This window comes from Numenius arquata, chromosome 2, assembly GCF_964106895.1.
Source record: "Numenius arquata chromosome 2, bNumArq3.hap1.1, whole genome shotgun sequence".
NCBI classification, from domain to species: Eukaryota; Metazoa; Chordata; class Aves; order Charadriiformes; family Scolopacidae; genus Numenius; species Numenius arquata.
In genome coordinates this window covers 52879354-53023188 of record NC_133577.1, presented here as the reverse complement: position 1 = coordinate 53023188, position 143835 = coordinate 52879354, and the positions used below count along the sequence as shown (strand labels likewise).

Here is a 143835-nt window from a genome sequence, read left to right as displayed (position 1 = left end):
CTGATCCAACCCCCTTGCTTAAGTAGGGTCACCTAGAGCTGGTTGCATGGAAACATGTCCGGGTGGCTTTTGAATATCCCCAAGGATGGAGACTCCACAACCTCTCAGGGCAACCTGTGCAAGGGCTTGGTCACCCTCACAGTAAAAAAGTGTTTCCTGATGTTCAGTCATAACCTCCTGTGTTTCAGTTTGTGCCTGTTGCCTCTTGTCCTGTCATTGGGCACCACTGAGAAGAGCCTGGGTCCATCTTCTTTACACCCTCTCTGTCCTTGGAAATCTCCAACACCTGTCTGGACAAGGCCGTGGTCCTGGCTGGACCCACTTTGAGCTGGAGATTGGACCAGAGACCTCCAGAGGCCCTTCCAAACCTTTATTTTAGTATGATTTTTATGGCAGTGCCTAAGGACGGTACCTTAAGGATACTTCCTTAGAGACTAATGAGGGGACCAAGCTCCCGCTCACCCAACAGCTGCAGCGCTGAGTGAAAGAATACAGTTATGGGCAATTTTGCCCAGGTTCCTCTTTAGTCAGAGCATACTTCTTTTTGTAAGAAGTCTTTAACTTTGATTACTGCAAACACTCCAGTCAAAGGCACTCAGCAGGTAGCTATGGCAACCCCTGAGATAAGTGGTCTAAAATATACCAGGTAAAATAATGAGGGGATAATAATACGGTTTTAGTTCAAATAAACTATTAAGTGTGACTAATGGTTTTACATTTAAAAAATATTCATACACCATATTTCTGGGCTATAAATTAGTAATGGTTCGAGGCCCATTGTTCATCCCAGCGCTGTAGGTGGTCTCCAAAGAATACTGTTAATATATGCCTCCTGCATTTGTTAACCCAGCACTCAGCAGGAGAAAAAAAAAAACAAAAACCCACCTCTTGTAGCTCCACAAAATAAAACTGTTAAAGGGAGAAGAGAGAGGGGGGAGGGCTCAGGGAGGCAAGATTACCCACATGGAGGGAGCTACAGCTGAGTCTGACCTAACTAATTTAAGATCAATGTCTTCTCAATACGTTTTTTGCCCCTCATGCCCCAAACCGTCTCTATTGGACCTAAATCAAAACTAGCAATTAGCAGCTGAGTGATAAGCGCATGCTCAGGATGGGACAGTCATTACCCAAGGAGAGCTTACGATTTAAAGAAATAGTCTAAGGTATTTTCTTAACTTCTGGTGAGGAAAAGTGCAACCGGCCTTCTCTGTTCCTGAGCAGCTGGTCTCCTGCGATTACTCCTCCAGCAGGACTGCTAGCCCGCTAGCGATGGGAAATGGCAGGAAAGCAGAACTGAAATTTGTTAGAGCTGCTCATGCTGTTTCTGATAGGCAGTAAACCTTTAGACATCTTGATTTTCAGAATACACCCACACCAAAAAATGGGTGACTGTCCTCCCTCTTACTCTCCTTTTCTCCATATCAGCTTCCTGTCTTCATCCTGTCCTGTGCAGACCCTGTCCCTTATTAGCTTTCCTTTGCCCTTTGACTGTGGGTCACACAGAAGCAAATAGACCTGTCCTAACATCATCAGGGAAGAATTAATCCTTCAGATCTGGCAACTACCCCAAGGATTTTGGATCATAAATCCTATAGCAATCTTTGCAGCTTATTCAGTTCATTCACCTTGAAGCATCTAATGCGTAAAAGATTATTATGTTGTTTTTTTTTTTTCAAAGTACTGGGTTTATGAAGTGGACATAGTTTAAAAAAAAAAAAAGTGGTATATCCCTTTTTTGGTATCCTCCCTCATTTCTAGGTAGTTACAAAAAACCCAGAAGATCATAAGCAAAGGGGCTTTGTTGAGTTAGTTTCTCTTATCGACAACAGAAAATATATTTGAGTGTATTTTAGCTCAATGGAGAGGATCATGTGAGGAAAAACATAGTCCTCCATGGGGTTACTTTTCAAAATGGACTTTGTAATTGATTTTTATTTTTCAGAGGCTCTTGCCGACCAATTTAAATTCCTTCTCCAGGAGCTCTAAGTGTCCCTGTATGCTTGTTTTTGTCATGTGTTGCCTCTCAGAGAAGTTAGGTTTGTGTCACAGCAAGTGTCTTAAACAATGCAGTATGCAATGTTTAATCAGCCGTTACCTGGGGCAAGATTTTGCAGGTAGGGAAGGGAAGAGGAGTGGAAGATGGAAGCCCTTCATCCTCTCCAAGTAGTGTGTCCCATCAGATATGGGGCAAGGTACACTTCCATCCCTCTGCCCAAGCCAGCAGAGTTTCCCTTTTGCCTGGTGGCCTCTCCTGCCCTTTCCCAACTGCTGCGTTTCACCAATAATCCTGCAGTGCTTTGGATCTCTTGATAGCCAAGGAGGATTTGAACCATCCTTCTCCCTGTTAGTATTGTTCCCTGCTGTCTCTATGGCATTTTGATCCTCCTCCCTATGAGTAGACATTTTGAGATGAGGGCTCACGTCCTCATAGAGGCGCTCCAGGCAGCCGTGGTCTCAGCAAAGCAGGGTGGTTTCTTAGACCTTGGGTGAACTTGGGATCAATGTTCTGCATCTGTTTTGTTAAACTGGGCTTCAGCCTCCCTTTGCTCATTGAGCCTCACCTCTCTGGGCTTGATACAGCATGGCCTGGATGTCAGGCAAGATTATACCCAGGACCATAGAATTGTAGAATCTTTTTGGTTGGAAGAGACCTTTAAGATCATTGATTCCAGTTGTTAACCCAGCACTGCCAAGTTACTGCTAAACCACGTCCCTCAGCACTCATTTGAAAGTCTCATTTGAAAGTCTCCACGTCTTTCAAATACCTCCAGGGATAGGGACACAACCACCTCCCTGGGCAGCCCGTTCCAATGCTTGATAACCCTTTCAGTGACAAAATTTTTCCTAATATCCAATCTGAATCTCCCCTGGCGCAACTTGAGGCCGTTTCCTCTCATTCTATCACCTGTGACTTGGGAGAAGAGACCAATCCCTACCTCTCTGCAACCTCCTTTCAGGGAGTTGTAGAGAGTAATAAGGTCTCCCCTCGGATTCCTTTTCTCCAAGCTAAACAACCCCAGTTCCCTCAGCGAACCACCAGTTCCTTTCCAGCCCCTGTGCTCCTTGGTCATTACTGGCTTTTTTTTTTGTTTCCTCTGATTTCCTCTTCTGCCTCTCAGACCGCAGTGAGGCTTTCTCAGTCTCTCCTTTCACGTGCTGTTGAAGGGCTGTTCATGTGGTGAAAAAGGGAAAGCCAAAGCTCAGATCCGCTGTTGAATTTTAATTCTCTTGTTGGCTGGTGGCCGGGAATTAGCCTGTGAAAGTCAATGGGCGCTGACATTTACCTGCTGGCCCGAGTGCTAAACTGAGTGTTGTCAGCTTCTAGCAAAGTCAGCCAAGCTATGCACTGAGCCCCCCCCCAAGTCTCATCCCGGTGCTGACTCCCCGTTAGGTGTAGTGTGTGTGGCAGGAGACGGGGGCAAGCATGGGTGACCCTGCAGGAAATGCTGGCAGCATAAATATATTTTATATAAATATTTTTTCCACTCTCTGAGTGGAATATAAATATTTTATATTTTTGCAGCCCAGAAAGCCAACCGTATTCTGGGTTTCATCAAAATAAGCGTGGCCAGCGGGTCCAGGGAGGTGATTCTGCCCCTCTACTCAGCTCTGGTGAGACCCCACCTGGAGTACTGAGTCCAGCAGAAGGGCATGGACCTGTTGGAGCGAGTCCAGAGGAGGGCCATTAAGATGACAGGAGGGCTGGAGCACCTCTCCTATGAAGACAGGCTGAGAGAGTTGGGGTTGTTCAGCCTGGAGAAGAGAAGACTCCGGGGAGACCTTATAGCAGCCTTCCAGTACCTGAAGGGGGTTGCAGGAGAGATGGGGAGGGACTCTTTATCAGGGAGTGGAGTGATAGGATGGGGGGCAATGCTTTTAAACTGAAAGAGTGGAGATTTAGATTAGATATTAGGAAGAAATTCTTTCCTGTGGGGGTGGTGAGACACTGGAACAGGTTGCCCAGAGAAGCTGTGGATGCCCCATCCCTGGAGGTGTTCAAGGCCAGGCTGGATGGGGCTTTGAGCAACCTGCTCTAGTGGGAGGTGTCCCTGCCCATGGCCAGGGGCTTGGAATTGGATGATCTTCAAGGTCCCTTCCAACTCTAACTGTTCTATGATTCTGTGATTTAAATGAGTATTATCCACCAAGACCTGTTTTTGTGTTAATGTAAACTAAAAGCCACAAAACAAGGGGTAAATAAAAAGGGGGCAGAGGGCTAATTCTCACACCGGTGGCAATTGCTTCCAAGGAGGAACCTGCCGTAACACTGGAACATGCAAAGCCATGGGAACAACAGCACAGAAAAATCAGGTGGAAAATACTGCCCCAGAGGCTCTGGAGAACTCTGCTGTGGGAGCTTTGGTGAGAGGTTGCAGATGTGGGAGAGGAAGGCAGGCTGCAGGATTGCAAATGGAAGACTTCTGTAGCTGACAGGTTCTGAGGAACAACCTGACTTAATGGGAACTCTGGGAAATGGCCACGACCCAGGCCTTTTGCCTTTCTGGGCTCCAAAACCATCAAGTTGCTGCATGCTTAGAGCAGCAGTGCTGGGCATTACTCTTGTCAGCAACGTCTCCCTGTTTCTTGGCTTCTGACTTGAATTGGGCTTTATCTGGTTTCTGTAAATAGGGTCGTATTGTATCCTTCCCTGTTTTTGTTTCAGGGAAGGATGTAATCTCATCAAAACCCAGCTTTCTATTAACCTCTGTTGGTAAACTCAGTGCTTCCAAGTTTCTCATGAAGCCAGGGAAGCCTTATGCTTTCCCAGGATTTAATTGTGCCTATCAAAAACAGCAGCCACAGTCAAACACGGGCTCCCAAGAGCATTCCTGTGCAAGGGACAGTTCTTTTCCAGCTCTGCTGTGCCTTGTCACGATGCTTATCTGCGCTCAGTTGAGCAGTGTGCCAAACACACTGAAACAAACAAATACCAGAACACAGAAGAAATAATTTTAAAATAAAATAAAATAAAGGAGCAAAAATCTTCTCCCTCAACCCCGAAACAGAAATAGGGCAGAGCTGTGCTAATGGTTGCTGAAGCAGGTGAGGGAGGAGAGGGGGACGGACAGCTTGGTGGCAGGTTGTATAGGCGAGGAGGTGTGAAGGTGCGCGTGCTCGTGGGCCAGAAGGGAGTGGGAATGCAGGGGTGTTGAGAGACAGGTTAAATTTCCTGGGCTGTGGAGCAGATACCTGACAGAGACTGTGTCATTGCGCCATCAATTGACACTGCAGGAGAGACCGACGGACCGACACCAGAGCTGCTTTGTTTGAGGATAGTAAGCCCCCATGGGTGCCATGGCTCTACTCTGAGCTTTTTTTTGCAGCAGGGAAGGTAAAAAGATAGTTGAAAGAAAATGCATTTTGCACGCTTCGACGTCCTTACCTGTTAAAGCACAGCCTACGTGTGTCTGCTGGAGCACGCCATGCGAATGTTTATAAAATCCAACAGTTTGTTATACGCACTGTTAGGTGTGTGCATGAGCACTTCAGAGGGTGAAGTGATCTTCGCTCCCCCTCTGGGCTATCTGGGGACTCCCTGTCACCTTGAAATAGGGCGAGGGATTGCTTAGTCCAGCTGAAGAAAGGTGATAACGTTTCATATTTGTTCTGTGCTATTGATTTTAAGTAATCTAATCTCTGTTTAGAAGTAGGAAATAAAATAAGGTGAGAAAAGGTTTTCTGAAAATATCTGAAGTATCCGTCTACTGATGAAAATGTGAAATGTGGAGGCTTTTTGCAGCTGTTGTTTGAATCACCCCAAATCAATTAGCTGTGGAATTGGACATTGATCTTTTTTTCCCCCTTTAATTAAAACAGAGACTTAATCCATTTTGATTTCAAAACAATCCCAAATCAGAAAGCAAAGGATGGAAGGGGAGGAGTGGGAATGGCACACGGCAGTTGTTATCAGAACTGCCTCTTTCCCTAAGAATACTTATGATTTGTTATAAACTTTCATTTTTTGGTGGAGGGAAGAGTATGAAAATAATTTCCTGCCTGGATCTTATTGTTGCTTTAGTGGAGAGAGACTGCAGAGAGAGAGAGCTGGTCAATGTGCCCTATGGATGTCCACTTAAAAAGTGTATTGCATTGCTGTGCCCCAGGAGAAACTTCTTTGTTGTACTCCTCATTGTCACTGTTTTGTGCTTCCTTTCCACGCTGGTATTTCTGTCTAGTTATCCTTTCATGTGGTTGCCTCCTGCCCGCTCCCCACATTTCTTTCCATCACCAGTCCCAGCAGTGGTGACGAAGAGCAGAAGCCAAACTGGGTGCAATTGGTTGTGTCTCAGGGTGGCCTTCCACAGCAGCTCGGTTATGGGTGTCCTCCACCCGGTGCATTACAGCTGGGGCTCTACAGCTCAGAGAGTGGAAAAGATGCCCTACCTCATCTGTTGCACTTAAAACCTATCCTAATTCGAGCGACAGCTCCCCACATCCCAGCTTGCTTTAAGCGAAAGCGAGGGAATGCTTTGTTCAAGTGAAAGACCCGAAAGAGGCCACTTCTCAATCTTTCCGTAAGATGCCAATGAATAGACTGCCTCAGAAAATGTATTCTGGGCTCCACCAGTAAGTGCTTTAATTCTGGGGCGGAGGCACACATAAGAATGAGACTGATTCTCTGCTTCCAGTGCAAATTCCTTCATAATTGAGCTGCTATTAGCAACTCCGGGGCGGTGCACTGTGTGTTTTTATGGACCAATAATAGACGTCTAGGGTGATTGGAGGCAATCAGCCTTCAGCCTAGAATTTTACAAAGCCCCAGATGTGTTAAAATGATAGGCCACTGAAGTCTTCCCTTCTCTGACTGTATAAATACCCCATGCTCCAGGAAAGCGGGCCAGCTGCTAACTGGTGGGGAACAGGCAAAAGACCTGCGGCTGTGGTGTTGCGTATGGCCTGGACCACCGCCAGCTGAAGCAGAAGGGTTGTCCTGATTGCTGTGGCCCATAGTGTCCAGCCTGGGGTTAATGGTACCAAGTTGAGTGGTAGGGAACGGTATGGACCAAGTGGGCCATGGTAGAGGTGGCGATGTTCTGGCAGTCCCTTGCAGTGGTGGCAAGGAGGGTTTGTGTGTTTGAAATGTGTCAGTTTTGCTAGAGCAGGGCATGACCTGTCGCTCGTGGCCAATCTGAGACCCTGTGTAAATGCATTTTCCAAACTCCTTTGCAGGGCTGGCTATTACCACCGAGCCTGCAGTGGAGGTGAGCCTTGTTGTGCAAGAGTAGACTTGATTTCATTGCAGCGCTCATGGCTCCTGGAGCACAGCCATGCCAAATTGGATTTGAATTGAATTTGGACTTGCTTTCTATGCTAAAAAGCAGCCTTTGTGACCTGGCATTGCCCAGCATAAATCAGGACATCTCTTGCTGGTGCCCAGGAATCACAGAATCACGGAATTGTCAGAGTTGGAAGGGACCTCTAGAGATCATCTAGCCCAACTCCCCTGCTAAAGCAGGAGTGCCCAGAGCACATCACTCAGGGCTGCATCCAGGCGGGGCTTGAAGATCTCCAGAGAAGGGGACTCCACCACCTCCCTGGGCAGCCTGTTCCAGGGCTCTGGCACCCTCACCGGAAAGAAGTTTCTTCTCATATTTGAATGGAACTTCCTATGTTCCATCTTGTGCCCGTTGCCCCTCGTCCTCTCACTGGAAACCACTGAAAAGAGTCCGGCTCCATCCTCCTTCAACCCACCCTTTAGGTACTTGTAAACATAGATAAGGTCTCCCCTCAGCCTTCTCTTCTCCAGGCTAAAGAGCCCCAGCTCTTTGAGCCTTTCCTCATAAGGGAGATGCTCCAATCCCTTAATCATCTTTGTTGCCCTACGCTGGACTCTCTCCAGTAGTTCCCTGTCTCTCTTGAACTGGGGAGCCCAGAACTGGATGCAGTATTCCAGTTGTGGCCTCACCACTGTGGAATGGGCCAAACACGTTGCTGTCTCCTCTCCGTGTTCAGCAGCCACGGGTTCACACAAGTCTGGATGTCTGTGGGTAGCTCAGTGGTGGCGTTCAGAGTCACTGGTGTCCCACAGCGCGAGTGGGCAGTGTGTGCGGCACCGAGGGCAAGCAGGGTCCTGGGCTGAATCAGGGCCCCAGTGCTGCTGCTTCTCAAAAAACCCGAATGCATTCCGTGTCTAGCAGGCAGTGAGCCTTTTGACTTTGAACCCATCTCACAAATGGGAGAAATGATGGATGCTAATATAAAAAAGATTCAGCTGATGGAGGGAGCAGCATGGGGAGGCGTTTAATGTTTCTCAAGTGAGAAATTCACTAGCGAAAGAGGAGCAAACTGCGCTTGAAAATAGATGCTGAAGTGTTTAAGGCCAGAGGAGAAACTCAGATCAAGGCATTCTCCATTTTGGAAGTGCTATGAAGACAAATTTCCAATACTTTAATAAAGAGGAGTCTATTAACCATAACCTAAGCTTACCAAGGGCAGTCAGTTGTGCTATAGAGGCGTGAAATGGATAACTTTGCAGTCTCTCCCAGAATTGATATTGCAGAGTCTTGTTAGATGCAGCACTAAGACATTCGTTTCCTGGCAGCTCTCTGCTTCATCCGGGAAGGGGCTCGTGTCTCTGGTGCTTTACGCTTTCTTTTGTATTCCCAGCTGAAATCAGGTTTTGGGTGAGACCGTGGGGATATCAGAACAAGCAGAGGTTCCCGGTGCAATTCATGCTGAGGAGCTACATGAGACGAGGAATGAAGGTGTGTTATGAAAACCCTACCTGGCTCAACGCTGGGTTTCTCTTGTCGTGTTTGGAGGTGTAGGAATTCCTGTGTGAAAAAAAAAAAAGCTGCTGAATTAGAGGTATTAATACTATTAAGAGTCTGGTTAATTAAGAAGGCTCCCAAGTCTGATCTTAGGCACATTAGCCTGTAGGGTGGTGGTGACTGGGATTTTCCCTCTTTTGGCTCTTTTTCTTTTCCTTTTTTACTTTTTTTTTTTGTCTCTTGGCAAAAATATTCGCTCAGTGTAGAAAAGCACCATTTTCTGTGGCGTATACTGTAGTTATTAAAGTCAAAATTTTGGTTGAGATTGTAAGTTGCTGTGTTTCTTCTGCTGCTACCTGTAGCAAGGGAAATTTTGATTGGAAGAGAACTCTGGTTGAAAGGCAGCAAAGAAGTGCCTCTCGGTTGAAGAGCAGGAATGGAGCAAAATGAAACCCATGCTTGGTCCCTTTAAGCCATAAAAATAGATGGAAGCATAAATCCGAGCCTGTTATGGATCTACAATAAATGTGCTGATAAATCAGAGGCAGCTGATAATGTAAGAGTAATGCATGTTTGCAATACAATCACCACACGATATTAAAAGGTAAGTGTCCATTTACAAAGCAATGATGAAGCAGTCCTGGATGCCTTGAAGATCACCTTGTAAAACTGCTAGGTGAAAGGAAAAGGGTCCAAAGGAAGTGTCAGAGACGCTGGAATATGTGAAAGAGGGTGAACTGCCTTTGCTTGCCCAGCAAGGCTGGCCCGAGGAATGGGGGATCTGAGCTGGTCTCCCCAACTTGCAGTTCCAAACCCGCTTTGAGATGAAGGGTCCTACCAAGTGAGAAGGACGATGGTTTGCCTGCAGTGCTGCCAGATCGAAACTGTGCCTAAAAAGTACTGCGAAGCCCTCGTAAAGCACGCAGTAAATATAAACGTCAGTTGTGACTGTGATGAGATGAAATGAAAGCAGTAACTAACAGCCAGGATTAACAACCAGAAGTTTCGTGTTGCTCTATAAACCTTGGGCTAGGCAGTGGAGCAGTGAGCAGGGCTGCGTAATTACAGCCATAAAAGTGCAAGTGTTCTCAGCACACTCAGAGCAGGGGAGTCGGATGAATACTGCTGAGCTTGGGAAGCCGTTAATTTGTTTCATTTCTGTAAATTTCCACCCTGTGAGCCGTATCCTCAGCTGGTATCCTCACTTACTTAGCTTAGATCCAGTCTATGCAGTGGAGTTCTGGGGACTTGCTTCCGAGACGACGACTGCTGCCAAAATGAAAGGTGAAGCAACTGCATTATTCACAGAATCATAGAATTGCCTAGGCTGGAAAGGACCTTTCAGGTCATCGAGTCCAACCATCAACCTAACACTGACAAAAACCATCACTAAACCATATCCCTAAGCACTACATCTACCCATCTTTTAAATACCACCAGGGATGGTGACTCCACCGCTTCCCTGGGCAACCTCTTCCAATGCTTGATAACCCTTTCACTGTAAGATTTTTTCCTAATATCCAGTCTAAACCTCTCCTGATGCATAGATCTGAAGGCTGGATGGGGTCGTTATGAATCTGTATCCTGCCCTTCTTCAAGTCTTGAAACTTTACCCAGCAATTTCTGCATCTAGCCCATAGCTCCTCGTTTAGTAATGAGGTGTCCTTTACCAGCTGGCTGCAGACCTCAGGAGACAGTGATTCTACCAGGTCCCGAGGGAAGTTGCCGAGTGAGTGACTGTTAGATGTGTTCAGCTTTCAGTGTTGACCCATATTTTGGTTTTTTTTTGGAGATGGAAGAATTCATACTTCTCAGTATTTTTTATAACCCACATTGGAAATAATTTAATAGAGGCAAGAGCTTTGGTCTACCTTTTCCTTTATAAGGTATCTTTTCCAGAACTCTGATGGACTTTTGCTCTTTTGTGCTCTTTTCTTTCTTCTGTAACCTCCGTCTGGAAACACAAATACAGGGTATGTTACAGTTTTAAAAGCACTGCTTTGTTCCTATCTGGTATTCCCTATGGCTGAAGAAGAACTGTTTTGCCTGAAGTTTTTGTAGCAGGAAATTGGGGTTTTGGGTTTTCTTTTTTTTGTTTGTTTGTTTGTTTATATTTGAATTTGTTTCTTCTGTAGTCGAAAATTCATCTGAAGGCTTTACTGAAGGTTTTATTGAAAACTGTAACTCTGTGAAGACAGAAATATTTTTGATGAGCCCTTTGCTCTCTTCTATCTCCTTTCTGTTTCTCTCATGGTTTGCAAGACACTGTCTATTAGAAAAGTGAAATAACTGGGTCATTGTTTTCCCTCTCTTGATCCATTCATTCATCCATCCATCCATCATAAAGACAGATCCGTCTGTCTTTAAGGTGGGCGGGCATATTACCAAACAAAGTAAATAGCTCATTAACAACCTTGACAATACTAGCTAATGACCTTGGGTTCTTCTGGAGCAGATGGAGATTGAATTGCTGCATGTGATCACAGCACTAGTGGTTCTTGTCTCAGTCCTTTATGCTCTGGGACCCCACTTAGTGCTTAACAGCACCTAAAAGAAACGCCCTGATCAAAGAAAAGGCTCACGTCTGGATTTTCTTCTCCCTCATCTTCTCTGATCACAAGGTGTGCTTGGCCTTGTACTGGGTGTCAAGTCATGGCCCTGATGATAGGCACGTAGAAGGTATAGGCCCGGAGAGCATCTCCAGCGTCATTGCATCCACCTCCATCTTATGTTCACCAGTCATCTTGGAAGGCTGATCCAGAACAACCACATATTGAGACAATACGTAAAGTCACGAGGAGAGCCTGTGTTTACTTTACAGCTGTGGGAAGACAAACTGTTTCTTTCAAATGTCCTCAGTTTCCTCCTGTAAATAATAGGGATAGTAGCTTTCTTCTCCTTGGTAATGACCTTAGAAGTTAGAGGGTGGAATAAGCTTTAGAAAACATAGACCCTAATGCATATGCATGAGGAGTTGACAAGCATCCCTTGATCTGATTAGACATGTTTTGAGCAGATGGATGGGCTAGCTGACCTCTGGAGGTCCCTTCCAACCTAAATTGTTCTAAAATTCTATGAATATGAGTCATTTGAGGCTGTGTTGTTATTTTAACATGTTTGCATAGTTTTATTCTGAGGCTGGCAGTTGTATTTGCTGGATTCACTTAGGCAGCCGGCTTGACATTTTTAAGGGTTTCAACTTATATTTTTCCAAGTGCCTCAGCAAACCAATAAAGACCAATTTAAACCCCAAACAGATAACTGACATAGTGGAGCCCTGGCCCATGCCAGCTGATAAAACCACCAAGGTGCTTGACCTGAACCAGTGCTGTCTGAAACACTGAAACAGAGGGAACCTTTGAGATATAGGTTTCTATATCTTTTCTTCGACTTGCATCACTCAAACCCAGAGCTACTCTGCTGTACGTGTGTGCACTGGTTCAGGCTCCAGCCCTGGGTCCTTCTTATTCAATCTCCTGAGAAGACCGTCTTGTTTATTTGCCCCTGACTTTTTGTTCCTCAGAGGCAGCCTGCAAGTGATTTAGATTGTGTTTGTATCATAAAGCTCTTCTTTCTGAGGTGAAGAAGGGGATGGTAGTTTTGCTCTTTCAGATCTACCAGGCTAACTCCCACCCAGTGCTCACCCACCACCACCCCCAGCAGGGTGAGGGAGAATATAGACCAAACCCCCCAGGAACTAGAAAGCTCATAAAGACAGGGAGATGGCTTACCAGTTACCATTGCAGGTAAAATAGACTCAAATTTATGAAAATTAATTTATTGCGACTCCTGACTCATCTACCTCTGCTTCCCAGAGCAGTCTAGGAAAATGGGGGATCATAACAACTCCTCTCTGTTCCTCATTTCTCCTCACACTTTCTGTTGCTCCTGCATGGGTCTTCTTCACGGGCTGCATCATTCATGAAAAATCTGCTGCAGTGTGGGCTCCTCCATGGGCCACAGTTCCTGTCAGGAGAATCCGTTCCAGCGCGAGGTCTCCACAGGCTGCAGTTCCTTCAGGGGATGTCGACCTGCTCCAGTGTTGGGTCCTCCACAGGCTGCAGCGTGGATATCTGCTCCAGCGTGGTCCTCACGGGGTGCAGGGAAAATACCTGCTCCACTGAAGTCTTCTCCACAGGCTACAGGGGAACCGGTGCCCAGAACACCCCTGAGATGAGGCTGACCAGCCTGTCATTCCCTGGATCCTTCTTCTTGCCTTGCTTGAAGATAAGAGTGCCACCTGCTTTCTTCAGTTCCTATACACTAATGCGGCGTGTTTGTTGTGGATGGAGTACAGCGTGAGGGGCACGTATCCTCCATGCCTGGATTTCCTGGTTTGAACTTTTGTGCCTTGTTCTTGAGAGCTTATTCAGAAGAAAGTGGTTCAATAATTTAAACATGGATGAAGCTATCTCTTTCTGGCAGGTCTGATCTCCTCTGCCTTCCTTTTTTTTTTTTTAGTGTTCAAGATCTACTACAAATTAGTTTCTCCAGGGAATATTTGCCTTAGCTTCACTCAGAAAACTTACTTGTTGAAAGAAAGAAACTGTGTAAATAACCCTCCAGCTCAGGCACCCCGGCCAAGTGCCTTATAGCATTTTTCTCTTAGAATTTAATTTGTTCTAGTGATTTAAAGCGCGGCATTCACACTGAGCTCAGAAGCCTCTGCGCTTCCTTTCATCACTGTCTTTATCGTGATCAAACGAGCCCTTTATGGCGTACAATGAGATTTCTCCGCATTATTAATAACAATCCAGACCTATAGAGATCCTGTTTGTTTCTGGCAGGGGAAATCTATCCGTGGTGGCTCCGGAGCAATTGCGGCCCTTTGTGCTTGGAGGTGAGCATCAGTCGGTTTTACACACGCCGCAGTTTCCCACAGCCCCCGCCACCTCAGCCAGCCAAGAACAACACCAGAGACAGAAATGTGGGGTTTTTTTTTTCAGCTTGGCTGAATCTGGAGCCTTTGGGAGGTGTCAGTGGGCCGTTGCAGGGGAAAAAAAAAAAAATAAAAATAAGGTCTGCGGTGCAGTCGCTTTGGGTTGTACCTGTCGTTCAGGCAGCTAAAGACACTTAATTAGCGCTCTGCTTTCTTTATGAGCATTCTACAAATCGCTTTCAAACTGGAAATTTGGGCTGACTCTCAGGCCAATCGACCGACAAACATCTGAGGAAGATTTGCAGGGTCTTTTCGCAAGTAATCGCGCTCGGTCTCGGTAACGGGAGTGTGCGGGTTATTTTGATGTGTGCATTTATTCATGTTTCATACATGCCATCTACTACTTGCAGGAGAATCGTGCATTAAAAAAGCTCTTGCCATTCAGAGGTATTTATCATATTTTCAGGTTCTTTTTCTTTGAGATGTCGAAAAAACCATCCCAGACTGCAGGAGAGTCTACTGTTGCTGCCTATTAAGTATACAAAACCACACAGTGGTTTAAGACTTTCATGCGTGATAGATTTCACGGGCTGAATTAAGTAAAGAAAAAATAATTTTCCTCTTGTTTTTCCCCTATGAAAATGAAATATTTTTACTTCTAATATGGCTCTAAATGGTTTTTCTAATGTGAATGTTGTTGGCTAGATTTAAAACTGAGCAAGAAATGAGTAAAAAAAAAATAGGAGACCCGTGTTACAGTGATAGTTATGTTCAAAACATCCGCCGTAAACATTTTGATGAATTTTTAATTAGAATTCTGAAAGTATGGAGCAACATCTAGTTTCAGTGTTGTGAGCAGTACATTTTAGGTTTCTGAGGGAAGATCTGTGCCACGTGTTCTGGAAGTCGAAGGGGCTGGCTGTAGGGCAGCTGTTTGTTCTCATGAGAAGTATGATTAAAAAAAAAAAAAGATTTCATCCAAGTGATGCTGAATTTCACTGAAATTTTTTTTTAGAGTTGGAAGGGACCATAGAGATCATCTAGTCCAACTCCCCTGCCGAAGCAGGATTGCCCAGAGCATGTCAGAGCATGTTACTCAGGACTGCATCCAGGCGGGTCTTGAAAATCTCCAAAGAAGGGGACTCCACACCCTCCCTGGGCAGCCTGTGGCAGGCGTAGCTTGCTTCTTCGTACCACACAGCTGCCATTTCAACCCTGCTGACCCATATGCAGGAAGAACGTCCTGGCCATCTCCATGGACAGCTTTTCCACACCGTGTGATTTAGAATTTAATTTCTGGCAGCTCCCAGCCAGACTCCTCCTGATGGACAGCCCTGTTACCTGCCCGGTCCTGATGAAATTCCCTCCTGAATCACGTGGACAGGGATATGGTAAGTCAGATTTCTAATGTTTTTGTTTTAAATAAAGCCTCTAACTTGATCTCCTACCTAATAGAGATATTTTCTACACATGCCCCAGTGTGATGACTTCGTTGTTCACCGACAATGAAGGCCTGATTATAATGAAGATGTGATGCCTGATAATTACTGCAGGGCAGCAGGCATGTTTGTTTCTGCAGATCCTACTGCAATTTAGCCTTCCCTGAGACAGTAACTGTTGTCGGTGTCTGCTGGAAAACATGGCCTGCATAAGTAATGCTGACTGCAGCCCGAGTGCTGGAGGGGGAAACGAGAGAAAGATACGGGTGGCAGACAGCTTGATACCCAGCAGACGGCTGATGAGGAAGGTCCAAGCAAGAAAGCTTCCTGCAGAGCCTTGGCCCTGGTTGTGCTGTTAAGAAGAGCTGGCAAACTTTGGGCATGGTCTTCTTGGTAGCAAGGTTCCTCTGCTGTTTTCACCTTTTCTGTTGTCCGGCTCAACGACAGGGAGGTTAGTTCTCAAATATTTGAAGCAGCATCCCCTTGATTATATAGTGCCCACTTTCCCTTTCACTTGCAGTCGTTTTATTTCAGCCTCCTTTGGGCTGCTCCAAGTCATTTTTGTTGTTGGGGCCAGTTGCAGCAGTGATTGCTAGCGCTGCTGGAGATCTCATTCAGCTTTGCTTGCTGTGTGTGTTGCATATTTTGAGGCCAAAAGGAGAAGAACTGTAGTGTTACTGCCACGCTGACCTGCAGATTCTTGGGGGAGCAGCGGGCCCAGCAGGATGACACACAGCCCAGGACTTCGGTGAGATGATTCTGTGATGCTGTGAAAAGTCATCTTGTGCTTTTAAATGTGTTGATAACCAGCTTCCCTATCCATAAAGTGTCCCACTTCTGTAAAGAGGAGCACGGAGGCCCCAATTTCCCTTATGTCATCTTCTCTGGCAGGGCAAGGGTCCAGGAGCAGTCTGTTGCATCCATGAGGTCTACCCAGTGGAGTGGAAGACCCACCTCGCGTATGGAAGACCCACCTAAGGGCTTGTTCTCTGCAGCAGCTGGAGAAGGAGAGAAACCTGCTTCCCCAGGTAGGGCCATCCATGTCGGAAGGTGGATATCTCCTCACAGCTGAATTTTCGCCTAGCAGAAAGGGGCAACAACATCGCAAATGACCAGAGGGGGCAGGCTCTCTTTTGGAAGGTGACCAAGCACACGCCATCCTACCTGCCCTGTAGCCTGTTCTGTTACCTGCAGTAAGAGGGTCGCTTTTTCCGCTCTCCTCGTGGCCTTGAGGCAAGGAAAACACTTCCTGAAAGGCATATAGGTAGGAAAAGTGTGTTGGAGAACTGAAGCCAAAAAGCTGGACAGCAGCATGGAATGACATAAGGGACACTTAACAATTTGCAGGGTCTAAATTTGTGATGCTGTTGTGCGTCCTTCAGAAAGCTTCCTGCCCATTTTCAGCAAGGAGCTGCAGCTCTCTTAGTGAAGGGCTATAGGCTGCTATTTTCCTTCTCTTTCCTTACTGTATTTCTTCTTTTATCTCAGTCTTCTTTTTTTTTTTTCCTTTTTTCTTTTCTTTTCCTTAAAGAAGCAACAAAAGCAAAGAAACAGCAAAGTCTTCAAAGTAATTCATTCTGGCAGTCTCAAGATAGCACTGCTAAACTCACCTTGGCAAGCTCCACGCGGTTAAAAGACACATTTGGCAGCTTCTTGCTGCTTTTCTTAAGGAAAGTCTGCCCTTTTTGGTTTGTTAAGCACCTAAAATGCCTGGGTGAGATTATAACGCTGTCTTTTAATGATCCCAGTAGAGGCTGAGGCTACTTTTTTCAAGGCATACACTGTCCGTCTCATAATTGGTAGCAGACAATTGACATGCAAGTGTCTCATTCGGGGGAAATTGCAAATTAGAACGGTTACCATGCTGCAAATTAGAGAGAGAGGTAGCACAGCCCATTATTCCCAGTCCTGCTTGTGTGACACAGGGCGCTGCTGAGGCTTGAATATCACCCGAGACACTCCGAGTGACGTCTCCTGGCCTCCCCTACCCGCGGCAAGGAGCTGTGCGTGAGAGGCTGGGTCTGGTCTGCAGACCCCATATGGTCACAGGGCTGTGCCAACCGCAGCGGAGCCGGGCTGTGGGTGGACGCGGCCTTTGCTCACCGTCTTGGCTCTCCCATTAGGAAGGAGTCCTTGAATCTGAAGGGCAACGCTCAGGAGAAACGAGGATGCGCGTGGTGAGGGCAAGGGCCTGCCACAAACCTCTCAGCAGCTCGAGCTGTCTGAGCCTCTGTGCTAACGCACTCCTCTCCCCACCCCACAGCCCCTAGATAGATTTGGTAGCTCTTTTCCACCCTGTCTTTGACTTCTCTGTGCTTTCTTGATCTCCAGATGCCAGAAGGCGGTGTAGTATCCCAAGATACCAGGTCTCCTCATCACAGCACAAAAAGTCACATGCGGTCTATTGGTAGGCAAGGATTGTGTCTCTGTGCCAAATCCTTGTGCTGGGAGGTCACATTCAGTCCTGTGGCCATTGCAACCCCTGTTTTGGGGTACAGCCCCTGCCCTGTGTGTGTCTCCTTGCTAGACACGTGCCTGTATTCAAGCCAACTCTGTGTGAGTGGTCCCTGCTCCCCCAGTGACCCAGGTGGCTTAGCATGGCATCTTATCATCACCTCTCTCTGCTGAGCTGATGGCGTTTGCATCACCTGCCAATTTTTATCTGCATCGACTCCCAGAGCGCAGATGAAAGCAGCAAACCATTCCCGGGCACGGTCTTGCTTCTCGTGCCACCTCACCAGAGCTGTTCCTGTTTAATGCTGGTTCCCCCTGGCTGGTTGCTGCTTGGTCTCTGTCAGGTGGGCAGCTCTAAATCTGTTTAGTTCATGCTATATTGATGCTATATATTTTAAAACCAAATGTCATTTGATACTAAGTCAAAAGCCCTCCAAATATGTAAGCCTATTACATCTGGACAGTTCCCTTTATCAACCAAATTTGTAATCTCATCACAGACTGAAATCAGGTTTGTTTGACAAGCCCTATTTTCCATAAAAAGAGATTGATTTGCCTTCCCTTGTATTCCCTTCTTTAATTCTTCAGAGAATGGCTCCTGCACGGAGATTTCTACAACGTTGTCCTGGATTGATGGTACATACCCCTTTCACCCTGCTTGTGTTTTTGCAATGTTGGCAAGACATTACTTCCCTGCGAGGCTGCTGGGAAGGCTGGGCTGCTCTGTTATGACAGAAGAAGTAATTTCTCAGAAACCAGACTCCCTGCTGTGCCTCAGGGCAGGGCAGCAAGGGATCCCACGGGAGGCAGTTTGAAGAGCAGAGGAGCTTAGAAAAAGTGACAGGTCTTGAAGTTACAGCATCCTCCAGGTGGAAGAATGGGCCATCCTGATATTAGGGACCCACAGGACACCTCCCACCAAGGCACTAGGAGCCAGGTGGCTCCTCGCAGAGCAGGTAAGGCTCTTTCTCTGCATCCCCTAATGAGTCCCATTCCCCTAGGCAGTAAGCTCCCTTATGACTCCCAGAGATGGTTGCCCCCCGGCCCATGGGGCCAATGGCTCTCCTGTGACAGCCCTGGGAGGAACTGGAGCTGGGTATCATTTGGTGTTTCCTATCTGCCGCTCTTCCTCTGTGAGCTGGAGGTAAGATTTTGTCACGTAACCTATGAACTGACACTTAGGCAAACAGACACATCAGGAGACTGGCTTAGCTAAGTGGTGGAATCATGATCTGATCTATTTCATGCTCTCCAAAAATGGAAAGGAACCAAACTGAAGCCAGCTGTTGTGGAAATTCAGAGATGTGTTTTTCTAGCATGGAGCACCCAGGGGCTTTGGGGTGGGATGGGGATGATGGGTGGTTACTGCACTATAGACAACTGATGCGACTGCTCTTCAGTCTCTTTAGACTGCTCTTTAGTCTCCTGGAGTGGGTGAACCAGAAAAACCCAGATGAAGGTGCTCGCTTTGATGGGAACCAAAGCGTTAAATACAGCTTCTTGTCATCTTTACCTTTGTCACCAGCCCAGAATAAAGCCAATCCCAACACATTAGCAGTGACAGTAGGAAGCCGGCCTTAAGGAGACCTTCTTCTAAAAGCTGTCAATAAAGATTACCTGTTGTAATGCCTCACAGATAATCTGCTCCCTGCCTGCCTGCCGGAAGATAAGTTAGCACAGGGAAGATCACAGTGTGTTCAAAAGTAATACCCCGATCAATGCAGACTGCCCACCTGTCTGATAGAAGACAGCTTTGATAAGCAGTAAGACTTGGGCAGTTTGCACTCTATTACTGTGTAGACTTCTTTAAGCTCACCTGTGACCATGTCTTTTTTTCCCAGCTTTCTCTGGAAATCCCTTGTTAACCTGGCCTATTCCAATCTGCTGTTTTCTCTACTTGTGATATTCTCCTTTTGGATTATTCCCCAAGCTACGTAAAAAAGCCAGTGTTGGGATAACGCCTCCCAGGGCTGAGCAGGGAGGTTGCCTTCCTTGCTGTACTGTCGGTGTTTAAAAGGATGAAGAAGGCTGATGTGCTTTAATGTGGCAGCTCGGGAACTGACGCACGGCACAGCTGCTTCAGTGGAGCAGCTTCTCACCCTCCTTATGGTTGCTGCCTGCAGTCTCCTGTGACCAGATGTGATGGCTGCAGGGCAGGTAGGTATGTTCATCTTTCAAGCAGGGGAGAGGAAAAGATGCTATAAGGGAGGTGGAAATTCACTCAGGAGACTGACCAGGGATGGCTGTCTCCCATAGAAGAACTTTGTGGGGGGTTTTTGTCGCCAAAAGAAGGTCAGGTTTTGCCCATCTTATTTACTGGAATGGTCTTGTATGCTATAACCCTTTCTCATTGCCAGTAGGCTGCCAAAATTTCCGGATACGCAGCTCAGGGAAGGAGAAAGGCTCACAGTGGAGGAGACATTAGAGGGCAACGTCTCGCAGCAGTGCTGTGCTGGTTCTGGAGCTGGTGTTCATGCTGGAGTCAAACGCTTTTGCTATTCAACATCACCTGTAGCTTGATCAGGTGGGCTGGGTCCCAGGCCTGAATGCTCATGGGATCCCCTTTTAAAGAGGTTTGGCCAACTTACAAAGGTGGAACCATGTTAGATTGAGAGGGTCTGTCTCGTACAGGTGGCCTCAGCCACGCCACTTGGAGGGATGAGAGGAATTTGTGCCCCACAGCTGCCTCTTCTCACAGGCGAGGAGTGATGGGTGGCTTACCCTGTGTCAGTCAGAGGCAGCTGAATGTGATGTGATGGAAGTCAGCACAGAGTCCTCTCCAGCTGACCTATTCAGCAAACAGGAGATGTCACAAGGAGCTGGGAAGCAGCAGAGCTTCCCACAGGGCATAGGGAGAGGTTGGAAGAGAGGAAGCACTTGATAGGGAAGCTCTACAGAGAGACTTAGATAGATTGGATCATTGGGCCAACATCAATGGTATGAGCTTCAACAAGGGCAAGTGCCAGGTTCTGCACTTGGGCCACAATAACCCCAAGCAGCGCTACAGGCTTGGGGAAATGTGGCTGGAAAGCTGCCTGGAAGAAAGAGACCTGGGGGTTCTAATTGACAAGCGGCTGAATATGAGCCGGCAGTGTGCCCAGGTGGCCGAGAAAGCCAATGGCATCCTGGCTTGTATTAGAAATAGCGTGACCAGCAGAAGCAGGGAGGTGATTGTCCCCCTGTACTCAGCACTGGTGAGGCCACACCTGGAGTATTGTGTCCAGTTTTGGGCACCTCAATCCAAGAGAGATATCAAGGTGCTGGAGCGAGCGGTTGAAGGAGCTGGGACTGTTTAGTATGAGGAAGAGGAGGCTGAGGGGAGACCTCATCACTCTCTACAACTACTTGAAAGGACATTGTGGAGAGGTTGGTGCTGGTCTCTTCTCACAGGTAATTAATGACAGAACGAGAGGGAATGGCTTCAAGCTCCAACAGGGTAGGTTTAGACTGAACATTAGGAAAGAATTTTTCACAGAAAGAGTGGTCGGGCATTGGAATAGGCTGCCCAGGGAGGTGGTTGAGTCACCATCCCTGGATGTGTTTAAGAGCCGTTTAGCTGTGGTGTTGGGGGATGTGGTGTTGGGGGATGTGGTGTTGGGGGATATGGTGTAGGGGAGAACTTTGTAGAGTAGGATAGATGGTTGGACTCGATGATCCCAAGGGTCTCTTCCAACCTGGACGATTCTATGATTCTATGACTGCAGAAGACACCCTGTCTGCAGGGTGAGACATAACCTGACTGTGACTGATTGTTCTCCACCACTGATGAACACGGCCTAAATTACTGTCAGACAGTTTATATTGATGATGCTGAGCTCAGTTTTAATGACCTGTACATCCTAACTTGGGCAGCAGCTGCGAACACCACAGCTAGAGGACGTTTGAGAGGAAAACATGCCACCAAGAGCAGCTGGAATTGGGGCAGCTGCCCCTGAGGCACGGGGGGAGTGACCAGCTATGCTCCCCTCTTCTTGCAGGAGCTACAGTGCCATGGTTTGAGCCAGCTAGCTCAGCCCAGGGCTTTAAAAACCCATTTTCGTTCTTGTTTGTGGATGTTGCTGAAAATCACGGGGCAGCAGTGCCTTCAGCCATTTAACCCTGCTGTCATGTACCCATCTACGTCCAGGTTTCTCCCCTGGCCTCGTGGAGGGCTTGTGATCTCCCGCTCAGGAGAAATATGCCCCATGGGAAGAGGGAGGCTGGAGGGAGGGGAACAGGCTGGTGCTTGTGGGTTACACCTCCGAAACCACTCGCCTTCAACCTCAGAAGCCCTGATCCTTCATCTTTTGGACACAGTAGCTGTAACTTTAGCCACCTTCCCCCAGACTAGTTTAGGAAACGGAGCTGCAGGTGAATTACATTCCTTGACTGACCTTTCTTTTTACAACTCCCTCCAAATCACTAGTCACCTCTGTTGTGCCTGTCTTCAGCCAGCCTTGGTGGACAAGTACGTCAGAGCTGGGTGTCACCACCACAGGGGACACAGCTTTTCTCCTTAGCCCTCAGGCAGAGGCATCAGAAAGGTGTGTTTTAACCAAAACAACCGCAGTTCATAGAATCATAGAATGGTTAGAGTTGGAAGGGACCTTAAAGATCATCGAGTTCCAACCCCCCTGCCATGGGCAGGGACACCTCCCACCAGACCAGGTTGCTCAAAGCCCCATCCAGCCTGGCCTTGAACACCTCCAGGGATGGGGCATCCACAGCTTCCCTGGGCAACCTGTTCCAGTGCCTCACCACCCTCACAGGAAAGAATTTCCTCCTAATATCTCATCTAAATCTCCCCTCTTCCCATTTAAAACCGTTACCCCTTGTCCTGTCACTACACTTCCTGACAAAGAGTCCCTCTCCGGCTCTCCTGTAGGCTCCCTTCAGATATTGGAAGGCTGCTGTGAGGTCTCCCCGGAGCCTTCTCTTCTCCAGGCTGAACAACCCCATCTCTCTCAGCCTGTCTTCATAGGGGAGGTGCTCCATCCCTCTGATCATCTTCATGGCCCTCCTCTGGACCCATTCCAACAGGTCCGTGTCCTTCCTGTGTTGAGGGCTCCAAAGCTGGACACAGTACTCCAGGTGGGGTCTCACGAGGGCAGAGTAGAGGGGTAGAATCACCTCCTGCGACCTGCTGGCCACACTTCTCTTGATGCAGCCCAGGATGCGGTTGGCTTTCTGGGCTGCCAGTGCACATTGCCGGCTCATGTTGAGCTTCTCATTCACCAACACCCCCAAGTCCTTCTCCTCAGGGCTGCTCTGCAGCCATTCTCCGCCCAACCTGTATTTGTGCCTGGGATTGTGCCACGTCCCAGGTGCAGGACCCTTCACTTGGCCTGGTTGAACTTCATGCGGTTTGCACAAGCCCACCTCTCAAGCCTGTCCAGGTCCCTCTGGATGGCATCCCTTCCCTCCAGTGTGTCGACCGTGCCACCAAGCTTGGTGTCGTCAGCAAACTTGCTGAGGCTGTACTCTATCCCACTGTCCATGTCTCTGACAAAGACATTGAACAGCACTGGTCCCAGTATCGACCCCTGAGGAACTCCACTCGTCACTGACCGCCAATTGGACATTGAACCGTTGACCACAATGTTGTGCTTGTTTTCTTGGCGGCAATCCTGAGAAACTGGGTAGTAGAGCGAGTCCTCAACTGAATTTGCCCAACCGGACCTTTATGACCTTTTGTCAAAGAGTGGTGAGGGAATATGAGTGTGTTCACAACGCATTTTATTGTTTTTTAAAGCAGAATTGGTTCGACTGGAAGTCTTCAGAGCGTGTTTGCATGTGTTATGTGAGTAGTAAAGCAGGGGTAGGAACACTTTGGGGTGATGTTTTACAGCAGAGTCTGAGTGACTTTGGAGTCTCTATTTTCCAGGCTCCTGAGAAGACTGAGGCTTTGGTTTCCAACTTTCTGTTTCTGAAAAGTATATCTGTGACTGGTGCCTCCAAGCCCTGTCTACGATGCTGGGGTATTATCCGCTCTCTACAACTACCTGAAAGGAGGGTGTAGAGAAGCGGGGATTGGTCTCTTCTCCCGACTCACAGGCGAGGGGACAAGAGGAAATGGCCTCAAGTTGCACCAGGGGAGGTTCAGATTGGATATTAGGAAAAATTTTTACACGGAAAGGGTTATTAAGCATTGGAAGGGGCTGCCCAGGGAACTGGTTGAAGCACCATCCATGGAGGTTTTCAAAAGACGGGTTGACATAGTGCTTAGAGACATGGTTTAGCAAGGGGTGAGGGGGGTTGTATGGTTTTCTTTGGTTTTTTATCAGAGTTAGGTTGATGGTTGGACTAGATGATCTTGAAGGTCCCTTCTAACCTACACAATTCTATGATTACATCCTTGGATCCATCGCTATTTTGCTTTTCCTGTCTATTTAGAGGAAGCTACAGTCTCTCCTAAACACAGCACCAAGCACTCAGACCTTGGTGGGCGCTTCTGTCCACGCTCCCCTCTACTGGTCTGAGTTACCAGAGGGTTTTGCAGATTTTCATGCAGTTTAAAGTTTTCCAAGAAAATCATGGCAAACTGTATAATTTCAAGTATCTAGACTTTGAAAATTTATCTGATACTGAGAACAGAATTACTCGGCAGCCTCAAGGTTGGAAAAAGCTTGGTGGAAGTTAGGGAAATAAGTTATTTTGGCAGGTGTTTGAGAAGTATAACTTTGGGGCATAAAGGAACACCATGTGGATGACGGAGAAGAAATAAATAAGGTTGGAAGAACTTCTGGGTTTTTTTTTATTTTATTTTAAGGATCTGTAGAAGGCAACTTTCACAGTTCCTTTGCCATACTCTGTTTATTTTGTTTGGCTTTTGCTGCATGTTCATCTTCACTTCAAGCTGTATCCTCAATAATTTCATTTCCCCCTGTCTTTTTTTTATTCCTTTAAGAAGTAAAGGAATCAGGATAAAACCAATCCTCCTTGTCTCAGGAACTTTTGCAGCCACAAATTTTGGAAAATATGACTCCTTAAGACTCCTTTATTATTTAAAAATAAAATTAAATAACAGAGAGTCCAATCTTACCTTGAAGTTAAGTTAGAAAATTAAATGCCACTTTTTGGGCTAGTTTTTCAGCCAGTTTAAACTGCTCCATCAGAATTAGAGATATGCTAATTAGCAGGAGCTGAAAAGCTCTGTCTCTGCATAAAACCACATAATGCTGTTAGCTGAATTTTTAAACTAACTTTGTACTTTTTTGTTTCATTAGCTAAAAATACAAACATATATATATCTCCGTACGTATATACACAGAAAGAGAGAGTATTTCAAGAGAATAAATCGATTTCTCTGTAGCTTTATCGTATTCAAACAAAACCCTATGTATCCTTGGAGATAAGATTGCCTCCTATGACTGGATTTTTACAAAATAGTGTTGGGATGAACAGCCATTATCTTAAAGAGTAAAAACACTTTGCACAAGTGCATGGAAATAAACCCGAGCGTTTCAAAGTCCCCTGCAAGTGTGGGCTGTTTTAGCTTTGGTGCAGGATATAAGGATGCTCAGAAGCTGTGGTGCTGTGCTCTCCCTGTTTGGCTTCCACGCCCACCCCCCCACCGTTCCCCCCAGCCCCTGCTCGGGCCTTGGCCACCATGGCCATCACAACATCAGTTGTGATAACTTGCACGTGGAATTTGGGGGACAGCTGGCAACATAGTCAAAACACTGTCTGGAGTGGGGACCTAGAAATTTTGTTCCCATGAGAATATGACTATAGGTCAATTATCTTACTGTATAAATAGTGGACAGCCCCAGAGCCCTTTGAGCTCTCCTGCACGGCAGCGGGCTGCACGCCAGGATCTCCCCTTTTGTGAGGACGCTCGCATAAGGTTCTACTCATTGAGGCTGAGAGATTCCTCGCTGCAACAGATTCTCGGTAAGTGACTAGTAGCACGCTAAATTTTGAGATCTTAGTTAAGTAATGTAAAGGATTGATTGCGCCTATATAATCCTTTAGACATTGACCGAGTTGACCGAGTCTGGGACTAGGATTGGATCCAGCCGCACCCAGACTCCTCTCTGAGAAGGGGTTTAGAAAGCAAGGGGGTCCTTTCTGAACCTCGTGTCTCAACGGGAGGGTCTCCCTGACAGCTTGTCTGACCCTGTCCCCTATGCAGTAAATAATAGAGTGTACCTTGCCATCGAATCTCGTAAAACACTATCGCATTTACTACTGGTTTTATCACACTTACTACTGATTTTGTTAAATCACTGTTTCACCTTAATAAATATTTCACTACTTCACTCTTAACTAGTGAAGTTAATCACCCCGTCTGCGACAGAAGCTCCCTGAAGTTTTTGCCACGGAGCTGATGGCTGGAGAGCAGGACAGCTCTCCCTGTGCCTGGTACTCGGTGGTTTCCTCGAAATTCCCAGAGCCCAAAGGCTTGGCTGTCTTTATGCTTTCTTGTTTGTTTGTTTTTCCTAAATAATAGTAACTTGGGTTCTTGAGTGACCAGATCCAAACCCAAAGGCAAAGAGATATTTCTTATTTCTATTAGACTGGGGTGTCAGGTCTTGCTCACAGGTGGGTGAGCAGCAGAGCACCCATCCTGTGGGTCTGGGGTAGGCAGCGTGAAGGCGAGAGATAAAAGGCAGGGAAGAGAGCAGGAGCCAGAGAGTGGTGGTTGCTACGCAGGGCTTTTAGTGTGTGTGTGTGTTAGTGCCTCATTCAAAATGAGACAACTGTGAAAGACCCTCTAGTACTTCAGGTTTGAAGTATTTCACTTCGAGTATTGTGTCCAGTTTTGGGCACCTCAATACAAGAGAGATATCGAGGTGCTGGAGCGAGTGCAGAGGAGGGCAACGAAGCTGGTGAAGGGCCTGGAGAATAAATCTTATGAAGAGCGGTTGAAGGAGCTGGGACTGTTTAGTATGAGGAAGAGGAGGCTGAGGGGAGACCTCATCACTCTCTACAACTACTTGAAAGGACATTGTGGAGAGGTTGGTGTTGGTCTCTTCACACAGGTAATTAATGACAGAACGAGAGGGAATGGGTTCAAGCTGCAACAGGGTAGGTTTAGACTGAACATTAGGAAAGAATTTTTCACAGAAAGAGTGGTCGGGCATTGGAACAGGCTGCCCAGGGAGGTGGTTGAGTCACCATCCCTGGATGTGTTTAAGAGCCGTTTAGATGTGGTGTTGGGGGATATGATATAGGGAAGAACTTTGTAGTGTAGGGTAGATGGTTGGACTCGATGATCCCAAGGGTCTCTTCCAACCTGGATGATTCTATGATTCTAGGTTGGTGGCGGGGAGCGTGAAACTGATACAAGCCCCGCTGAGGCTCTCTGGAGCCTTTACAGGCACCAAGGTGCTCCTCCCAAGGATGGAGTGCCCTTGGTCCCTCTCATCCCCTTTCCTCTCTTTCTCTTCATCATCCTGTGAGCGTGACCCTCAAAACCTCCTCTTCATCCCTTCCTCAGGCTGGGGGTGGGAAGTACTGCTTTGGCTTCCTCCCCAAACATGCTTCTCCCCACCTCTGGCTCGCGGGAGGGAAGGCACAGCAAGTGGAGCCTGTTCGTCCTCCTTCCTGGGGGCCAATGAGAGATGGCAGCAAATGGATCCCTTTCTGAACTGCTGTGCTTGGGTGGCTCATATAACCCAAGAACAGCAGGAAAAACCCAGGCCGTGAGCTCTCTGGTTAAGCAGGACAGATGACCATCTAAATACTGCTCAGTGGCAAATGGCTTTCCAGCCAAGTGGAAACTGCTGAGGAAATACTCTGTTTTCATAAAAGAAGAATATTTTTTTTTTTTTGTCCAAAGGGCAAAAAACTTATTATTAAAAAAAAACAACACCACAAAAAAACCCAGCAAAGAAAACAAGGTATCATGGTTGATACACGCTTGTGTGGAGCAAACTATTTCTTGCCAGGTACTTGTATCCTACAGGTATCATGGTTTGAGTGTTTGGCTCTTCGAGCTCCATGCTGGTGCTTCCAAAGCTTTCTTGCTGATGCAACCCCCATCAGCAACAGTGGAGGAAACCAACAGCCGCAGAGGAAGAAAGAAAATACTGAATTCTGAAGAAAGAAACAAGGTATAGGAAGAGGCAGAAGTTGCTGATATTTCAGGTCCTGCCTTGTCTTTGAGCTTTTGCAATTCAGAAGAACTCAGCCGACACTCTACAAACAAAAGTACATTTCCCTTCACTCAATTTTTATATTCTCCAGAGGTAACAAATGTTGCAAACAGACAGTTCTTGGTATTAGTTCTATTGTACGTGGTGAATGCATACCGCACTCCCACGCTTGTGCAGAAAAATTGAACAGTCAAAGCAGAATCTAGTTATACATTCCAGATATATCTACTGCTCGGTTCAATATATTCATTACCTGGTATTGTTCCACAACCGCTTCCATCAATAGACACAAAGAGTGCAATATACAATAAAGGTAAATCGGTATTCATATGGTTATGTAGATTCATATGGTTATGTAGCACTGGAACAGCCTGCCCAGGGAGGTGGTGGAGTTGCCATCCCTGGAGGTATTTAAGAAACGTGTAGATGTGGCACTTCAGGGCATGCTCTAGTGCCCGAGATTGTTGGTTTGTGTCTGTTTGTGGATGGGGTGGTGTGTGGTTGTGGGCGTTTGGTTTGGTTTGGTTTTGGTGTTTGGTGTTCTGGGATTTTTTTTTTTTTGTTGGTTGGACTTGATGATCTCAAAGGTCCCATCCAACCAAAAATATTCTGTGATTCTGTGATTTGATAACTCCCTAAGCAAACTGTCAGTGGAAGTTCTCTGGAAGGATGAGTTTCCACATTTCTGAAAAGAATGGGTACGGACGGGGTGTGCGTATTGCAAAGGCTGCCCCATTCCCAGGAGAAGCTTTGAACCTGCTTTAGCTGTTGCACTGACTCCTGGGTTTGGGTCCAAAAAGGGTGGCTAGAAAGGGAGCCACTGAATTGTCCCATTCACTGACCTGTGGCTGTTCGCCCAGCTTGCCCCACGCGTGGGTTGCAATGCAGACCCGAGAAGAGCAGCCTGGCCTTGGGGGGAGGTGGGGGTGTCACAGACCACCTGCAAACCAGTGTGCAAGAGACTCCCACCCACACCCCTTATACCAGCATCACCCCACTCCCCAGGCTTCGGGATTACAACCCGGAGTCCTGTCTTGATATCTTTTCAGCCTGGAGGAGGTATTTGTACAGCAGCAGGATCTGGGTTCTCTGAAGTCTGTCTGTACTTCCGGAAAGGTTGTAGTGACTTTGGCTGTGTTTTCTGTTTTTTCCCTAAAATTAAAGGGTCAAGGCTTCTGGGTGTGTTCAGGCAGGCACGGACAGATTTTTACAAGCCTTTCAAATAGTCTGATAGCCAGCAAAACAAGCTGCCTTTTTTGAAAACTGACAATGAAGAGTAGGAGCCTGTACCATTAGGTGGGTGACACTATTTCTACGATATACTGTGCAATAATATGTCTTGGGTGCCATCTAAAACTGGATATGTTTCACAGGAGGCATAGAGATGGGGGACAGGGATGGATGTCTACCAGCTTTCATTCTTCTCATTCTGGATTCACACCTCATCTTCGCACATCCCGTATTTATTTTCTCCTGCATCTAGTCTTCTCACTGCACCCTGGAGTGCCATTCCTAGTCCCAGCTTCTGAGACTGCTCTGGTAAGGGATTTATTTACAGTCCGTCCTGCCATGAATTGGGTCTGCCACAGCTTGGAGGAGGTCACAAGCAAGTGGTGTGGTGTGCCTGCAGCTCCTGCGGTGGAGGAGGATGGGCAGGGGCAGAGGAGCTGGTGGAGCACTCGGTTGCAGTTGTAACTTGTGGTACGTAATGAGCTATGGTGGTGGGAAGAGAACTGCAGAAAGCAAGAGAGATGCCAGCTCCACAATCCAAACCAGGGAACAACAGGGAAAGATGATGTCACTCACTGAGTCATATAATTTTATGACCACAAAGCAGTCAAAAAAGCGGGTCTCTGGCAGACAGTGCTTCTTAGGTAAGCTCAAAGCTAAGTGCTGCGTAGCTTCTCTTTGGAGTTTATATTTCACATCAGTGGCTTTCAGCTGTTCTGCAGGAGCATTTCCACAGTTCTGTGGAAATAAATCTTTAGATACTTGCATTTCCTTCATGGCAAAACAAACCAGAAATCTGTTTTGCTCCAAAGAAGATGCAACTTCTATTTTCTTTCTCTTCATTAATACTGACGAGAACAAGGAGGACAGATCTGCAGCATTAACACAGCAACCATGAAAGTTCCTGTCTTTTTCAATGCAACCCTTATAAGAACAGATACATGCAATGCCATTTTCTGTTCCCACAGAATCACACGGGATTGGAAATGACCTCTGGAGATCATCTAGTTCAACCCCCCTGCCAAAGCAGGTCCACCTAGAGCAGGTTGCACAGGAACGTGTCCAGGCGAGGTTTGAATGTCTCCAGAGAAGGAGACTCTACCACCTCCCTGGGCAGCCTCTTTCAGTGCTCTGCCACCCTCAAAGTGAAGAAGTTCCTCCTCATGTTTAGGTGGAACTTCTTACATTCAAGTTTGTGCCCATTTCCTCTTGTCCTGTCCCTGGGCACCACTGAAAAAAGACCAGCCCCATCCTCTTGACACCCTCCCTTTAAGTATTTATAAGCATTGATCAGATCCCCCCTCAGCCTTCTCTTCTCCAGACTAAAAAGACCCAAGTCCCTCAACCTCTCCTCATAAGAGAGATGCTCCAGGCCTCTAATCCTCTTTGTAGCCCTCTGCTGCACCCTCTCCTTCTCATTACAATCTTTCTCAGAAGAATGAGTTTTTAATCCATCATGTGTCCTGCTAAGAGATAGTGGAGTGACTGGGGACTACTGTTTTCTGTGGTCTGTACTTTGCCCAACCACTGACCACCTTCAGCTTCCTCGCTGCAAAGAGACAGGGGCCAGACAGAGCTGATGAGAGGAGATCGTGTTAAACAGGTGACACTGGGGTGATGGTGGATTTGAGCCTAACTCAGGCCTGTCCCCAGCCCTGGAAGACAGGATCTTTCTCTCTTCCTCAAGTGGGACTTATTCTTAAAGAATTCGGTTGTACTGGAGCAACTGTGGGGGCACAGTGCTGCCCTGAATCACTGCAGTGCTGAGATGGGGTGGTCTTTTGGAGACGGCTTCTTAGCTGTCCCGGCAGCAGCCAGGGATGGGAAACATGGTGGAGCCTGATAAAACCATGGCTTCTGGGAGAACATGAGCAGGAAAAAACCTGCTCACCATTTGTTCCATAAATTTGTGGACTGCTATCTGAGATGCTTGTACCACATGGTATTGAGCTGTGGTGTCCGTTATAGAGAGACATAAAGGCTCATCAAAGTAAGTTTGCAGATGACACCAAACTAGGTGGGAGTGTTGATCTGCTGGAGGGTAGGAAGGCTCTACAGAGGGACCTGGACAGGTTGGATCAATGGGCCAAGGCCAATGGGATGAGGTTTAATAAGGCCAAGTGCCGGGTCCTGCATTTTGGTCACAACAACCCCAGGCAACGCTACAGGCTTGGGGAAGAGTGGCTGGAAAGCTGCCCGGCAGAAAAGGACCTGGGGGTGTTGGTGGACAGCCGGCTTAACATGAGCCAGCAGTGTGCCCAGGTGGCCAAGAAGGCCAACGGCACCCTGGCCTGTATCAGGAACAGCGTGGCCAGCAGGAATAGGGCAGTGATGGTGCCTCTGTACTGGGCACTGGTGAGGCCTCCCCTCGAGTGCTGTGTTCAGTTCTGGGCCCCTCACTACAGGAAGGACATTGAGCTGCTGGAGCGTGTCCAGAGGAGAGCCACCAAGCTGGTGAGGGGTCTGGAGAACAAGTCATAGGAGGAGAGGCTGAGGGAACGTGGCATGTTTAGTTTGGAGAAGAGGAGGCTGAGGGGAGACCTCATTGCCCTCTACAACTACCTGAAAGGAGGTTGTAGAGAGGTGGGTGTTGGCCTCTTCTCCCAAGGGAATCATGACAGGAGCAGAGGAAATGGTGTGAAATTGGGGTAGGGGAGGTTTAGATTAGGTATTAGGCAGAATGACTTTCCTGAGAGGGTGGTCAGGCACTGGAACAGCCTGTCCAGGGAGGTGGTGGAGTCGCCATCCCTGGAGGTATTTAAGGAACGTGTAGACATGGCACTTCAGGGCATGCTCTAGTGCCCGAGACTGTTGGGTTGGGTTTTTTTTTTTTTGTGTGTGTGTGTGTGCGTAGGTTGGACTCAATGATCTCAAAGGTCCCTTCCAACCATGAAGATTCTGTGATTCTGTGATTGTGAATTCAGCTGCAGCTTCCTCCTCTCATCCCGGTCAGGTCCCTTAGCAGTCCCTTAGCTTTCCTGTCTGCTCTTCTGGTTCCCTACAGGCACAAACCAGAAGGGAAACAGTGCAGAGCTTAGCTCTTCGAGGGCTGTCATAACCAGCAAAGCCAGGCAAAACTTTGCTTTCTTGCTGTGCGTCTTGAGGAGGATACATTTTTAGTGACACCAAAAGCTTTTGTGACTCTGTCACTTTTTTCTTCTTTTGTTGTATTTTTTTTTAGAGGAAAATTAATCAAGGCATCCAAAACCTTTCGAGGTTTGATGCCATCGAAATAAACCAAAAATAATTTCTAGGGGAGTTGGAAGCCAGTTTTAATTTAAAAATCTTCTTTCACTGTAAGACATTCCAGAACAGCCACAAAATTACAAGCCCAGAGTTAACACCAAACCTTGTGGCTGACCTGAAATTTTTCCCTGTTTTTCTCATCCACTGGTAGCAATAAAAGGTTGAAAAGGGATTTCTTTCAAAATAGAACTTTTGTTTTCCTCCGTCCTCCTTCTTCTTCACCAGTGAACTGACTTTTGCTGTGATTTCTAGTGCTGCATCACTGTAGTAATAGTTGCGATGGAGACACTTTAATGTAGGATGGGTAGAAGGTGACGGTGGGAATCATCAGGCTGGAGAAGCCAAAGGAAAAAGCAGGGGACTGGAGTTGCCTGGAGAGAGAAAGGCCAGTTTCCAAACTAGGTCAGCTCGTGTCCTCAGCTCCCATGCAGGAGAGGAATTGCACACATGGACTGCAAAGCAATGTGACCCACAGCAAAAAGGTTTGCTTAGCTCCAGATCGCCCAGGGACATTTAATTAAAATTCAGTCCTTGCCAGCGGGAAGGAAACATGCCCTGCGAGCACAGTCTGGAGTATGAGGCCTTGAGTGGGGCTATGGAATGTGTCAGGGGACCTATGTGAGACCACCCCCCCAGTCCCTGGAGTGGCGGCTGGAGGATGGGTAGGTCACGGGATCCTGATGGTAGCCCTGCAAATCTTCATTTATTGGACCAGCAGGCACCTTCCCTTGTGACACAGAGCATTTCATGGGCTGGACAAGGGATGCTCTGGAGAGTTTCTGGCAAATCTCTGGAGAAAAGCCTGTCTCCCCACCTCTCCCAGAAGCTTTCTCAGCTCTGGTGTCCTTCCCGAGGATGGTCCTACCAGGTGTCTGCAGTCAGCGTTGCAGAAAGAACAGGCAGCAGCCACAGCAGCCAGCACTGCGGGAAAGCTGTGACCCTGGAGACTCTCCCAGGCTCTCCAGTCCCGGCACAGCCCAGTCTCTGTGACTCGCTGCCCAGAAGAGTGGGTTTATATCCCTTTTCCCAAAGCATTGAATTTCCCTTAGAGCATTAACCACCGGACCCCACACTGCATCTCGCTGGAGTGTAAAATAGCCAAAAAATACTTTTGTAAGTGTCTCTGATTTCCTGCATTTTTCCTGAAAAGGGCAGGTTTTTAACACTCTTAATCACTTATATTTTAATCAAAGCATTGCTCAGTGTCAACAGTTAAACCCTCGTGGCATCAAAAGCTGACTTTGGATCCTTTTTTTTTGCCACGGGAGGGCTGTGCACACACGTCTCTCGCTGTGTTGGGTGCTCGGTGGGTGAGGGTCACAGGTAACAGGGAAGGACTCCTTTCTGGTGCTTCTCCAGCCAGGTATGCCAAGGATAAAGCCTTAGCACCCCAGTGTGATAAAGCTTGAACACCCAAGTGTAATAAAGCCTTAACACCCAACTGTGCTGCTCCATGGATGTGGGTATTCCTGCCTAAGCTCACCACACATTCCATTTCCTTGTGGCTCTCGGCAGGATATGAGTGGCTCTTCAGTGCTGGAGGTTCTCTCCTCCTTCAGGAAAAACAGCAAATTTTCTTCCTGTTGGACCTGCCTTAATTCCACCGTCTTGGGGGTTGAAAACTGTGACAGCACGTGTGCCAGAGACATTCCCCCAGCTTGGCTGGTGTCCACCAAGAGGAGTCGGTCTTTAGCCACGGTGCTCATTTCCAGGGAAAACAGCTTGTCAACTGTGTTTTCCCAAAGAAAGGGGAAGCAAGTTGTGCCTCTTCCTGCCTTTGTGGGTTTGTCAGTGCCTTACAAGTACCTAAAGGGTGGGTTGAAGGATGATGGAGCCGGACTCTTTTCAGTGGTTTCCAGTGACAGGACGAGGGGCAACGGGCACAAGATGGAACATAGGAAGCTCCATTTAAATATGAGGAGAAACTTCTTTATGGTGAGGGTGCCAGAGCCCTGGAACAGGCTGCCCAGGGAGGTGGTGGAGTCCCCTTCTCTGGAGATCTTCAAGCCCCGCCTGGATGCAGTCCTGAGTGATGTGCTCTGGGCAACCCTGCTTTAGCAGGGGAGTTGGGCTAGATGATCTCTAGAGGTCCCTTCCAACTCTGACAATTCTGTGATTCTGACTCTGGCGTTGTAGGTGCCGATTTCCTGTTAGCGGCTGAACCCCTGCGACTCCTGGGCTCCTGGACTTGATGTTCACAATAAAAGGATGTTTTCTCCCTTCTGACTATGTCTGCCATAGGCTATTCTGGAGTGGAGAGCTGCTGTTTTGTGGTAAGTCCTCGGCGGGGAAGGAGTTTGGGATCATCCCTTGTCCCAGAATCCTTTCCAGTGGGCATCAGGGCTGAGTTCAGAAGCTTTAAGAGTCAAACCAAAGCATAGAATCACACAGAATGGCTGAGGTTGGGAGGGACCTGTGTGGGTGATCTGGTCCAACCTGCCTGCTCAAGCAGGGTCACCTACAGCAGGTTGCCCAGGACCATCTCCCCTTGGGTTCTGAATATCTCCAAAGCAACCTCCCTGGACAACCTGTGCCAGGGTTTTACCATCCCGACAGGAAGAAGCTGGTTTCTCATATGCAGCTGAAAAATCATGTGTTTTAACTAGTGCCCATTTCCTCTGGTCTTCTCAGTTCTCACTCTTGAGAAGAACCTGGCTCCCTCATCTTCATTCCCTCCCTCCCAGCAGGTTTATATATATAGATACAGATTAAGACACATCCCAGGTTTTCTCTTCTCCCTGCTCAAGTGTGATAGTTTAAAAGCACCAGGGAAGACTTGGCTTCCTTGAGGCTTGTTGGCTTTTGCGTAATGTATGTGTTGATGGTGTGTCCACCTTCTTACATAGTGCCTGCCACGCTGCTCCCTTCTCTGGAAATGGCTCAGGAAGAGAAACAGAACTACAGACCAGCTTGTGCACAAAGAATAAGCTAACTTGCCTAGATCTCTTCAGCTGGGGAAAAAACATTGGCTGAGGGGAGATATGCCAGGGATATGAAGAATGATGAATGGCAAGGAGAAGCCATAACGAGACTGGCTTGCATTTCTACTTCCAGCAAAAGACCCAGCTGTTGACTAGGTAAGAGCAAACACAAAGACATAAACCATGTAGTTAAACTATTTGCTGCTAGATGCTGTAGAACTTAAATGGTGTACAATTACAGCTTTTCTTGTTAAAAACCCTTCCAGAAAGAACTCTTCTTAAAGGTGACCACACCTGGGAACTGTGAGCCCCATTCCTCCACATGATTTGGGAAGTCTGCCCATCTCTCACTGCGCAACAGCCTGGAGCAACAGGTTTTTCCTCCTCCAAGCTTGGCAGCTCATACAGCTGAAACTAGAAAATGGGCTTATATTAAAATGTGAACATTTTAATTTATGCATCTGATTGATATTATGCTGTAATTAAATTATATTCCCATGGTGCGTATAACATCAGGGTTGTAGTAATACAAATAATTGGTAATTAACTCTAATCAGATCAGTTAGCAAACGGCAGATTCCAGATGAATAAGCTGGCCAACAGTGTGTGTGGTGAGGAAAGCCAAGGAAGAAAGAAGAAAAGCTAATTTGTGCTGATGGATAAGGGAAGAAGTGAAAATAACAGGAAATTGATTTTCAAGAGAACTCCCCTGCCAAAGAAAACAAGAACGCCATTTTAACAGATCCTCTAGGCAATAGTCATCGCCCTGCAGCTCAGTTCTTGGAAGATACTTCACTTTGACCTGTCACTCCCTGCCCCGAATCCCTCCCAAGTGCTCATGCCTCTTACTATGCCCTGGTGCCGCAGGGAATGAAGGGCCAGTAGAGCAGCATCCACCGAGGACCTTCAGCCAAAGGGACCTCCCCGGGCTGCCTCCCAGCTGACAATCCCGTGAATGATGACAAGTGATGATGGCACTTCAGTGCCTTCCTCCACGTGCCAGCAGCACCTCGGCGTGGTGAATTTGGGGAACGGGTTCCTAACCAGTTGCTCCCACTAATCTCCAGGTAACTGCAGTGCTGCAGAGGCAACTTTGAGCTGCAGAAATGGCTGGAATAGGAAGGCCCAGGCATATGTGGTGGGAAGAGCAGTCTGAAAATGCACCTGGGCATGGGACTCGGGAAGGACTACAGCACAGGTCACAGGAAAAGAGAGTAAGTATCTCTCTGGTGCTGCAGATGCATGGAGCCCAACTTGAGCACTCTAGAGTGTGCCTCCCAAGGCTTCCTCTCCAGCCAGCAGAGAATCACAGCCCTCCAACACGTAACGCAGAGCATTAATCTCTTGCTCTGAGTTGCCCTCAGGAGGCACTGATTTCTATCTGTTACCTACCGCAGAAGTCAGCAGAGACTACCCCTCCTGGGCTGAAGCTGGTTGTCAGGAATCCCTTTCCCTGAATGAGTCCAACAGGAGCTCAATGTTCTGCTGCAGTAGGGGTACGGGCGTGATCTTCATCTCAGCAATAGGGATGCTGAGCTAGCTCCTGAGTAACATGAGTGCTGAGCAAATAGCTGCAAGTGTTTGGAGTTCAGGGTCCAGTGAGATCCCGAAGGCAGGAAAAAGGGCTACTGCCTGTTGACCTTGCAGAGCCAGATCAGCTGAGGACAACCTTCAAAAGAAGATTGATGTCAGGGCTGGATGGGAGCCAGGGTCTTGGGCAGCGTGGGCTGCACAGAGGGAGTGTGCGTCTTGGTGCCTGTTCTGAGAGCACCAGAGTGGAGCTGCTCTGCTGTGTCCTCGGTGCCATGAGGCCTCAGCTCTGACCAGCACGAGCCCGGTCAACCAGCACTGAGGTTTTATTTCACTGAGCTTCTGTTTTTCCTCCAGAGATGCAGGAGGAGCCTCTGTGAGGGGAGACCAGGGAATGAGAAGAGTAGATGAGGAGAAGGACATAACCAAAGGATTCAGCTTCGAGCCTTTTCCCCCTACAGATGTCTCTCAGGCCCCTGCTGGCAGGGCTAGGTCCTCCCCTTCAAACCTGGGGAGTCTTTAGGGCAGGGAAAGTTGTGGAAGGTATATGATAGCAACCAAAGAGGCTCTGCCATCGCACGCACTGGGGAGTCTTTCCCAGGCAGAAGTAAATTCTCCTGGAAACGTAGGTAGCAGACGCCAGATCCTGGCACGAGGAGGCTTCTCAGTCTTTCCTTCACACTGTTGCTGGATGGGGTCAGCTGGTGCTCCTTCAAGATGTGTTTTGGGTTGGAAGTAGCCTGGTTTCCCCTTTACATCTTTCACTGATCGAGAAGCTCACACCATTGCTCTTTCTTTCCCTCCCAGGTCCCTGCTTGTCTCTCCCCCAGGTGCAGGCTAAGCCTGAGCAACGTGGCTTGGCCCCACTGCCAGATGTGCTGTCTTTGCTTCCCTTCCACAGTTTAATGCCCAATGCAAGGTGTTAGAAGACCCATCCCGTGGTCTGCACCTCGGTGGCACAAGGAGGGTAAAAGCAGCCAGGTCTACCTTTGCAGCTGGCCATAACAGAAACCCAGCTCCATGTCCCTGCTGAGCAGGGGACACAGCACACCCAGGAGCTGACACAGATGACTCCAGATATGCTCTGCTTTCTTCTTGGCGTCTGTGTTGGTTCAACATGGTTTACCTGTCCTCTTTCTGCCTGACTATATCAGGAGGGCATCTGTGCGTCGGTCTGATGGACTGTCTAACCCTTCAGCTCCAGGATCATGATCTTCACTGCAGGAAGAGAGGAGTATTTTCTTCCAAGGATAGATTACTCAATGCAGAGAGCTTAGGGCAGCTATTCATCATGGGGTCAAGGAGAATTTCTCTACAGAACCATGAAGTATAAAAATCTAGGAATGGGACTTCCTATGTGGTAGGTAATATTGCAATTTGAAGATCTGTTTCTGGCTTGAAACAGAGCAAAATATTGGATTTTGGCAGTTGCCTCAAAAAAAATAAACAAACAAAATATTTTCAACAATTTCAGTTTGGATCTGTCAAACAGTTTCAATTGGAAGAAAATTCAAGATGTGCTCTTGCCAGCTGCACTGCAGTCTGATCAGTATCAAATATTCTAGAGACAAAAAAAATTCAAAAGAAAACAGTCCGTGTTACATCTCAAAAAGGTCAGTGTGAAATATTCTGCCATTGTGAGAGGGTTTCACTTTTTATTTTCTCAATTATAAAATGTCCTTGAAATCAGCATCTTCCTGCAGCCAAGCTTTCCTTTTGATTAAATGACATTTGCTGATGAAAAATGTTCTAAGCAAACATAAAATGATTAGAAAATGTGACCAGCTCTAATTGCTGCTGTGTGCCAAGAGTATGCTAACAGGTCCCTTTCTTGGAGGACAGCAGGAAAAGGGAGATTGCCTAGGCTTTTTTTTATTTGATGATTCAACAACAAGTCACCGGCTGCTCGAAAGTTACTGGTAAGAGTTCACAGGCAAGGCTCCAGAAATGGTCAAATGAACTAAATAATCAAATGAAATAATAAAGGAAGGTGAGGACAGGTTGCAATTTGCTCAACCAAGGACCACCTTCATTTTCATGTGTCTCCTTTCTTGGTTAGAGAGGGCGTCCACAGCTTTGATGTGATGAGGGAAGTTGGCATAACAAGAATTTGCAGTAACCCGGTCTGCTACCAGATCCAATGCCAATCATTGTTCTCAAGGCTCAGGTCAGTCAGAAATTACTTTCAGAAATTACTTTTTTCTGCAGCTTCTACTTAACCGACTGTTTCCAGAAGTGCCACTGCTCGGTATCATTTTAAAGTCCTTTTCCTCTTGCATAAAAGCAAGTGTTCAGCCTTCGTGAGATGTTTGGTGTTACTTATTTCATGGTGCAGTTTTGTGAGTTGCTGTTGGCTACCAACAACATTTTCTCCTTGCATACCTGTGGCACAGGAGTTTCTTGGGGCTACTGGAGCCCATAGTCCCTGGGACCAGTCCTCAGGGGCACAGGGAACTGGGACTTGGGATTCCCAGCCTTCTGGCTGAAATTCAACAAGTCAACCCCTTCTGGCTTTCCAGTGTTTCACAGAGGAGTACAAATCAACAATAGTGACAGAAAATTCCTGGGATCGTCCTTCCCACAGGGATGCTAGTAGCCTTTTGCGTTAACCACGCATGCCAGAAGGTCCTGAGGAAAGAGAACGGTGCAGTGGTTCATACTCACCTTTTCCTCACACCTTTTCCTCAGGAATGGACCACCAAGCACTGGAATAATTTTTTTTCTCCCATCCCTAATCTAAACAGTGGTTGTATCTGTCACCCAGGGGATAGAGTGAGGCACACAGCAGCTGGTGGCGTCCCAGAAACATGCCATGGAGTTTGGCTACGGGTGACCCAGGTGATGGGACACTGGCTCTATGATGCTTCTCATCACACCCAGATTAGCAGGTTAGCATCTGTACCTGATGATATTCACTGTTCCTCAAAAGGCCTTGGAAGCAGGAGAGAAATGCCCTTTTTACAGTGCCATGGACTGAGGAATTTGCTCCTTCCATGAGAGCAACAGAGCATTGCACAACTGGGGAACAGCCTGCCATCTGCAGCCAACCCAAACGAGGACACAGCTAAAGAAGGAGGGAGTGATGTGCAGAGCCAGACCTTTACTGTTGGAGATGAGGAGAATTTTCTACCAACCCCAGACCTGCAACACAGAAAGCTGTTGGATGGAGGCCAAGAGGAAGGGGAAGGTCCTGCCCTATCTAGACATTGGGAAGGGGGGTGATTTTTCTACAGACCATTTTATTTTAAGTTCTCCTGTGAGATTTTTCTTGTTTGACTAGTCCACCCCTGCTAGTTGCAGCTGGGGACACTCCCAAAACCGCTTGTTGTTGTTGTTGTGCAAGGAGGTGGTTGAACGCAATGCTGTGTGACCATATCCATGCTTTAGAGACCTCTGAGAGAGCCTCTCTGGGCCCTGGTTGATTGCCGACTGTCCCACAGTATTTTTGCATCCATGGTACTTCCTTTATGACAGTGTAGCAGTTGTATCTATGTTCTCTCTGGTCTCTAAGATGGCTCACTTCCTTAATGAGGCTGTTATTCATGGCTGTTTAATTGCTCATAACCAAAGTACTTTAGTAATAGTACAAGCTGTTGCTTCATGAACGTGTTTTTGAAAGAAAATCTATATTACTTAGCCTGCATATTGGGTCATTTGAGCATTTATTTATTTATTGTGATCAGTCTTGCCTCTTGGGTATGTCTCAAATGAGTAGAAAATCATGAATATGCCAGGACTATAGCAGGTGTTCTTAAAATATAATGTATAAACCAATTCTAGGACAGAATGAAGAAATATGGCTCCACTTCTAAATGTGAGTCAGTCACAATCCCCTGGGTGCCCAAATTGTCCTTCACTTTGGGGAAAATTCAAAGCGAAGACTTGCAACTTATTCTGGAAGAGCACCTGCAAAAATGGTGGTCAGCCCATGCGCTTTTTGTCTTTTTGCTTTCATCTGCACAGGGAAAAGGTAGTTCCTCTGGGCCATGCCACGGGTTTGTGGAAGACAAGAGGTTGGGGCAGCAGGCAGGATGCTGGAGGGACCTGGACTGGCTGGAGGAACGGATTGATATGAACGTCAGAAGGTCTGAGAAAGCAAACGTGAAGTCCCACCTGCAGGACATAATGACCCAGTCTTGTGAAATGTGTGAGGGAAGGTTTGAGTGCGTTTGGGACTGTTTAGTTTGAGGAAGAGGAGGCTGAGGGGAGACCTCATCACTCTCTACAACTACTTGAAAGGACATTGTGGAGAGGTTGGTGTTGGTCTCTTCACACAGGTAATTAATGACAGAACGAGAGGGAATGGGTTCAAGCTGCAACAGGGTAGGTTTAGACTGAACATTAGGAAAGAATTCTTCAGAGAAAGAGTGATCAGACACTGGAACAGGCTGCCCAGGGAGGTGGTTGAGTCACCATCCCTGGATGTGTTGAAGAGTCGCTTAGATGTGGTGTTGGGGGATATGGTGTAGGGGAGAACTTTGTAGAGTAGGGTTGATTGTTGGACTCGATGATCCCAAGGGTCTTTTCCAACCTGAATGATTCTATGATTCTAGGATTCTACAAGGTGCCCCTCGCAACACAGGCGTCCAAATGGCTGTATCAGCAAAGAGTGCAGCCAGCAGGGCGAGGGGAGTGACTGGAGTGATGATAGTGATGATAGTGATTATAGTCCCCTCTACCTGGGACTGGTGAGATCCTGCCCAGTCTGGGGGTCCCCAGTAAAAAGACAGAGGAGCAAACTGGAGCGAGTCCAGTGGAGGCCACCAAGCTGGCTGGGAGCTGAAGCACAGGCCATTGAGCAGGAGGCCAGAGTGGAGACCTTCAGAAATCCCCGCTAACCTGAGTTATTCTATGGTCCTACATGCAGACCACCATCTTCAATTCCTAGAGATTTGAGGTGACAGGATGTCTCCAGAGAGTTGGTAGACAGCTCAGATGAGCTGCCAGTCCCTGGAGGGCAGTACTATTAAGGCTTATCAGAGGAAAACCATGGCCAAGCTGGATCAAGACCTGTCTTCCTAGGGGCCGGGTCCTTTCTGCTGCAAAATAGTGGGCAGCATGCTGCTAAGGATGTGTCAGTACCACTTCCATGCATGACCCTCATCTTGCCCCCAACCAATGCTAGCAAAATATGCACTGGACAAAGGTGGCAGGGAGAAAAAAGCAGCAAACAGCTGGCTCAAAAGCACGTAGCAGGGAAGCAGCAAAGCTCTGGTGATCTGTTGCCCATTTTGTAGATGACTATTGATCAGTATTCTCGGTTGTTTTTTTTTTTGTTTTTTTTTTTTTTCTGTTGAATTCCACTTCACAGGTGGTGGAGTCTCCTTTTCTGGAGATATTCAAAACCTGGCCGGATGTGTTCCTGTCCAACCTGCTCTTGGTGAACCTGCTTTGGCAGGAGGGGTTGGACTAGGTGATCTCCAGAGGTCTCTTCCAACCCCTACAATGCTGTGATTCTGTTCTCCTTGGTGAAGAACAAGTCAGTTGACTTCTCTGTGTCTTTCTGTTCGGTACCTCACATGTACATATATGTGAGATATGTATATGTATATGTATACATGTGTACGTATATACCTGTACGTGTATGTATGCACATATATTTCACTGACTAAGAAATGCCATCGAGTCTGAAAGAGGGGGAACAACTCTGAGTTTACTGGAAGGACAAACTGAATCCCAGAGGTATGAAAACACCTGACCTTGTGTGGGGAAGGGAAGGCTACAGTAATCCACCTGGTGTGTCACTTCAGATGCTGTACCTTTGCACAAGCACAGGCTGTAACTTGTCAGGAAAGTCTGTAAGGAGGGTGTTTGACCACAGCGAAATAGCCCACCGTAGAGCTGTTGGCCGAGAGAAGGTGGCTTTCTCCCCAGGCGCGTGGCACTGTGGTTGTATGCAATCATAGACTGGATGTGGTAAATTATAGATTCTCTCCTACCTCCCACCTCATAAAGTCTGTCTCCCAGAGCCCTTTCCCACCCCTCTGCTTCCTTCCACAGACAGCTATGCTCCGAAATGGCTAGAGCAGCCTGTCATAAGTACACCTGGACATGTTCAAAGAAGGAAATGTGATGGCACGAAGGAGTAGCACCTACCTTCTGACCATTGCATACAGCAGGGTCACCAGAGCTGCCTCATGATCAATAAATATGAGACATATGTTGTCTTCACCGTATCACCACGAACCGTAGCAGTGTTGGCAGCTCAGGCTTTCATTCCTTGGACACAGCTGTGATCCTGGTGTCTGCAACACCGAGTCCTGCCCGTGATGCCTGAAGCAAAACCCAGTGTTCTGTGTTGCACGAGAGAAGTGGTACCATGGGCTGTGGTGACCAGGCTGACTGAGGAACCACACCATGTTGGTAACGCAGCAGCTGTGAGCACAGCCACGCAGCCGGGAAAGAGCATCCTCTGTGGTGGCCTGATACAGAAAGCAGAGTTGGTGCAGGATGCTGGAAAGGGCTGGGTTGGTTTAGTCGAGAAAACCGACACTGTTCTTGTTGTCCATTGCCATCTCTGCCTCTTGTCTTGGATTTGAAGTTGCCTGAGCCCAGGACTAGCTACTTGGATGGCATCTTGGCCTGAAGAAACCAGGCACATAACAAGGTCTCCTAGGCCCAGCCCTTCTGCAAATATTCACCCTGTGGTCTTGTGTTGCTTACAGGCAATTGTAATGAAATCTGAGACTAATGAAATCTGTTCTCCTGCAGATGGTGTGTATCACGGCCTGCTTTGCATTCTGGCAGAAGCTGCACCACTGGTTGGGGCTCTTAGTGGCCTGAGTGTGTGTTCTCTGATGTCTAATACACAGTGCACTCTCTCTTTGTGTCCTTTCTCTGGGGACAGTGATTAGGTACATCGCTTAAAATTGTAGGATCATAGAATGGTTTGGGTTGGAAGGAACCTTAAAGATCATCAAGTTCCAGCCCCCGCTGCCATGGGCAGGGACACCTCCCACTAGGCCAGGTTGCTCAAAGCCCCATCCAGCCTGGCCTTGAACACCTCCAGGGATGGGGCATCCACAACTTCTCTGGATAATCTGTTCCAGTGTCTCACCACTCTCACAGTAAAGAATTTCTTCTTAATATCTAATCTGAATCTCCCCTCTTTCAGTTTAAAACCATTACCCCTCATCGCTCCACTCCCTGATAAAGAGTCCCTCCCCATCTCTTCTTTAGCCCCTTCAGGTACTGGAAGGCTGCTATGAGGTCTCCCTGGAGCCTTCTCTTCTCCAGGCTGAACAACCCCAACTCTCTCAGCCTGTCTTCACAGGAGAGGTGCTCCATCCCTCTGATCATCTCTGTGGCCCTCCTCTGGACCCATCCCAACAGGTCCATGCCACCGGGGACCTCTTCTGTTGTACTGCACTTTTACTTCTTTAATTGTATTAAAGATGTCCACACCTTCTGCCAAGTTCCGTTGAAAATGCTTAACTAAATTAAGAATCCCGCAGGTGAGAAGCACCCTCTGGCCAGCCGTCATTGTATGCACTGATGCAGGGAGAAATTAAGGAGAGATTACAGAGGAGCCGCTGGTCGTTGGCTGCCTGTGACTTTCCTTTGCAGCTCTCCAGGTGGCATTTCCCTAGCTGTGAAGGATGCGTGGCAGCCAGCCCAGAGAAGGTGGTTGCCAAGGCCAAGGGCAGGCGGGCTCGTGCCTGCCCCTCGTTTGTTCCAGCCTCGGTGTAGTGATGCTCCCGAGCAGCCTCGCTCTGCCCCCTTTTTGCCTCAACAGGTTGCTCCTGCAAGCTAGCTGTATGGTGGGCGTTGCGTGGAAGACGGGAGAAATTCATTTCACTGACAGAGCAATAAAAAATGCTCAAGGCTAGGAAGTTTCCCAAATGAAGGCACCGAGAATCAATGGAGGTATCAGGGGGTTATGAAATCCCGTCAGATGGCAGATGTAATGTGTAATTAGTCTCTGACCCAGCACATATTTGCTGAGAGTCTCTCTGTTCCCTTGAGCTCTGAGACTTTCACGAAGAGGGTTTTTCTTCCCTCTCAGTGAGTCTCAAGCACTCCCCATGCATCTTTTGAGGTTAATCCATAATGACATCCTACATTATATGATTAAGTTGGAGCCTTCCGACCCTGGACTTTACAGCTTGATATTTTTTTCTTGTAGTAAATCTCAGCTATCGCTACAGCTTGTCATCTGGTAAAGATATCAGTGCCACTTCTTTGACACCTCCTGATTGAGCCAATGTGGGCTGAAGGTTTCACTTCAGAAAGGGAGGGAAGCAATGAGGCTGCTGTAGTCTTTGGGAGACTGGCTCCTCTCATCTCTCCCTGGGATGACAGAGCTCTTTTGTAAACTGAAGGGGATCTCCCTGTGTCCAAACACAGGGGGGCAGAGCACACTGCTACCCTATAAGTGATGTTTATTCAACATAAAGTTGCCTTTAAGCCTGGAGAGAGCATAAAAGGAGCAATAGCTTCTGAGTAACAGTTAAGTTTAAGGGGCAAGTTCAAGCAGAACTGAATGATAGGTATGTTAATTCAGTTTCAAAAAGCTGCTTTGAAAGAGGAAAGCACCCAGAGCGATTTTCTTGGTGTGCCTCTATAGATAAGTAAGCTTTCAAGGTTCTGTCTTTAACCGTCAGTACTTCCTCCTGACTTCTTCCAATTCATTATTCACAGCAGATGTAAGATCCCTGGTCACACAACCCTTCCTTTCCCAAAGGAGGGGTTACAAACAGAGAATAACTGTCATCGACAGGCAGCCAACAACGAGTAACCATCGTCTGCAGAGCGCTTTCTTACTCCGACGATTGCTGACAACGTTTCACAGCCAGTCTTGAATGGCATGGCCCTAAACAGCAGGAGTAAATGCTATAGCAATTTATGAAGGTGTTCTGACTGTGATTTCCTGGTTCATACGGGTTTGTCCGCTGTGGCATCACTCAGAAACACCAACGTCATCTGGGTAAGGCAGATGCACACACTGGTCTGTCTGCCAAATTTGCCTGAGCCCACAATAAGAAACTCATGCCAGATATCATTCTGGCTGGGGGAGGACGGGTGGGACCTGCCCTGACACGGAGCTTATATGTGGAAAGATGATAACACCACAGCTTTATTTTTTTGATACACCTGAACCAGTGCAGCGCTTGTCAGCCCGTGGCCTGTGGCAGTTTGGAGCTGGTGCTTGGAAAGCAAAAGCTGGTGGTGTGTTTTCAGATGCCATGTGGGTCACACAGGCTGTTCTCTGGGAATAAAAGCACATGAATTTCACGTGGCTGCCCAGTTCCAGAGCTGTGTTTCCAGCTTAAGCAAGAGACACTTGTGATTTCATTTGCACACAGACCCTCCTCCCTTCTGCTGCTGAAAAAGGCTAGAAGTGCTTGAAAAGCTGTTTCCTGACTTTGCCAGCCCAAGGTTTTCATCAACATCAAACAAGGTCATAGGCAGCCCAAGGCATCACTTTTACCTTTGGTTCTTGCTGTTCCTCTCGCTCTCAGATACCTTATCAGAGTTCAAACAACATTCTTCTCCGCTTTTTAGCTGGGCCCACCGGGATGGCAGGACTTCACCCATCTCCCAGGCCGATGCAGAAAGAGGTAGCGATATGCAGTAGAAAAATTTATTTCCCATAGCGGGCATCTTCCAGGAGTATCACTGCAGATGCTGAGATACATAGCACACCCAAAATCGGGGTGAGCCTCTCTTTCTTCGGAGAGGCCATGTACACGTGGAAACCTGAAAGCATTTGTTGTTCCTCGTGTGGGAGGAAATGTGCACTGACTTCTTGGGAAACCATACGTCTTTGCAAGGTCCCCCCAGACCCTCTCTGCTCCTCCAGCTCTGTGAGGGTCAAGCCCCTCTCTGCCAGGACGGCCCCAGCGATGTGCTGGTCTGAGGCTGCTGGCCCAGGACATGCTACAAACCTACAATGAAGTTTATTTCAGGTGCATGGGTAAAGCAGAGACAGATCCTACGGTCTGTCTCTGCAACAGGCTGCTTCTGTGTCTCAGACAGGTGGTAGTTTATAGCTGCCTCCTCAGTCTGGTGCACCGAGATGACATGGACAGTGTTTTGAGAGCCAATGTTCAGAAAAACAGCATCTGAAATGCTGTCTCAGCTCCTCATACCCACTGTAGACTGAGCAGAAGAAGGTACTCTCGCAGGAAGAAGAATCATTCGAGGCAAATGCATCCTCCTGCAAGCTGTTAACAGCCCCAGCGCACCCCATGTGGTCCTTCTCGCGTGGTCCTTCTTGCTCTTCACCAGCTGCCTCTGCTCAGAGGCAGTTCCTCTGCTTCAGCCACATCACAGCATGTGGCAAACCCAAACCCTGAATCAAACGCTACCTCTGCAGTATTTCCTTCAAATTTCTCCCTCCTTCATCAGAACCTTCCTGACACTGAGGAGCAAAGCCCTCTCATCCAGCTCCAGAGGTCCTTGCTCAGCAGAAGCTCAGACTGTAGCACTGGGTGTCGGTGGCGCTTTCTAGCCATCTTCATGACATACATAGATTTTTTCTTTAGAGGATTGTATCTGTTCTGCCACCAGAGATGATGTTGCGGTGAGCCATGCCAACATCACTTACCTTAGGACGAGGCAGGTCACCATCCAGCTCCTGTCTGACCCACGGCGCTGGGCAAATAACCCATGCTGCAGATATGCAGCAAGCTGGATCCATACTAAGGCGTGAAAGCTATCAACGGGAGTTTTATCCCCGCTTTGGGCTGCAGTGAAGCCTGGGTCTACCTCCCCAGGACGCAAGCCCCTTTTAGGTTCCCTGCTCACCCTCCCCTGGACTCTGCCACGCCACATACCAGCCCCGTGTCGCGGGGTGGGTTGCTCCAGCACGTGCGGCACGGAGGCGGCACCCTCAGCTTTCAGCCAGGTGATGCTCTCAGGAGTGCTCTCGCTGGGCAGGTCTTGCCCACAGCGCTGCCCCTGTTTACTGTCCCTGTTGGGGGGGGGGGTGTGGGGTGTGTCCCCTGAAGACATGCAAGCCTGCACTCCCCTCCTTGGGATGCTATTTTTAAGGCTAGGTGCAAGGGCCTCTATGGCATTTTTAAGGCTACCCATCTGGGAAAGTTTCTTTTAGCTTTGGAACTAGCTTTTGCCTCTCAGGTCAATATTCAGCCTGCAGAACCATCATCAAAAATCATAAGGCAGACCCCTCAACCACAAGGTTAGTTTAAAAATGACATTATTATTATTATTATTATTAATGTCGGGCATGTATAATGACCTTAGTCTCTCTATTTGTTTCCTAATTTTTTGAACTGCAGGTTAAATTCGGATGGGGGCTGGAAAATATTAGTTCCTTTCTTTTTAAAAGGAAAAAAATCCGAGTTTATTCTTCAATAGCAAAGTTCAGGCTTTGAGAGAAAGAGCTAATTGCCCACAAATCATGCTGACATAAGGGAAGAGCACGCTACACGTGGCAGTCCGCTTCCTCGGCTGCGTGGTTCTTTGGGCTGATCTGTGTGTCAGGGACAAAGCTCAGGAGCCCGTGGTGAAAGCCAAGTCCTAACCGAAATACCTTACCTTGCCCAAATTCAAGCTTACTGAGCCACCTGCACGTTGCAAAAGCTAACGCATGTGCTCACAGGTCTCACCGCACATCTCGCACACTGCAAGGGTCTTCACACAGGGGCAAGGTGGTGTCCTAGCTTGAATCCCGATCATCATTCTCCTTTTTTTTCTGGAAAGAGTCCAGTGAAGGGCAACGAGGATGATTCAAGGATTGGAGCATCTCCCTTATGAAGAAAGGCTGAGAGAGCTGGGACTCTTCAGCCTGGAGAAGAGAAGGCTGAGGGGAGACCTTATCAATGCTTGTAAGTACCTAAAGGGTGGGTTGAAGGAGGAGGGAGCCAGACTCTTTTCAGCGGTTTCCAGTGACAGGACGAGGGGCAAGGGGCACAAGCTGGAACATGGGAAGTTCCATTCAAATATGAGAAGAAACTTCTTCATGGTGAGGGTGCCAGAGCCCTGGAACAGGCTGCCCAGGGAGGTGGTGGAGTCCCCTTCTCTGGAGATTTTTCAAGACCCGCCTGGATGCAGTCCTGAGTAACATGCTCTGACATGCTCTGGGCAATCCTGCTTCGGCAGGGGAGTTGGGCTAGATGATCTTTATGATCCCTTCCAACTCTAAAAAATTCAGTGAAATTCAGTGAAATTCTTGTGATGGAACACACCCGAACACACTTAAATCTGAGTTAGTTACCAAATGTATTGTTTGTTGACATGTGGTGCTCGGCTTTGGAGTCTTGGACGGGGCTTATACGGCCCTCAAAGACTCCCAAGGTGGTGGTGGTGGATAACAGGAACCCATGCTCCCCAGCCTGGTTGTCACCTGTGGGCTGAGTGAGACAAGACCTCTGCTGGCAAAGCATGGGGCTTTTGCTGTGACTTGATCCCTCCCATTGACATGTAGCTCCCAAGGACCTCCAGCCATGCCCCATACTGCTGCACCGCCTTTACCCCCCCAATCTCAGTGCTTATTTTAGATTGAAAACAAATGGGGAAAGGCCCAGATGGAAGTCTCTTCATTTAAGTTACTTAAATAATTAGTATTTCCAGTCTTTGTCTTTGCTTGTTAGATAGGGGTTCTCCTAGCCTTAGATAAGGGTTTACCTGGCCTCGGACAAGGTTTTCTCTTGAACAAAGTGTTACTGCATTATGAACTGAGGCAAAGCAAGAACTGGACTGAGATATACGTTTGACATAAGGGCAGGCTTAGCATACGTGACATTTTTGTCATCCAAGTCTAGCAATACTTCACTCTGCCCTCAAAAACAACCAAGAAAGAAACTTCTGGTTCTTCCTGAGTGGGAAGAATAGTTTGAAACAGGACAAAGGTAAACCAAAGCAGTCACAGCCACCTGATTTCCAGGGGGAAGCGAGGCAAGGACTGCAACACACACCCCAGGTTGGTTTATAAAGGCATGACACACTGTTTTGGAGAGCCTGCTGTAAGCACGTAGCTGGAAACCCTGGAAGAATAAGGAGGCAGCAAACTGTGGCCTTGTCCCTCACCTACCCAAACCCAGATACAGCCCGATGGGGCAAATCCAGAGTGGGGACTCTAATTCGCCCACTCACTACTGCCTTGCTTCAAAGGAAAGGGGCCTCCATGGCAGTTGCTAAGAGAAAAAGCTGAAGGGGAAGAACCAAAGAATTTACTTTACCTTCATAGGGCAACTTGGCCAAAGACCTGCATTTACTGGGCCCTCAGCTTTAGCGGTGGCTGAGAACTGATGACGATGACTACGAGTACATTGCAGGTCTCCAGGCTTAGTTTGAAGGCCCAACAAATCAATGCAAAAGAATTGTCAGTGACTGCAATAGGCTGTTGGGTCCAGACACAGTATGGGATGGTCCATATGGGCACTTCTCCAGGTAGCTGAACTCAGGGTCCTGGGGCAATTTTCACTCACTCTAACGCTTCACATCCGTCCAAAGAAAGTGTCACACGGAGCATCAGCATCTGTATACCATGTGTTTTAATAAACTGTATAACTAGCAGAAAAATAGTTTTGGATGTGTTTGTCCTCCTCCCCCCTGAAATAAAAAAAAAAAAACCTCAAAACTAAAATAACGCCAACCCCAAAACAGAAGAAAAAAAATGTCCCACAGCAAAGCTGACACACAATACAGAGTTGGAAAAAGGGGTCTTTGATGACATTCTTGGGTAAAGAAACTACGTTTGTAAAACACAAGGTAGTGAATAATAAATTGCTTATTGTTTTGATCAGTTTCTCTCTCTCTGTATATATGTATGTGTAGATACATATATATCTATGCTGATACACCCATGGTGGGATGAAATGGTACATCTGTAAGACAAAAAAAATAAAAGGGTGACTGTGGGAAGGAGTAAAGAAGAAAATAAACGTTATCACTTCCGTCAGCGAAGTAAGGACAATGCTCATTTCCTTTACAATGTACCATCACGCTGCTTATCGAGGGACATGCTTGTCTCTCCATGGCTATGCTGAGTCCCTGGTCCACGGATGAGCTGTGAGCTTGTAAACTGAGTGGTCTCCTTCACTGCGCTGCGTATGAGCAGCACCTCAGAAATGTATGAAGCATTCCTTCCCCTGGTTAATTCCCATGCTTTACCATGATTTTTAATTTAAAATTGATTAGTATTTCAGTTTGCGTTTTTTTCCCCCCAGGTTTCTTGCAGTGACTGCTATGCAGGTCTCCACAGTAAGGCGGAGGAACCCAGATGAGCAAAACGCCAGAGGAATGTGCCGTTATCACGATGTGACTGGATGGAGGAATTCATTTTACAGCGGATCCCATGCTACTTCGACCTCACACTCGGTCTGCGGAGCCAAGTCATGCAGTAACCTCAGCTGTCTGCATTGGGTGGGCCTGTGGGTCACATCTTAATCCAAAAACAAGGATAGGAAAGAAAAAATATTTTTTTATTCCCTTTTCTCCTTCCATGGAAACCTACCCACACAGGAAGAGTAGGCAATACCATTCTACGCTGAGGTCTCTGCTTCGCTCTTAGGCAAATGAGTCCTGCATTCAAAAAAAAGAAAACATATTCTTCCTCCTGTTGTTATATTGCTCTTTCAGAGAACCAGCCACTGTCCACATTCCCAGATCTCAGTGCCGTGCTTAACAGGCAAACTAAGCACAAGCTCATGCTGGCTGCAAAATTCAGGTGACCAAGAAAGTATTAAGAGAACAGCTCAGTTTGCCAGCTTCTTGTAAACACCATATTGCAAAGAAGGCAAAGGCAAAACACCCCTCTCCACACCTCCCCCAACTGCCTTCCTCCTGGGTTTGTGGTGGTGTTTTTTTTTTTTTTTTTCTCTTTCTCTCTCTCACTTTCTTTTCTTTTTCTTTCTCTCTTTCACGCTTTCTCTCCTTCTTTCTTTCTTGTACGGGAGGGTTCATGAAGAGAATCAAGACTTGTGCATCACAAATGACGGAGCTATCCCCACCCCAGCCGGCTTCCCACCCTACGATAATGCACAAGCCCATCTTATCCTGTACCTGCCCCCAGAAGGTGTTTGTTTGTCTCTCGATCTTTTTGGAAAATCATGCAGTCTGATCTGCCGGGGAGTTCTGCAGCGCAGGCGCCGGGTGGCTGGTTCTCCCCCTTTCCTGAGGCTCATAAATGATTGTTTTTGGACAGATAGGCAATAAGAGCCACAGCCACCCCAACGTAGATGCCAGTTCCGATCGTGATGGACAGGACGGCCAGGAAGAGTGCTCGCCGAGAGCTGGAGCTTGCATGGTGGAAGTCCCCCTTGGCTACTGCTTTGTTTGTCTGCAAGATACACAACAACAACAACACACAACAATTTATTTGTTTCATTCAGAAATGAAGATGCGGTGCTCGTTTCTTGGCTCAGACATGATCCTGGGATGTGACAGTAAAGTGGTTTGATATCAGATACTTTTTTAGTTGAATGAGGTTTATTTACACAGTAAGGATGAAGATGAGACTGATGGCATGTCGAGAGGTACTTTTAAGTGCCTTTAAGCCTAAACATATCCTAGGATTTAATACTATGCATCACAATGACTTCTGAGATGGCTCAGCCTCCCCTGAGAACATGAACAGATGGGCTGTGAGACAAGGGTCTGCCGTATCCTCTCCAGACACAGCTACAATCCTGCTTCCGTGAGGTGGATGGATTCCAGCCTGGCTGGGAAAGGTAGCAAGGGAAAAGCCCTTTAAACGTGCCATTTACACAAAAACGTTCTTCCAAGTCAGGAGAAATGTTCAATCTGCTCTTACCTGGACAGGGACAACAGAGGCTGGATTTTCCCTTCCAGTGCAGTGCTTTTGAGCATAGTGACTAGGTGGATGACCAGCCCAGGTTCACCACCACAGAGAGGCCAAACACCACCAGTTACCTTGCATCCACCTCATGCCTGAGCTTTAGGGTGGGACAAACACCTAGGAAACCAGAGCCAGTAGAGACTCTCTCCGCCTTGATTCAGATGAACACTTATGCATAGGAGCAGGGCAGTTCCCGTGATTATCAGAAGGATGATGCACGTGCTTAGTGGGGCCACTGGTGGTGGAGCCACGGTCTTCTCTCTTGGAGGTGGTGCATTCAGATGGATGTGTCAGCTGGAGGAGGAGTTTCCATTTTGATGGTGCTATAGTGGCTTTCATGTCTCTTGCTGTGGTTCCCAGTAGCTCAGAAGACTAATCCAAAACTCTGGTCATCGTATCACACCTTCTACGTAGCTTTGAGTACCCAAGCAGGTGCCTTGAATTCAACCTGATCAGCTGGAGTTCCCAAAGTTATATGCAAGGCACTTAGGCTTGAGCACACTGAACCTCACAGAGTTACAGCTCGTTAGTATCAGCTGTCAATAATGAACACAGAAAGCAGAATCACAGCTGAGTGCGAATTGTCTCCTGTGATGATACCACAGTCCCAGTGACATCAACAGGATGGCCACTGTGGAAAGCTAGTATTTGAGAAGTATTCAAATGTCAATTCTTCTAACACACCTTCCAGGCACCTTTGAGCCCGGGAGCCAAGACAAAGCAAAATCTTTGTGCAAAACAGGCAAAGGAAAGCTAAAATTGGACAAGACTTATCTACCCATTGACAAGGCCACCTAATGCCATTGAAGTGGATCTCAGTCTCGCAGTGGGATGAAAGGAGGATGTCATTTTTATAGACTGTGGTGTGATATCAGCAGGGTCACCTCACAGCCAGGAACAGGTCTGTCACCTACAAGAAAGGTATATGCTTCTTGTAGAGGCATATGAGCTTCATAAGTTCCAAGACAACCTTTGTTCCCTCATTACAAAGGGTGAGGAATTCGTAATCCTTTAATTGTATTTCTCCACAAATGCTCGGTTTGCTGGGACGCTTTCTAATTCAGTGTCATCTATTGCTCTATTTTTGTCTTTTTTTTTTTCCCTATCTTGCTACTCAGAATGACTTGCAGAAGCCAAATGACAAGCTTCCACGCTGAAAAAAAGGCTTCTGGCCTTTCTGTCAATGGCTTTATTAGGAGAACCGTCTCTTCTCATTCATCAACCTAATTTTTTAAGCATAATGCCCTATAAATGTTTCAGGCAGAAACAATGTCGAACAATACATATTAAAAGAGAGAGAGACTAGGCTGCAGGCAGGAGGAAGATGGTCCTTTCAAAGCAGCAACATATAAACAACTCCCAGGTTTACGCCTACTGTCATGTCCTTTAGTTTAGATGGGGAAGGCATCCTACTCACTTTGCAAAGGACGTCCAGCCAGACCTCTCACCAGGGAGATTTAATGAGCTTCTTGGCTGGGACCTCCAAACACTCAAAAGAAGAGCCCTTCCTGGGAAAATGTCAGGGGCTTTGGGCATCATGGACGTAATTGTTAGGGCTGCTTAAAGGACTTGGCAAGGAAAGCAGAGAAAGCTTTAGAAAGAGTTGGTCATTCGGGTCTCCTCAAAGATATTTTTTTTCAAGCACCTACTACCCATCACAGCGTTAATAAAAGGCTTGAACAGAGAGGCTCCTACTCACTGAAGTTAGGTCAGATTTGGCAGGCGAAGGTAAGTGCATAGCACCAAAGCTATCCGAGCTTTTGGATAAACTGAGGTAAATGGTTTCAGCCCCAAAATGGAGGGAAAGTTTTAAAATGCTGGAACATTTCAATTTGACATTTCTGAAATGTCGCGTTATGTTATGGAAAATCCTGCAACATTTTGGGTTGACCTCTTTTAAACGAAACTTCGTACAGATTTCAAAACACTATTTTTTGACTTAAAAATAGATAGAAACTCAAAGGGAAAAGAAACCATTAACCAAAATGTCAAATAATCTGAAAACTTGACAGCATGTCTTGATTGGATTCAATAAAAGAGGTTGGATCTACCCAAAATGATGTGTTGAGCAACCCAAAGGGATTCAGAAGGCTGATCTGTCAAGCCCTAATCGCCTTTTTTCTGATAGGATCTTCAACCTAGTGACAAACTTGCTCACAAAGACCAGCTTTTTTTCTTGATGAGCTCTTTGAGGACAGCCCTGACCTTTGGGAAAGGATTGGACCTACGGTGAAAATCCAGCCTCTTGGTAAAATGTTCAGCCCAGCCGAAACCAGATTTCTTGTGTTAGTCATGAGCTGCCATACAGTTGCTGAATTTTGCAGTATTATGATATATGATACGATATAGCTTGATTTTGCTTGGGGAGCAGGTCTCCGCTGTCACAGAATTTCTAGTTTCCAACAAATTGCCTAATCCGAGTGTGTTTGGGTTTTTTTGGTTTGTTTTTAACCTAATACATATTTTGTGACTTAGCAAAATCAAATCTCTCCTATATCAAATTCTGAATGTAGAGTGCATTGGTAAGGGCATATAGGAAGGACAATCTTATATTCCTCCTTTATTCCATTCAGGAAGGTTTCTATTGAGACGGAGAAATCATCAACAGAGAAATCATCCTCTATCGGTGTAAGACTAGTCTAAAAGTACTTGCTTATCACTAAGAAAATTCTTTGTTGCTACTCCCTAATTAGCAAAACCATCCCATTACTCCCCAGTGTCACTATATGCAAATTACAGCATTCCTGCAGGTTTAAGCTAAACAGATCTGGAAAATAGTTACCACACAAAATGCAACTGAGGCCAATTTTAAAAGGTTAGCATCTGGCAACTAATAAGCAGTTTTTCTTGATTTTTTTTTTTTTTTTTTAATCGGAATCAGATCTTTGGTATCTCTGTGCACTTTGAGGAAGTCCCTTGGCTTTGGTACCCATCCAACAGCCTGTGACCCAACCCATTTGATGCCTGACACGGAGAAGTGACAATCTGTTTGGGGGCTTCCGTGCCAGGGATGCCTGTGCTCTGGCAAACTCCATGTGGGAAAAGAGGACGAGAAATGTCTTTTGTAGATCAGAGAGCCCAGTCAGACGCAGTCTCACCAGCCTTTCCTTGATGTGGTAGAAAAGGTGAAAATAACAGTCATTAAATCTGAAAAGAAACCACCTAAAGGCAGATAGTAGTCAAGCCATTCACTTGTCTTTATAGTCTCCGTACCTTGGGTACTGTTAGCTGAAAGACAAAAATTGTCTACTTAGGAGGACCAGCCACCTAAGCCCACGATCCAACACCACAGACAGACAAGCAGACAGAGCGATTCAAGTTTCCAGAGCCAGAATAGGTACAAACACAGAGAGGGATAATAGTTGCGGACCCTTCTTGGCAACTGCTGCCAACCACAACACCGGGACCTCAGGTGTCAAAACAAACTCCGTCTTCCTTTTTGACACATGTTTTTGGGTCAAATGATAAATGTTTTCGCAATGCCACCGTGGTTAAAATTCCTCAGAAAAAGAAAAAATATCCCTTTCAGCTATAATTTTTTTTTTTTTAAAATAATGTATTTCAGATAAAAATATTGAGTAAGGAAAATACCCCATCAAATTTTGGTTAAAAATGAGGTCACATTTATGGTGTACTCGTCTGCATGCTAGTGCAAGACAGAATGTGCTAGACTGGAGCCATCTCCACTTTCACTGAACAGCCCCATCCTGGATGCCCACAGTGCCCATGGTGGACATGCTCTGTGCAGCCCTGGGTGCCACAGGTGCCCCGGTCTACGCAGAAGCCTTGCCTGGGATGACAAACCCCTGCATCCAGCCAAGTGTTTCTGCTCAGTTAGAGGTGTGGATGGGGTAATGTGCACCACCGGGGCCCTTGCCAAGCCCCTGGGGCTGATGTGCCAAATGGTACAAAGGCATCTTTTGTCCAGCCATCCATACCCAGCCTGGAAATGGATTTCACAGAATCTTCATGGTTGGAAGGGACCTTTGAGGTCATCGAATCCAATCATACACACACACAAAAAATACCCCCCAACAATCTTGGGCACTAGAGCATGCCCTGAAGTGCCATGTCTACACGCTTCTTAAATACCTCCAGGGATGGTGACTCCAGTGTTGTTCCAGTGCCTGACCACTCTCTCAGTAAAGTAATTCTTCCTAATATCTAATCTAAACCTCCCCTGCCCCAACTTTACACCATTTCCTCTGGTCCTGTCATTATTCCCTTGGGAGAAGAGGCCAACACCCTCCTCTCTACAACCTCCTTTCAGGGAGTTGTAGAGGGCAATGAGGTCTCCCCTCAGCCTCCTCTTCTCCAAACTAAACATGCCCAGTTCCCTCAGCCTCTCCTCATAGGACTTGTTCTCCAGACCCCTCACCAGCTTGGTGGCTCTCCTCTGGACACGCTCCAGCAGCTCAATGTCCTTCCTGTAGTGAGGGGCCCAGAACTGAACACAGCACTCGAGGTGAGGCCTCACCAGTGCCCAGTCCAGAGGCATCATCACTGCCCTACTCCTGCTGGCCACGCTGTTCCTGATACAGGCCAGGGTGCCGTTGGCCTTCTTGGCCACCTGGGCACACTGCTGGCTCATGTTAAGCCGGCTGTCCACCAACACCCCCAGGTCCTTTTCTGCTGGGCAGCTTTCCAGCCACTCTTCCCCAAGCCTGTAGCGTTGCCTGGGGTTGTTTTGACCAAGATGCAGGACCCAGCACTTGGCCCTATTAAAGCTCATTTCAGTGAGCTCCTCTTTGCAGACTCAGCTCTGGACTCACTAAGGCAATATTTGCTTGCGTTACTTCTTTGCCCTGAAAAGCAAAGCCCCAGTTACTGGGCTGAATATGTAGCTGGTACTAACTAGCCCATCATGCTTGACTCTGGAGGGTAATGCAGCCAGGACTGGTGCAAGAATGAAGATCCAAATGCTCTACTAACAAAGGACTTGATTCGCTATAGCCTCTTCAAGCTAAGTGCCTTGATTTAAGTAGTAAGGAATACAAACAGCTATTCTAATGGGCTTAAAAGTGACTGCAGTAGTAAGCACTTTCCCTAATCAAAATTACATTATCTGTAGAGTTTATGGCACCTCTATCCATTTGCTTCTTCCCTTCCCTGGCAAGTCTGTGACTGGCAGCCAGGTGATTGATGAACCAATTTAATACAGTCTTTGGGCAGCAGCGGGACTAACAGGTTTGATAAACCGAGCAGGGGACAAGTGCAAGACATGGGATGAATTATGAGTGGGGGATAACTCATCGCATAGCACCAGGCAAGTTCCCTCACCGCACAGCCAGATGAGATAATTTTCTTGCAAAGGGTTTGTACCCCTGGAATACCCCTGCCTCTTGTTTTCCCCTTGGTCTATGCCCTCTGGATGCCCAGATATGACGATCAACTTGCCAGCCACTGGCACAGGTTGTGAAGAAGGCTGGGTACTCCAAAACGGAAACCGGGCTTGAGCAAATACCAGCCCCCATCAATCCTCTCTTTAGAAGCTTTGGAAATAAGCCAGGAAAGAGAGGAGGGGTGGGGGAAGAAGGGATAAGGAGACCTGGAAGGTTTATCTTACTTTGTTTAACTAACAAAATGAATGTCTCGTTGTTTAGAAACATTTTCAAGGAACTTCCCTGGAGTTTCCGTTTGAGCTTCTGCAAAACATATTCATCATGTCTCTGGGCTGCATGTTTTATAGGCTGAGAGAAGATGAATACTGTACGTCCACAGCTGCAAGGCCAAAAAATTCTGCTACATCCCATAGTGACTCATATATCATACGCACCAGATACCTACTGGTACGCTGTATCTGGAAACAAGAACACATTGATCACAATTATTAATCCTGCCTCATCCCCCCAAGGCTGGAGAGCAGGAATGGCTCCATGTAGGAGAAGAAGAGGGTATCCTGACCCCTTTGGTTAGGTGATGGGAGAACTTCTTTTCACTTCAGGGGAGAAATGGCCAGCAGGGAGCAGGAATGCACAGGCTCCATGCAGCCACTGGCCAGATCCTGAGTCTTACTTCTTCTAGTGGCATGCAAAAAAATGTCACAGAATGAGGAGCAACTCATGAAGAAAATGCTTTTGCTCCCGTACCTTCTCCTATCTTTCTTCTAGTCAAAAGCTCTGGCTCCTGTTTTTAACTTGCCCGATGTACTTCTGCCGATCTCAAATTTCTGGGTGATATCTTCCACCTTCAGGCTTACACCACTTATTTTCACTGATGGTGAGAAAAAGACTCCAGAGTCTTTGCTAAAGATACAGATGGGAAAAGGGTGAAGTCAGGATTTGCCTCTGAATCATGAATGACAGCAGGGAGGTGCCAGTCAGCAGGGGAGAGCTTGGGGCTGGGAGATATCCAGTGTAGGGGTTGGGATGTGACAGGAGAGTTTTCAGTCCTTTGATGGGACTCTGTAGTTCCTTTGATGCTCTTCTAACAGCTCTACAGGCAGAAATGGTGATCTAAATAAATAACAAATGGCTCTGCCAGCATTTGCAAATTCCATTGTGCCCATAGTGTAATAAAAACTTCAGCCTGTGGCAACTTGCCTTTCAGGTACTGAAGAGCTCTTCTGGAGGTTTCCATCATTTCTGTTGGGAATTTGGCCCAGGAAATGGACAGGAGTCTCAAGCAGCCATTCCCTGTCTGGAACTTGCTGTGGAAGCCATGGGGAGCAGGCACCACCTGAAGCGCAGGCACTCCTGACCGGATACACAGACCTCCTAGACTCAACGCTGCACTAAATTTCTGCTGATGCTTAAGTTTCTTTTCCTCTTCTGAGGAAGACATCCAACCTAGTCTTAGCTCACCTTCTGACCACAGTGTCCAAACCCAACTGCTCTTCAGGGAATTCCCATCCACCTTCCAGTGTTCATAGGCAGGCTAGATAACTTGCTTGGGACTGATGTCTTTCCTTCTGTGAGGGATCAACCCCACTCTGAGCATTTAGAAGATAAAAAGCATAAGATCTCGACCGTATCCTGCTCTCTCACTGTCTGGTAGCAGTGAGATCCAGTTGGGATGGCTGAGAAGGACCCTCAGGCAGCAAATGCCTAGCCCCCATGGAGCTTCCCCTGGGGCAATGCTGAGATACTATGAGTACTTGGGTAGCAGTGACAAAAGGATGATACGGGGATGCCACCAGAGTTTCATCGACACACGGAGAAGGGATAAACTGCCATATGCAGCTGCTGCTGCAGCTTCGCTGGAGGCTTTGCCAGATGTCCTAAGTGCCCTGCTGCACCTCAGAGTGACAAGACAAAATCCAGTGTGAAAACTTCCCCCTGAAGGATTTCTTTCATGAATGCATCCTCATTCTAGTAAATAGGCTGGTGCCCTCAGCAAGCAGAGAGCAGCACTGCGCAACGTGAGCGCGTCGCAGCGGGCACTTGCTGCTTCCCATCCGCAGCCCCTCTGACCTGCCTCATCCCCTTCCTTACCACGATTGCTCAGCAAGGCAACGGAACAAACAACGGGCTCATCACAGCGGAGGCAGGAACAGCCGCTTGTGTGTGGGCAGTGAAAAGGGCAGGGTGGTGGCCACCCCGTGTCTGAAGTAGCCTCCAATATCGTACTTCAAGGACAAGTGTAGTTAAACCAAATGTTCCTCCAGCAAGCCCTTCAAGTGGCATTCCCTTCTTTGAAAGCGTCACCTTCTTTGCTCTGCAACAGCGTAGGAGCTTCCAGCCTGGCCAAAAATCTCACCAAGCTCCTGAATGGTGATGTGGCAGATGACAAGTGGCCTGAGTAAAGGGATTTCTACTGCCACCAAATTAAATGACGCTGTGTTGGTGGAAGATGTACTGGGAATACTATTTGTTCCTGAAAACCGATGAAAGGCTCAGGAGAAGAGAGTGTGAGTGGGGAGAAGAGACTGTAAATGGAGTCCAGCATGAGTCTGCCTCTTCTGCATGATCAATTTTCTTAACATCCGGGTTTGAGCAATCAGATCATTTTGGTATCAATATTTTCTGCTGGAATTTGAAAATATGACGTAGGCAAGGACATGATTCAGCCCCTGGCTGGTGCTGCCTGTGGCGTCTGATTGTGTATTCAAGTGCAGATAAAACTATAAATGTCCGAGTGAGATTTTGGCACTTGGAAAAACAAGAGCATAATAATGAGAACAGCAGGCATAAAAGGCCTGAATGAGCAGAATGCAGAGAGATGTTTTTAGACAAGCTCCACAGCAACAGCAGTTCATCTGATTGTGCTTGAGAGAATGAGACCTCAGCCTGCGATACGAGGGCAATTCTGTTTTCCTGGCATACACAGGAATTCGGATGTTTATGGTAAAGAAGATGATTTTCCCCCCTCCGCTTTGCTTCTAGCCCTTAAGCAGATGTTGCCATTTTGTGATGAAAGGGAAGAAAATTTGGGAAAGGTGACACGTGGTGAAGCCTAGTTTACACACACACGGACATGTGCCCACACAGACTTACACACGGCTGACATGGGTTTGCGTCCACACACATAGAATCACAGAATCACAGAATCTTAGTGGTTGGAAGGGACCTTTGAGATCATCGAGTCCAACCACATTAAAAAAAAAACAACAAAAAAACCAAAAACACACAAACAAACAAAAAAACACAACACAAAACCAAACAAACAACAACACCCCCCCCCAAAAAAAAAAAAAAAAAAAAAAAAAAAAAAGCAGCATCCATCAACTAAACCCCTCACACAACACCCCACCACAAACCAACAATCCCGGGCACTAGAGCATGCCCTGAAGAGCCACGTCTACACGTTTCTTAAATACCTCCAGGGATGGTAACTCCACCACCTCCCTGGGCAGGCTGTTCCAGTGCTTGACCACTCTCTCAGTAAAGTAATTCTTCCTAATATCTAATCTAAACCTCCCCTGCCCCAACTTTACACCATTTCCTCTGGTCCTGTCATTATTCCCTTGGGAGAAGAGGCCAACACCCTCCTCTCTACAACCTCCTTTCAGGGAGTTGTAGAGGGCAATGAGGTCTCCCCTCAGCCTCCTCTTCTCCAAACTAAACATGCCCAGTTCCCTCAGCCTCTCCTCATAGGACTTGTTCTCCAGACCCCTCACCAGCTTGGTGGCTCTCCTCTGGACACGCTCCAGCAGCTCAATGTCCTTCCTGTAGTGAGGGTCCCAGAACTGAACACAGCACTCGAGGTGAGGCCTCACCAGTGCCGAGTACAGAGGCACGATGACTTCCCTGCTCCTGCTGGCCACGCTATTCCTGATACAGGCCAGGATGCCGTTGGCCTTCTTGGCTGCCTGGGCACACTGCTGGCTCATGTTAAGCCGGCTGTCCACTAACACTCCCAGGTCCTTTTCTGCCGGGCAGCTTTCCAGCCACTCTTCCCCAAGCCTGTAGCGTTGCTTGGGGTTGTTGTGGCCGAAATGCAGAACCCGGCACTTGGCCTTATTAAACCTCATCCCATTGGCCTTGGCCCATTGGTCCAACCTGTCCAGGTCCCTCTGTAGAGCCTGCCGACCCTCAAGCAGATCAACACTCCCACCTAGCTTGGTGTCATCCGCAAACTTACTGAGGGTGCACTCAATCCCCTTATCTAGATCATCAATGAAGATATTGAACAAGACTGGCCCCAAAACTGAGCCCTGAGGGACACCACTGATGACCGGCCGCCAACCAGATTTTGCTCCATTAATCACAACTCGCTGAGCACGGCCATCCAGCCAGTTTTTTATCCAGCGGAGGGTACACTTGTCTATGCCATGATTCTCCAGTTTCTCCAGGAGAATGCCGTGAGGGACGGTGTCAAAGGCCTTACCAAAGTCCAGGTAGACAACATCCACAGCCTTCCCCTCATCGAGAAAGCGGGTCACATGGTCATAGAAAGAGATCAAGTTGGTCAGGCAGGACCTCCCTCTCATAAACCCATGCTGGCTGGCCCTGATCCCTTGGCTGCCCTGCACGTGCCTTGAGAGCTCACTCAGGATGATCCTCTCCATGATCTTTCCCGGTACCGAGGTCAGGCTGACAGGCCTGTAGTTTCCAGGATCCTCCTTCCGGCCCTTCTTGTAGATGGGTGTCACATTGGCCACCCTCCAGTCATCTGGCACCTCTCCTGTTGACCAGGATTGTTGATAAATAATGGAGAGAGGCTTGGTGAGCTCTCTTGCCAGCTCCCTGAGAACCTTTGGGTGAATGCCATCCGGCCCCATAGACTTATGCGTGTCCAGGTGCATAAGCAAATCATTAACTACTTCCTCATGGATTACAGGGGAGTTGTTCTGTTCTCCATTCTTATCTTCCAGCCCAAGAAGCTGAACTCCCTGGGGGTAGCTGGTCTGACTATTAAAGACAGAGGTAAAGAAGGCATTAAGTATCTCAGCCTTCTCCTCATCCTTGGTTGCAAGGTTTCCCCCCGCATCCAGTAAGGGATGGACATTCTCTGTCACTCTCTTTTTGTTGATGTATTTATAGAAACTTTTTTTGTTGTCCCTTATATTAATGGCCAGGTTGAGTTCTAGCTGGGCTTTTGCCTTCCTGATTTTTTCTCTGTATGACCTAACACAATCTCTGTACTCCTCCCGAGTTGCCTGTCCCCTCTTCCAAAGGTGGTAAACCTTCCTTTTTTCCTTAAGTCCCATCAAGAGCTCTTTGTTCATCCAGGCCGGCCATTTTCCCCGCCCTTTAATTTTGCGCCTCATGGGGACAGCCTGCTCCTGGGCCTTTAGGATTTCCCTCTTGAAGAGCGTCCAGCCTTCCTGGGCTCCTTTGTCTCTCAGGACTACCTCCCACGGGACTCTCCCAGCCAGGGTTCTGAACAGGTTAAAGTCTGCCCACCGGAAGTCCAAGATGGAGGTTTTGTTAATCCCCTTCCTTACCTCACTATGAATGGAAAACTTAACCATTTCATGATCACTAAGCCCAAGACTGTCTCCGACCTCCACGTCCCCAACTAGCCCTTCTTTATTTGTGAACAGTAGGTCTAGCAAGGCACCTCCCCTGGTAGGCTTACCTACCATACATAGACATGTATATGATCTGCCTCCAGGCTGGATGCAGCTACTTAGGCACCACTTAAGCTTATCAATGATTTTGAGTGACCGATTCAGCCCCTCCTTTATTTTTCTCATTTAGATGGCTGTTTGTTTCTCCTTTGTTTGAAGACAGAGTTTAAAATGTGAGCATTGCTAAGAAAGGGAAATCTGGAAGCGATTCCTAGTTTTCAGATTCCGTTTTGTGAGTGGCAAGGAGTTGCCCTTAGCTCAGGGGACATCACGAGGTTCTTTTTGCCTGTGGTGCCCCTACCCCTGTCGCAGGATCTGGATTTGGACTGGTTGGGCGGTGCCACGGATGACTTTGCATTTCAGGACTGGCAGAGTCTCCTGATGTTTCATCTGGTGTGTGGTCAGCAACAGAGGGCACCCAGAGGCTGTAGAGTCTCAGTTCTTGGACATATTTAAAACCCCACTGGATGTGGTCCTGAGCAACCTGCTCCACCTGAGCCTGTTTGAGCAGGGAGGATGGTCTAGATGATCTCCAGAGGTCAGTCCCAACCTCAGCAATCCTGTGATCTTGTGAAGACTTGACAGTTGTACAAAGTTGTGCAACGTGTTATTCAACTGTCAATTTCCTTGTAGACAAATCTGCCTGGAGAAGTTTCTCTCTCTGTTTCACAGGCAAAAGCAGGGATTTTAAAGCCCTGTGATGACTTGGTTAGGATTCTGCTGAAGGACCAGCTGGAGGTGGGTTCCTGAATTTGAAAAAATCTGCGTTCATATCTTTCTACCTTTCTCTTGCTATATAAGGTTGGTGTACAGAGTGGTTTCCTTGTCCACATCCAACCCCTCTATCCCGTGACCCTCCAGCTCCTTTTGTATCAAGGTGCAGTGCGTGGTCCCAACCTGGGTAGTAGTGGATCTCAGACCTTACCACTGGGATGTTTTCTGTCCATGAGGATGGCCACATGACCCCATACCAAGGCAAGTGGGTATGTGTCTCATGTGAAGCAGTGGCATCAATCCCCAGCTCCAAGTTGGGGGCTCATCATTTTGGCTCAATTTGCTATGCCTTGGGATATATGAACAGGCCATTATGCAGTATCCTTCCAATTCAAAATGTCCATAGTGCTAAGGGAGAGGGGCACCAGCTCTGTGCCATTTGCGGTGACCTGTCTTTGTTTTGCTTTGGTTGCTTCTGTCTACTTCTGGTCCTGTTCCTGATTTGTGCTGGTAGGAATACCACGTTGGTGGGTACTTTACATTCACTGTAGTGGGCCTGGTCTCTCTTCCCTCCAACATGAGTCACACAGCAGGGGAAAGGGTAAAAGATGCTCCGTCTTCTATTGGACAGAGAAGATATTCTCCATCCTTTATGCCTAGCCCCCAAAACCCATCCTTGGATGGGGAAAGAATGAAGAAGGAGAAAAAAAATGTGCTGTAAGAGAGACATCCTACCCAGACATCCACCAGCATCTACTCATGCCAGCAATACCTCTGCACAGGCTGAAGAAACTGGAGGGCATGCTTATCTCTTGACTCCACTCCATACTCAGTAGAGGAGGACTCAACAAGATCTCATTTTTTACTACAGGGCAAGTTCATCGGCTGATCTGAAACAATTCATTTGTATTTGTCACCAGTGCGGTTGGCATGGAAATGGAAGGTCTAACCTTGTATTAAGCTGTCAACACCCTGAAATGACTATTCCGTCTTTCCTATGACTCAGCGTCTGCAAGACAAGAACTCCATGTTCTCCAGCAATAACACATCGCAGAGTTGCCATGCCAGCAGATACCAGCCCCTCATCTCTTGTGCACAGAAGTCCTCTCTCTTGTAACTACAGTACTCCCAGGCACACGGTCCTGTGTGTCAGTGGTGCCGTGGCTCGCATGTGTGAGGAGTCTATCAAAGGACTTTATCTCAGTCCTTGCTCTTCCCCTGTAGACTTCTCCCCCTTGGATCTGCTGTAACTCAGTTCTGCTTCTCTTGTTGATCCTCTGCTCCTGGTTCACTCTCTCTTTCTTCTACCTAAACAACCACCCTGCTTTTGCATTTTGTGGACATTGCCTCCACCCTTTCAAATGGGTGCAGGCTGTCTGAAGGGTGGAAAGGGCAGTATGTTGCATTCTTATGCCGAGTGTTTCAGCAGGAAAAGACCTCTTTGCAGAGCTGGGGCGTGGGTGTATAGAAGACATCTAGGCAGCAGCACTACACCTTCCCGGGGGGGGGGCAGCTGGAAGGAGCCCAGCAGCAGCCAGAGTAAGCTGGAAAGGCTTTGCTCATCACAGAATCACAGAATCGCCTAGGTTGGAAGGGACCTTTTAAGATCATCTAGTCCAACCTTAAAAAACAAAACAAACAAAAAAAAATCACCAACACTAAACCATATTCCTGAGCACCATGTCAACTCGTCTTTTAAATACCTCCAGGGATGGTGCCTCAACCACTTCCCTGGGCAGCCCATTCCAATGCTTAATAACCCTTTCAGTGAAGAAATTTTTCCTAATATCCAATCTGAACCTCCCCTGGCGCAACTTGAGGCCGTTTCCTCTTGTCCCATCACCTGTGACTTGGGAGAAGAGACTGACCCCCCCTGGCTACACCCTCCTTTCAGGGAGTTGTAGAGAGTGATAAGGTCTCCCCTCAGCCTCCTCTTCTCTAGACTGAACAACCCCAGCTCCCTCAGCTTCTCCTCATATGACTTGTTCTCCAGACCCCTCACCAGCTTCGTTGCCCTCCTCTGGACCCGCTCCAGCACCTCAATGTCTTTTTTGTGGTAAGGGGCCCAAAATGGACACAGTACTCCAGGTGGGGCCTCACCAGTGCCCAGTACAGGGGGACGATCACCTCTCGGGTCCTACTCACGACGCTGTTCCTGATACAGGCCAGGATGCTGTTGGCCTTCTTGGCCACCTGGGCACACTGCTGGCTCATGTTAAGCCGGCTGTCCACCAACTCCCCCAGGTCCTTTTCTGCCGGGCAGCTTTCCAACCACTCTTCCCCGACCCTGTAGCGTTGCCTGGGGTTGTTTTGACTGAAATGCAGGACCCGCCACTTGGCCTTGTTGAACCTCATCCTGTTGGTCTTGGCCCATCGATCCAGCCTGTCCAGATCCCTCTGCAAAGCCTTTCTACCCTCCAGCAGGTCGACACTCCCACCCAACTTGGTGTCATCTGCCAATTTACTGAGGGTGCTGCACGGTGAACAGGGTAGGATGTTGGTGAGAGATCAGGGGAGCCTCTCCAGAAAAGCTGCTGCTGAGGGGTGAGTCACCTGCCCAAGCACTAATAACAGCCTCTCCCAACCCAGTCGGTCTCCTGGCGACACACGAAGACCAGCAAGACCCCACACCGGCAGTGCCTTAAGCAAAAGAGTATGTGAGGGACCCCTGAAGGTCTTGCAGCACAGAGCTGCTGGTTTCATCTCTGTGATGGCAAGAACATTCTGCTCATGTGCCTTCATCATGCCCAAGTCAGCTCTTCTTCCTGCCCTCATGAAGAAAGCAAACCAGCTTGAGCCGTATCCCCAAGGATTCTCTAGCTTTGGTATTCTCTCTTCCTCCAGCATCTTACTAACACCTGCAATAATCACCTTATAATATAGTTTTCTCACTGCAGGCTTGCTCCCTGAATCTCCTATTGCTGTACTAAGAGAAAGGAGCAGGATGGAGCAGAGATGCAGCAATTCTTACATTGGCATGCAGGGACCATTTTATTTTTGATTCATGGGCCCCCCAGTCAGAATATTTGCTGCTTTGATGATAACGGGTGGAAGGAAGAGGCCATCCCAAAGGTCTCTTCTCCCCTTAACAAACTGCTCCACAGGGGTAGGGTTCTTCCTCAGTGGAAACCCATTAGCATACAAACATAAGTCCTGATTGTCCAACAGGGAGAGCACAGATTGCTTATAAGGGTACTTCTTAGCGGCTCTGAGGGGTCATCAACAACCTGGCCAAGTTTTTTAATATCGAGTTATTCCAGAGTGTACAAACAAGAACACGAAGTCTGCTTCTTTTGTCCTATGAAGACAGGCTGAGAGAGCTGGGGTTGTTCAGCCTGAAGAAGAAAAGGCTCTGGGGAGACCTCATGGCAGCCTTCCAATATCTGAAGGGAGCCTACAGGAGAGCCGGAGAGGGACTCTTTGTCAGGAACTGTAGTGACAGGACAAGGGGTAATGCTTTTAAATTGGAAGAGGGGAGATTTAGATTAGATACCAGAAAGAAATTCTTTCCTGTGAGGGTGGTGAGGCACTGGAACAGGTTGCCCAGAGAAGCTGTGGATGCCCCATCCCCGGAGGTGTTCAAGGCCAGGCTGGATGGGGCTTTGAGCAACCTAGTGGTTGCTAGTGGAGGTGTCTCTGCCCACCTAGGTCTAGTGGAGGTGTCTCTGCCCATGGCAGGGGGGTTGGAACTGGATGATCTTTAAGGTCCCTTCCACCTCTAACCATTCTGTGATTCTATGATTCTATTATTATTTTCTCTTCCCTTCTCCTGTAAGCATGCATACAGCAAATACCTTGCTTGGTGTGATTTAATTTACTCGGCACTGGTGGGGCCTCACCTCGAGTGCTGTGTTCAGTTCTGGGCCCCTCACTACAGGAAGGACATTGAGCTGCTGGAGCGTGTCCAGAGGAGAGCCACCAAGCTGGTGAGGGGTCTGGAGAACAAGTCATACGAGGAGAGGCTGAGGGAACTGGGCATGTTTAGTTTGGAGAAGAGGAGGCTGAGGGGAGACCTCATTGCCCTCTACAACTACCTGAAAGGAGGGAGCAACAGACCTGTCTCATTCACCCAGCAGCAGTTTTGCACAAAAGGATACGGGAGAGGATGGGGCAGGTCCAGAGGTGGCGGCAAGTGAGTGGGATGAAGTGAAAATCTGCATGCAGATATAGACCAGTGGATGCTTAAACACCTTCCACACTGCAACGGTGGAGCTGCAAAAGGGAGGCTGCGCTAGTGAGGCACAAAGCCTACCCTGGTTTGATACCTCTGTTGCATTTGTCCATCAGAAGATTTCAGCAGGAAGTCATTCACACGAGGAGGGGTTTGATAATTAATTATTTCAGAGCTTGCTCGCTCTCCTCTCCTCCCTCTCCTTCTTTCTCTCTCTTTCATCTCTCTGCCCCACTGGGCTAATACATGCTTCATGATTGAAATACATCCTTTCTGAAAACATTCCAATAAAATATTCATGAACAACTGTTTTCATTATTTGCTCAGTGGTAAATGACTTCATGATAGGTGTGCAGCCAGAGGTCTGAAGCAACTGTCTGCCATGGTGACCAGCGCTCCCCCACTGTCTCCTTTTGCTCCCTCTGTCTCTCTCTCACTTTTTCCAAGCTGTAAGCCCTTGGGGACAGGCTCATGCATTTTTTCTTATCATTTCCAAGGTGTTAGCTTTGATTTGTAGAGCACCTAGCACAATAGGGATCCTTGTCCTGGGTAAGCACTGGTGGCAGTAAAAAAAGATACTGATGTTGTCAAGAGCATCCTAGCCACACTCGGTTAATCGTCCACACTTTTCTCCACCACTAGAAAGCAAGACAAGACCAGGCTCTAACTCCTTTTGGAACAGGATACAAATGTTATTACAAGGTGCTCTCTGAGCGTTTGTTCCCTTTCAACTCAGAGACGGGGTTCTCACAGCAGCAAGGATGCTAACCCCAAAAACACTCTGAGTAGGAGGAAAGACATGTTGCACTCACGCTCACATTTCTGTCTTCCTCTACAGAAGAGCTCTCTGCTGATGGAGGAAATATTTTTATTTTTTTTTTCTAGTATAATTACAGGTAGAGGCGTTCCTGCGCAGTGGAGTTACCTTGTGGTTCCTGGCGCAAACAGCAGCACTATGTGCAAAACTTTCAGAGATGGGAAATCACTCTCACAGGGCACAGCTCCACCACTCCTGACGGGAATGGGTGCTGCATGACTTTGTCCCCGACTCCCTCGTTAAATGTCTCTGTGACATTTCAAACCTCCAGCTGAGGCAGATTTCAGACGTGCTCTGAGGTGTCTGCATGCCGGAAGGTGAACAGCAGTTGAGAGAAGTATCCACCTGAAGGAACCCTTTCAGAGGATGCGGGCAAATATATCCCACAGGCTGGTACTGGGCAAAAAGAGGGACTTCAAGTGGACAGGGACATTTGGGGTGATGAGGAAGGACTGGAGTGCCAGGAAATGGGAGGTTTTGAAGCCAGAAGGCCTCCTGACATCTCTGGAAGGTGGTGTGGAACAGCCACAATTATCTGCAATTTTGGCAGCCTTGGGCAGCAGGACAGATTGCTTGTGATGTGCACACCACTAGAGATGCCTTGCTCCGTGTTGGACTCCAGAGTGGGCTGGATGTGGCCCCTACCTCTCCGCTGTGCTGCCTCCCCTCTTGGGCAGGATGGCAGGTTGAAATTTCCCTTCTGCAGGTCAGGGTTGGGTAACACGGCAAAGAGTCCTGGGCAGGGGAAAGGACACTGATGACAGCAACCTGCAGGAAAAAAATATTCTGTAGAGCTGTCTCTTCTGTGCCTAACACAATGAGGTCCTAAGCCCAGCAGCAAGGTATGAATGAGGTCAGGTCCCTACTGCAAGCAGATGACCTTCATGTGCTCATTCTTGGCCCAGGTACACAAGGATGATGAGGGGCCACCAGTGCATTTGATGGGAAATGAACAATCACAGCCGAGCAGGGGCTGTTCTGCTCACTCCTGAGGAGAGAGATTATGTCTGTGAATGTGGTTTCCCTGCAGAGTGCAGGAGGAGCTGGGTAAAGGAGCACACCATCATGCTTTGGGGCACAACTTTGCAAGGAACTGAATGTGGTTTCTCTCCCAGCGCTGTGTCCTGACCCACCAAAACTCCTCACTCTAGTTCTGTGGTGCTTTTAACTCAGACTAGCTGCTGGAGATGCCAAACTATCCATGGGAAGCTGCTAACAACATTTCTACTGTTTCTTCTCCTGAGAAGGGCCAGAGGGGCAATATGTTCCCCTCGTGGGAAAAACACACCCGGAGGTCCACCTTAGTGGACTGCAAAGGACTGGAGGAAGTGCTCCCCGGACTCCTGGGAATGCAGATAGGAGATTCAGCCCCAGACAAGGCCAGGGATGTAGCGATGGGCACGGGTAATCAAAGTTCATACAATAATGTCTTCTGCTGGATGAAAACCTGGATGAGATATTGGGCATGCAGGATCTTCATGGGGAATGAGAGAGGATGTGCATGGTTTTGTGGATCAGCCAGGCAGCAAAGGTACATTGCTAAGCTGTTCAGTGGGTGACGACTGACGAACAGGGCACCTTCAACCCCACATGTGTACCAAAGCAGGGGAGCTGCTTTCTGGCACGTCTAGTGGGCGCTTCTCTGGCCATCACCACTTTTGGGCTGGACAGCGTGTGAACTGTGAACCAGCTGAGACGCAGGCAGTGACATAGCTCCACAGAAAGAAAAACATCAATATTGAAAACAGAAAGAAGCTATGGTCTGGAATGAGTCCCCTTTCAAACGAGCCCTTCACTGGGGAGAAAGAGTGGTTTTATTATCTGCAAGCGCGTGGCTTGAAGCAGAGCGCCAGGTCACGACAGCAATCTCGAGTGTGTTTCAGTTGCCATCGCTGCTGTTGGAGCAATTAGGCTGAGTCACTTCAGTGCTCTTTAAAAATCATCTTGCTTTCTCTTTAACTGTATGTGAGAGAGAACTAAGGTTCTGGCCCTTGCCCACAGTGAAGAAAGTAATGAAAGGGATATCTACAGCAATTTGAGGCTACCTTACCCTCTGCTTTCAGTTTCCCAGTTCTTTTGGAAAGCCTTAAATTATTTCCAGAGTAAAACACCGTCTTTCTGAAACACTGGAGTGCTAGTGTGTCGTGGTTTCGGCCGAATTTACCAAAACTGGACCGACAGATGGCCCTTCCCCCCTCTTCTCCCCCCCCCAAAAGAGGAGAGAGGAGGAGAAAGAGATAAGGAGATTCAGAAGTTTAGAATGAACTAAACTACTTTAATGAAGAATTAATATTAAAATAAAAATAAAGAAGAAAATAATGAAATAGAAACAATATATACAAAACCGTGTCAAGCTCCCAGGATGACAGTCACGTCACCGGCAGGCACTGAGGAAGTCCCAGACTGGACTCAGCGACGGATGGGAACTGGATTCCAGCTCTGGAGTCAGGAACACACGGATCGGGATCAAAGGCAGACGAACAGACAGAGTCCTCTCTGGACGTCGGCCATCGCAGAAGGGGGCTGACCCTTTGATCCCTCAGCTTTTATACTGAGCGTGGGGCAGATGGGATGGAATACCCCAGTTGGTCAGGTTTGGGTCACCTCTCCTGTCCACTCCTCCCCACCGATGTGACCCCTCTACGTTTTTTCCGTTTCCGACCCTCTAAGGGGGCAAATAACGAAATTGGCTGCCCTTGGTTGTTATAGCAATAAGTATAAGCAAGGGCCTCTCTGCTCACCATCCCTTGGCATGGAGCACAAACATTGGGCTTATCGCTCTGAGAACGAGCAGTTTTCTCCACAATATGCCGTTAATTTCAGAGAGTTAGAGGAGGCCTGGCTAGGATGTAAAGTTACAGAACAGAAAATCGGTTCGGTTTTACTTCAAACCGGGACATAGTGCAAGGACATAATCTTCGCAGACAGTTCTTTGCTTTGTTTCTCCCTCTCAGTTTGGTCCCTAAAGGTTTTGATTTTGCAGAAATGCCATTGGGAGGGCAAAGCAAGCGAGCTGTGCCTATTTGAGTGGAACAAGGCTGATTTACCTCCATGCATGCTCTTCCTGCAGCAGCATCTGACACCCCTATGGCATCGTGGCCCTGCACATAAGTTGGGTGGAGGGGTGTGAAGTCTCACAGCCTTTGAGGGACGGTTTCTCTTTGATACTTGCCAACAGTAGGGCTTGTGAAGTTTGCTGATTGGCTCCAAGTGGGGTCCTGAGCTCAGGCCCTTTCCCCAAGATGTCCTGTTCAGTTCTGGCTTTTCTGGGGTCTGATCTGAAGCTAGGTGAAATGGATGGAACACTTCCCAGTGGCTTGAGAAACTCCTTAGAGAAGCTCTTTAAATCTGATTCCTTAGAGAAGCCCTTTAGATCTGAATTCCTTTGTAAGTTTGTGTCCATTTTGGGGCCAGCTCTTTCGATATCTCCCAGCTTTGGTCTGGAAAATCACTGTTTAATCTGGCTGGGGTGGCAGAGAGGAGCTGGCTGAGTATACACAGGAAATGATAATCCTCTTGAAGCCGTCCGTGTGTGATTTCTTACAGTCTAGGATTATATGTTGATGGGAACACCTTTGGTCTTCAGCTCTAATGGTAATTTCTTCCTTCTTCAGTTCAGCTGCTCCTTTCTAACACTGGATTTCCTACTTCAGCAACTGCAAAGGCAGACCGGCTAAGTCAATTGCAGACAAGAGCATCACTCAATTTTCCCCTCTCTGCTAAAGAAGCGCTTTCCTTTCATAGTAGCAAGGGCAACGTGAAGCTTATCCATAATTGAGCCTTTGCCGGAAAGGTTATTCCAACAGGATATCAACCTCTTCGTGTCATAAGGATATTCACCCAGGGGTAGCATTTTTCACGCCCAACTTCTTTCTGTACTTCCGTTAATGTTATACTGTGATTTATTATTGTGTTGGCGATTTCCAATACAAATTCTGAAGTTTCCAATGCCTTGTCAAAAGAAAAGAGATGTTTGGGAGAATATGGGGAGGGGGAGCTAGGGAGAAGGCACCTGACACATTCACATGAACACCTCTACTGGGATTCATTCACAAGGAAACCTCTTACTGAGCCCCACTGAGCACTTTTTTCTGTAGTGTACAGGCAGATGAGGTAGGAACATGCACGTGGTGTTGCCAAGGATGGGAAGCAAGGTGGCGTGAAGCCTACAGCAAAGCATAAAAGCTGAAATGCATCTCAGGAGACTACGTGCCACAAGGTCCCATTAGCACTTAGAAAACAAATATATATTTAAAAGGGAATGTAATAACTATAGAAAATTGGACATGAGCATTGCTGAAATTACTGAGATCCAAACAAACAAGGGTATGAAGACGTATGTAAACCCAAAAGAGGTAGGCGACAGTAGTGACCTTTATGGCCTAGGGTTGTGTCCCCCCCCGCCGGTGTCCTGTCCCTCTTGCACTAGGTACTCTGCAGAGCAGAGAGATTCTCCTTCCTTGGAGCCCTCCCTATCAATAGCCATCAGTTTAGTTTTGCTGCAAGAAAGCCAGGAAGGAGTTCACACTTGAACTTCCAAGGGCAGGAGCTATTTCACATTTTGAGGAAGGCCCTGGGGTTATCCAGATCTGCTGCAAAGCCCCTTTTCTTTGGGGTGCAAATGCAGGAGACCACTAGCACACCCAACACCGACTAATGGCAGATGAAAGGCGACCCAGGTTTAGTGAGATAATTAGAGAAGCTAATTTGAAACACTATGCACTGAAACGTGCCACTCTTGACCTTGGATGGAACACCCATATTCACATTCTGCATCAGTGCAAGTCTATGTGCTTTCAATGGGATATAAGTTCTCCTGTAAGAAAAAAAGCTCTCCTTTCAGTGCTGCTATCCTAAAGCTGAGCGGCAAAACATAAATTCCCACATGTTGGAGGATGGGGATGGACCTGGAAAAAGCAGCTGCACAACAGTTTATTGAAACATACTGAAGAGCCAAAATACATCCACAAATACCTGGCAATATATAAATACATGTTGTGGTTTAACCCAGCCAGCAGTTAAGCTGAATGTTTGCAAAATCAGGACTTGTTTATGTGTTTTATTAACTGACTGTTACCACCATTCTGTAGCTGGCTGAAAGGTAAGACCTTTTCTGCAGTTTTGACATATAGACTGATCACTGCATAGAAACACCAGTTTTGAAAGCAGAATTTTTTAAGAAGAGAAGAGAACTCGTGATTCAAATTATGGTGAGCGGATGGAATTTCAATATTTTTTATTTTTTTTTTCCAGTTTTTGCAAAATACATGCATTTGTATAGTTGTGGCTTTCAAGGGTAGAAGGCGTTTTTAATCGGTGCTGGGCTTCAAGTGGTAGAGCAACTGCATCTCACAGAGTACTGAATCCAGGCCAGCTACACACAACAGTAATGTTAGGAACACTCCTAGGTCTGTATCTTAATTAAGGGTCTCAGTTTTTATACTTACTTGCATTACACTGAAATGAATAACGTATCCATGGAAAGACAGAACAGTTTGGATCCCTCTAAGTGTCTTGAAGTGAGTGGGTGAGTGACAGATACAGCAGCAGCATAAAACCCGTGTCACTGTAAATACTGGGCAATAGCTTTAATAATACAGTTGCTTAATAATACATATTGGTTTCCTTCTTGAAAAGGATATAGTTATTTACCTTGCAACTGCTGCTAAAACTCGTATTATTCTAATCGACTTATTAATTCCAGGCAAGCTCCTTTCTAGCTTATAAAGGGCCAGAGAACAACATGTGCTTTTCTTTACATGCTACAGGAGCACAGGTGAGCAAGCAGGAAAGCTCTTGGAAGGGTTCCCCAGGGTCTAAGCATACACAATCTGCCAGCTTTCAATGTTCGTGCTATTAAAAATAATGCGAAATTACCTCAGTAATAACATATTTTTTTGCATGCCAGGTGCTACAAAACTGCTGAGGACTATAAAGTAAGTGGCATTTCTGGAAGATGCATGCTCTCCTCCCCTCTCACCAAGTCGGGCTTTTCATCAGCCTCTGAGCACAGGGCTGTATGACAGCTAAAAAGTCACGCTTCAGCAACACAGCCTACCCATGCGGAGCCAGCCTGAGCATCCGGGACGTAAGTCTGCAAACCAAAATCACGTGAAGGTTCCTTCGAGAAAATTCAGGGATGCATAGGCTGGAAATCAAGGCCTATATCCTGATCTGGGAGAGCAGAGTCTTTTTTTTCTATTACCAGAAGTTCTACTTCTGAAATCAGATGGACGAGTTAATATGGTGGATGGGTGGTGGTTATTGCAATGGATAATGGGCACAATGGGATAACGAACCCAAAGATGTTTAAAACCTGTTGCCTTGCAGGCATGTGAAGCTTTTTTTGCCACATTGGGATACCTGTCTAGCGATAAAGTAGAAAGGTGGGTGACTGAAGAGCAGCCTATTCATGGCAGTATGAAAAATCTGTCAGACTTGAGATCTCTTCCCTGAGGGGATCCGGGTTTATCCCTCTCCATGTGCCAAACCTGAAGACCGCTACCCGCAAGTAAAGAGTAGAAAGGAGAGATTGGGAATCTTGCTGACAGACATCCCACTAACTTGTTGTTTGTCTCATGCTGTTCACTCCACTCTTTCGGGCAAACAGGGACTGAAGCTGAGTTTCTGGGAGGAGAAGAGCCACTAAGCAAGAGAAGTCAAGGATGTTCCCTGATGACCAAGCCTGCATTTATCAGTCATTCAGGAGGTCAATGACACTTCCCCTTCACATGCAGATGGTTAAGATAGCATTGATATTTTCATTTTACATGTCACTGCTTATCTGGGAGTTGAACAGTGTTAAATGCAGGGAGGACAGAGGTGGCTAATTGCTTATGCCAGTCAAGATTCTAGCAAAAGAGGGAGAAAGTGAAAGAGAAGGGGTATGAGAGAGAGAGAGAGAAATCAGTTTACAAACTGGAGTGTTGGGGAAGTACTCTGTAATTGCAAGAGACTGAAAAAAAAAAATAAAAAGCTCTGCTGCAATTAAGGGCCCAGAATAAATAGCAGAAGAACACAAGCAGCTCCCTTTGGTGCCCCTTAACTTCTCTGGAATTTGAAATTTATTGTCATTTGTATGTTATATCCAAAAGTCTCCGACTGGCCAATTCAAGAGAATGGGAATGTCTTCACGTCACACAGTGGACTGGCAAGGGTGCTTTGATCCAGAAAAGCAGTGAGCACTTGGTCAACTCTGACTTCTACCCTGCCTTACAGCAACCTTCTCAAACCCATGGGAGTTGCCAGCACTGAGTCTGTCTCACCAGCACCAGTGGCCAGTGGCAGGGGTGTTATTCTCCTCTTGCCTTGCTCTTGCTTCACTGGTTCATCCAAAGGCAGAGGACAGAAAAGCAGAATGATATGTGCAACTGGATAAGAGCAAACAGGCAAGCAGAGGGGAAATACGGTGATGATGAACTGCTCTAAGAACCTCCCACTGACCAGGAAGAGATACAGGCACCATCAAACAAGGCAACAGCAGCCAGAAACCCAACGGTCTGCACCTGTAATAGCATTAGACAGTCCTTGTTAATGTTCGGGCACTGGAACTTGACTCTTCACAGTTTGAGATGGTTAGAAAAGTCCTTGGCATGGTTTCGGTTGTGCCAGGTATCGGTGTCCCAGATGATGCCTCTGCATGGTGAAGGGGTTAGAACAGAGCAGGAGCACTCCCAATGTTCATCTTTGATGTGATGACCCTGATGGAAGGTAAGAGAGTAGAACGGGCATCGACCATTCCTGCCCACAGACTTCAGCACCAGAGAACAGCCCTGGGCCCATTTAATTTATTAGCAAGGACATAGTCAGCGTGGTCTAATGCACTGGTTCCCACTTCACTGGACCAGAGTTTCTGAGGAAGTGTCATGCCAGACCCAACAGTTTGGTCATCACTGGTCTTGTGGGCAGAGTGATCTGGGAGACCCAGGACACGGATTGCATGCCGGGTTCAGGAATCACTTCACAGTTTTAAGCATAACTCCCTTCAGCTCTTCCTGCTCTTGCCTCCTGAGGCTGTGCCAAGGGACACATCCAAGCCCTGCTTGAATTAATTGCAAAGGGACATCTTGGGTGCGTACAAACCTATGTGCACTTGGACACACACACGTATATATGTAAAATACCTGATGTAAATAAAATCACTGTAAATCAGATGCCAGCACTGAAGAGAGTTCAAAACCCTGTGGATCAAGTTTTGAGTGAGGATCATTCTTGTTTTGAGGGAAGAAATTACACTTTTCCTGCCACTGTCAGCTGATCTCTGTGCCGAGCGCGGGGGTGGCATTCGTGTTTTGCAAATGGGCCTGGGCTATTTGCAAGGAGCTGCAGCTCTTCTCACTGCTGTTAAGCCGCCTTTGAAACTTTCTGAAACAGTTTTTTCATACCCACCCACACAGAGAATGACACACTCCCAGGGCTGTTTGGGGAACTTAGCAACACACTTCTGCTGGGAAGCCACCCAGGCAGCAGCAGCCTGATTGGAGACACCTCTTTGGTGCCTGCACCAGTTCTTCCCACAACCTTCCCTTAGACAACTGCAAGGACACTGGAACAGGTTGCCCGAGGAAGTTGTGGATGCCCCATCCCTGGAGGTGCTCAAGGCCAGGCTGGATGGGGCTTTGAGCAACCTGGTCTGGTGGAAGGTGTCCCTGCCCATGGCAGGGGGGTTGGAACTCAATCCTTAAGGTCGCTTCCAACCCAAACCATTGTATGAGTCTATGACAGTAATGCACCTTGTCAGGGGTCTTGCCTCAAAGAACAGGATCGATCTTTTGCCTGCAAGTGCACAGAGGGAGGGGAAGGCAAAATAGGTCATGCAGCAGAACCAAGATCAGCTTTGGGTCCCACAGTCCCAGCCTTGAGTTGGGATGGCCTGCTTTTGCTCTGGTTGGTGTTTGAACATAAATGGGTGGAAATGGCAGCTCCTCAGAGCAAGGACACTTGGTGATGAGGCACAGTTGCAGCTGGGAGAGATACAGATGTGGTAAAGCACCAGCCTAAACCGCACCAGAGTTTGTCCAGGTCTTTGGTGTACTTGCTGCAGAGGCATGTGAAAGGTTTCTCAAGCTCCTTCCACGCACACAGAGGTCAGGAAAGGCTTCTGCAGGAGATGGGAGGGCCAGTCTGCTTCAAGTATTTCAAGAGGTCTGGCAAAGTGCAACTCAAAAAAACTAGGATCCCCTATGAGCTTAAGCAAGATTGGCAGCCACAAAGAGGGGAGGTCCCTATTATGGTCCCTGCTAAGGGAAAGCAATAGGTGTGTCCTTGTGGGGTAAAAGAAAACCTACAAGAGGTTTGGGGAAGAGAGAGGCAGGACAGGCAGGAAGACTTTGGAGGTGCACCAACCATGACAAACCTCGCTCTTTCCCCAGGCTCTCCTCTGGCATCCCCTCACCCAATATGCACAGCTGGTGGGGTGAGTGCCTGCCTCTTCCAAGCAGCAAACTCCTGGAGACCTCTGCCAGTGCTTCCCCAATTACCCAGTGGTACAACAGAGACGTGTCATCTGTGAGGCAGACCTGAGGTGACTCAAGGACAGGACACCTCCAGGTAAGTTTGATTCTGTGGTTCCATCTTATGAAACAAAGCCCAAATGCTGTTCAGGCTGCTTTTTTGGTACCCGAGAACCCAAGCGAAGATTGAATGTAGTGCTCTCATTTCATATGTGTTGCTCTGAATCTTTGGAAATCTCATCTCTAGCGCTGCCAGGCTTGGAGGAGAGACTGCTCTTTGAGATACAAAAAAAAGCTGGAGATCACTGCTTACTCCGTCAGCCGTACTGTTGTCCTTCAGACTGGGAAAAGCTAAGTGCTTGCGTAGCATGAAAGAACAGACACAACAAGTGAAGCAAGGTTCCCCAATACCTGGTCTCCAGCAGCGGGAAACAACTGGTGCCCTGAGAAGTGTAAAAGGGCAGGGCAAAGACATCACGCTATTTCCCTTAAACAGTCCTCTGGTCTTCAAGGAAGGTTGCCATGGAACAGGAATGATTTAGAGATCTCAGATCCCTTTGTTTGCTTTGTTCCTTTGTTCACTTCTTTTTGCAGTGAAGATCTCAGCAGAACCATCAGCCTGGCTAATGCAGCCACTGGCAGATCTTAAATATTAATAAACATACGTGCCTTCTGTAATCTGAAGCAATGTTCCAGATAGGGGTGCTGCAAAAGCAGCTGTTCGCTTGCATGATCTGGTCGAAGAGGACGCGCACGTCAAAAGGGGGACGTACAGAACGCAGAATCTGCAAAAGAGGTTGATGAAAATAGCTGTGACTGCTAGGGGAGGGCAGGCTGAAAGTGCTCCTGCTGTAAGTGGGTAAGTTGCAACGGAGGAAATAGCTGTCAGCTGGTGTAGATAATACAGTCCCAGCAGCCCAGAAATACAGACCCCTGAGGAAGAATTCGTCATAGCCCTTTCTTCACCAGTAAACTTGCAAGGCAGAAGCTGAGATTTACAGAAGCGAACAGCAGGGCCTGGCTGGGAATTTTCTCTCAACGTGGTCTATGTTTGTTTGCCTGTATATGGAATTTGACAGAACATGACCGCTCCCTGTGAAGATTTTCCTGGGGATGTGTGAAGAAGTGCTGAGAAAAAGGAAAATACTTCAGTCTCAATGCTCTGATGCAGTGCTGCTCCAAGGCAGCTGCAGTTTGCCTGCCTAATGTCTCCCTCTCATCTGAGGACCAGTGTCCCCTCTGGGGCTGCCTCTCCACCATGACACGCCATAGAATCATAGAATGGTTAGAGTTGGAAGGGACCTTAAAGATCATCCAGTTCCAACCCCGCTGCCATGGGCAGGGACACCTCCACTAGAGCAGGTTGCTCAAAGCCCCATCCAGCCTGGCCTTAAACGCTTCCAGGGATGGGGCATCCACAACTTCCCCGGGCAACCCGTTCCAGTGTCTCACCACCCTCACAGCAAAGAATTTCCTCCTAATATCTCATCTAAATCTCCCCTCTTCCAATTTAAAAGCATTACCCCTTGTCCTGTCACTACATCTCCTGACAAAGAGTCCCTCTCCAGCTCTCCTGTAGGCTCCCTTCAGATATTGGAAGGCTGCCATGAGGTCTCCCCGGAGCCTTCTCTTCTCCAGGCTGAACAACCCCATCTCTCTCAGCCTGTCTTCATAGTGGAGGTGCTCCATCCCTCTGATCATCTTCGTGGCCCTCCGCTGGACCCGTTCCAACAGGTCCATGTCCTTCCTGTGTTGAGGACTCCAAAGCTGGACACAGTACTCCAGGTGGGGTCTCACGAGGGCAGAGTAGAGGGGTAGAATCACCTCCCGCGACCTGCTGGCCACACTTCTCTTGATGCAGCCCAGGATGCGGTTGGCTTTCTGGGCTGCCAGGAAGCTCCAGGATGCTCCTGCAGGGAGTCGTGACAACACTCCAGAGCACAAATATAAAGCAGGATAGTAATTCTGTATGGAGACATGTCTCTTTTTAGCTGCAAACCTGGGCTGTCTTTCATTTTGCTTTGCCTAGTGCATTCTCACAGAAAAGTTGTTTTCTTGTTGAGCAATTTTTTGCAAGGAGCTGAAAAAAAAAAAAAAAAAAAGAAAAACCTCTGCTTCTCTGCTTTTGGATGAGCTGTCGAACCCTTTCCGATAGTTGTAAATATATCAACACAGCCTGCTGGTATGAATTGGTAACTATTCTTAGTAATTCGGTATGGGTTTACTGAATATTAAGAAACCTACACAACAAACAGTTTTCCCCCCGTTGAAAGAAACTACTTTTTATTTTCAGAGTATAGGGGCCAATTATAATAAAGCACCAAAAAAGTAAATGTTACTCCAAAAATACGCAGTCTTGAACTCAGCAATCCTGCAAAAGCTTCCCATCTAGGGAAGTCGCCAAAATAGTACCTTATATACAGTTTCCATATGACATCAGACCAAGCAAATCTGAGCAAGTCAGAAACATGACAGAGCCCTTCTGGTCAATTGGGTGAGATTCCCTTCACCAATCGAAGGACACGACAACTGCAGGGAAGAAGTGAGACACCGAGTTCCATGCAAAGATGAAAACTGTAGTCAAAACCGAGGGAATTAAAGTCTGACTGTGTAGATGGCACAAAGAGCAGATCACAAATAACAAGAATAATTCAGAAGGAACCAGTCCAGAGTTGTGACCCATCCCATTACTCAGAAACAGAGTATAGACCTTAAGTTGAAAATTAAACCCTAAAGTCTTAAATGCAAGCTTTTTACGGCAAATGGAGAACTGTCACCTGGTAAGGCAGGGTCTCCAGATCGGCAAGTTGATTTTTAATCATCAGACCCACCTCTTTTCCATCTCTTCGTGAAAAGCATCAGAAGCTCAGAACTGGAATTTCATCCTAAGGACAAATTTTTGAAGTCTGGAAAGACCTCTCAGGGTGGAAAATTATCTTTTTTTTTTGCTCCAGTTGATGGAGAAACTCCTGATGGGAAGAGGCAGGCACCAGGTCTTTACTGCAAACTCTACCCTGGTCCTTGAAGAAACTTTTCAGAAGCTACTTTTCAGTCCCTCCACCTGCCTCTGTGGCTTGAAAGAGTGCTGACATCATGCTTTCTAGCAAAGCTGAGAGGCAGTCTTGCCAGGAATAGTGGCCCACTCCGGGATATGTAAATAGGCTGCTTTGGAAGAGGCTACGAACACACCAGTTATCAAGTAGCCAGTACACTAATTCAAAGCTGAGAGGGATTATGCTTTTTGGGTTTGGTTTTTTTTTTTTTCTGAAATTAGTTACAGAGCACAGAGAAGAGGGCTTGTTAATAAATCGGTTCTAGTGTGTATCAAACTGGCATCAGAAAGGATTTTAGCAAAACCAACAATAAGCTTGTAGAAATCTTAAGCTCTGTCTATAAATGCTGCAAAGCCATTCTTGACTGTTCATCTGAACTCTTCTCCATCCTCTGCCCAGGTAAAGTGATACTGCGTTTCCCCCTCTTTACCTCTAGAAAGCTCTTCCTAAAGCTGAACCCAACCCTTACTGCAACCTAGGACTGAGTTTTTTAGCCTTCCTGGGGCTGATGGGGAGAAGAGTTTAACCCCTCCTTGTCTGTACCTGCCTTTCACACACTTGGAGAGCGTTCCTGCATTTCTTCCTGTTCCCCTCTTCTTCAGACTTTTCCTCTGCTCTGACGTACAGCGGCAAGGAGTCTTAGCTGGCGTCCAGGAGCTGGTAACTGCCACACACTGAAAATGTAGGCAACAGCAAGAAGGAAGGGCTGGCACAGGCAGAGATAATGATATGTATTATGCTGAATTTTATGTCAGGACCAGAAGGCTCTTTATTACATGATTTTCTTCTTTACAGCTCCCAACAGAGCAGCAAATGCATATATTAGACTGTAAACCTCTACAATGCAATCTATGTAAATCACAAATACAAAGCCATGTAATGTTCCCTCATGGTGATCCAACATCAGCATCATCAGCACTGCCAAGGCCACGGGGGACCCATTATTGCCTCTGCTGGCATGTCTTCCCTGGCAGAGGTAACAGAAAGGACCTCTCCCTTGCCTGGGTTGCACCCCCCAACCCAAGTGGCCTAGATGGCCACTGCTGGCCAAGGGACCAGCAGCTCATTTCGTCGCAGAGACGCTGGCATGAAAGGCAACCCACAAGGGCTGTGAAGCCCTGCAAAGTCGTCCCAGAAAGTTCCTCTGTTGTCTCCTGCTGGAGGTACCTGGGAGCTGGAGGCTGAGCAGAGCCCTGGAGAGTGGCAACCCCAAATGCTTGCATAACGGCTGTTCAGTGGTTACCGCTTGGAAATTTCCTTGCCTTCAGGAGAAACTGAAAGGGATTCAGTGAAAGAGAATTCTGAGGATGCCCCCCACTGAAAGGGACCAAGGGCACAGCCATTCCCAGTATAAGGACACTTACTCAAGAAATTTTACAAGATGAACAAAGGTAGTGCCAAAGCAAGTGTTATCCTTGACTTGAAGGAGAATCAAGCTATGGCAAAATGGGTTTGACGATCCCAGAGGACATGCCTTTCCTCCTAGCTGGGGTTTTGCACCAGAAATAAGGTCCTTCCTCCTAACCTGTACACAAACTGGCCAGAGCTGCTGTGTCAACGCCACCACGGAGCAGCAGCTGGTGGAGTTTGTCAGTGCACCATCGGCTTCCCCTCTGAGGTGGTAGATCATCGTAACCCAGTCTTGAGCTTTGGGAGGACCCTAAACCGACCTTCAGCCCACTTCTTGCCCATTTTCCCACCTGGGTCTTGAAAGGAGGTGTGAAGGAGGCAAACCAGAGGTGCATATATACCACGGGAATGCTTGCAATCGAGGACACAGGTGGCTTTTTTCTGACTTTAGGGATGTTTGTGTCTCTTGCAGCACCTGCAGGGAAACTGCCCATAGGCAATCCTTTGTTTCACGCTCACCTCGGAGGAAGCAGGTTCGCTTGCTGCGAAAGATGCTGTTTGAACATGTTTCACTACAGGAAAACTGTCTTGTGAACCAATCAGCAGCCCTGGCTGCTGAAATGATCAGTGGCACATGATTTCATGTTAAGAGGCATTTGCCTCCTGAGGGCCATGTTAATGGAGTCCGACTGGGTGCTGATTTGGTTATCCCTCGCTGCTAGGTATACAGATATAATTTTCCACAGGCAAGCAGGCTGCACGTTAATGATCCTCCCTCACAGGGGCTCAGAGGCAGCAAGCTCTCACGGAGATCCCTGCCACGGACAGGGAGAAGCTGGAGAAGTCCCCATGGGGGAGGCTCAGTGGGAGGGTGGCTGTCCCAGCCACTCGTGCGACAGAGAGAAAGGGCTTAGCCCATCTCCACACGCTGCTGAGGCCACAGCAAAAGTGATCCTGGGAGCCGAGGAGCAAACTCATCAAGCAGAATAGATGCAGGTCATCGGAGATGTACTAGGCTTTTACATGTTGTCCTGCGGATAACGATTTCCAGGGGGTTCTCGTGACGTTAGAGAACACATGCGCCCAGACAGCAAGTGAGTTGAAAAGGTAACGCTGGCAGCTGCTGATGCAAAGCTGTACTGCCAGCTTCTGCAAACATGCTCTCAGGACAGCAGCCAGAAGACCAAGGCTTGCTGTCAGCAGCGACATGTCAGAACGGCAGTGATGAATGAGTGAGGAGGAGAGGCAGGGAGTGTGACTGGCTTGTGTGTGATTTCAGCTCCTACCTGTGAGGCACTGGTGCAATGCACCTGCCGAATAAATATACCACTTGCCTGTAGAGCCAGAAGGAGCCCCAGACATGAGTTGGTATGCCACAACTCCATAGCCCTGAAGGATGGTCCCTGCCCCACCGAAAGGCAGTGATTTGATACGTGTTCCTCAGCCATGTCTCGGGGCATCAGGGTCCAGGTATGCCAGGTTCTGTACAAAGGTTCCATGACAGACCCTTTCTACTCCACTAGCTTTTGTTTTGAGGCCTGCCTCTCATACTCGGGATTTCCAGCAGATTTCTTCTTTCTTCTTTCTGTGATAGGAGTCACAGACGACCCCTGTTCTGGCATGCTCTGGGGCTTTATTGTTCCCAGTGAGTTCAACCAGTGGCTCATGAAAACCAGTAGCTCTGAAAATCAAATCACTAAATCTAAAAGGAAGTCACCCAGCGCGACACATGACAAAACAAGGAGACACGGAGGGGGAATGGGTAGGGGTGGGAACTAGCTCTTTCCCTCTGGAAAGATTTTTTCAGCTCAGAAAGGTGAAATGTGTTTCAGCCCCGTTTGACACCCTGTGACGTTGACTTCATTCGCATTGACATCACGGTCCGTGGTCTCAGACCCAGGGTGACATACACAAATGACTAAAGAATATCTTAGTACTCGCCATTCTTTAAGAGAACATTGTGTCTGTCTCTAATGTGGTTTTCTTGTTTACCATTCTAAATAACAACCCGGTGGTGGCAGACAGATGGGCAAGATGAACTTAAAGGTCTTTGCCATGTCTAATGTCTATGATTTTATGAGTCATTTCAGTCAGAAAAAGAGGAGATGAAATGTTTGAATGGAGCTAAAAAGACATGACATCATGGTTCTGTTTCCTTTCCTTGGAATTAGTAATAAACTGAATTATGCTCGGCCACTTATCATTAACAAAAAATCTTTAACTTGCTTTCTCCAAAATACGTTTCCCCTCTCTCCTAAATCAATTCACCAGAGAAAAGCAGGAGGCTTTCTCTTGTATACGCAAAGCAGAACAATTTGGTCTTTGAGCAAGTAATAGGATTTCGGGCATCGCAAACGAATCAGCAATGTCTCAGCCATACATACATCCAAACAGCAACTAAAATACTTAACCGCAGCCTTTAGCAGCACGTTTTGTTCTGGCTGCTTAGTTGAACATCCTGTCCTGCTGGGCTGGCGAAAATGCCCTGGTGAGATCCTCTTGGCATGGCTGTTTATGACTTTCAGAGCGCTGCTCTCGCTAGCTTATTTCACTTTAAGGTGAGACGTCAGGATTTTCCTCAGCAGACATTATGGCACAGTGAAACATAATTTCACGTGAGGTGGTATTCACCCGCAAAAGGGCCTGAGCCTCAAGGACCCCGCATCATTCATGAGCCTTTCACGGGCAAGGGCTCACCCCTCTCCCAGCATGTGCCTCTCCTTTTTCCACTGCCTTGGAGCACAGGAGCCCTTCCTCCCAGCACAGCCTGCTCCCTCCTGACACCTCAGCCCTGCTGCAGGTCTTTGCTAGGGAAAAGGAGGATCACAACCTGCCAAGAGTGATGGAAGCAGGAGCATTGCCCATCCTCTGCTTCTCCCACGCTTTGAAGCTGTTTGAAGCACTGCCTGGTTACAAGAAGGGCTTTGAGACAAAGACACGGCAGCAGACAACGGCAACCAGCTACGAGCTGCGGTTTCATCTGTAAATGCTTGCTGTGATAGCACAGGGATATTGGAGTACAGTTCACCTCCTCTTGAAAGCCTACCCCTTCACTCCTGACAGCTCGGTGACCCTTGAAACTTTACATGGGGAGAGAGGCGATGGAGCCTCCCAACGCAAGCACAGGTCGCGTTAGTTGATTTGCCCCTTTTATCGTGATTAAAATGCTGGCAATGAGGGAAGAGCTTTGCAGATCATGTCAAGGTCGCTGCTTTGATTTTTCTTCTCTGCTTGTCTCCCAAAACAGGCTCCACGGTTCTGCTATGCACGTGGTGCAGAGAATAAATAAAAATATTTACTATATATAACATGGTGTTTGCTTCTGTAGCTGCAGGGCTGTAAAACCAACCCCAGAGATGTCATACCTAAACATTACATCTTACCCAGGCTTCTTCCTTACATTGTCAGAGCTTCCTAATCAAAATGGACAGAAAACTTTTCCCCACACATGGCCAGATTTTCCTTTTTCTCCTTAAGAGATGTCTCCCTTTGTCCTTGCTGCTTTGCACCACTCACACCAGTGCCCTTCACACCCTTCCAGTGTTGTCCATTAGTTGTTGCACAGCCTGGCCCCATCTCCTCCAGGTTTTCTACCACAAACTCTCCCACTCAAGCTAAAGAAGCAATTTGTTTGCACGTGTTCGCAAGCACAGGCTGAAGGTGAAAAAGCAGACACCAGAAACCAAACTCTGCAAGGAATCATCTTAATCTACCTCTGTGACTGAGACCAGGTACGTGGATGTGCCCAAACGGCAATATAGCGAGCAGATCTCATGTTTACAAGGAGCGACAGCCATTTCCTTCTGTTGCTGAACTCTTCTGAACTATTCATGGCCAAGCAGGTTTCAGGTCTTATGGTACGTGTCATCTTGTACAAGCCCAGACATTACAACTCACCTTATCTCTACCCCCTACACATGGGAATGCCCTCCCAAATCAGTGATCCGTGTCTCCAGGAGACCTCAGGCTCCAAATATAATCTCTCCAGTCTCTGCAAAGGTAGAAGTGTAGGTACCTGTTGTCAGGGCTTTGAGCGCAGCAACGGGCTTTGCAACTGGGTGCTGCGGGACCGGTTCCTGTGATGACGAGGACATTGCCCTGCCTTACTGTCACCCCTGGCTCCTTTTTCCCCTTCCCTTGTGGAGTGACCCTGATCTTGCTGCTCCCTGAGCACAGGATATCACTGAGAAACTATTTTCATGGGATGAATGGAAATTTGTGTGGAAATAAATGGTATTATATAGACTACTGGAGTGTTATCCCGAGATTTACCTATGCTTACGGTGTCAGTGTTAGGTTATTCTCTGTACTGAGACTAGTGTAATTCCCTGCTCCGTCTGGTCACCCTCACATGGAAGTTCTGCGATCCCTAACTCGGATACCTGAGAAAGACAAGAACTAGACAACATTTCCATCTCCGTTCAGCAAAAGAGATACCAGGCAACAAATGTCCCCAGGCTGGACACCTAACAGGATAGGCAGCTCCCATATTTGCCAAGGTTTACAAATGGTGGTGGCGTTTCTGCATTTTACCCTTGATCCTCAACGCAGCAATTGCTGGGAAGAATGATCTTACTTGCTTTGCTTACAGAGATGCAAGCACGTACGGTGAGGACTCCAGGTTGGTGAGGTACGGGCTGGCAGATTAAAAGAGAAGCTGAACACACTGGAAGGGTGATTTAATGCCGACAATACTGTCACCACCCTGTGCTCATACTGGAGATAGCAGATGATGCACGTTCTGCCAAAGAGATTTCACAGAGGTTGTGATTTTCCTTTGCACAGAGCTATGACAGCAATCTCTCAGCTTAATTAGCAATTGGCGAAATATGTCACACTTGGTAGGAGGTAAATTATTTTGGCCTTATCAAATCATTTTCAAACATGCTGTTTCCTTTGTGGTCACAAAAATATTACAGCCTCAAATCCGCGAGGGAGCTGTTACAGAGGGGGGAAAAAAAGTTTCTGTGATAATAGCAGGGCTCTGTAACAAAACAGTGAATGCAGGGAAAACGGAATCTCTGCTCCAGGTCTCCCTGTGATGTTGCTCGCTGGGAGATTGTTCAGATCTGGCTGACTTCCCAAAATGAGTGGAAGCAGCTATTTCCCCCAAACCACATTATAGCAAACAGCAAGTCAACGTAATCTTCACATATATCCTACGTCAAAAGCAAAACAGAACCTCCCCAGCTCCAACCGGAGCTGCACGTCTGATCTGCGACACTGAGAGAAGTTCAGATTCCCACCACTTTTTTTCCTGAAGACACCCTGAATGTATAGGCTTGATGCCAAACTGTGGCACCTTTAGCATCCAAGGCTAGAAACCTCAGATATGACTCTGATGCCTGTGTCGGCAAGCCTGGCCCCTACAGAGGAGATGGATGTTTCTCTTCCTTCCCACTGTTCACCCTCTTGGCTTTTTTAAGAAGTAGCTTGGACTTTTGGTTGTTGTACTCCCACGGAGGATGCATTTGATGCATTCTCATCTTCAGGAGGTTTGCTTTTGACACTTTTTGCCTATGAGGTGGCTAATGAATACAAGGTTGCTTTTTCAATCACAGAATCACAGAATGATATGGGGTTGGAAGGGACCTCTGGAGATCATCTAGTCCAAACCCCCTGCCAAAGCAGGTCCACCCAGAGCAGGTTGCACGGGAATATATCTAGGTGGGGTTTGAATGTCTCCAGAGAAGGAGACTCCACCACCTCCCTGGGCAGCCTGTTCCAGGGCTCTGCCACCCTTGATCAAAGTAAAGTTCCTCCTCATGTTTAGGTAGAACTTCTTATATTCAAGTTTGTGCCCATTTCCTCTTGTCCTGTCCCTGGGCACCACTGAAAAAAGACCGGCCCCATCCTCTTGACACCCTCCCTTTGGGTATTTGTAAGCATTGATCAGATCCCCCCTCAGCCTTCTCTTCTCCAGACTAAAAAGACCCAAGTCCCTCAGCCTCTCCTCCTAAGAGAGATGCTCCACGTCCCTCATCATCTTTGTAGCCCTCTGCTGTACCCTCTCCAGCAGTTGCCTGTCCTTCTTGAACTGGGGAGCCCAGAACTGGACACAGTGCTCCAGATGGGGCCTCAGATGAAGAACTCAGCAGCTTGAATCCCACCAGCTTTCAATGTGATCTGTGTTGTTGTGCTTCTCTGGGGTTTAAAGATAAGCAGGAAGGTCCCTGGCACCAAACGACACATGCTGGTCTCAGTACTGCAAGAAGCACACTTCCACCGATGGCCCCTGCCGTGCCTGCTCCTCACAGGTCTCCTCAGCTCCACTGGGCTGGTCTGCTCATATGCCCCAAGAAAAAAACGTCTTCCTGTGTGCAACACGTCATGAAAAGCAGATTTATTTCCCCTCTGACACAGCCACACTCCAGTGTCCCCATTCCAGCTCTTCCAGCATTGTCATTTATATGGTTCTCGCCCATCACCCCCGTAGCATTCAGGAGGGCACACCAGGCAAGTTAAGTTCAACCTACCGATTGGCAGTGGTATAACTACACCCAGCAGGACACTGTTTTCTCTTTCAAGCTAATTGTAGCAGAGCGTGCCAATGTATTTGTGCTTCCTTCAGGACAAATTACTTCCTTCTACACACTCTGTTATATCTGGGAAGATCTTTTCTGGTATAAAGGACATTGATACTAAGCCTGCATTACAGGGATGGGCTGCCTGAAGTGTGCTGCTTTAATTAAAACAGTATAACTTCTGCTTTTAATTAATCCCTAATGGGTTTTGAAGATTGGATCGTTCATTTATCCTGGGCCACAAAAAGAGGGACGTTTCCAATTCAAGGAGCCCTGGACCCAAGGGGCAGAGAGAGCAACACCAAAGCGTTCAGAGCCTGACAGCAAGGATAATAACACAGGGAAACTGAGACTCTACCATGGCCAGAGTGTCTTAGGCATGGTCCCCTTCCAAAGACATCCCCCTCCTTTTTTCCTCTGCAAATGAAGAGGAAGCAAGCCTCAGGCTCAGCCCTTTTTGAGGCAAAGCTGTACCACAAGCCACCTCCATGACAAATCTAGCAGAGGCACAGGCAGCCTTCAGATGTACTTACTGCCGCTTTCTGTACTGACAGATAAAAGCAATGCGACTGAAACCTGTGCCATTATTAAATGCATTAGAGGTCAAATCACCATAGAAATTCAGGAGAGTACAGGTACTTCCAAGAGTGAGTGGGTGCTGTTGTTGTGATTTTCCTACCAGGAGGAGCAATGTCCCTTCTCAGCGTGTTGGCAAAAATGCTTGATGAGGTAAGGAATCTACAGTAATAAAGAACATCGCAGAAATTTTACTCAGCTCCCTTTTCTTGAATACTGAAAGTGGTCATCTGTCAAGCATGGGGTGTCCTGGGTACGCAGCGGTTATGGAGTCAAGGGATCCTAGAGAAAGACATCAACCGCAGAGAGCTGCATCATCAGGAGATGCAGGAGTGCTCTTATAACCTTTCCAAGATGAAGGACTTTCTGCTTCTGAGACCCTGGTTCCCTCCATGAAGGGGAGTCTCTGTAAATCCCCATTTAGACATAGTGTTGATGGAGCAAGGGCTGACTTGGGTCTCATGTTCCCACAGGAATACAGGAGCCCTGAACTAAGACACTCATCCTATGCCACAATGAAGTTACTCCTTGAGCTTACCTTGAATTTTGCTTAAATGCCACGTCATTCTTCTCTGTTTTCAACATTTCTGCTAAGTAACTTTAAACATAAACCTCCACTTGCAGTTCATGAGCAAAAACCAGGCAAATAATGTTACCAATTCCACCCTGAAACACTTTGAGATTCCTTGCAGTTAATAAAGAAATGAAGGGGAACTAATGCTGCTCATTCCTTTTCCAGAGTACATACGTGCACTGGAAACCTCTATAATGATCTCTTTTTCAATCAGCAGATATATAAAGTGTGTATTATGGTTTTGTTGTTATTATACAACATCAGAAGTTATTAGAAATGGAGGAGGGAGTCATAAGGCATCACTTCTATGACACAATTAGAATCAGAATATCTGAAGGCTTGACACAAGGTTGACAAGAGAAAATGCTAAAGTGTATTAGCATTTTAGCATCACAGAACAAAGTGAGATATGGAATAAGAGCCAATGCCCATGTGATTTAAATATTTATTATCATTATGGGCATACTGACAGCCCTGGGAAACAAGAAATTCGTATTCACCACAATTTAGAAATAGTCACTGAATCTCACAGGACAAGGTGGTCTTCACCAGGAAGGAAGGAAAGTGAGATACAAGTGAGACATCTGGAAGACACACCAGGAAAGACCCAGATGATGCTTAGGGTGAGTCCAGCTCAAGCTGCCTCAGCCTGTCACAGTTGTGATTCAAACTGAGACTGGGTGGATGCACTGAAACTTTAGTGAAGACAATTTGGACAGTCTTTGGACCAATGCTGTGGCAAGGTCCCATAAGGTCACTGAAGTTATTGCTTTACAATAGCTTCTGTGTAAGCATAAGCTCCTAATTAATTGCTTAATTAGTTGTAGTCTGTAGAAACCTGCTTAGAACAATGCCATCTGTGCGACAAGGTCAAGGAATGAGGACACATTCAGCACAATTACCGAGTGTGGTGTCTTGAATGAAATCCAGAAATCCCAGGCTGGGACAATTACTCTTCAAATTAGTTCAGAGGCCCACATGTCTCTGGACATCCAACCCCATTTCCTGGGTTATCACACCTGGGAGGATTTGGAAGTTACTCTATCTGCCATTATCAGACCAAGGACCACCTTCAGCTTTTGTAGCATGTCCTTGCCGTGGCAGAGGGAAGTGCTGGGAGTAGCTACCAGGCTCTGAACAGTGGACAGGGAATTCTCCACCAACATTTGGTCCCCGTTGTGAAGGGAGGACATGATTCCTTCCAAAGATCCCCCATCAGATGACTGAGCAACAAAAAGTCCAAATCCCAGTCAAAGGTGGCCTCCTGAATAGGCCTGGAAGAAAAGATTTGGTCTTTCCTGCTCCCACCTTCACATTTCCACACCTCTTGCAAAAGAGAGGTCCCTCATGGTGACAGACCTCATGATGCTGGCATGGACACTAACATCCATTGGCCATCTTCGGCACTGAGGCCTGGGAACTCTGGGTAACAGCTGGTTTGAATTGCATCCTTTCTCCTAGACTTGTCTCCTGGCAAAGTACTCACTCCAAGGAGAGGAGGGTGAGGAATGGGGTTGAGCAGGGATCGCCATTTCCATCTCTGCTGTCCAATGCTGTGACACCTCTTCTTTCATCTCTGGCCTTGCCCATTCTCTTGGAGGAAGCTGAGCCCTCTGTGAACATGCCTGGACTTGCATTCACCCAAGCAACCCTGACTCTTTCACACTTCTTGGAAACAATACAAGAAGTGTCATTCATAATTCATTGCTCATCCTGTCCCATAATGAGTGTATTTTAATACTAAACTGGCAAGGGGGAAGGGAGAAGAAAGATTTTCACTATATGAAAAAGTGAGTGGGTTTTTTTCCCCCCAAGCACATAAAATACTACATTAGTTTTATTACCAACAGTACATTAAGATCATGTATCTTGCTAGGTGCATTTTAATGTCCTGCCTACCTCTGTGGATACAGCTGGAGGCAAAGCATCCGGCAAATGCTATTGTTTAGATTAGGAAACAGTGTTTGGGAACAACGCAATAATATTAGATAATTAGCTAATCTTTCACTTCTTACAGAAAAATTTCAATCATTTTAGGCATAAATGAAGCGAGGGCTGTAAACAGTGTAGCACTGGTAAGAGGCAGGATCAAGACTGTTCCAGATTGAGGCCAGAGCTATTGAAGGAGGAGAGTACCTGTGTATCTGTATGCGCTTGGCAGCCCCAATTTCTAGTGGCTGCCTCAGGGAAGCTGTTCATGGTGGGCTCAATATTTTGTCCAGAGTCACGGGAACCAAGAGCAATCTCTCCATCTGCTTTAATGGGACAGGGTTATTTCTTGTTGTTCTTGCTGGGTCTCAAGCTTTTTGGCTGGCACAGAGCTGAACTTTACTGAGGTCCCCCTGGAAACTGCTGCTAGCAACAGAAATCTATCTTTTACTGTGCTGCCTTCCAGGGTCCCGTGATATGACTTCTTTATACGTTTTAGTTTTTGCTCCAAGACACCCTTGCACTCAGTGGGAAAATCTGTAGGCTTGCTGCTGGGACAGTCAGAGCAACCATTTGCCCTGGAGGAAAACCTCGGCGCACAAGCACCAGGGTGGTACACACTGCTCAGGCACAATGGCAGAAAACAGAGAGCCTGATCCCTTCCTATTGCAGATATAGTACCAGTTTATACAATAACTGCGTTCCTTCCCCAGGTTCTGCCTTGCAGTGGGTCCTGAGACTCACCTGGTTTTATACAAGGGATAATCCAGTATTTATTTTAGGCTGAAGAGCATCGTCATTTACTGGTGAAAATGTAATGCCCAGTTTTAGACACAAACTGCTCAGCTGCAGGTAGGTCCTAGTCTCTTCATAGAATCATAGGATTGCCTAGGTTGGAAGGGACCTTTCAGATTATCTAGTCCAACCATCAACCTAACACTGACAAAAACCATCACTAAACCATATCTTGTAGTTCGTCCCAAAATAAATATCTAAAAACTTTATTTCTTTTCTGCTGCTGGGAAGTCATTCAATTCAATGAGGAGTTACAATTGTCTGGCAGGCATCTTTGGGTGCCTAGATCACTAGACTCAAGTCTTCACATCAGAGTATTTTCCTGCAGCCCATTTGAAAGAGACATGTAGATTATAATCAGAAGTGATCAACTCTCTTTGCTGTGCATCCGAACAAAGTAGTAATTCAGTAGCCCTCACCAGAAGAGCTGCTGAGAGATAGCACACTGTATATTCATGATAAGAATGTAGCCCTGGGTCTCTGGTACATGACGTTGATCTCTGAGAAGAAGAAAAAACAATACCTGAGTATTCTGCAGAGCGATAAAAGGTTAACCTTAAGTCTCTGTTGTTGAAAACATCCATTCATTTACTGCTGCATACATTAAACTTCAGATGTGCATGCCTCCTTTCATTTCTTTTTGTTTTGGAAAAGTGTGCTGTCACAGCACGAGACGAAAGATAAAACCATATATATAAACAGCACCCAAAGAACTACTCTAGACACACACTCTGTTCTCCTTGCCACAGGATAATTCAAGGGAGATCATTTGCCACCTTGGATATGAGGAGCCAGCCTTCTGAAGCAGCCGCTGAAGCAGCATCCAAAGCTTTTTGGCTTTTCTGGCAACAGAAGCAGACATTAGGATGGCCAGAACCATGGGGATCGTGCCATTCCCAGATCTACAATGGGTCTCTTCTCTTCTCATGCCTTTTTCAGCAGGGTGACCTGCTAGGGAGGTGCAAAATCACATGCGCTGGTTTTGCCCTTGAACTGGGAGCATGCTCCTTCTGTGTCCTCTCCCGGAATATAATCTGTCCTGGCCACTCTACCTTTGCAGATGTGAAAAATCAAGTATTTAGCTGGGACGTGTGAGGATGACTAACAAAAGCCCTTCCATGTGCCTGCTAACAAAATGCATCAGTGCTGTGTAAGCTAAAAACCACCAAAAAACACTGCCTAAGACTAAAAAGTTGCTTAAAGTTAGTGGGGATCTCCTAAATGTCAGGGGGCCTGAACCCCCTGATCAATTGCTGCGGAATATTACCTTACCCTTCAGATGCCACCACCAGATGGACCTCTGAATGATTTTGTGAATGCTACAGACACACGAAACTTAGTGGGAGGAGTGCAAGTAACCTGTGCATCATTCTGCACTGAAACAATCCTCGCTGTCTCGTAAACCCATGAAGTAATGAGCCAATAGACGAGCAACAAAAAAAGTAACAGCAAGATGAAAAGAGGATGCCAGGAGGGAATAATGTTTTATACCCTTGGAGCACAGCGGTATTGATACATCCCTCGGCTCTGGTTGGCTCAGCATAATGTGTGAGGCATATATCATAGAATCATAGAATCGTCTAGGTTGGAAGGGACCTTTAAGATCATCTAGTCCAACCATCAACCTAACTCCGATAAAAAAAAAAAAAAACTAAAAAAAACCCAAAAAAACCCCAAAACAGCAACCCATTACTAAACCATGTCTCTAAGCACTATGTCAACCTGTCTTTTAAATACCTCCAGGGATGGTGCCTCAGCCACTTCCCTGGGCAGCCCATTCCAATGTTTAATAACCCTTTCCGTGTAGAAATTTTTCCCGATGTCCAATCTGAACCTCCCCTGGCTCTCTGGCACCAAATAAGGTTTGCCATTGTGCAGGATGTTCTTGCTAATAAAAGAGACCCCTCATCTCCTCAAACATTTGGAGTTGGTCTCTCTTCTGTCCCAAAACTTCCTTGTAATTAAACACCTGCATAATGAATTAAACTCTCCAGGGAATGTTATTTGTGAGCTACCTTTCCAATTATTTAAAATTAGCTTAAGGGCTAAAGCAATCAGGCCATTCATTAATCTAATCCCTTTTTGTAGTTTGTGACTTGGAAATGTGGCCACAAGATCAAAAGGACAAAGAGGAATGAAGAGGAAATTATACAAGACACTTATAAAGTTCCCTGGGCCAAGACCTCACCCACAGCACACTGAAATCAGCAGCTGCTGACACACAATGCACTCTAAATGGCCATTTTCTTGTGTGCAGAAACGTCTCTCTTCTCAGGAGATGTCTGCCCTGCAGGGAAAAGTCGGCAGGAGGAAAGCCCCCACACACTCCATCCACTGGCTGGGAGACAGCTCCCACCTGGGAAACAGAGAATTAGAGGTGTTGGTAGCTAATGAACCCCACTTCGGGGCGGCTATCATGGCCCGAGGCAGACCCTGACCATGAAACATCCTCTGCCAGTCCCTCTGGGACTAGGCTATCCCTCTCCTCTGAAAGCAGTAGAAGTTGCAAACCTTGAATGGACCCAACCATGTGACGAGCTTTTTGCAAAGCCAAGGGATGTCACCCAAATATCCCCAATCAAGGGCCAGAACACCCATTTCAGAGCTGCTCTTCCAAGAACGGCACTGGTGAGGCCTCACCTCAAGTGCTGTGTTCAATTCTGGGACCCTCACTACAGGAAGGACATTGAGCTGCTGGAGTGTGTCCAGAGGAGAGCCACCAAGCTGGTGAGGGGTCTGGAGAACAAGTCCTATGAGGAGAGGCTGAGGGAACTGGGCATGTTTAGTTTGGAGAAGAGGAGGCTGAGGGGAGACCTCATTGCCCTCTACAGCTCCCTGAAAGGAGGTTGTAGAGAGGTGGGTGTTGGCCTCTTCTCCCAAGGGAATAATGACAGGACCAGAGGAGATGGTCTGAAGTTGGGGCAGGGGAGGTTTAGATTAGATATTAGGAAGAATTACTTTACTGAGAGAGTGGTCAGGCACTGGAACAGCCTGCCCAGGGAGGTGGTGGAGTCACCATCCCTGAAGGTATTTAAGGAACGTGTAGACGTGGCACTTCAGAGCATGCTCTAGTGCCCGAGATTGTTGGGTTGGGGTTTTTTTTGTGTGTGTGTATGGTTGGACTCGATGATCTCAAAGGTCCCTTCCAACCATGAAGATTCTGTGACTGTGAACAAGAGACCCAGCACTCTCACACAGTGACATATGTTCCTGGCTATCCCAGCAGGTAGTTTCTCTCCATACCCTGTTGAGAACAGCAGCCCTGTTATTTTATGCTGGCACAAGCTGTGCTGTTCAGTATTCGCCACCATCCTCTGCCCGGCAAATCTGCCGTCTGCCTGATGGGAGCAAGGGGAGGAGTGCGGACAGGCAGCCAGCAATGATCTTCTGCAGACCAGCCCTCATGAGTACGGCATTGTCTGTGCCCTTGGCCATGCCCACGCTCTGCACACCCCATGGGCTCTGCTGGCCTGGGACGTTCTCCTCTTTGGGGCATTTACCTTCCACCCTCAGCCTGCACAGAGACACTCGCTGTCAAGGGAGAGCTCCAACCCCACACAAAGCTGTCCCAGTTAGGACAGGGATTATCATACCAACCTACTTACTGCCCACAGCTGGAGCCACCTGCCTCATGAGCGTGCTCATGTGAGCCACAGTAGCAGACAAAACCCCTTGTGGTATTCATGCAACCTTACATTCAATTCTTCTTAACAGGGGAAATCTCCAACCTGCCTTTCTTCGAGTAAGACCTACCTGAAGAAGTCAGCCAGCCCTACCCAAGCTATCGCATCCCATGCCATGCTCCTAAATTAACTCTCTGGTCATCACAGCCTCTCTCCCACTCTCAGTTTCCCCATCCAACGTGGCAAATTTCCCTCTCCTTGATGCCCTTTATTCCTCCTCAAAAAGGCTGAGGGATCCTCACTCTCACAACTGGGCAGATTGGGTGCCTGAGCCCAGGTACTGGAGGGATCCACATTGCACAGAGGGGTGTGTGTACATATGTGTGTGTGTGTGTATGTATACATAGATAGACAGAAAATCAAGTGGACCTCCATCCTGCTCAGAGAGACAGAGAAGCAGGATGAAGCTGCTGGTGCTGTCTGCATTTGTTGAGTGCTCTGAGTGTCCTTCTGCGACCTGTGTGGCCAGCCACGTATACATGTAAATACACAGTGTACATGTAAGCTCTGTGTGTGTGTGTGTGCCTGCTGGGAGTGCATCTTCAGCCTCGCCGCTGGTTGGACCTGCGGGCATGGAGTGTCAGCAGCTTCACCCCTCTCAGGCTGCTGGATCTGGTATGGCATATTTTCCTCTAACAGACTCTACCTATATGTCTAATGAACGTGTATGGTCAGCATTTTACTGGGCTTGTGTCTGTCGCTGACGGACTGACTCCTGCTGCTTAACCTGGGGGGACCAGCGTGCGCCGCACTGCTCCCTCCCCCAGGGCAGACCCACCTCCGGGTTAGCATCAGTCGTGGCCACAGACCTGCCTAGGGCATGATGCCAGGGGCACACACAGGCAGCCCCTGCCCCAACCCTTTGAGTGCACAAGGTAGGCAAGGGGTGAAAGCCATCAGCTAAAAGCAATCGGCACCGGCCACGCTCCTCAGACCTAGGTTCGAGCACAGATGCAAGTCAAAGCACGAGATATATATGTCTGAAAAGCCATATGCAAGTACAAGACAGCTGTCTCGTGGTAGCTAAAATTATGGTGTCATCCGATGATCCTGAAGTGCTTATCCTTGCGAGCGCTGTGTTTTAACAGAAGAGCACACATATGCACTCACACAGAGAGAGACAGTTTGCAAGCAGAGCTGTACGAGCAGTTTGCAAGCAACGTTCACCCCACATTTTCTCACACAAAACCTTGTTCTCAATGGTTTCCATCTCTTGCCAAACTTTGGGCCTGAAATCTAAGGCGCCAGTCCTCCACAGCCATCCTGTGTTATGAAAGTGGCTGGAAGAACTCAGCTCTTTCTTAAGGTGATCAATGAGGAAATGTCCCAGAACACACAGCTCATCCCAGGAAGAAGCTAAGCCCCGTGCCACAAGGGTCTGAGAGCCATGAGCACTTAGGGGTGAAGTCGTGTAAGGATGGACTACCCCAGCATTGGTCAGAGGACCTGGACCTCTATGTGAGTCCCTGGCTTGGTCCCCTCCTTGGTAAGACAGAGTTGGCAAAACAGATCTTCCACACAGGAGTGAGTGGAGGGGGAGCAATTCCCACCAGCTGAAGAGTTGGAATGTCAAGAAATAATATATATTAACTAAACAGAATCTATATGCATCAGCTATTAAGACTGAAACAGGCTCAGAGGAACCCATAAGTCATGATGTGTGGACCTCCCAGGGCCAGGGCTCTCATGCAAGGACAGTGGCTGTACTGTCAGCCCTTGGCCACCTCTGTGAGACACTGGCACAGAGCTCTGCTGGACTGATTTCTGCCACAAAACTCCTTAGTAATTCCATGTGAGGAGGAACTCATGTTGACTTTTTTTGACTCATTCCTGACACGAGAGGGTTTAATTGTCCGGAGGGTTTTGGTCATAACGTTTTACAGCTCAAAGACTTCAAAACTTCATCAGAAGGGTGCCTGCACTCACATGCACTCACAGAGCCAGACCAAGAACGCAGAGATTTGCTTTTTGTATGGTCAGCCCAGACAGCTCAAAGCTTTGCATGATGGACAGCAGAGACAGGGCTGGGTAGCCCCAGAACACAGCCGGTACCCTACATCCGAGCTGTGTGACCCAAAGCAACAGCCCAGTTTCAGCTCAGGGATCGTGTGATTTGGTATCCTGGTCCAAGACACCAAAAAAAAAATAATGACTTATTCATATTGCATTTAAGGAGGTTAAAGCTCATCCTCTTTTGACGATCAGGTCTTTTGTACAAGTGCTACTTAGTCCAAGAAACGATGCGGTGCTGAAAAATCAAAAACCTCTCTTGGAAATGCAAAATCCCACTGTCTGCTTTGCTAGCGTTGCTTTGGCAATGCCGACCAGCACGTCCTGCAAAGCATACAGCTCGGCCTGTTAATGCACACATCACAAGTAGAGAAAAATACTCCCAGGTTTTTGTTTTTGCCTGTGCCTTTTCGTCTCAGACACGAGGGGATGCGGCATTACTAGTACAAACACACGCTCATTGCTGTGGATGTCAACTTCTTTGTCGTCTCTTATATTCTGTTTTCTGATGGAAAAAAAAAAGTGGGGCAGAGAGGAAAAAGCCACAGTAGGCTGGTAGAGCATGGAAAGGTCTTACCAGCACCACGAGCCAGTTTGGTGGAATGTGGCATGTCACACCACTGTCCCATCTCATGGTTTTCCCAGTTGAGATAGGGACTATGAGCCACATTTCTAAGGAATAAACAACAGATAACACCTGGCTGTTATTTCCCTGTCCTTTTCAGCAGTGTCTAGATGTCAAAATATGATGCAGAAAAGCGAGGAGAGTGGAATACATTCACATGTGCTGAGCACCTAATCTCTGGCCTCTGATAAAGATTAAGTTCATACTGTCTTCTCCCTCCCAGCAGGGACACAAACATTATCTCTCTCTTCACCCCAGTGACCACTGAAATGTGTCAAAATACACTTTTTTCAAAGCCTCTGTCTCCGAAAACTGGACAGAAAGTCACCAAACGGTTCAGAAGTTATCACGAAGAAAGAAAAGCTACTCCTTTGCCTGATCCCGTATGCCTCATGTCTGTATGAAAACTGGAGAAAATCCTTTTACCCAGTGCGCAGTCCCTACTTTTCTTTAAAGATAATCCGAGCGATGGTATTTGGAGCTGTGCCCGCTCAGGCAGTCCATGGGCTGGGGAAATAATTACAGAGCTGCAGGTCCCTCCATTGCCCTCCGTTGCCTCCACTGCACATGCTCCTCCCTCAATTGCCGTGTGACGCAGGCAATTATGGCACGGAGTAAGCGCGACAGAGGGGAAGCGATTGCTCTCCTGTGCTTGGATTGCAGTCTGCTGCCTGACAGGTCTCACCTGCTGCTGGGGAGGGAAGAAGGTCTGGAGGTTATATGAGCACCTAAGCATGCCGAGAAGTGGAACAGGTTGCCCAGAGAAGTTGTGGATTCCCCATCCCTGGAGGTGCTCAAGACCAGGCTGGATGGGGCTTTGAGCAACCTGGTCTGGTGGGAGGCATCCCTGCCCATGGCAAGGGGGGCTGGAACTCAAGGATCTTTTAAGGTCCCTTCCAACTCTAATCACTGTATGATTCTATGATACTAAGCATTCAGTGAGATTTTTCAGGTGCTCATCTATGCCAGCCTGACACAGCTCCATGGAGGTTTCACGGAACTGGATAGAGGCGCTGTACACACTCCTGTTTCTGTCTGGCCCGGCTGGCATCTCTTGGACAATTTGGTGGGGACTTACTGGGGGTGAAGGGATCCTCATGGCCACCCACATCCCACAAGACAGCAGGTACAAAGGGAAGGTCATTCACACCAGCACAGATTTAGGTGTCTGATAATGAATTTCTTTTTAGGGGCGGGAAAGAAATGTGTGCCACGGTATTGCTCTCTTTCCTAAAAATAAACGCAGGGAGAAAAAGAGGATTCTGACAAAAAGACCTTGCAGGATTACCAACCCCCACCAAGCAGAAAACCTGACAGGCCCCGATAACTTCTTTGATAGGTTCAACGGCAAACTTGACAAGACAAAAAGATTTTTTTTTAACTTCTTTCTCAGATACACGAAGCTTCAGATTTGCCTACAATCTGCAAAGCAAAAACTTTGTAGATTGTTGGCAAATCTACAAAGCTAAAAACTTCTGTAAAAAATGAAAACTGAAATACCTGCATGACTTTAGAGGGTGGAGATTTATGAAAAAAAAAACTTTTGATCAGACACTGTTTGTAGAGGGAGTTTTATGGTGAAACGCATATGACATTTACATTTCCCTCTGCAAAGACATCCCTGCAAACTGTATGAAAACCCTCTGACTGAACGCTTCAGACTCAGTTATAAGCTCTCGGGGAAGCAGCTAATCCAAAAAATTGCAAGCGTAAAAACTCACATGCACCCGTTTGTAGAAGCCAATAAACACTGTCTACTGTTAAAAATCAGAGTACTCGGAGATGTTACCCCTCCTGAGAGGTTATCCTAATGCAGTGGCCTCTGGACGGGTCACCTGAATGGCTCGTGTGCGCAAAGCCCCTGCAGCTCAGCTGTGACAGCTCAGGCGAGAAGGGGACCTGGACACCACTTAGCGTGACACCAGCATGGCTTGGGATAGGAAGATCACCAGACGATGCCTTGCTCATGAAGATTGGGTATCCCAATGGAAAGGAGCTGCTTTTGCTATCATAGACTGCATTTCTGAATCCACTGCTCCTCCCTGCTGGCTCAGCTAAACCTCATGCACATCTTCATTTCCCCCACGCAGGCAGACCCTGCGCAGCTGCATCTGTTTCCAAGAAGCCCTAAATCAACAGCACATTGGCACAACCTTTGGTGGAAAAAATCTGAAGTCCCACACCGAGCAGAAGTAGCCCCTGCAAGGAAGCACATTGCTTTTATGGAGCACAGGGAAAAATAATCTTTCTATTGGTAAAGAGCATCTCTGAAACCTTACAGCATTGATCCTTATCTAATTCTTTTGCACCATGACATCGACACACGCAGCGTAACAGGAATAAACTGAGAGCACCCGTCCCTTCACACTGAGCTGCACTGCAAATCCACCTTCTGCAAATCAGGCCTTCCTATGTAAATGCGTTGCACGCCTAAAGGAGACCAGTTTTTTTTAAAAAAGTTCACCACAAATGCTAAATTCTGGCACAAAGAATCCATCCACCGCCTTTGAATCTCCTACCTGTTACAATTTTTTCCCAGACTGGGCCTTTTTAGCAGAACCACACAGGAGACTTTTTGAAAACATGACATTTTCAAGAGCTCAACCAGCTGCAAAGAAAGTTTTGAATGCCAAGTGCCAAGTTTTGATCTTTAGTTACAGTTCTGACTTTTGATAAAGGATGGGGAATGTTAGGCTACCCTTTTCTCTTAACAAGAGATCTCAAATGTTAATTAGGAGTTTAAGTTAGAGGACCCATATAAATAGAAATCACATGCTATTAGGATGTTATGTTTTAATATCTTATATATAAAACATTATTATGAATGGTTTATGCTCCAAAGTGTGAGTTGATACCACTGTTGGTATTAGCTTCACTAGGTGCAGGATTTCCATGGTTTGTACTAGCTATTTTAGCCAGTTCTCCTTAATTGGAGAACTTTTGGCCTTAATTAGAGTTTAATTTTTCCTCTTGAAAATGCCAATGTGTTGGATGTGGGGTTCTGCAGAAGTGCCGGTTGCAGTGACGCCTGGTGTTTTCTCAGGGTGATGACGGATCTGCTGGAGGGGAAGGGAGGCATCGAAGGTACCCGCCTGGGAACTCGGGGAGTGGACAGACTGATGTGCCTGTGCTGGACTGGGACGAGCAGGGACTTGAACATCTTTCTGCGTGAGATTTGGGAAAGGAGTTCTCAGCTGATTCAGATGTTGGAGAGAGCTAAGAGGAGAGATGGGAGGAAAGGAGCATGCAGGGGATGGTGTTACTACTACCATTTCTTAGTGGGGAGAGAAGAAAAAAATTCTACTTCCAATGCAAAAACAAAAAGCAGAAAAGTCAAAATTCCTCAGAAACACAGTCCTTCCTCTGGCTGGATTTAGCGACAACTTGCCTTGGTGAATGCAAGAGGTCAATTAACGAAGATTAATTTACTGCCTCTCAACCTAATAAAAGCAAAGCACCTGCCTGACCTTCCTTGCTGACAGCTCCCAGTTTTAGGCAGCGCATTCAGCAGATCCCCGTCGCTACGCTAAACCAAACCAACACCCAAGTTTCCATTTTCCAGGGCCTTCAGCACAATATCACCATCCTTCGCTGCCTTCGTATGGTCTTTTCCACCTTCCTCACGCTTCTGTCAAGGTAGTAGGCTCTTAGGGATTCGTGCCAGCCCCTCGGATCAGTTCACAGCTAATGTGGATGCCCTGTTCTTCCTACACTGGCTCTCAGCACATCTAGCTTCTCAGCCTTACTGCTTTTTGGTACTTAATTACGTTGTCTGTTTTGCATTTATTGGACTGGGCTGTGCTGTCATTGCTTAGATAAAACCAGCTAGCGGTCCCCAGGCCTCCTGAAGGAACGCTACCGCAGGAAATGAATGAATGCACTATCTTCCCCAGCACGGAGGAAACACACTGCTCATGGTGACAAACTTCAAGCCTTCCTTGGCTGCAGCATTGGTGAAAAATCCTGCCCGGTGTACGTGTGTGAAGACGTGGCCATTGAACCTGCTGACAAAGGACCTGAAGGACCAAATGGCAGGACACTAAAGCGTGTGCAGTTCCCACCCAGTGCTTTACTTTTTGCTGTCATCCTCCTCACCCAGCAAATCCCTTGACCCAAACTTGAGAAATCACTAACATGCAAACAAGGAAACTTGCTATTTTCCACTGGACAAACTTTAATTGTCTCTGAGGCTTCCGAGTTCACTGACAGATGCTTCACTTAAAGCAAAAAGTAGTAGTACTGTATCTCTTTCTTTGATATTGAAGACTAGGATTCTTGAGATCTGAAGCGCCTGCTCTGGCTTGACAAATACCCAGCGCTGGCAGACGTTTAGAGCAGGCAGATTAGAAAGATAGGCAAGAGGGTGAATGATTTTGGTGCTGTGGAGTACAGACTGTAGTTTGCAATAGGCACCGCTACCACCAGTAGACAGAATTGTATTTCCGTCTGTTGAGACTTCCAGCGTGACTCCTTTTCTGTCGCGTTACATTACCTGCCATGCTGGGAAACTCAATAATTACTCTGCAGGCACTTACGAAGACATACTTGTCGAAACAAATGATAGGGCATGAGGTAATTGTTAGGCACAGGCTGGAAACCAGCAAGCTCACCTCATGAAGGAAACAAACCACAACACTGTCACTTTTCTGGTAAAAAATATTTCCATATTACAATTGGAGAAGAAGAACAGACTGAGTAATTTCTCAGCGGGAAAGGAAATGGTTCTTGGAAAGCAAATTCTCTTCTGGTCCAGAAAGGACCTTACTTGGTCTGCTTAGGCACCAATAGATCAGTTTTCCCAATGGGAAATCCAAACGTTTGAGATTAGCAAGGGTGTTTTCCACTCAAAAGTCATGTGCACAGAAAACCCCTAGCTGGACATTGTATAAACGGACATGGAACCTGACCGTTTTCAACTAAAACCTAAAATATTTTGTAGACTCCTCCCTCAGTAAAGTGTCTCACAGGACAACAACCACTACCAGAGAGACATATCAAGGTGGGGAACACACTACCCTGTTTAACCACCTCCCACTACCCTGGAGAGCATCTTGCCCACATTTGGGTCTTGGTGAACTTTCCCTGCCAGCGTGAGGTGATGGCTACTCCGTGGATGCAAAGCTCTGAGTTAGCAGGAGACGTTTTAACATTACCTCATGAGACAGGTAGAAGGCAGCAATTCCCAATGGCCAGAAGCAGCAGAGCATGGAGAACACAGTGAGGCCGAGATGATCTCTTGGTGGCATCATCAGGAAATTGTCTTCACTTTCAGTGTCACTTGAGTAATCGCTCTGGAATAGCAAGGGAGAGAGAAATGTAGAGGTGCTGGTTAATGATAGCACTGTTTCTGCTCTGCCATGGGCCAAGGCTGTGATCATCTGCCCATAAAACTCCACCCAGTCATGCCAGGGCAACTCCTCAACATTAACGCTCCAGCACTTGTAGTAGAAGGCTTCTGGTGATCCACCCTGGGGTCTCTACCATGCAAGGGACTCTAGTCAGGGACAACTCTGGGTGCACCTGTACCCTGTTCATCAGAGCCCATGTACTCGTTCTGCTCTGCTGTGGCCCTGCAGAGATGGGACCACAGGAGTCAGCCTGCTCTCCTGTAGTGCCCACACCAGCCAGTAGCATCCTCCAGGAGGACTTTGGGATTGGGACTGCGGCCGTGGCACGTCTCCATCCCTGCCCTGCTGAAAGGCTCACCAGGGCACTAGCCCCCTGTTTAGCAGCACCCCGAGGAGAGGCTGAGACCCAAAACCTTATGTCTGCACCAGACTCAAACAGGGGAGAAGTGGGAGCATGGCTCAGAGGCAGGGTTATCTCCACAAGTTGCAGGCTGGGACCGAAACCAACGCTTGGGGAAGCCACCCCAGCCAGTGTCACAAAGTCAGCCCTCTTTCTCTCCTACTGCATGCTCAGCACTGGCTACCAGGTGTCCTCCTTAACAAACACCAGGGGAATCTCCACCCACTGACTATGTCACAGCCTCCATCATTATTGCATGAACTTGAAAGCAAGAAATGAGAAATGACAAATGACGAGGTTTTGGAAATCACTGCAGGGAGCTTTTGAAAAAGCCCCATTTTAGATGTTCATCTTTCATGAACAAAAGAAAGCGACTCTCTAGCCAGATGAACCAGGGTGAACCCAGGTGGATTGGCACTTTGGAAACATAATGTCACATATCTAATGCAGAAGGAGCTGTAAGCATTGGGTGCCCAACTCAAATGCCAGTCTTCGGGAAGGTCACCACTCAGGTGGCCAGGAGAATGTCAGCCAGACACTACCCAGTGGGGACAAAGTGACAAGTGTGGTGCAAACTAAGGAACTAAAGTAGCAAAAGCTGGAAGAGAAAAAAGTATGAGTTGCTCCAGCAGCAGTGGGATGCTGTCAGCGTGTAGACAGAAGTACCTGAAACTGAAGGAGGGTAGTTTTAGATTGGATACTAGAAAGAAATTCTTTCCTGTGAGGGTGGTGAGACACTGGAACAGGTTGCCCAGGGAAGTTGTGGATGCCCCATCCCCTGAAGTGTTCAAGGCCAGACCAAAACCATTCAACCCAAACCATTCTATGATTCTATGATACCCTGTTCATCAGCAGAGCAAAGGTGCCTAATAGTTACTCTCCTAACAACTCCCAGTTACTCCAAGCTTTTTGTTGAGGTGGTAAAGACACAATCGAGTTATCCACTTTGAAAAGAGCTCTTCTATCCTGTCCGTCAGACAACACCACTGTCTTCATGATGATGGAAAAATCTTAGGATGAAACAAGGCAAAATGCATCCCGATACAGCTGCAACCCCCTAGGTGACATGAGACAGGAGGATCACGGGGGCCCAAGAACAGCAGCAGCAGCTGCTGACAGTCTCTTAGAATCACAGAATCACAGAATTGTCTAGGTTGGAAGGGACCTTTAAGATCATCTAGTCCAACCATCAACCTAACTCTGACAAAAACAAAAAAGTCACATCTCTAAACCATGTCACTAAGCACTATATCAACCCATCTTTTGAATACCTCCAGGGGTGGTGCCTCAACCACTTCCCTGGGCAGCCCCTTCCAGTGCTTAACAACCCTTTCCGTGTAAAGATTTTTCCTAATATCCAATCTGAACCACCCCTGGTGCAACTTGAGGCCATTTCCTCTTGTCTCATCGCCTGTGACTTGGGAGAAGAGACCAATCCCTGTCTCTCTACACCCTCCTTTCAGGACGCTGAGGGATTCACTCCTTTTCAGACATGGCATCAGGTTCCAGGGGTTTCCACTGCAATTGCACAACTACTCCTGACCTCAATGCACAGAGAATATTTACAGAAGGGAGCGCCTTTCCACTGCAAGTTGGGCTCTGTCTTGGGGACACATAGATTCATAGTTTCATAGATTGGTCCAGGCCGGAAGGAACCTCCAAAGGTCATCTAGTCCGACCTTCCCGCAGTCAGCAGGGACACCCCCAACTAGACCAGGTTGCCCAGGGCCTCGTCGAGCTTCACCTTGAATGTCTCAAGGGAAGGAGCCTCAACCACCTCCCTGGGCAACCTGTTCCAGTGTTCCATCACCCTTATAGTAAAGAACTTGTCCCTAATATCCAATCTAAATCTCCCCTTCTCCAACTTAAAACCATTGCCCCTCGTCCTGTCACTGCCGGCCTTTGTAAACAGACCCTCCCCAGCCTTCCTGTAGGCCCCCCTCAGGTACTGGAAGGCCGCTATGAGGTCTCCCCGGAGCCTCCTCTTCTCCAAGCTGAACAACCCCAGCTCCCTCAGCCTGTCCTCATAGGAGGGGTGCTCCAACCCCCTGATCATTTTGGTGGCCCTCCTCTGGACCCGCTCCATCAGGTCCATGTCCTTTCTCTATTGAGGGCTCCAGACCTGCACACAGTACTCCAGGTGAGGTCTCACCAGAGCAAAGTGGCAGAATCACCTCTCTGGATCTGCTGGCAACACTTCTTTTGATGCAGCCCAGGATGCGATTGGCCTTCTGGGCTGCAAGTGCACATTGCCTGCTCATGTCCAGCTTCTCATTCATCAGCACCCCCAAGTCCCTTTCCTCAGGGCTGCTTTCTAACACCTCATCCCCCAGTCTGTATTTATACCGAGGACTGTTTCATCTTTGTGCTTTAATGTGAAAGACGGAATCTCAACAAGCTCCGCAGTCCTTCCTCTTGCCAAGTGAGCTGCGCTCTCTACAGCCCATGCGAGGTGCTACCATGAGGACAGATACCTGTGCAAATGGCCCTGTAGCAAAACTGACACATCTCTCAAATTACTGAGCACATAGTGGGGATTTCCTGCATTGAATGGATCCTTTGCCACAAAAGCAGTTATTACAATGACAACAACCCTCCTCATCCTCACTGACTACTGCTGTGTGTCCCTCACCAACACACTTAGAGGTCAGCTGGCAAAACAGTACAGGATAAAGTGATCTCAGAATCTTAGTCTTAGTTTATCCACAACCTTTTTGTAGCTGTTACGAGGAAGAGGTGTCCTCAGGAGTGCAGGCAAAACTGGAGATACCAGGAGATCAGGCCCCAGAGGTCATCTCCCTAGAGAATGAATTCCTGCAGAAAGCACAGCGCCCCGACCAGATAAATGTTGATTACAGCGAATGACAAAGCAAGCAAGCAGCTTTTCCTTTTCCTTTTCCTTTTCCTTTTCCTTTTCCTTTTCCTTCTCCTTCTCCTTTCCTTTTCCTTTTCCTTCTCCTTCTCCTTTCCTTTTCCCTTCCCTTCCCTTCCCTTCCCTTCCCTTCCCTTCCCTTCCCTTCCCTTCCCTTCCCTTCCCTTCCCTTCCCTTCCCTTCCCTTCCCTTCCCTTCCCTTCCCTTCCCTTCCCTTCCCTTCCCTTCCCTTCCCTTCCCTTCCCTTCCCTCCCCTTCCCTCCCCTTCCCTCCCCTTCCCTCCCCTTCCCTCCCCTTCCCTCCCCTTCCCTCTGCAGCCCTAAAACACATTAGGCACAAGTGATGTGGACAGGACATAAACTGGATTTCTGCAGAAACTGTGGATGTGACAAAGGCTGAAGAGGAGAAATTAACTTTCTTGGGAGAAAAGAGGTGTCTACTTCCCAGACACAGAAGCTGGAATCTGAGTGCTGGACAATTCAACAGGAAACCTTGACCTCTTTATTCAAGGGAGCTGCTTCTGACGCTTCCCAAATGACCTGTGCAAGAAGTCAGCCTTGAACATGACCACAAATGTGGCCACCCCGGAGAACGATAGGGTGAAGCTGAAACATCGATGAATTTTAGTCCGTGAAATCCAACCAGCTGGCTTCAGTCAATAGCAATGCTTCCTCAGCAAACGAGCGCAGAAGGGGGGGGAGAGAGAAGAGGATACTGAAGAAAGGATACTGAATCGTGTAGACGCCTCATTCCTGAAGGGACCATGGCTTGGGAGCAAAAAGCACCCGGCACAGAGCAAGGCTGTCTGTACACAGAGCTGCACGCAGGGTGTGCTCCCCGGACTGTGTTTCACGAGGCAGCGACCCCGAGAAAACCACTAGACCAGAGTGTTCAGTCAAGAGCAAGCTAAAAATAAACCTCCTCTGTGATGCACCACACACCGCGGATATGATCCACGGAGAGGGAAAGAAGGTACAGTACTATAGACACGTACATACTGGGTCCAGTTCTGGTACCGCTATTTCCCAAGTATGTTGGAGAAATCAGGAATCAGAAGGCAGGTACATGCGTCATGCCACAGAAAATCAGGAAGAAAGTAGAGAAGCCAACTTCACTTGTAAGATAAATTTAAGATGCAATTTCATCACAGTCTGTAAGTGCCTGCATGAGTAGATAATTTCCGATCAGAGACAGCTCTTTCATTTGGCAGAAAAGCAGAAGAAACTCCAGCAACTGAAAGCAGAACAGATGAAGAGCAGACACAAGGTGCAGATTTTTAACAGAGATGGTGATGACACTTCTCTGCAGTTGTAATGGATTTTCTATTACACAAAGCCCTTTCTTAAATTGAGGCTAGCTGTCCCTAAAAGCTATGTGCTTTACCGCAGCCAAGACATTGTGTGTGAACAGAGGCTCTGCAGACAGCCTGCCTGCGACATACCGGAGGCTGGACTTGATGGTCACATAGTCCCTCGTAGTATTAAAACACGAGGCACACTGGAGAAGTCAGACGATGTCTGCTGTGAACCCCAGCTGCCAGCACCCTTTGATGGGATATTCAGGAAACAGCCCTTTTGGCATTACTCCTTTTTACCTTCAAAGCAACCCATTCAGCAACATGCACACGCTGCATACAGACCTAATTTCTGGGATGGCCCTGTGGGATCTGCTTCAAATCCAGATGGTCCAGCGGTCTGTTTTTGACAAAGACCAACACGCGATGCAACTGTAAGATAATATGCACTCTGTTTCCCTCCGTGCAATGCCTGTTTCAGTAATGCGGTTAAACACGATGCCCTATTCTGACCAAGCACGCTGCATCCCTCTGCTCTTCTCCAAGCAATCCGAGTTCACCTAAACGCAGCAGATGGCGAAGGCAGCATGCTGGATGGTGGCTCTCCCACCAAGGGCTGCAGTTTATCACTGCTCTGCCTCAACACACTGACTCCTCACTGCACAGCATCTGGCTGATGCTTACTTCAGAGGCGGTGTCTCTAAAACCTGTTGCTATCATGGATTCTTTGCCCTGGTGATTTATTATTTATTTGCCTATTTTTTTTTTTTTTTTTTTACCATTTTGAGTTTTGCAGTTGCTCCCCTTCGATCTTAAAGGTATTTAAATGATACATGATCCACTAACCCTGACCCAGTCTGAGCTCCTCCTCTCGTTTCCCCAACTCCTAGTCTAAATTGCTTTGTCAGTCAAGCAGCCAGCCTTCTAGAATGGGCTCACAGAGGTCTCTTTTTTTTTTTTTAGCTCCTTGCAAAAAATTGCTCAACAAGAAAACAACTCTTCTGTGAGAATGCACTAGGCAAAGTAAAATGAAAGACAGCCCAGGTTTGCAGCTAAAAGGAGACATGTCTCCATACAGAATTACTATCCTGCTTTATATTTGTGCTCTGGAGTGTTGTCACGACTCCCTGCAGGAGCATCCTGGAGCTTCCTGGCAGCCCAGAAAGCCAACCGCATCCTGGGCTGCATCAAGAGAAGTGCGGCCAGCAGGTTGCGGGAGATGATTCTGCCCCTCTACTCTGCGCTCGTGAGACCCCACCTGGAGTACTGTGTCCAGCTTTAGAGTCCTCAACACAGGAAGGACACGGACCTGTTGGAACGCGTCCAGCGGAGGGCCACGAAGATGATCAGAGGGATGGAGCACCTCCACTATGAAGACAGGCTGAGAGAGATGGGGTTGTTCAGCCTGGAGAAGAAAAAGCTCCGGGGAGACCTCATGGCAGCCTTCCAATATCTGAAGGGAGCCTACAGGAGAGCCGGAGAGGGACTCTTTGTCAGGAAGTGTAGTGACAGGACAAGGGGTAATGGTTTTAAATTGGAAGAGGGGAGATTTAGATTAGAAATTAAGAGGAAATTCTTTACTGTGAGGGTGGTGAAGCACTGGAACAGATTGCCCAGAGAAGCTGTGGATGCCCCATCCCTGGAGGTGTTCAAGGCCAGTCTGGATGAGGCTTTGAGCAACCTGGTCTAGTGGGAGGTGTCCCTGCCCATGGCAGGGGGGTTGGAACTTGATGATCTTTAAGGTCCCTTCCAACTCTAACCATTCTATGATTCTAGGATTCTAGGATTCTAGGATTCAATGATTCTCCTTGCTTGGAAAGCTTTTCGTATGTAACCTCCCAAAACAAAAATGTATAAGGGGCAAAACCCCCCTGGATGCAGCTGTCCAAGCCCATCCTACCTCCTGGATTTTGATCACCTCCCTTGTGACATTTTCTAGGCACCCACAGCCGCAGTTACTCATCAGTAACTTGCATTCAACATGTTGCCACTGGAAGAGGATTACTGCAGACAGCAATAAACAGATCCATAGTAAAACAGGCCAGCTGCCACAGCCTCCTAAATCACGCTCTTACTCCGGGAGAGCAGTAATCACAGCCATAAACTAAATACCCCTGATCTCTGTGTGAGTGACAGCGGCTCCCAACAACCCTGTGCGTTCATGAAGAAGACACATGTGCCTCTTGGCACGCTCATGCCTTTGCAGGTGGGCCAGTGGCCACTGCAGAGAAGTGGCTCTCAGCAGCTTCTGCCGTCACCCTGTTGAGAAGGGTGAAGTTGCAGTGAATGCAATGCACTTGATCAATGTTGTTCTTCATGGCATGGTGCATCACTTTAGGGCCCCCACTTAGGGAGAGGAAGACCTCTACAGTCTGCAGACACAGGTTCCTGCCAAGAGAAGAGCCAGTGGTCCCTGCAGAGCAGACAGTCTCAACAGTGCCTGTTGAGGAAGATTAGGGAGATACCCCTCTTCACTGCGTCACTTCAGCAGGAAGAGCAGCCGTACACAGCTCAAGGTAGGGGGACCCTTCATGATTGTCCTCTTTTTGCTTTACAGCTGACACAGTTTCCTTTGTGGTCCAGTCTTCAAGAGTGCCCCATCCCCACCTTCTGCAAATGACAGCACGCAGCTCACCCAGAGCTCGTGCCACTGACAGGCTGGAGCCCAGGGACCTCACTCCGTAGTGTCAGTCTGACAGCTCAGGGAGGTGACGATGAGAAAGGGAATTGCTCCGGGCCCTGGCTGCTATTAACAAGATTCATAGAAGGACACTTGGAGGCTGCTGAAGATGACTTCCCAGCCACGCTCCCTTCACCTAGGGCTGGCTAATAAAGGTTAATATCCCTTGGCAGGGCTCAGTATCTCCAGACTCCAGTGGCTTCTGCTTTAAGGGAGAAAAATAAATCAAATGCAAATGAAGTGTAATCACTCTTTTAACCTGTTAACAATGTGCCTGTGAAGGAATCCAAGGACATAAAGTGTGTCCTACGGGGTAAGACCAGTGGTCCATTTGACAGCAGCAGGAGGACATGACATAAACCTGGACGCCTTGCATCCCCTGTGCTCCCCCAGTACCCACAACTGTTGTGTAAGAGATATTAGAAAGAAAAGCTTTGCCAATTCTGTTTAATATCTGTTTATGGGTTCCCCATCCATGAATCTGTCTAATCCCTTTTGAACTTGCTGAACATCTTGTGGCAGCAAGTCACCAAATGCTCACTACCCCCTGTGTGAAGAACGATTTTCTGTTGTCTGTGTTAAGCCAATCTCTTACTAGCTGCCTCAAGTGTCCCTTGCTTCTAATATTGCAGGTTTGGTGAACAGAAGGTCTGCGTGCTCCTCGTCCTCCATCTTCATGATCTTGTGCAACTGGGTCATGCACCACCCCTTGGTCTTCTTCTCTACAAAATGGAGAGTCCCAACCTTTTCCACCGCTCCTTCTAAGGAAGCTGCTACATCCTCTTGATCATTTTCTATCTATCTCCACTATGTCCTTAAGAAGTGGGCACCACAATTGCCCACCCCATTTAAGAAAGTGGGTCGCACTGAGCTTCAACACAGCAGCAAAATGCTGCCGGCGCTGTGTCTTGTTCTCAAAGCCCTTAAGATACCCAACATTTTTGTGACTTATTGGCTTGCCCTGCGTGCTGTTCGTTGGGACTTCACAGCACTGGCAATGATTTCTCCACAGTCTCTTTCCTGAGTTGTAGCTCAGTTACAGGCTCAGCATTGAGTTCACATGGATTCGATTATTTTTCCATAAAAGTACTAGTTACCATTTACTTACATTGAAACGCAACTGCCAGGCAGTTTTGTGCAGCCCTTCCAGAGTTGTTCTCCACTGGCATGCCACCTGAGTACCCAAGAGAGATTAACACAATCCACAACCTTGGACGGGTCTAAGTGTTTCCAGAAACAAGAGTCCAAATGCCTCCATCTCTCCCTGTGACCTTATCCCATGCCCCTGTGTTCTTCTGAGCATGTGCCACAGGATAAAAGAAACCAAAATGACATTCCCAGATCCACAACACATCCCTATGTGAGGCTGGGCAAGACATTTATTGCACCGTTTTCTTCAGTTCCCCGGGTGCAGAATGGAGAAAATACTGTTTTCCCACCTCACAGGAGTGCTGCGATGACCATTGAATTCATTAGTGAAAACAAGGTGCAAGACCCTGAAGGGAAATGGCCATAAAAGCAAATACCTGAAGCATGCAGGACCTGCCTCAGATGTCATCCACGCTACAGCCGCCCATGTCTGCACCAGATTGCCTCCTCGCCCATGCTGCAGAGCTCTCTGGAAGGGGAACCCCACCATGTTCAGCTCCCCAGGGGGTGTCCAAACATGCTTTCAGGATACCTACTCCCAGGGGAGGCTCAGGACACAGCAGCTCAGCTCTTCAGGCTGAGAGAGTTGGGGTTGTTCAGCCTGGGGAAGAGAAGGCTCCAGGGAGACCTCATAGCAGCCTCCCAGTACCTGAAGAGGGCTACAGGAGAGATGGGGAGGGACTCTTTATCAGGGAGTGTAGCCATAGGATGAAGGGGGACGGTTTTAAACTGAAAGAGGGGAGATTTCGATTAGATACTAGGAAGAAATTCTTTACTGTGAGGGTGGTGAAGCACTGGAACAGATTGCCCAGAGAAGCTGTGGATGCCCCATCCCTGGAGGTGTTCAAGGCCAGGCTGGATGGGGCTTTGAGCAACCTGCTCTAGTGGGAGGTGTCCCTGCCCATGGCAGGGGAGTTGGAACTTGATGATCTTTAAGATCCCTTCCAGTTCTAACTATTCTATGATTCTCAGGACAATGCAGGGCCATCTAAGCCTGTGCAAGCTGGCCACATTGAGAGAAAGCAAGCATGTCGTGGGGCTTCATGTGCATAAATCCCCTCCAGGGCCGCCTTCTTCACATTGCAGAAGAGACACAGCCAGGAGATGCTTGGGAATGTTGAGAAGAGGGTTTGGATGAAACAGGACATGGCTTAGGATCCACCTTCTGTCTCTAGACTTTTATGCTCATGTCAAAGGGATGAGTTTCACAGCAGCATCCAGTAATTTGTTGGGAAAAGAAAGAAGGAAGGTTTAGCTTGAAAGCACTACATTTCCTTTTTTCTTTCACTCCGCAGAACATTCTATTTATTTCGTTTTCAGAGACTGTTTCAGACGTTGCTGGGAAAGAGAAAAAGGGTTTTAAGAGAGAGCTCAGATGTATTCTTTTATGCGACACATATGAATAATTCAATTTGCTGCCATCAATAGCTTGTGTTTCACTAAATAAGCCATCTATCTAGGGGTTAGGAGGAAAACTAGCAGGAGTGTAATATGACAAATGATGTTTCTGGATAAAAGATGGCACTGCATTTACACATGAACTCTAACAGGAGGGTATTTCAGCTAGCAACTCACGTAATATTTCACTGCTGCCACATTTGACAAGTTGTCTGTCCATTAGTTGTGGCGTAAAGAACTCATACGATATTTATAAGCATTCCAGAGATACCTAAATAGGGAATCATTTGATTTCAGGGATGGGCACCGAAAAGAGAAGTTTAAAGCTTTGACAGAACGAGCAGCCTTCTGCTTTCACGCCTGGTAATTGCCGGAGCAATGTGGGGCTGTATATGCTAATGAGAGCTGTTTCAGAAATGTTTTTCCCTCCAGACAATTATGATTTTCATTGGCAGTCTGAATAACATTATATCAGGACCTGAAAAAAAACAAAACCTGCTCGTAAAAAATAAAAAATGAGTAAGTTTAACACGCCCACATAGTTGCAGCAACGTGCAGGACCCCTGCTTAGGATGTCTCCTGCTCCTCTGCTAGATCTCCCAAGTTCTTCAGAGTCCCCAGGCTTGGGGAGGGTAAAAGGTGCCTCCTTCTAGCCAGCTGTTCAGAGATATTGGTGAGCTGGGTAGACCCATCCTACAGGGGATGATAGGTACCAGAGCAGCGGCCCCTGCAGCTGGGCTGGGTCAGCTCTTCAAACCAAAACCAAATCGCTGTAAGCCAAAATACCTGGTGTTTTTCAGAAACTTTCTCCGCAGCAAAGTTTTCTGCAGGAAAACAGCAATCCTTCTGGTTATCAAGAGCCCAATTCTCTTCAGAAACAAAACCCTGGCAGAAGCACACTGGCCAGCAGGGTCCGTAAAAGCTGCTCTCCGCATGTGACCATGGACTCCTGCAAATATTGCATGGAGAGGACCACTACAAAGGGGTGCATGATGTTTTTCTGCATTTCCAAGAAACTTAAATACCCAGTCCTGAAAACCCCCTAGGCAGGTGCTTTGCAATAACACAGGCAGTACCGGAGCAAGGTGGAAGAGGCCAGAAAGGAAACGACTTACAACCCCAAGGCTGTCCTGTCTCCCAGAAGGCATTTTACTGAGATGCCCCGGTTGAGAATCCACTTGCCTTGCCCTGACGCATGGAGAACAGGCGGTAGCCTCCAGTTCTCAAGAGACAGCAGCTCTTCTGCACAAAGCTCCCCTCTTTGCCAATGTTTTCCAAAAGGGGCTAATTTTAGAGTTTTTCTCCCAGAAAGAAGTGCCAAAGCAGACAAAAAAGCCCTTACAAGAACTGAGCCCTGATCTGCTCTTATGCTCATCCCTCGGTGAGCTGTGGCATGAGAGTGAACGTGGCAACGTACTCAGCGACGTGCCCTGCACCCTCGATGGCAGAATCAAATCCTTCAAGGCTCTCACAGTGGGGAAGCAAAACCTTGCACCTCTGCTGTATCGTCCTCTCTCACTGTTCTCGTTTTAACTTCTGCTCCCTTTCCACCCCGCTTGGGGTCTATCGGTAATTTAAAAAAACATTTGCTTCTTGTCAGTAACTGGTGAAAAGAAAGAAGAAAAGGAAAAAAAAGCTTTCCAGTGGGCCAGACTCGTGCTGTGTGATTCAGGTGCTGTTTTTCTCATTTGGACAGATAGGCAGGTTTTTGTGTAGTTAACACAATCTGGCATGGTTCATTCCCCTACTCAGTGCCTGCTGTCCTCAAATACATCTCTTCCATTGCCAGAGTCTCAACACGTGAAGCTACGCCTCTAGTGAACCTCTGTACTAACCAAGCCCAGGAGACCCTCGTGCATCTGGCCACACAGATACAGCATCTGTCCAGATGGGAACCAGAAGAGCACAACACGGCAGCCACCTTTTTTTTGCTGGTCTTGCGCTGCCAAACGCATCTCTGCTCTCCTCCCCGTCTTTCTGATGTACCGAATGCATCCACAGCATCCAGACCTTCTGGGATGCTGCCAGTTACTCCCCATGCTGACACCCCTTGTGCTAAGAGCAGTTGCTCGGCAGGTCGGTCGTTTGGGTCTGGTTGGTGGAGGAGTGAGAAAATCACAGCGCTGCAAAGGGCTGCCCAAGGAGCACAACGATGGAGGCTGATACTGGGCTAGAAGCAGAGGTTTCTAGCAATTCTAACAGTGCCTGTGTTTCCAGTCAGGCAGGTCCTTCTCCAGACCTTGCCTCATTTTCTCCTCCCTTTCTCCATACACCTCTCCGTTTATTAGCACAGTAGCACCCAGAGCGTTTAAGTGAGGCTGGGAATCCGTGGTGCCAGATGCAGTACACCCATTTAAGAAAGGATGCCAGGGAAAACAATGTACACTGTCACAGCACGGTACCAAAATTTGCAAAGACTCTCTCTTTTCTCCCCTTGAGATCTGAGAAAGGGAAGGATGAAGTCACCTTCCCCAGACCTTGAGTTTTACAGGTGGTTTTCTACAAACACATGTTCTCTATGAGAGCTGGTCAGGCTCCAAGCTCCTACTGCTTTGAAGAGACACCTTGATCAAGGGCCCAACACTGCAAAGGCACCTTAAAAATCCCAACAAGAAAAGGGATTTTTCCTTGTCCTGCATATTATTTTGGCATTTTCTACCCTGTCTTCCAACAGCTGGCTAAAGAAGGTCTTGCTGGATTTGGATTGACAAGAGGGAGACTTTTTTTTTGGTGCCTAAATGTGAGGGCAGGTGTGTCAATAACACCATTAGGCAATTACATGCCTGCTGCAGTCACTTGCATCACTACTGCATGAGAGAAACCAGGGCAAAAAGGCAGCAACTAGGGATTTTGTTTTGATTAAGAAAACGAGACTTCCCACAGCCAGTTTTGAAATGCTGTGGAAGGGTGTGATTTGAGCTAACACCCTCACATGCCTCAGAGAGAAACTTTTGTCTCCCTGCGGAGGCATTCAATACGGCATTACTGGCACACACTGGGAAAAACACCTTTCTCTTCCTACCTTATCAGTACAGAGAGAAAAGAGAATAAAAGAAAACTTGGGCTCTTGTTGGGTGGCCCCTGCGCTGATCATGGGGTGAGACACTGGTATTACAGGAGGTGAAAATAGAAGTTTTAGGACTTGTTAGGTCTCAGTGGAGAAAACTCCTGCAACAGAGAAAGACAATAAAATAGTCTCTCCCTCTCATTTTGGACACTGGAGTTGAAGCTATGCCTTTGCTCCAGGCAGCCACACTGCCTTTGCTGGGTTAGGAGTCTGCGTCCAACACTGGAGGAAGTTTTGGGACCAGCAGCATTACGCACCCCCTCCATTCCCACACACACCGGCAAACACAAATCTGTGCTGCATTTGGGCAGCTGGTTTCACCCAAAACCAAAAATGCATCATTTAAGAAAGAATGAAATTGATTTCCACAGTTGTCCCCATTTGGAGAACAAAATGTATCTTACTTTACTGTGAGCAATCAATGAAGCACAGGAATCTAAAAGAAAACATTGCATTTGGGATCTAATGAAGTGTTTCGCTCCCTGAGAAAAAAAAAATCTTTTATTTGAGAGACATGGGATTCGTTGCAGCTTGAAACCCAAAGACTTCTGATTTTGTGTTCATTCAGAGACAGAAATGTTTTGTGTTTGAGCCAGTATGCAAAACAATCTGCTTTATGCCCCGTCCAAGTCAGGAGGAAGTAAGAGATGATGTTGGCCTGCTGAGTAAGGCAAGATCCACGTATGTGGACAGATGCTCCTGGCCCTGACCTCACACAGCATTTAAGCACAGTCTTCTTCAGTTTCTGACCAGCCCATTCAAGAGGCAGGAGGGAAATGTTGATCTCCATTAGGGCCATTGGGAATTTTGCCATTAGTATTCACAAAGCTGGGACTTTACCCAACAAATAAAGATGAGCGATTGCTCACTGTCTTGGCCGGAGAAGAGAGTGATACAGCTGATCCCATGCAGAGCAGCTTCCAAAACAGCTGATCCCCTACAGACCAGCTCCTGGAGGCTGTACACTTAACCCCAAATATGCCCTCCTCCCCCCAGCCTTCCTCACATATCCCGAATGACATCTGACCTCTAGCTCCTGGAAATCCTCCTCTTCCTCCACGTCATAGGAGAGGGTGTGAATCTTGATGTCATCTGCTGAGAGATCAATGAACTTGCTGTCCGGGTACTCCAGGCTGTCTTTGGTGGGAGAGCGGTCCTCGATGAAGGTGGTTTCACAGCACTCCGAGCCAATGCTCTCACCCCACGAGCGGAGCACGTTCTCCGAGTAGAGGATGATGTTGGGCCGGTAGTGAGACTCCACTGTCTGCTGCAGCATGTTGGGGTCCAGGAGCTGCTGCACGGGGTCATTCCTGCCGTTCTCCAGGCAGCTGGGAGAGGAAAGGCTGCCAGCTCGGTGGCTCTGGTACTGGGGGGTTGGGTACACAGAGACCAGACCGTCTCGGCTCTCTGCCACTAAGTTCCTTGTATTAATTAAACCATTCCTTTTCCCAGCTTCAGCGATCTTATTGTGCATTAGCACGTTGTTCTGCTCAACCAAGCCATCCATACTGGGAGGTGTCTGAGGGAGTGCGACGGGTGGTCTTTATTTTGTTGAACCTTAGAGACAGGTCACACTGGGGCAGTGGCTCCCATCTTCCTGATGAAGAAAGGAAACAGATACCAAGGTGAGGACAAAGGCGATGAATAACATATCAAGGCACACAAATCAGCTTGTCTTCGCTACCACCCCATGAGGATATACAGCCCTACATATGTGCACACCCTGCCTTAGCTCTGCAAACATGTCCCCACTTGGAGAGTCAAAAAAACCCAGCTGAAGGAAAAAACAGCAGATGGTGCTCTTCAAATCAATTGAAAAACCACCACCTGAAGGCGAGATCAGATCTGACCCAGAGGAATTAAAACTCCTCTGGACCGGGTCTCAAATTCCCTGAGTTGCTCTGGATGCCCTACTTCTTCCGATGCCTCCGAGGCTGCCCCGGGGTGACAGATTGAAAGGCTGCAACGGGGCTTGTCAGCGTGACCATCCCCATCCGGATTCACCCAGAAGACATGGAGGCAGAGTTGCTTGAGCACCAGGAGATGGTTGTCTCCCTGTGCACAGGAACAACAGCTGTCCTCTGTCTCGCCAGACCACCAGCCTGGCTCTCGCTTGTTGCACTACGGCGTGGGAAATCAAAGGGACAGTTCGGGAGGCTAAAAGTACTTTTTTTTCCAGCCCAAACACTTTCTCACCAGGACACCAGTTTTGCTCAGGTACAGCCAAAGGAAAATGCTTTTTGAAATACAAATGTATCCGCCACAGCAACAATGAGCTCAGGGTTTTGTTTCTGGGCCTGACCATAGAAATCACAGAAATGCTCCCAGCTTCAAAGACCTTCATAGTAGATCCTCCAAGGCCAAATTCTTAAAGTATGATTACCTGTCCCCAGTGTGCTGCCTGGAGGAAAACAAGAATAACACATACAAACACACATACATACGTATTATTTTTACTTGATGCTTTCTCTCTATTTCCTTTTTATATCAGAGATCCTCTGACACAGCAAAGGCCTAACAAAAGCCTAATTTTATTCCCTCTAAATAACTCCAGACTTCAAACATCTGCACTTTTCCCTTTGGCCTGCAAGAAATAGTTAAACCACCGCTAAGAGCTGGTCTTCTGCTCTTACGCTACAAATGAAGCGAGGAACTTGTTTAACATACCAGGGAGCTTTACTAAGTACGCTGCAATGTTTGCATTCACGGCACTCAGTTTAACACGTAGAAAACCCATTTTTATTGTGTTATCAAATAGTTCAGCGCTTGTCCTAAGGGAACGGGGCAGGAGAGCTACGCAAGTGAAAATACACCCCAGTGGGATCTCGTGGAATTTACACCACACAGCTCTCAGCCCCGGACCTGGGGAACCTGCTGGCAAGATTATACCAATCTTCAGATTAGCTTGGAAGCTTGGACTCAGTTTCACCAAAGGATTAAGTCCCAAAGCCCCTCAGTTCCTTTGCAGCAGATAAGACTGAGAGCAGGTGCCCTGCCTTTCCAAGGAAAACCCCTTTCCATATGCAGCTATGCCTGTGCTAAATGAACAGAAGACCATGCCCTCTTCCTGCTCCCGGTGGGGTAACATCATCCTGTCTTGGCACAGACATATTGGTGCAAGGTGGAGCTGCTTTCGGAGAAGTAAGTGATGTTCAGCAGGTGAGAGCAGGTAGGGAAGCCAACGTTTGCCTTGGGACTGGCGCTTGCAGCATGACAGTCTTCCCATCCACTGCTCCCCACTGAGTGCTGGCCACTTGCAGGACCTCCCGCTGGCTGCTAAACTGTCCTGATTTTGCTGTTTAGCAGGCTTCAGAGGCTGGGTGTCCCACCCAGCCACAACCTCAGCTAGGGAACACTGGGTGCTCTACCCAGGTTGGGTGGGACCACTTGCTTCGGAGATCATTCTGCTGTGTCTCCAGCTTTCCCACAAACCTTCCCCTTCTTCCTCCCACCCCTCCCAAAGAAACTAGATGAAAATACAGGCAGAAACTGAGAAAAACTCAGCAATTAAAGAGTAAATTGTAAGGAGACTTTGTTCAGTTCCCCACCAGTTCCGTGAAAAAAGTGCAAGGCTCCCTCGCATGTGGCACCAACCATCAACCCCACTGAAGTCCGAGAGACTTCACCCCAAACTGTAACCTGTCTCAGAAGCATCCTTAGCCCTGCCATTTGTCCAAGCGAACTGAGGTGGTCGGTAGAAATACGCCACAGGTGTAGTAGAACTTAGAAGAAGATGCGCAAATCAAACTGATCCCTCCCCTCACCCCCGAAAAACGGGTGAGGAGGTCAACAGTTGGTCACTGCCTCAACGGCTGCCGCAAAGCTTGGATCAGACCTTGCACCTCCATGCCGTCACATCATGCCAACAAATGGGTGCTATCTGGCTTGAGTAGCAGTAGGGAAAATGCCATTTTAAGGCAGCCTTATCCCATGCCTTTGAGCCACACTGTCAGATTCCCTTCACGCTGTCTCTGCACTCACCTATCATCCAGATGACACTTGCCTCTGGAAAGACAGGTCTCACCCCAGGCATTCCTCTGACACCCGTACTGTCTTCATGGAAAACGCCAGCTTTCCATGGGTGCAAAGGAGGCATAGTGACACCAGAGGTAGCTGGTTTGCAGAGCGGTACATGTTCCTCATGCAGTTTTAGGTGGTCATCTTGAAAGGGATGGATTATGAGGAAGGGTCCCATCTCTTTAAAGTTGATTTGCATGGGGACTCTCCAAAATCATGGGAAATGAAACCCACCCTTCAGTTCCTCTCACACTTCTCAGGAACAAGAGGAGAAAAGTAAACAGAGGCCACAGGGGAAAATGTTTTAGTATGCCTAAGTGACCTGAGACCCAGGAGCACTTCAGAATGTCACTGGGATGTCGGTGTTGTCAGGAGTCAGAACTGCCACAGGCAGGAGTGACATCCCTTGCTCCTAAACGTTCATCAGCCTACGTGACGCAGGAGCCAAGCCCCTTTTGCAAAAGGCTGATTAAAAGGGAGCCCGAGACTCAACAACAATTGGAGAAGTGATTTGGCTCCAAAGTTTCTGGAATGCCGACAGATAAGGTTCTGCAAAAGACCTAAGCCATGACTGCTCACGATGGCTTTGGTACGGTATGGCTGGTACCTCTGCCATCCCAAGGGACTGAGAACAGCTACATTATGGGCTGAAGCATCCTCCCTAATCACCCACACCAGCAAACTGTTAGCACACCCCATAGACTGGCTTCAGCCTGTGCCCTCTCCCAGACGGTACCTACCCTGCAGTAAGTGCCATGCATGCTCCTGAGAAGTCCAAAGGGAAAAACCACCTCACTTGGGCAGGTAAGAGAGTTTAGTGGCATTAACACAGTCGTTGTTGGACCGTACAGCCTACGGGCGACAGGACGGATCCTGGTATGTCTCACTCACTGGACAGGAGAGAGTCTGTGGTGCTGCTCAGTCCTACCGTGGATCTAAGCATCTACCTGGCCAGTGCTTACCTGCCATGCATTTAAACCAGTCTTGTAAAACAATCTTGCAGATTCTGAGTAACACTTTCCCCTTGGGATGGGGGAGAGGGGAGAAGAAAACATCCGAAATGAGGCACCGACAAGACAGGGAGCATCCTTCCAACACAGAGCTCCTCCAGTAGTAGGGCTAACGCATCGCTCAAGACATCCTCTCTGGAGTCCCACACAGCAGTGCCGCTCGCGTGCCTCGGGGAAGGTCAGCAGAAAGAGGCACGGATGGCAGCAGGCAATCAAGGAAAATTGTTTAACCCTAACATCATTTCAACCTGCAGCTGGCTGGCAACCTTACCAGAGCCTGACCCGACGTTCTCGGCCCTGCAAGTGTATTGCTTAATGGTCAGGAGCTGGCGAGACTCTTATGCTTTTCCATTATAATATCTTAACAGAAAAAAAAATAATAATTATAATAATAATGAGGTGGCATTGATTTTTCTTTTCCAGGTGAAATTCCTGAGTGGCTGGCCATTAGGTTTAAATCAATAGGACCTTGATTGTCAGTGCATTTTGATGCATAGCTGAAACAAGGTCAATTGCTGTCTAGGGAAACTGAGAGACAGTTGAGGTACCCAGAGATTCTTCATCAATAAAAAGGCAGAATTAAGAGTGTTGGCAGCCACAAATGAAATTTCACGTCCTCGTGGACAAAAGAGAACCTCCCCTGGGATTTCCTCTTCCCAGTCACCGGCTGAAGGGAGTTAAATCAGATTTCCAAGGCCTTTGTAACCTGCTGCTACCCCAGTGTTGACGGGAGAATTAGACTCAAAGGCTGGGCTTCATTTCACCTACTGCAGACATTCGAGGATGTTTCTTGGGAGAAATTGATTGCAGTTATGCAAGGTGCATAGGACTGGTGGGCTCAGTCTCCCTCTGGAGTCACAATACGCCTGTAAAATACAGGGGAGACTCTCTCAGTTTAATACTAACCTTCAGGTGAGTGAAGCAACGGACAGTGGCACGTGGCAATGAGTGATGCTCAGGGCCAAAAGGCAGCAAGTGCTTATGCAGTGGCTCAGAGCCTGTGTCCTGCCTGCAGGGACTCCTTGGAGGTGGGCTCAGTCACCATCCTTTCATTAAGGGCTTTCACTGACCTGACCCAGGCCAGGCTCCCATGTCTGTGGCTCACAGGCAGGTCCTAAACTGAAGGTTGCCCCGGTTTCCAGATCCAACTGCAGCCCAGAGGATCAGATGGCAGCACGACTGAGCAGATAACCTCTGATAGACCACCTGAGGCAACTGGAGGATGCCTTCCCTGCAGGGAGCCAACATTCAGAGAGAAAAAGAGCCGCTCTCATTACCTAGGACTGCAGTCAGGTTTCAGAATGATGCTGACAGGAAAATGAAACTCATCGGAGCCCTTTAAATAAGAGCGCTGTTCACTCTGCTCCAAGATGCAGAGTTAATTTAACTGCTTTGATTCAGGTTTCATTTCTCTTTGCGCAGTTTGAATTTCTCCCCACAAATCACTCACTGGTACTCAGGCTAACCAGAAATAATTCTGCATTTTCAGACTTGAGGCTGGAACCAGAAGGGAAAACCAAGTTCAAGCTATTGACAAATAGTAGATCAAACTTCAATCTAATTTTTACCTTGGGGATTAGACTTTTTTTGCCCAGGTCTCTGGTATAAGAAGTGAAGCCATTAATTATTATAACCTTCAGTCTTTCCAATTTCTTGCACTTCTTTTCTTCTCTCTCTTTCTTGTTTTAATAAGAGGCTGCAACCACTGCCAAGATATTTAGTCTGCAATGCTGTGGTTTATTAAGCTATCACTTGTGTTACAGCAGAGCCCAGCTACAGTAGCTGCAATGAGAGCCACGCTCTGCTGGGTGCTCTGCAGACTCCCGCTATGATGACAGTGGCTGACAAGCTAATTAAGCAAAGGGTGTGAGAGGGAGACAGGCAAGCTGTAGAGAGGGCAAGGAGAGAAGAGCTAAACGCTGTGCCCCGGGCTCTGGCAGACAAGGAGCAGAAGCCAGCTCTGCTACTGCCCAGCATCCCAAAACTCCTTCGCTCTTCTGCGACCTGGCAGGACGCTGCTCTCCTCCTATGTCCATGGGGCTCTGTCCTTTGCACAGCTGTAGCACAGCCTCAGGGTGTTTCAGCCTTCTGGAGACCCCTGCCAAGCACCCAAAGTCCCATGTGAACATGCAATTCAGCTGCCTCTGAAATAGCAGGCTACAGCTGAAATGCCCCAGTCCTGTCCTCACAACAAATCAAGAGGACGTTCATCCAGGCAGACCAGATATCACCAGCCCAAAGGCCCGGTTTGTCAGCAGGAAAACTTGGAGAGGAAGGCAAGCCATGGGGAGGCAGAAGGCAGAGTCCCCATCTGCCATCAAGCCTTACAGCCATACCCACTGCCATTTCCGGCAGATCTTGCAGAGCATCAGCCAGGAGAAAGGGCTCAAAGAGCTCATGTGCCTCTATCTGAGGGTCCTGGATATAAGGAAGAATCTTTTCCCCATGAAGACAGTCAAGCATTGGAAAAGGTCACCCAGGGAGGTTGTGCAGTCTCCGTCCTTGGAGGTTTTTAAGACCCAACTGGATGAAGCTCCTGGTGTGCAACCTGGTGTGACTCCATAGTTGACCCTGCTTTGAGCATGAGATTGGTCTAGAGACCTCCTGAAGTTCCTTCAACTTGAGTTACCCTATGATGCAAATCTGTTTGCTCCTAACAGATTCCCACCTGCCTCCCATTCTCTCAACAATATATTCACTGCTCCCACATCCTTCTTCCCAACCCCTCTGTGGCTCCAAACCTAACACCAGCATGGCAAGAAAGGACAATAACCACTCTTTGCAGGGCTGTGCCACTAGCAGAAACTGAGGCAGCCCCATGGCTACCAGATTCAACAAAGTGCCACTGTGTTTGATGCTGGTTCCACCACTGCCAGCAGATAGAAAGCAGAGGGGAGAAAGATTTCTTGAAGAGCAGGCAAGACAAATGGTGAGAGCTGCAGCCTGATAGAAACCACACTGTGAGAGGTTTGGAGACTGCAGGTTTCCCTGGTGCAAGCCTTCAGGTATGAGGGACTTTTTAATCCATCCAACAGGCTTCAACATAGTTTAAAGCATTTCAAACATATAGAAATTGCAACAACAGATACGGACCTTTTGCTTGAGAGAAATCACAGGCAATGTATAGATGTGGAGAGCTGATTACAAAGTGAAATATTTAAGGAAAGGAAGGAAAAAACCTTTCCCACTTGTATTTTTCTTCTTTGATTTAGCTGGGCTCATTAAAATTGGTTTTGTTTTAAGGGAATGCTGCTATTTCAGCAGCTGAAATTCCTTTTGACCTATTAAGTAAACTACAGGGAGTTTCATAAGGCAATGCAACTAGCTTTCACTGGGAGAATTAGGAATGCATGCGTTAGTGATAGTTAAATGTTTAATTGGTAACAGTGGAAGTAAAAAGACCTCCATTCTATTTCCATATTACCAATACGCAGCAAATCCACTGTGAGGCATGGGCCTGTCCAGCCCTGAAAAGGAGGGACTCGGAGTACAGTGAAATGCCCAAGGTCACGTCAGACACGGTAGCAGAGCTGGAAATAAAATCCAGGTCTCTTGATTGCCTGTCCAGAGGTATATTTAAATGTGGAAACAATTAGCATATGCATATTAGATCTGACTGAATAATTGATTGCTTGATTCAGTCGCTGAACCAAAGAAAAGGGGGGAGAAAGAAGGAATTTCCTTGCGTTGACCTAAACCATAAAATGTTATCCCTGCAACAAAATATTTGCTTTTGAGCAGATGAAAGCACCTTGCCTGAGCCAAAATGAAATGTAATGTTTCATTTGTTCATTTTTAATTGAATGAACACGCTTTAAGTTTGCCTCAAGTTGCCTCCAATAAAAAAAATATGACACTTTCAGGCTTTTCTAGCAATTCTCCTTCCTGACTAATTTTGACAGCCTCAACTCTTTGTGGAGTTCAGTCCAAATTCACAACTTTTTCCATTTGATGACAAAATCGCACTCTCCAGCTAATAAATAACTGACCTGAATAACTGCACCTGGCTGTAATGTAAATAACCCTGGCTGTTGTGGAAGGCACCACTATAAAAACACCTTGCCATCTGCACAACTTACAGCAATTATTTTGCAAAGTGAAAGCAGTCAAAAATAAGGCTCCGTGCCTTTTTAAACGAGAAATTCATTTCACCAACGCAATCGGGGAAAGCTCAGTGTCGGGAAGCTGTCATCAGCTACCAAACTGCATCTGGACACTATGACATCTACGCATCTGGAGTGCTATGAACCAGCCTTGACCAAGTGGCTGGTGAGCTCAGTGTGAACCTATAAAACAGCTGGGTCCTGTCCTAACTCTGCATCTCCATATGATCAAAACCTTTTGTGTAGCTGCCCGACACACACTTCTCTCATGCCTTCTCCTCCACTCTGAGCCTGGCTATCCAGTAGCACACACAGCAAAGGATACCTTCGCACCAGCTGGTATCACTGGGTCCTTTGCCGCACTGCTGTTCAGAGGGTCCCCAATACCTCAGAACAGGACCACTGGACAACCCCAAATGTATCCAGCCTCACCATATCCTCCTCAGCCCTCTGCCCCCATTTCAAACTGAGGAGATTGAGTCAGCTCTGGAGCCCGTCACATAGGAAGAACATGGACATGTTGGAATGGGTCCAGAGGAGGACCACAGAGATGCTCCAAGGGCTGGAGCACCTCTCCTGTGAGGACGGGCTGAGAGAGCTGGGGTTATTCAGACTGTAGAAGAGAAGGCTCCGGGGAGACTTTATAGCCCCTTCCAGTCCCTAAAGGGGGCTACAAGAGAGATGGGGAAGGACTCTTTACAGGGAGTGTAGCGATAGGATGAGGGGGGATGGTTTTAAACTGAAAGGGTAGATTTCGATGAGATATTAGGAAGAAATTGTTTATTCCGAGGGTGGTGAGGCACTGGAACAGGTTATGGATGCCCCTTTCCTGGAGGTGTTCAAGGCCAGGCTGGATGGGGCTTTGAGCAACCTGCTCTAGTGGGAGGTGTCCCTGCCCGTGGCAGGGGGGTTGGAACTCAAGGATCTTTAAGGTCCCTTCCAACTCTAACCATTCTATGAGGAGTGATTCTTGCTTTAAAAGACGTCTCTCTCCCAACAGAAGGCCAAGCTGACATTTCTTCTCCCTCCATCCATCCTAAAAAGCTGTTCTGTAAAACTCCCTGATTATGTCCAGCGCAATAAAACTAACCTTCACAACATAATGAATAGAGAGACACAAAATGAAACAGTTCAGGTCACTACCTTCAGCAGTGTGGTCAGGCTGAAGGATCTGTTTGCCAACTCGAAGAGCAGAAAATTGTGCTGCCTTTCACTTTCAAAGCAAGTGAATACAGCTGTTCTCTGGGGTGTATAATTGCATCCTTAATTGTTCTGAGTGCCCTCACTGACAAAAGCTTCATCCAAAGTGAGTCCCATGACTCTCCTGCACGGAGGAAAGAGCAGTCCCAGCCTCTGCCCACGAGCTGCTCCAGCTTCGGGGGAAGACTTGACTTAGACCCACGCTCATCACCTGGGGCCAAAACTATTGCTCTTGTGGCTTTAACCATGACCCGTGCTTTGCAGACTGAAAACTCACGCACATCCGAACTGCTTGTTTCACTGCGTTCTAACACTTGATAGACAGGCCACATTCTCAGGTGAAAAGATGTGATGCCTCAGTTCCCTTGGTCCCTGCGCCACAGAGTCTGGATAGTTCTGGAGAGTAAATCTAAGATTTAAAGGTCTGAAAAGGACCGAGTTACTACCAAAAAATCCCTCTGCCTAATTTTAGTGATGCCTAGTGTTTCAACGGAATTAAAATTCTCCAGCCTAGAAGAAGCTACCTGAAGCTCTGCCCTGCAGAAATCTGCAGCAAAGTAAAGCCTCCCCTGCACTCAACAGAGCATCTAAATGAACCTCAGGAGGCTCACCCAGGAATATCAACATCACAGCATCACCTGGCCCTCTTGGTCTGCCTGCAGGCTGACTCCAGTGCCTCTCTTTGACCTAAAATCCCCAGTTAACCCCATTTGTAACCAAACCCAGCCAACAGACAGAAACACCCAGATGTGGCTCTGGAACTGGCCCTACAAACACGCTCAAGTCTCATTCCTGATGGGCAGCCAAGCCTCCATAGAGCCTGGTCCTTGCATACACCCTGCCCATCTGGCTCCACCAGATGTGTCCACCTTGTATGCAGGAAGCAAAGCAGGACAAGACACCCGTCTCACACTTGTTCTGCATGGAACACACCAACTGCGTGCTGTAGGCCGGGATCTGGGATATTCCTGAGGCAGGAATGATAAATAAAGAAGAGAACAGAACAGGAAAACAGCCTAGTGGCGTAGACCTGGTGCGAAATGAAGGTTTCCGTATCTCCTGCCCCAAGCAAAGCACCCCAGGGTTATAAGTCACTTTGCTAGAAAAACGCTTCTGTGATACTCTAAAATTGCTAGTGCCAGTTCATCAGGGCGAGGATGATTAGATTAAGCAGCCACTGCTGGGGCAATAAAGTCAGCCTTGCTTCATCAGGCTCTAGAAGAATTGCAGAGCCAGGAATACGCTGTGGGACAAAAGCTTTACAGAATAAGTGATTTAGACATAGCGAAACTGGTAGCTGTAAGCAGATAGGGCAGGCAGGGAAACAGTGAAAAGTAGCGTCAGTGGGCGTAGATTGACCTTTACAGACCTTTCTTAACTCAGTGCCCATCCCTCCTTGTAGAAATCAGAGTTGAAATGAATAATGGGGCCCATTAGACCACGGTATTGCCAGAGCCTGAAGCAAAATCCTATATCCTCTTCCTTCTGGAAGGATAAGCGATATAGGAGCTAAGAGGTTTCTATATGGGAGGCACAGGCATTTGGCTGGCAGCACAGCAACTCAATGTTGCCTCTGGGATCTTGCAAGCCACATGCAGTGGGGAGAAGGGAGATGGTTTTGTTGCAGAGCGCACAAGAATAGGAGGTGGAAGGCAGGTGGGTGGCATGGGGACACCACACAGTGGGAGAGGGCTGGATCAGCCATTGCATGCAGAGGGCAGCTGCCGCAGGAGATGTCCTAAAGAAGCACACTGAGCACAGCTGTCCTGCAGGACCTGACACCAAGCTGGATGTCTCATGGGACCTAGGATGGGCAGGTCCCCCTTCAAGGAGCTGAACTCTTTAATTATGCCATGATAGACTTCTGAGCAAATTATCCAGTTGCAAGCACCATTTCAGAGATCTTCGTTCTCCCTGGAGATTTTTAAGGGGTCTGAGCACTCAATCAAAGCATATAAACCCCATTAAACCTCTGCTCAAATTATGCCGACTTGATGTGAACAGTCAGTTCATTCTTCTCGTGCCTCACTGAACTAAAGTCTTGGAGCTTAAGGACAGAAATACTTTACAGCACGGATTTGGATGGATGGCTAATGAGGGAACTTTACACATTCAGGTTTTATATAGATACATACACATAGATACATATCTGCAAGGATGCCATATATAAAATTGGGAGTGCTAAAGGCATGCATGGACTCACACCTCTCATGTACTGCACCACTATTTTAAAATGCAGTCTTTGCTGGTGCAATGAAAATAACCAGATCTTGTCACCCTTCCGATATTATGACATCACATTCAAAGCACAAAATCTTCTGATTCTCAGGTGCTACAAGTTGGACCGGCTCCACCTGAATCCTCAGGGTCACAGACATTTACATCTGCTGAGGAGCATTTTGCTCTCATTGCTCAAAAAGGAGTTTCCAACTTTTACTAGAGAAAGAGTATTCACAAATGTTTGTTTCGATAGCCAGAGGATGTGTATTCAGACATGAGCAGATACACACTCACACACTTACACACAGACACTATTCATTCACGTTTGTCAAAGCGAAGTCACTGAACACGCAGAGTATTTTCCTCCAGTTTAAATCCCTGCGGTTCTTCTCCTTTTTTTTTTTTTTTTCCTAATGGCACTGTACAAACAATAACCTGTTAAAAGTTGAGTCTTCAAAGTGAAGAAAATAAAATTTGGAAGTCCCACTACGTAATCTTCAATCTTAATAACCACATAGGCAGTATTAAAAACTCTCCTGGGCAGAAGCATTTATAGCTTTCTGCAGATATGAATTTGCAGTAGAGAGAAAGACAAAAAACCTTATCCAACTGTGCGGCACCTTTTCTCTAATACTATCCTTAGAAGCAAAAGCATTTTGAATCTGGAAAGCAGCGCTCACCAAGTTAAATGTGTTGTGGTGGTGCCTGTATACACGAGTACTGCATTACATCTGCATTTGTATAACGAAGAGCCTCCCTGTGCATTTGAGATTTATTCCAGAGTGTATGGCACCAGTGGTGTGAGATGTCTGCTTGCCCACTTAATAAAAGGAAACTTCATTTAATTCCTACAAATGCATTCATCCTACGTACTCCCTGGCATGATCTGTAGTTACCAAACTGCCAATAAAATGTCACCTTGGCCAATAAAATACGAAGTGGCTTATTCTTTGGAGCGAGGTAATTTGAAACTAATATGAGAGCATCTAAATGCAGCTACTTTGAAGATGATAGCTCATTAACTATAATTAAGAGCAAGTCATTTAAATACATGAATGTAGAAAAGTGCATTCTCTGCTCTGACTGCATTTTATAATACACAATAATCCCCCTGAAAGTACCAGTTAACTCATCTTCTCGGGTTTAAGAATATCAAAGCATCTTTTAATTGTTGTTAATGCCCTGTTTACGAGGGATTAATGACTAATTATTTGTGATTTGAATATTTAATCTCCCTGGAAAGTTTAGATCTTTTTTTGGCTTCTTTCTCTCTCATTACATGCTGAGGCTGCAGCCTCACCCTCCAGTTATTTTGAAGACACAGTTCAACAGATTGCTCTCCAGTGCAACTCCTGCCACTAGGTAGCTCCATCTTCTTAGGGGGGGATGAAACCCACCACCACCACCCCACAGACCTTTGCACCTCTCCTCCTGCAGCGTACTCTGGACCAGTGAGCACTACCAGTCCTGTTCCAGAAAGGCTTGCACTCCTGCAGTGCCAATTCCAGAAAGGTCTCACTGCGTTTCCCAGCCTCTTCCTACCAAAGGGTTCCCAAAGGATACCTGACCCAGAAGGATGGGACAGGCATAGGGGGCTTACCCAAGGTCACCCCCCTCTGCCACTGAATAGCTGGGACCGCTCCTGTCTCCTCACCTTAACCATCCCTCTCTCCAACTTGCCTGTCGCTGCCCGCAAACTAAAGGATGGGAAGGAAAAGAAATTCAATCGGGCGCCTCTTGAGCAGGGTGTTAAGGGGAGAGGGGGCAGCTGTGGCTCCCTGCCACCTGCCCCCCGGCTTGGCTTCTGTCCCGGAGCCGGCCAGGGGCCATGCACCCCCCCGCACAGCCCCTCTCCCCCGCTCCCAGGGCAGAGGCTGCCCCGGACCGATGGGATGGCCGGGTGCTGGGAGGGAAAGATGCTCGGCCACAGTGATCTGGAGGGGATTTCTGGGGAAGGGAAAGGAAAAGGAGAACCCCACAGTCAGTTTCTCTTCCAGTGCTCCCAATCCAAACCTTGCCGAGGCACTAGAAAAGCCTGATCCCTTCCCTGACCCCCCGCCGGGCGGGCCGTGCAAGACCGGGCGTGCTAATTTCGGCTCTCGGCAGGGCACCGGGGAAGCACCGCTGCGCTGCGGACATCCCCCCCTCCCCCCCCCCCGCTCCGGGCTGCCTGGCGCGGGCAGCATCCCGGGGGTGGCCCCGAGTCCCTGCGCTCCCGGGGCTCCCCCCGGAGACCCTCCGCCGCGGAGGCTGCGGGAGCCGCCGTACCTACCCCCCCCGCCCCCGCACCGTGCCCGGCGGCCCCGCTCCGGAGGATGCGGGGGGAATTTGGTGCATCACTCTACGAGGGATGGGATGGGATGGGATGGAAGGGGGGGGGGGGTCACTCACCTCCCTGCAAGGTGACCCGCAACGCGATGCTCCCGCCGGGGGCTGCAGAAGGGGCGGCGCGGCTCCCGGGCCGGCGGCGGCTCAGCGCCCGGGCGCGGCGCCCGGCAGCATCCCGGCAGCGACGGCGGGGGACCGGGGCCGGGGTCTGGGGGCCGGGGAGGGCGAGGGGGCCAGCGGAGCTGCGCCGCCTGCACCGCCTGGCTGCACTGTGCGCTCAACTCGCGGGGAGGAGGAGGAAGAGGAGGAGGGAGAGAGGGAGGGAGGCAGGCGGAGGGAGGCAGGAGAACCAGCCCTGCGTGGCGGCGCGGCCAACTTTCCTCCTGCAGCAGGAGCAGCCTCACATTCCCCGGTGTGTAATCTCCCCCCCCTCCCCGGGAGGGGGAGGCACGGCAAAACCACCCCCTTTCTGCCCCCCATCTCCTTCTCCTCCTCCTCCTCCCTGGGCCTTCCTCCCAGCCAGGGGCTCTCTGCTGCTCCCCACACACTGGAGCTCAGCGCCCCTCTCCGGGGCACCAGGTCTCCTCTCTCTCCCCCACCCCCGGGTACCAGGCTACCCCCCAGCACTGTGCCCTGCCGCAGAGGCACCCGGGACCGCTCCCCCAGCCACACTGGTACCTGCGATGAACTTTATTTTATTTATGTGTTTTATGGTTGGTTTTTTTTTTAGCGTAGTGATGAGCATGCTGGGCTGCATGCTGCAGCGTCAAGGGGGTGCTCCCTGCTTTCCTAATAACTGTACATAATACGGGTAAGCAGGGTTCATTCATTCCTCTTCCCACCCCCAGCAGGCCTGCTAGCCAAGTCATTTGCCTAAAAGCTTCTCTGTCCCCACTTCTTTCTAGATGCTTCAACATCGACGGCTCAAAATGCTGTTGGAATATCACATACCCGGTTTAGCTCACTGTTTTCCTTTCCCACGGCAGGGAGGGAGACACGAGGCCTCATAGCCCCAGCAGGGTTTTTTGTTGCCTCCACCTCTCTACTAGGGTTCAGCCTATGTTCTCTCCCTGCTTGCTTATTGCTTGTTGTTATTCGTGCTCTCAAAATAGCCCGTGCCAAATCTTTGCTGAAGGAGAATGCTCAAGATTTAAAACACACATATAGAGAAGAACAAAAACGAGCGGAAAAGCCACTTTAGTGCCCCTCACCCAGCTCATCACTCCCCACCGAACCTCGGCCTCGTGTCCTGCTCTCTGTAAACCCCCCCTCTCGCTTTGTGTTTTGTAGGTTGGTTACCAGGCTGGGAGTAACGGGCATTAACCAACACATTAAGCAACCAATCCCCATTTTCCCCTCTTTCACAACATTCTAGTTCTCTTCCAAACTCTTAGCTTTTTTTCCCGCCCCGTATATCCTAGCGATACTCGCAAAAGGTTTTTCTCTCCATATAAATATCTGGCCCGTTGTTCACTCCTAACTTGCTTCAGACTTCAGGGAGGTTTTGTGTCTTACAGAAAACAGTCTCTTCCTTAAAGTAATAGGCACTGGGAGAGAATAAATATGTAATCAACAGAAAAAATAGCCCCAAATTATGATCACCCTGATTCTCCGAAGTGCTTTTCACCTTTCCTTTTTTGGGGAAGAGAAGCCTGTAAAACACATTCATTATGCCTTTACTAAGACTTTTAGGAAAAAGACTGTCTTTCTGTTCTGCTTGTACAGGAACGAAACTGTAGGGGGGCTGGCTTGCAACCAAATGCCTTCTAGCTGCTACAATGCAAATTCTTATCATCAGGCATTACTGCTACTGATGGGAGATATCAGCTGGCTTGGATGGCTGCTGAAATCCTGGCAAATACAGTTTCTTAGTGACCACAAGTATTTGTGAAATAGGAGGAAGCGGGGAAAGATTTCCAAAAGTATTTGTTGTATTCTTTCTTTGGAATAAAGAAATGGTATTTACACAGAATGGAGTGGGGAAGGGATTTCTGGGTCATCAAGTCAAACTTTCTGGCTTCCAGGCAGCCGCATCCTGTGATCCTGTTTGCTTCCTTCTGCCGCTTCCAAAATGAAGTGTTTTCCATGCTGTTATCAAGGTGAGGTTCAGCCACATCAGGGAAGTAATCGTTTTCTCTAGCACCAATCCTCCACCTTTCCCATTGTCCTGGCACCAAACTAAGCACATTCTTCATTCAGTCTGGGAAGCCCATGGGCCTTTGTGTCCATCAGGAAATCAGGCTACATTTGGTTTACTTCAGTTTTGCAGCAGAAGCAAGAAAATCTAAAGTAGCGGAGCAATCACAATCCAACAACCCCGGTGCTTGTAACTGTTGCTACAGACTGGGACAGACTCACCCTCTGTTACAGTCTCATCAATCTCTTCTCTTGCCAAAAAACACCCAGGAAGGAGTTTACCAGTTCTCTAACTAGCGTTAATCACGCCACTTCCCTGTTTGCACTAAGCTCGCCATAAATTGGCCTATTCCTTATGCCGAGAAGCGAATGACTGATCTGATTTTGGTATTTGCAGCTCTCACTGTGCAGCCGGTACCCAGCAGATTGACAACGCTTCTTGCATTGCCTTTGCCACCTTTGGAGAAGGGTTTTCAAAAACCAATAGAAAGTGGGTGGTTGTTTTGGTTTGTTTTTTTTTTTTTTTTTTTGGTGAGGTGAATTGCAGCAGACCAGTTTGTGATTTGGAGGTTTCTCTTCAGGTCTAGCAGCATTGCTGAGAGTCCCCTTCAATAACAGGTAAACACACCCAATGCAACCTTGATGCATTGTGCCAACACGTTTCTTGGAAAGAGCTGTGGGTAGGAAGAAACTGGGGACGTTCCTGCTATGTGTCTAGCAATGGTAACTAGACATTTCTTTCTGTTTCTAAAGGCACTTTTCATCCCTCTGGTGCTGATGCAGATGCACCTCAGTAGGAAAGCTTCTGTGTAGACGGAAGCCCAAAGCACTGTGGTGACAGAGAGCAGCATGAAGAGATGTTTGAAAGCGGCAAGGCAGGGGAGGAGGAAAAGTCCACCTCCCTTGGGTCTGATGACTATTGGAGGCTTAGTGCAGCTGCTGGCTATTCTAGGTTTGTGCCAGCAACCTGCTAGGACAAACTATAGAGCAGCCAGGGACCCCATCTTGCTTTGAGAACAGGGATCTGAGTAATTGCTCCCCAGGGCCTCTGAGCAGGGCTCAGCTGTGGCCTGAACTGCTGAGAAGCTACCATTCAAAGACCTGATGAATAACGAAAACAAGAATAATCCTTGCAAAGAGGAAGGGTGGAAGGTGAGGCTACCCAGAGCAGAGGTAGAGATGGGAGGGATGCAGGGAAGCCCAGGTTGGCCTGGGGGCCTCCATGGGTCCTGCAGTCTCCTGCTGTCTGTGAGGAGCTAGGGATTTGGGAGTCATCATGGCAGCATGTAAAGAGGAAAAGCCACCTGGACACAGAAATTACCAGAGATGCACAGACAGCTTTTCCTACAACACAGGGTTTTGCAGAAGGTGAGGAGGGATGAGACTTCGCAGGTATATATCGTTATAGCTTCAGGGAAATCATTTCACCGCTTGTTGCTCTGACCAGGGCTGTTAAAGGACTGATATTGACCAAACATTTGAGTTCAGTGGAAGCCCTCTGAGTAACAGCATCTGCCTGGAGAGTCACACAGTCCTGCTCTTTACTCCTCTGGATGCACCATTAGCAGTCACTCTATGAGAGCCCTCAGAGACAGAGCTGCTCTGAAAGCCTCCTGGCCAAAACCACCCGGGAGGCATCACAGAGTGGGAACACGAGAGAGCCCCTGTCTGGAAACCACATGCCAAATGGTGGAGGAAGTGAGGCCGAGCTTTGGGGTAGCCACAAGGATTTGGGGAGCATCATTAGCTGGTGCATCTGGTGATGTGCTAACGTGCTTGTGGGAGCTGGTGGGAAAAATGTTAGGCTGTGGTCCTTAGCTATCCAAAGTCTGAGGGTCTCTGGTGTGGTGTATGTTCTCGCAGGCCCAGGACATCCTGAGAAGGAATGTGGAAAGACAAAGAAGTGCATTCCTGGGCTCTAGGAAGAGCAGCAGCACCACCTATCACCAGAGAAGGAAGAAGGAGGATGAACAGACAAAGTGCTGCTCCTTCTCTGTTCCCAGTACAAGATTGGAGCCCACACCTTCTAGATGACCAAAGAAAAACTTCCTTCTTCCAGCAGAAGAACATGGTTTAAATCTTTCCTGGTAAACTTTCTGCTAAAGGCTCCTGCCAGCTCTGTGGATGGCTCCTTATTTGTCTATGATCTAGTGTCCTTCACTGCAGAGGAAATAAAACATCACTTAATGCCTCTAAAAAACAGCTGGGTGGTAGACTGTCCCCCGAGGTCACCTCAAGCTCAACAGGAACAGAAGCCAGTTAACCTGGCAATGCTTGTTGGCTTAAGTGAGGTAGCCCAGTTGATGTACTCAGCCTTAACAACTTGGGGGTGGTGGCTGTGGAGTGATCTTGCTGTGGTGCAGAGCTAGCAGAGGGAGATGGACAAGTTGGAAAGGAAAAGGTTTCGGGAGAGAAGGGTTGAGGTGGTATTTACAGCGATAACGAGCCAGAAAAAAACCCGTACCAAATAGGTCTACCAGACTGCAAGAATTGTTCATTGTTTAGAGGACACAACTGGGCTCTCAGACCCTGTGCTCCAAAGTGTGCAGGGCTTTTGGCTTGCAGGGCAGCACATAAGGACTCTGTCTGTCAAAAATCCTGGCACCACAGGTACTGGTGTGGTCTGAACCACATTTCGCCTGCTTATAATTCAGAGCGATGGTACAGAGCAACCGGGAAGTGGCCCAAAATCTGTAATCTCTTCCTGCCAAAGGCAAGAAGAATCTTTCCATTTAATTGGATCAGACCCCAAAGGCATAACCAGGAGTGCTTTTAACTTTCTGAGAAAGAAAAAAGGGCTAGCTGAGATGGCTGCGCCGTGTGGGTGAAGTTTGTGTTGATTTATTTGCTGGTAGTTCCGAAACCAGAATAAAAATGAAAGCTTGGGTTAACCCAAGCTGAGCACTTTTTCCTTATTCTGTATAAATGGAAAAGTAAAATATATCATTTTTTGGCTGAGTGAACCATGTAGCTTAGCTCAAAATCAAATGTTTCATTGCTTTGAACTCTTCTTTACTCTTATAAACTGGATATGCACGCTTACTTGCAACAGAGGAAGAATCTAAATGCAATCCACTGCCATTGTTTGCCTAACCTGCAGCAAGAAAGTGTGGCTGCTAGATATCATCTGCTAGGAGGATGAAGTAAAGAGGGTATAAGACTTTACATCTGGTACTAAATTAATTTGGAAGGACCTATCAGCATTAATGAGACAGGACCATATTTTTACATACACAAGTCCTTAGCCCAGTCTCTGGAAGGGTTTGTCTCTATCTCCCTTGCTCTAGATGAGCTACTTTAACTCAGTTGAAGTGGCCCAGTTTCTCATATGTCCAGGAGCTGAGAGACTCAGAAGCTCAGGGAAAAAAAAAAAAAAAAAAGATCGCATTGCTTTTATTTTGCCATCTGTGCCTTGTCTCACTGCATGCAGTTCTCATGTTTGAACTTTTTGGTATTCTTCCAGGAAGCCTTACAGCAAGCACTGGCACCAACACTTCCTTATTCAAAAGGCAGCTCCTTGACCAGTACGGGTGGCTCCAAGGGAGAGGGAACCAGATCATTTCTGTGCTGCCTTGCATTGCTGGCCATCTGAGGTAGCCAGGAAAGGCATAGGTTAGTGCTAATTGAGATGTGGCCATCTGTCAGACAGAAAGCATGCCAAGGCCACCTTGTGATTTTTTATAAGGGAAGGAACCAGTCATTGGTGACAGTATTTAGGTGCTACAGAGCTTGAACAGAGTCAGACAGATATCTGGGATGATAAAGGTTCCCCTTGGATATGATTAAGGATCTCCTGAGTTGTTCAGCATCTCTCATTAAATGACTTTTCATCCACTGTGAAACTGCAGCATAACTGCTTTGTTTGTCAGACACTTCTTTGGAGCAGAGTGCCATGAAAATTGACCTGTTATTTGTCTTACAGTATTGCTCAGGCTCCAAGTATGTAGGGACATGTACATAAACATGGTAGGAGATAATCCTTTCCCAAATATCTGATACTTTAAGTAGCCAGGATAGGAAAAGTGGGAGGTGGAGGAAGGAACCTAATCATAGAATGGTCTGGGCCAGAAGGGACCTCCAAAGGTCATCTAGTCCAACCTCCCCACAGTCAGCAGGGACACCCCCAACTAGACCAGGTTGCCCAGGGCCTTATCAAGCTTCACCTTGAATATCTCCAGGGAAGGGGCCTTAACCACCTCCCTGGGCAACCCGTTCCAGTGTTCCACCACCCTCACAGTAAAGAGCTTTCTAATATCCAATTCCTATTATCCAATCTAAATCTGCTCTTCTCCAGCTTAAAGCCATTGCCCCTCGTCCTGTCACTGCAGGCCTTTGTAAACAGACCCTCCCCAGCCTTCCTGTAGGCCCCCTCAGGTACTGGAAGGCCGCTATGAGGTCTCCCCGGAGCCTCCTCTTCTCCAAGCTGAACAACCCCAGCTCCCTCAGCCTGTCCTCATAGCAGAGGTGCTCCAACCCCCTGATCATTTTCGTGGCCCTCCTCTGGACCCGCTCCATCAGGTCCATGTCCTTTCTCTATTGAGGGCTCCAGACCTGCACACAGTACTCCAGGTGAGGTCTCACAAGAGCAGAGCAAAGTGGCAGAATCACCTCTCTGGATCTGCTAGCAATGCATCTTTTGATGCAGCCCAGGATGCAATTGGCCTTCTGGGCTGCAAGTGCACATTGCCTGCTCATGTCCAGCTTCTTGTCCATCAGCACCCCGAAGTCCCTTTCCTCAGGGCTGCTTTCTAATACCTCATCCCCCAGTCTGTATTGATAGTGAGGATTGTTTCTTCCCAGGTGCAGAACCCTACACTTGCTCTTGTTGAACCTCATGAGGTTCACCTGGGCCCACCTCTCCAGCCTGTCCAGGTCCCTCTGAATGACATCCCATCCCTCTGGTGTATCAACAACACCACACAGCTTGGTGTCATCTGCAAACTTGCTGATGGTGCACTCAATCCCTCTACCTATATTGTTGATAAAAATGTTAAACAGTGCCGGTCCCAGCACGGACCCTTGAGGGACACCACTTGTCACTGTTCTCCATCTGGACTTCAAGCCATTGAGTACCACCCTCTGGATGCGACCATCCAGCCAATTCCTTATCCACTGAACAGTCCACCCATCAAATCCATATCCCTCCAATTTGGCAAGCAGGATGTTGTGGGGGACCATGTCAAAGGCCTTACTGAAGTCCAGATAGATCACATCCATAGGTCGCCCCTTATCTACTGACCTAGTCACTCTATCATAGAGGGCCACTAAGTTAGTCAGGCAGGACCTGCCCCTAGTAAAGCCATGCTGGCTGTCCTGAATGATCTCTCTGTCCTCCATGTGCCCAAGCATGGCATCTAGAAGGATCTGTTCCATGATCTTCCCAGGCACAGAGGTGAGGCTGACAGGTCGGTAGTTCCCAGAGTCCTCCTTTCTACCCTTTTTAAAAATGGGTGCGATGTTTCCTTTCTTGCAGTCCGCAGGGACTTCACCTGACTGCCATGACTTTTCAAATATCATGGAAAGCGGCCTGCAACTACATCAGCCAGTTCCTTCAGGACTCTGGGATGTATTTCATCAGGTCCCATGGTCTTGTACATCTTCAGGTTCCCCAGTTGATCACGTACCTTGTTTTCACTAACAGTGGGAGGGACTTTGTCACCTTGGTCTCCAACTTGTGGGGCATCAACATGAGATCTAGGAGGAAAGGGGTTGCCAGTGAAGACTGAGGCAAAAAAATTGTTGAGAACTTCTACCTTCTCCCCATCCATTGATACAAGTTCCCCACTGTTGCTCATCAGGGGGGTACATTTTCCTTAACCTTCCTCTTCTCGTTAATGTATCTGTAGAAACCTTTCTTGTTTTTCTTTACATCCCTTGCCAAGTTCAGTTCTAGCTGTGCCTTGGCCTTCCTGACCTCATCCCTACACAGCCAGGCAACGTCCCTTGCTTCATTGCCCTCCTCTGTACCCGCTCCAGCACCTCGATATCTCTCTTGTATTGAGGTGCCCAAAACCGAACACGATACTCCAGGTGTGGCCTCACCAGTGCTGAGTACAGGGGGACAATCACCTCCCTGCTTCTGCTGGTCACACTATTTCTAATACAAGCCAGGATGCCACTGGCTTTCTTGGCCACCTGGGCACACTGCTGGCTCATGTTCAGCCGCTTGTCAATTAGAACCCCCAAGTAAGAACCAAGAGAAGTAAGAACCAAGTGTGCGAAGCTCCTCTGGAGCTGGTCCTGGTGCCGGAGCTGGCCCTGCTTGCCTCCCCGAATCGCTGCCTCCTGCCGGCGTGTTTCTCTCTAGTCAGGCCCAGCCTACCTGCTCTCTCCCCCCGCTCCGCTCCGCGCACTCACCTGTCACAAGCCCCGCCCCACACAAGATGGCCGCCACCTCACCGAGGGAGCGTCTGCTCTGACTGCCTTTAAATCCCCGCGAGACTCCTGGCCACGCCCTCTCCGCGCCTGATTGGTTACCGCGTACTTCCTGCTTCCGGCCGGGGCTGTGAGGGGTTGGGGGGCGGTCCCTGAGGTGGGGAACCCCTGCTGTGCAGCGCCATTCCAACCTCTCCTCAGGCTCATCTCAGGCCTTGCCGCCGCCTCGCCCACCAACCGAGTGCCTTCTCTGACCGCCTTTAAATCCCCGCGCCTGTCTCACTGCATGTCTTGGTGTCCCACTGCAGGTCTCAGACCCCGATTTATATGGGTATGCGGATGCCTAACTGGGCAGACTTTCCGTCAAATTAAGTGAATTGCAGACTGAGGCGTGCAAACAGACCCTACAACTCCCAAAGAGTTACAAAGCAGGCATGTTTATTGCGGCGCCGGGTGCAAGGGGGATCACTCCTCCAAACTTGCACACCGGGTTGTAAAACAAGCATCTATTTATGATAAAAAGCATACATATTCATTAATATGGGCTGGGTTATTATAATTAATTCTAAGATGAGGCGTTACTATTCTAATTATTTCTAGGAACTCATTATCATAAGTCTCCTCCCCTTGCCACATGCATACTGTCGTCCGGTGGTCGTGGGCCGGGGTCTTCTGGAGGAAGGCTCATAGTCTTCTTCACCGGGTACTTTTACCTTTGGCTTAGAATGCTGGGCTGGCTGGACCCCAAACCGCAGAACTGGTTCCGACCAGGTGGATACTTCACCCAGACAATCGGGTTCCTCCTTAGCGCGCAGGCTGTTCCTACTATCTTATACATTGTGCTTACAACACAAGGCCAGGTCCTTATCTTGGAATGCTGGGCTCTGAGCTCTGTTTTTTGTCAAGCTGTGCTAAATCTACACGAATGACGTTTAACCATTCATTCTCCGACTCAAGACTGTCACACTGGGTTGGTTCAGCCCCTTAAAGAGAGATGCCTGGGCCTGTGGAGAAGCCCTGTGGCATCCAGGCAGTGTCAATGAACTCAGCATGAGGTATCTGTACCTCTCTGGAGCAGTGGCTGGAGGCAGGAGGATGCCCCGATAGATAGGGAGCTGAGCCCTGTGGGTCTGATTTCCGCCTTGGCAATTGTGTTTTAAGGAGAATGCCAGGCCCTTTTCTTGCTGCCTGCAGCCTACTTAGTGTGAGCGAAACCTCATAGCTTCGAAGCCTCAACAGCAGCTGTGCATGAAGGACACGATGGCTTCCAAATTCCCCGTCACCCTGCAGATTTAGACTAGTCAGTCAATGCCTGTCCTGTAACATTAGGAAAGTGCTTTGGGGTTGGCAAGAAACAAGTGAAAAAAGCGTTTTCCCTTCTGCACTAACAGGCCATGAAAATAAGAGAAGTTCATATTCCCACCTCCAGCCTCCTGCTGCAGCTCCCATGGCAAGGACACAGTTCCAACAGTCCTCAGGATGTCTGCCAAGAGCTTGCAGAAGATGAGACCTGTTAAGGCAAGCAGGCAGATGACAGGACCTGGCCTCAGGTTTGGCTACCTGGACAGACCGTGGGACATGGGACATGCTGGACATGATGAGAGAAGATGATGAACACAAGAAATAACAGGGTGAGAAGATGATGAAAGTTATGGGTAGCTCCATGAGAAACGATCAGGTCTCACAGGAGAACAATGCTGATATGAAAACTTATAGAAGGGCAAACTTGAGGAGACAGGCCAAAATGATAGGACATTATGGTTAGTAAGTAGAGTAGGTGAGAAGAGATGGCTTGAATACTCCTTAATGAATGGTCCCACAAACATTTAACTAGATTCACTAAAGCAACTTACCCGTCTGGCTAATTAAATACTTAGCTGCCAGGAATGCTCATTGAATTAACTGATGCCCCCTTAAAACGCAGAGGGGAACATAAATTTCTCTTTCTTATCAATTTCATTGTGCTTACCTGCCTTTTATATATTATGAGAGGGTTTTCTCCCCTGGAGTATCTGTTAAAGAGAGAGGACAGGTTTTTCACAAAGAAAATGTCCTAACAGGTTGGTGCTGGTCTCTTCTCACAAGCAAATAGCGATAGAACAAGAGGGAATGGGTTCAAGCTGCAACAGGGTAGGTTTAGACTGGACATTAGGAAGAAATTCTTCACAGTAAGAGTGGTCAGACACTGGAACAGGCTGCCCAGGGAGGTGGTTGAGTCACCATCCTTGGATGAGTTTAAGAGTCACTTAGATGTAGTGTTGGGGGATATGGTGTAGGGGAGAACTTTGTAGAGTAGGGTAGATGGTTGGACTCAATGATCCCAAGGGTCTTTTCCAACCTAGATGATTCTATGATTCCATGAACAGATACCCTTGAGGGGCTCTGGTGATTCCTTGCTTGCCCTGTGCAATGCAGAAAGCCTAGGAGGGACTGGTCTGCATGCTGTTTTCAGAGTGGGGTAGCTCACTGCCTGGCTCATGTGGCACCCTGCTCTGACTGTGGAGATGCTTTTGAGGTGGGTGTACTCCACTTGTCCTAATCTCGCCAGAGCTTTCAGGCTCAAGGCACCTGGGCAACCTCAAGGCACCTCAAGGCAACTTTTTGTCTCTTATCCTTCCTGTCCAGGGGAAGAGGTCTGGATCCCAAACTGCTTGTCCTTTTCACTTTGCTCATCAGTGTCCCCAGAATCAGATCTCTTTTTTTTTCCCCGTGACAGGGAGGGCATCACCTACAGCTTATGGTTCTCTCCTGGTGTC

General features: G+C 47.8%; 1 protein-coding gene across 1 annotated transcript; it reads right to left on the bottom strand.

Annotated features, from left to right (window-relative positions):
- Positions 1-51577: 51577 nt before the first annotated feature.
- Positions 51578-119197, bottom strand: SYNDIG1 (synapse differentiation inducing 1). The gene is made up of 3 exons (XM_074169080.1): positions 118718-119197; positions 104636-104773; positions 51578-51736 (listed from the first exon to the last, which is right to left on the bottom strand). Exons 1-3 carry the CDS (start codon positions 119195-119197, stop codon positions 51578-51580), a joined length of 777 nt encoding a protein of 258 aa, XP_074025181.1.
- Positions 119198-143835: the final 24638 nt, after the last annotated feature.

Excerpts from the sequence above, each read along its gene's own strand:
- SYNDIG1 (XM_074169080.1), bottom strand. The coding sequence starts at position 119,197 with ATGGATGGCTTGGTTGAGCAGAACAACGTGCTAATGCACAATAAGATC. Across the intron at positions 104,774-118,717 it reads AGGATTTCCAGGAGCTAGAG|AGCGATTACTCAAGTGACAC; the intron begins GTCAGATGTCAT and ends TTGCTATTCCAG. Across the intron at positions 51,737-104,635 it reads CCTTCTACCTGTCTCATGAG|ACAAACAAAGCAGTAGCCAA; the intron begins GTAATGTTAAAA and ends TGTATCTTGCAG.